Source organism: Ammospiza nelsoni, chromosome 7, assembly GCF_027579445.1.
Source record: "Ammospiza nelsoni isolate bAmmNel1 chromosome 7, bAmmNel1.pri, whole genome shotgun sequence".
NCBI classification, from domain to species: domain Eukaryota; kingdom Metazoa; phylum Chordata; class Aves; order Passeriformes; family Passerellidae; genus Ammospiza; species Ammospiza nelsoni.
This window is the reverse complement of record NC_080639.1, coordinates 2,192,485-2,335,531: the sequence shown is the minus strand read 5'-3', so window position 1 is coordinate 2,335,531 and position 143,047 is coordinate 2,192,485. Positions and strand designations below refer to the sequence as shown.

The 143,047-nt window shown below is 47.4% G+C and overlaps 1 protein-coding gene across 7 annotated transcripts; it reads right to left on the bottom strand.

The window, feature by feature from the left end:
• Window positions 1–23,401: 23,401 nt before the first annotated feature.
• Window positions 23,402–141,381, bottom strand: SPP2 (secreted phosphoprotein 2). Of its 7 annotated transcripts, none has more exons than XR_009418786.1 (9): window positions 141,210–141,381; window positions 140,991–141,115; window positions 139,590–139,712; window positions 138,408–138,518; window positions 136,278–136,332; window positions 134,956–135,066; window positions 132,280–132,315; window positions 131,444–131,542; window positions 128,751–129,022 (listed from the first exon to the last, which is right to left on the bottom strand). XR_009418786.1 is itself a non-coding variant. In XM_059476147.1 (7 exons), the coding sequence occupies exons 1-6, from the start codon at window positions 141,316–141,318 to the stop codon at window positions 134,966–134,968; spliced, it is 624 nt and encodes a 207-aa protein (XP_059332130.1). In that variant the 5' UTR covers window positions 141,319–141,381; the 3' UTR covers window positions 23,402–23,422; window positions 134,956–134,965. The 7 variants fall into 7 exon arrangements, 4 of the variants coding, with proteins under 4 accessions (XP_059332130.1, XP_059332129.1, XP_059332126.1 ...); XR_009418788.1 differs by lacking the exon at window positions 132,280–132,315 and adding an exon at window positions 132,204–132,236; XR_009418787.1 differs by lacking the exon at window positions 132,280–132,315.
• Window positions 141,382–143,047: the final 1,666 nt, after the last annotated feature.

Genomic DNA, 143,047 nt, shown 5'->3' with positions numbered 1-143,047 from the left:
ATAAAATAAAATAAAATAAAATAAAATAAAATAAAATAGTTATGAGGCACAGGGTGCCCAGAGCAGCTGTGGCTGCCCCTGGATCCCTGGCAGTGCCCAAGGTCAGGCTGGACAGGGCTTGGAGCACCCTGGGATAGTGGAAGGTGTCCCTGCCATGGCAGGGGTGGAACGGGATGAACTTTAAGGTCTTTTCCACCTCAAACCATTCTGGGATTTTATTTTTATTGCCCATCCCAATTTTTGCTGCTGGGGTGAGCTGCTCTGGTTCTCATGATCCCGTGGTGCTGGAGCATTCCCAAATGACGGGGACTGGGGAAACAGGCACTCCCAAAGCTCCTGATCCCACCTGGCATTGCTTTCAAGTATTTTGCTGCCAGGAAGGGAGCAGAATGCAAAGCTGGGCCTAAATGCAGGATTTTTACACTCCTGCCTAACCTTGGTCACATTACTTGCCCTCAAACTTCTTTTCCACAGGAATAAAAGGAAAATTCCAGCAATTTCCCTCCTCCATGGGCTTTCAGAAAGAAACTGAGGCTGTTGTGATTCTCAGATCCCCTTGGTAAAGATGCCCAACCTGCAGGATTGTCCCTTCCCTGGTGGAGAAAGGGGCTGAGGGATGAGGGTAGGGGTAGATTCCTGCAGATCCAGGGGCTCCTGCCCTGCCATGGCCACATTACTGGGTCCCAAATGATTATTGGGTCCCAAATGATTATTGGATCCCAAATTATTATTGGGTCCTAAATGATTATTAGATCCCAATTTATTATTTTGTCCCAAATTACTATTGGATCCCAAATGATTATTGGATTCCCAAATGATTGTTGGGTCCCAAATTATTATTGGGTCCCAAATTATTATTGGATCCCAAATGATTCTTTGGTGCCAAATTATTATTGGTTCCCAAATTATTATTAGGCCCCAAATGATTATTGGGTCCCAAATGATTATTGGATCCCAAATGATTATTGGATCCCAAACTATTATTTGGTCCCAAATGATTATTGGGCCCCAAATTATTATTGGGTTCCAAATTATTATTGGGTCCCAAACTACTACTGGATCCCAAATTATTATTGGATCCCAAATGATTATTGGATCCCAAATTACTATTGAGAAATGATTTCTGCTCTGGGATAAGAAGCTCAGGGTATCCCCCAGACTCTCAGCTGGAGGTGGCAGGGGCGTTTTTTGGGGCTAGAATGAGAGGTTTTGGGGGGTCTGCAGGGCTGGGAGCAGCTCAGGACCCTGCAATGCACCCAGCAGAGGTGAAGGCGCTGCTGTGGCAGTGGGAGCTGGGAACACAGGGTCATTGTTGTGGTGCTGGTTAATGTTTAAACAGCCCTGGGAAGCCCCTCCTGCCCTCCCTTCCAGCTCTTTGGCAGCTTCCCCACCCTTCTGCTGCCTGGTGGTGTCGCAGACATCTTTTATGGAAAATCCTTTCCTTAGGATTTTTCCTCTTGAGAAGCTGAGAGGCCTCAAGAACAGAATGTAATCATTGATTATCTGCTGCTGTGGAATACAACAGGTGCATCTGTGATTGGTCTCATGTGGTTGTTTCTGATTAATGGCCAATCACAGCTGGCTCAGACTCTGTCTGAGCCACAAACCTTTGCTATCATTCCTTCCTATTCTATTCTTAGCTAGCCTTCTGATGAAATCCTTTCTTCTATTCTTTTAGCATAGTTTTAATGTAATATATATCATAAAATAATAAATGAAGCCTCCTGAAACATGGAGTGAAATCCTTGTCTCTTCCCCAGTCCAAGAATTCCTGTGAACACCGTCACATGGTGGGAATGTGCAGAGGGAACAGCGGTGCTGCATGTGTCCATCCTGCCAGGATGGGCTGTGCTCTTCCCAAGCATCCTTGGAAAATACCTTGGTGCTTGGAGGGAGCTGCTGGAGAGGAGAGTGGGGTCTGGGGAGAAATAAACACCAGAATTAACTAGTCATGACCCACACAGAATCACAGAATTCTGGAATGGTTTGGGTTGGAAAGGCCTTGAAGCTCATCCAGTGCCATGGGCAGGGATACTTTCCACTAGACCAGGTTCCTCCAGCCTGGCCTTGGGCACTGCCAGGGATCCAGGGGCAGCCACAGCTGCTCTGGGCACCCTGTGCCAGGGCCTCATTGCCCTCCCAGCCAGGAATTTATTCCTCAGTTTCTCCTTGGAGCCTGTGCTGGGTTGTTCCCCATCCACATCTCCAGAACAAGTGGCCTTCAGCCTTCCCCGCGGTCCTGGACATGCCTTCTCTCCCAAGAATGGCCCAGGAGCAGCCCCTGATTGTCCCAGAGGGCTGGGGACACTTCAGCCCAGCCCTGGGGCCTGCTGTGCTCCTTCTGGGACTGCCAGCAGCTCCAGGGGAGCTCAGACTGGGAATGGGGTGCCAAGGATGGGATAAAATCATCCTCTGCGGGTTTTCCCTGCAGACTCTGGCACCAAACATCTTCCCAACAAACATCATCTTCCCATCCAAACATCTTCCCACCAAACAAACATCATCTTCCCAACAAACACCTTCTCACCACACACCTTCCCACCAAACATCTTCTCAGCCAAACATCTTCTCACACAAACATCTTCTCGCCCAAAATCTTCCCACCAAATTTTCCCACCCAACATCTCCCCACCAAACATTTTCTCACCAAACAAACATCTTCCTACCAAACACCTTCCCACCCATCTTCCCACCCAATATCTTCCCAAAAGCCATCATCTTCCCACCAAACACCTTCCCACCAAACCTCTTCCCAACCAAACACCTTCCCACCAAACAAACATCTTCCCACCCAAATATCTTCTCACCAAATATCTTCCAAACACCTTCCCACCAAACACCTTCCCACCCAAACATTTCACACCAAACATCTTCCTAAAAAATATAATCTTTCCACCAAACATCTTCCCATCAAACATCATCTTCCCACCAAACACTTTCCCACCATGCATCTTCCCACCCAAACACCTTCCCACCAAACATCTTCCCACCCAATATCTTCCCAAAAAACATCATCTTCCTACCAAACATCATCTTCCCAAACATCATCTTCCCACTCAAACATCTTCCCATCAATTTCCCACCAAAGATCTTCCCACCAAACAAACACCTTGCCACCAAACATCTTCCCGCCCAATATCTTCCCACCAAAAATCTTCCCACCAAGCATCTTCTCACCAAATGTCTTCCAAACAAACATCTTCCCACCAAACACCTTCCCACCAAACACCTTCTCACCCGACATCTTCCCAACCAAGCACATTCCCACTAAACAAACATCTTCCCACCAAACACCTTCCCACCAAACATGTTCTCACCAAACATCTTCCAAACCCCTTCCCACCAAACACCTTATCACCAAACCCCTTCCCACCAAACACCTTATCACCAAACACTTTCCCACCAAACATCTCACCAAACATCTTCCCAAAAAACATCTTCCCACCAAACATCTTCCCACCCAAACATCTTCTCACCCAACATCTTCCCACCAAACATTTCCCACCAAACAAACACCTTCCCACCCAAACACCTTCCCACCAAACATCTTGCCACCCAATAGCTTCCCACTCAAACACCTTCCCACCAAACATCTTCCCACCAAACAAACATCTCAAACACTTTCTCACCAAACATTTCCCACCAAACACCTTCCCACCAAACATCTTCCCACCAAACATGCATCTTCCCACCAAACATACATCTTCCCACCAAACAAACACCTTTCCACCCAACACCTTCCCACCATCATCTGCAGAACCTCCTGCAGGGCAAACCACCCCCCTGGGGCCCTGCCCTTCTTCCCCTGTGAGGACTAGGCAAGGGAGGAGGGCTAAAACTGTTTATTGCACCTGAGCATCAGCATTTTCACCATTTTCAGAATTTTCTGTGTCCCAGGGGGTTGCTGGGGTGCAGTGGAGGAAATCCAAGCATTATTGCTAGTGAGGAGGTCCTGGTTTGACAACGTGGAGCATGAGGGGGCCTTAAACCCATCAGGAGGATTGGGTGGCAAAAAAGAAAAGTCCTGACACCAAGTCTTGATGTTTGTCATCCATGGGAGACTTGGGTGCTGGAGGCTCCTTTATTTGTAGCTGGATAATGGAGACAGTGATGTGGGAGAAGGCAGGGCTGTGTCTGCTGAGATATTCAAGCTCCTTATTTGTAATTCCTGGTAAAGAAGTTCTGGATATGTGGGGGGGTTTAACATATATTTATGTGTATTTACATATGTGTGCTTATTTCTCATCCATATTCTGTTTTTGATATTAAATTATATTATATTATATTATATTATATATATACAAAATATATATTATATGAATATAGAAATATATGCATTATATATATATATATATATATATATATATATATATATATATATATATATATATATAAAAAATTGCACACAGGGAAGGAAATATTGCAAATATTTCCTCAGCTCCTTCTACCCCTCTTGCAGAGGAGCTTTAAGGCATGGATGTGACACTTGGGGACACGGTTTAGTGATGACCTTGGCAGTTTTGGGTAGGGTATTTGGACCCCATGATCTTCAAGAGCTTCTCCACTTCCACAGTTCTGTGTTTCTCCTGGTGTTTGGCACCTCCAGCCCACAGCTTTTCCCATCCTATGCTGGGTCATGCCTTTCCCCACACCATGGATGTGTTTGTGGAGGTCTCTGTGACCTGTCCATGTCCCCAGTTAATTACTGGGTCCCAAATTATTATTGGCTCCCAAATTCTTACTAGGACCCAAATTATTTCTGCTCTGGGACAAGAAACTCAGGGTATCCCCCAGACTCTCAGCTCAAGGTGGCAGGTATGGTTTTTTGGGGCTAGAATGAGGTGTTTTGCGTGGGTCTCTTTGCCTGGGCACCCCAAATTTCCAGCAAGCCCTGAAGTGGGAATGTTGCCTATGGGGTGGGAATGTTGGGTGTTTATCCAGCCCCTGTTCCCAGCAGCTTCAGCCAGGTCATGTCCTGGTGATCCATTAACCAGGGAGGGGAGAGTAGCCCCTGTGCAAACCTTGGCATCTGCAGTGGAGCTGCTTGGAAAGCAGCCAGTGCTGCTCTTCCCTGGCCATCCACAAAAAAGAGAAACCAAAAAAAAAAAAAATCAACCCACAAAACTCCAAGGATTCATCAAAAAAGGAGCCATTTCATGGAAATGCTGGTGGCAAAGTGCCACGGTGAGAGGGGACAAGAAGGGAGCTGCAGTGACCTTGAAACAACACTGCTGGGATGGATCGTGCTTGCTCTGAGATGGCTCTCCCCTGGGAATTCTGGAAGGAATTTTGCATTGTTGGAGGTGTATCATGAAATTTGGGCAAGCCACAAAACGGGATTCTCCATGCTGGGACTGTTTTCTCATGGAGTATCCACAAATTTCCAGCATTGGCAGCCCAGGAATCCCAGGAAACTCTCAGAAATGGCAGCAGGAGAAACCTCATCCCATTTCCCCCCTGCTCCCAAGCTGCTGCCCCCTTGGAAATGTGCAGGAAAACTGGAGCATTTCAGAGGATCTGAGCTGCCTCAGTCAAGACCTGGCTTGCAAAGAATGTGGGTAATTTATGTGCGGATAATCAGGAGAGGGAGAGCAGCAGGCAAAAGGAGTTTGGTCTCTCATTCCCCTCAGCCCTGCTCCTGAGGCTTTGCCCTACCCAGAAAAACTATTCCTGATTATCCCAGGGGGATTAATTCATGTGGGGATCCTCCTGAGTCCTCCCTTTTGCTTTAACCAACCCACCGTGGATCCAATTGCTAAATCAGGGGGAAAAAACCAAACAAAAATTACTTTTCTCCCCAAATTCCCCCATAACCTGCATTCTTTTGCATCCTTGCAGATCCTAGACTGGCTTTTCCCTACAGACTGGTCCTTGGGAACACAGCAGAGATAAATTCAGCTTACAGGTCCAGTGTAATAACTCACTCTCCAAACTCCTCTTGGTGCTGGCAGAAACCAGGAGCCCTGACACATTTATTTGGTTTTTTTCCATAGAAAAGCCGTAGCAAGGGCAAATACAGAACTTGTGAAAGAAGAGCTTCAATAAACAGATTTATTGCCTGGAACAGCAGGAGGAGGCCCGGGAGCTTTGCACTGTGTGGCACAGCTCTGAGGAGGAAAATCCTTTTAAAATTTTCCATTTTGGGTGAGAGGAGCCTTGGCAGCTTCAGGTCTGGTTGGGAAAACAATGCAGGGAACCCTGCAAGGCTCAGATATTTTGGTTTTTCCCCCTCTCTCTCCATCTCAAAAGGGGATGATCTGGGCTTTTTCAGAACAGGGAGGGGTTAAGCCTGACCCTGAATTCCTCACTCCACACATCCATGGATAAAGTGCCTTTAATTACTGTTAATTACTTAATCGTGCTCTCTAGCTCTGCTTAAGACTCTGCCTTAATTGCTCCCAAACAAGCTCTGGACATGCACGGGGTGCAATGCAGACAGCAAGTCCCTAAATCCCATTCCCTGCAGGTTTGTGCAGTGTGAAAAATTCAGTTTTAAGCCCAGGTTCAATTCAGTTTTAAGCCCAGCCTGCTCAGGCCAAAGCCCAGTGTCTGAGAAGAGGGAAAGCAGCAAGTCCTTGCTGTGGAAGAATTGCGATGAAATCGACTCCTGGGACAAAACAGTGGCAGAATCTCCAATCAACAGCAACAAAATCAATCCCAGTCACGTTTTCCCAGCCAGGCTGCTCATCAGACACGATCTTAGTGGGAGGAGGAGGAAGAAATACAAGCTGGAATTCCTATGGGCAGAGCTGAGCAAATCCATGGATACGTCAAGCACCACATCAGCCAAAACACAGGGAAGACCCATGGCAACCATTCCCAGGGTGAGACAGGAGGAGAATATCAGAATCACCAAATCCCAGGATAATTTGGATTGCAAGGACCTTAAATCTCATCCCATTCCACTTCTTCCAGGTCTTGGAGCACCCTGGGACAGTGGAAGGTGTCCCTGCCCTGGAAGAAGTGGAATGGGATGAGATTTAAGGTTTGCAACCCAAATTATTCTGGGATTTGGCGATTCTGATAGTCTCCGTCAGCACAAACCACTCACACAGCCTCTCCAAACCTCCCACCTTTGCTTTGAATATCAAGGATAACCCTAAACTTACTCCAACTAATATTATTAAAACTACAACGGGATGATAATACAATTTATCAAAGATCCCATTTGCAGTTGGCGGCCTCCAGCTGGGGCAGCTCCCAGTGATTCCAAATGCTCCTGTTCCAGGTGAAATCCAGACCTTCCCTGTTCAGCTCCAGCATCCCAAGTGTTCCATGCCACATTCCTGTCCCAAACACCTCCAGAAAAATCCCTGCCTGCCCAGGGGATGGATGCAGGGACAACCACGAGGGCTGCGCCTCTTGCCTTCCCTGAAACTCCAGCTCCTGGGAGTTTCACCCCAGGCTTTGTGGCTTAGCACAAGTTCCACATCCTGGGGGGAGCTTTTCATGCTGAGGAGCACCAAAAGTTCCCTCTCAGCTGTCAGAAGGGGAACTTGCAGCCTCCCGGGCGATGCAGCAGATTGGAAAGAAGCCGGTGCTTAGCACCAAAAATAAACAAAACCGAAGCAACAAACGCAAACTAAAAAATGAATTCCTGAGTTTTACTCCCGTTTCAGGATTTTGCAACAGCTTGCTGGAAGTGGTTTTTGTCCCTTCAAACAGCAGAAGTTGCACCAGAAGTTGAGCTCAAAAGTGAAGCGGGGCAGTGATAGGAAGCAGAGGGTGACTGCAGGCACCGAGCCACAGGAGGATGAGGTTTTCCACCCACGAGGCCCCGTAAACAGATAAAACCCTGTTCTGCCAGAGCTTTGAGCTTGTCCCTGCCCCACTTTGAGAGCTGCACCCCACCACTGTGTGTGTAATAATTAACTAATCACTGTTCTGGATGTGAGGTTCTGAGCTGTGAAATTCCCCAAGTGCAGAGTGAGAAATCAGGAGTTCTGCTCCTTCTCCAAGGAAAAAAGGAGACCTGGAACACCAGCAAGAGTGGGAAACCCCTGTGGGAGCCATCCCAGCTGACCCAGATGCTGCCTGCTCCTATTCTTGGCATCAGAGATGTCCCCAAAAGGGGATCCCTGGCCCTAAAGCTGCGTCTGGGGTGAAAGGCTGGCAGATCCAGGGTGCATTTCCCAGATGGAAAATCCTCAGGTCCCTGTGCCCTCATTTTATGTCCCTGGTTGCTGTGGGGGTGCTGGGGAGTGGTGGCTGCTCTACCCTGCCTGCAGATTGGATAAATTAAATTCCAGTGAGTATTTCACTCTGATCTGGGGACTTTAACTCCCATGGAAGAGCAATTCCCACAGAGCACAGAGGGATGAGTGCCTTTACTCTTACTCAGCTGTTGGAGAGGAGGGGAATCGGGGATGGAGGGTGCTGATAGATGAATCTGTGTCCCATTCTGTGTCCCAACCCCAGCCTGGTCCCTGCTGATCCATCCCCAGGCTCAGAGCCAGGCCGGGAGACACCTGGGAGGGACAAGGGATGCAGGAATCCCCAGGGAATAGAAGCATCCCTCAAGGATGGACCTGCCCCACCTCCAAAATGTCCTTTTTGTGCCCTGGGGGGTGAGCTGTGGCTGTGGGGAACGTGGCAGGGCAGGGCTCCTTCATCCCGACCCCTTGGATACAGAGGGAGAGGGAAAAGCTGCCAGCACAGACAAGCAGGAGCAGCCTCAGGAATGTGGGATATTCTCCAGCCCCCCTCATTGTCCAGGTGTAATCCTGAGAGATCCTGTGCAGGAGCAGCCTCAGGAATTTGGGATATTCTCCAACCCTCATTGTCTGATAGCCCTGGCTCTACCAGGTGTAAACCTTAGAGATCCTGTGCAGGAGCAGCCTTCTTCCCCAGCCCCCTGGGCAGAGGATGGACGTGCTGAGGGACCCCTTGGTGGCATCTGGAGTGGCCCAGGGAAGCAGGAAGCCCCTCCCGGTGGCCCACAGCCCCTCTTTCCCTGAGGAATTCCAGCTATGCAGGGAGCAGAGGTGTGAAAAGGAAAGATAAACCCCATAAATCAGGCTGTGGGAGGAGGAGGAAGGCACAGAGCTGCAGGAGGACGGCACAGGGAAAACCCCCGGGCAGAGGGAAGGGGAGGGGAGGGATAACCTGGAGCAGCCTGGAGAGGGGGAATGGCCAGGGAAAGGCTGTCTCAGTGTAAAAAAAACCCAACAAAACAACAACAACAAAAAAAGAGCAAAATGTGGGGGAAAAACCAGAAGCATAGAAATAAAAACCCCTCAAAATACCATTTTACTTCAATTTCAGTCTGGTTTTTTATATTACTCCCATAATGGAAGATGGAAGGAGACACATAACTCTCCTTGAAGAATGTTACAAATTAAGTATTTAAAACACGTAATTGTTTTTTCTGCACAGACAGGAGAACCCCCTAAGGCTGGAAGCTCCGTTGTGCAAGTGTCCATCCCTGTGGCTCCAGCTTTCCATATGGGATGGATGGATGGATGGATGGATGGATGGATGGATGGATGGATGGATGCATGGATGGATGGATAGATGGATGCATGGATGGATGGATGAAAGGATGGATGATGGATGGATGGATGGATGGATGGATGGATGGATGGATGGATGGACGGATGGACATCTTGGCAACTTAGCTGGTGACCTGCCCCCCTTTCCTGAGCCCTCCAGGAGAAAATGTCTCCAGGCACATTTTTGGGACACAGGAATACTAATTAGCTCCTGGTGAAAATCTGTGCTGGTCCACATTATGTGTGAAAAACCCAAAGAGGTGCTCTGGATCTCATCCTACCTGCTCTGGTGCACCTGGTAGGGTATGATCCCAGCAGAATCCCAGCTTCCAGAGCAGGATCCTGAGAGCCAGCTCCCATGCAGAGCGAGAAGGGAAGCGTGAGCCTGTGGAGGAGCAGAGGGCAAATGTGACCCCGGGGGCCACCAAAAACGAAGAGGGAACTGCGTGGTCTTGTGGCTTTCAGCTTGATTCCACACACAAGGGGATCTTAAAGTGCACCATCCTCATTGCTGAGGAGCTCTGGGGCCTCTGGGCAGTGTCCCCAGCCCTGGCAGAGGAGCTGGATCCTCGCTGGCACGGAGCGCCCACAAGCCGTGTGAAAATAGGTGGCTCGCTGGAGGAGAAAGAGAAAAAGCTAAAAATATCCTGACTGAGGGAAGAATTCATCACTCACTCACTCACTCACTCACTCACTCACTCACTCACTCACTCGATCTCTCAGCTCTTATTATGCATCACAGAGAGCTGCTGCACAAAGAGAGGCCCAGGCATGAATCACTCCCCGTGAGATATCCAAGAACCCAGCCAGAGGCGGAACCCAAATGAACCCAGAATGCCCAGACAGGAACCCAAATGGACCCAGACCCCAAATGTTCCGACCACCAGCTCCCGTCCATGCTCCTGTGATCATCCAGGAGATACCTTGGCCTTTTGGGAAAGATATCCAGGGCAGAGAGGAGAGATCATCCCCCTCTGAAGGACTTGTAATTCAAAAAGGCTGAAGGGGAGCAGTGACCAAAGCCCAGGCACCACCCTCAGCCTAAAAGTTCAGGCAAAAGGGGTTTTTGGGATCCATAAAATAGAAGAGAGAGGGGTCAGCATCACAAGCCCATCTCCCTTCCTCCATGGGCTCCCACTGTGCCTCATGTGGCTTTTCCAGCCTGCATGGGTAACTGCACCTCCCTGTTCAAAGCCAGCCCATGGATTCATGGAATCCCAGGATGTTTTGGGTTGGAAAGGACCTTAGAGAACACCTCATTCCAAGCCCCCTGCCGTGGATAGGGACATCTGACTTGTCCCCTTAGCTCCCTGATGGAGAGGTGTCAGGATCTTTAGCTTGTCAGAGCGACTTTGAGTAAAGTTGGAAAGTCTCTTTTCCCAGCTCAGCCCTTGAAGAAGGAGTCAGAGCTCTTAATTTCTCGGTCTCAAGGTTGTTTATTGCATCTTATCTATAAAATTCTTTCTCCTGTCCTGCTGAGGTCAGCTCAGCGAGACAGTCTAAGGCACTCTGCCTGCCCCAGGGCAGTGTTATCTTTTTATACTAAAAACAACTACATGTACAATATTTACAATTACTTTCCAATGCCTATGACCTATGTTAGATAGTGAGCTTCTATTCTAAACCAATCTGTAAGCGCCACCATCACAGCAGAAGATGGAGGCCAAGAAGGAGAAAGGCTGGACACACCCAGTTCCCTCCATCTTGCCTCCTGAACCCCCATACCAAAACCCCAAAATCTACTTTTCCACCCCATGATAACTTCACTAATATTCTACCTAAACTGTCATAGCTTGCTGGTCTTCATATAAGGTTGGTAATTTGCTCCATGGGTCATAATCAAAACCACAGGGGCATTTTGGGCTCTGTGCCAGGGTCTCTGAGCCCCATGGCAGGGGTCTTGGCTGCTCAGGACAGCCAGAGGCATGTCCTGGCTCCTGACAGAGAAGAGGAAAGGATCAGCTGAAAGTTAAAGTCTGAGGGCCGTGGGGATGAAACCTGTTCTCCACAATCCAGGATCACACAGGGGGCTGGACACTGAGATAAGGCAGATGCCTGGAATAACCCAAATAGCTGAGATAAGCCCTGTCTGAGCCTGGCACATCCATTCATCACTGACCTGGGGCCAGGAGCCTGCTCTGGCCTGACCCAAGGCCCAAACATTGCAGTCACTCCTCCGTCCAGACCCCACCGCTGCTCCAGGCAGGGTCAAGGTCTTGGAATCCTGAATCCACGTACAGAAGGGTGACAGGGGCTGAGCCTGGCGACTCTGAGCTCTGCTGGAGCAGCCAATTCCCCCCTGAAGGCAGCAGGGTGGGGTTCAGGGGGTTCTGCCCAGCCTGGCACACAGGGAAGGGCTGGCGGTGACCAAGGTGGGACACCGGCTGTGCAGGGGAGATGCTCCAATGTCTTTGCTCATGTGGCACTCCCAAGCCAGTGGGATGCTGCTCTCCTAAAGGTCAGGAATAGGCTGTGCAGGGGGCTCTGCAGGAATTTATTCCCCCTGATGAGGTCATGTGTTGGCAAGGAGAAAGCTGCAGATGAAGCTGAGTGGTTTCTCATCAGTCTCATCTGTGCCTCAGTGCTGCCCAGTCCTTTGCTCCAGGTGGAAGGGATAGTGAGGGCCTGTTATCCAGCTTCTCCTCATTTTCTTATCTCCTCTCCCACTTCCTCAGAGCCTACCAAGTCACCTCTGAAGTATGAGCCCCTGTTTATCACCATGCCAAACCATTCCCCTGAATAAGCGTGGTTAAACCCAAATCTGGAGCCCCACAGCTTCCCTCCCCCTGGAATTCTGAGGGTGGAGAGCCCTGGGAAGGGAGGGCAGCTCTGCTGGCACCACAGAGGGGATGGATGGGATGGGAGAAATGGATCAGAGGTGTCTCTGCTTGTTGTGGGCACTCTGGTGCCTCCTGCAAGTAGAGGCTCAGAGCACAGGGCAGGCGCCCACAGGAGGCTGCAGGAGCCAGCAAGCTCTGCTCCTGTCATCATTCCTGCCTGAAAAACAGCTCCCAGCACTGGCAACCTTAATTGGGCTTCCCTCATAAATCACCTTGATGTCACCCAGCTGCAAGCACTTCCCAGGCTGGCATGTAAAGGCAAATCTCTGTTTTCATCCCACTCCCTTCTTCCCCTGACCCCTCAGAGCCTCTGTGCCCCAGCCCCCTGGACATCCCAGGAGCCCTGTTCCTACATGAATGTCAGCTATTCCAGGTTGTTTTGCCCTGCTGGACAGGCACATTGATGCTTTGGGAGACACTTGCCGTGCTAGCAGCCAGCCACTGCACCTAGCTTCCTCTCCTAGATTAGTCATTCTTCCCAAATTTCCTTCTTTTGTGTAGGGATTCCCTCTGTTTCCTGCTACAGGCTTCATTTTCCCTGTTCTGTGAGCACTTGGAAGTATTTGTACTGCCAGGGAGGCTAGTTCATCTGTTCAGCTATTTTTATTCCTCCTGCCATAGCATCTGAAGAATTGTTTTTCCAGAATAATCCCTGCAGGTCAGGAAGGGAAAAAGAAATCATCTTGGACACGGCTGAATGGGTTGAAAGCAGTTTCCTACACACCAGGACCCCATCATCCAGCTGAAATATTTAATATTGATATTCCATGACTTGCTGATCCTTGTGGGTCCCTTCCAAATTCAAGATGTTCCACAATTTAAGTGGCAGAAATTCAAAACAGAACCACGTTCCTTGAGACATCAGGTGTCAATGCTGGAATTGTGGGAGATCCACTGCACCTTTGAGGACTAAAGCGTTTTGATTTCTTTCCAGAACTATTAAACCTCAGCCCCAGCATCCCACAAAATTGCTCTTGCTCTCAGCATGCCCAGGCCTGGCACCAGGAAATGAGGGAAGCTGGAATGAGGTGATCTCTGAAATCCCTCCCAGCCCAAACCATCCTGCTGTTCCCTGATCAAGCCTCTGCAAATACAAATTCCTTTGGAATCTGTAAATATTTCTGGGGTCAGCTCATTCTCCGCGGCTGGATCGGCATTTGGGGATTGAGGCTCCCTCCTGCTGCTCCTTGGAGGCAGCAAACCCGGCCCTGCCCACCCGTGTGAGATGTGGGGAGCATCCTCAGTGCTCTGCCTGCAGGGACACGCCTGGAATTCCTGCTCCAAGCTCTGCTCCTGGCAGGGCTGTGCCCAGGAGATGGAGCTTTGCCAGCTCCTTTTCCTTGGCTCCTTCGTCTGGGCTGGGTCTGCTCCCAGCAAGACCGGACACCTCCCCTGGGCCATCCCTGCTGCAGGAGGGATCTGTTGAGGATTGCAATGCAAGATGTTTTCAATTCCCATTTCACCTTTCCCATTTCACCTTTCCCTTTCAATTTCCCAGATTACCTTTGTCAGGTGGGCAGTTTGCTTTATCTCTCTCTTTGAGTGACCACATTCACACCTCCCTGGGAGGGGACATTGCTGATAACAGACTATTGAATGTCACTGCATGGCTGATAAGAACTAGAACATCCCATTGGGAGATGTGAGCCCAGAGGGAGGAGCCAAGCATTGCTACCCAGATATAATCCAGAGGTGTTTGGGACACCAGCACACCTTTCTCCACGGGATTCCCCAGAGGAACAGCAGCTGTCTCTCCTTCCACTGGATCTCCAGAGGAAGAATACATCCTTCTCTACAGATCCCCCTGCTCCAACAGAACCACCCCTGACACTGCAGGAGGGCTGCAGCCACATTTCCAATGGGACTGCCACCAACACCCTGACCCACAGGGTGTCAGGCTGGGTTCTGACTCTGTCAGTGTTGTTCTAGTGTACTGCATTGTTTATTTTATCCTTTTTTTTTTCCTTTCCCTATTAAAGAACTGTAATTTCCTGCTCCCATATTTTTGCCTGAGAGGACCTTAATTTAAAATGTATAGCAATTGGGAGGGGTGGGGAGGGTTTACATTCTCCATTTCAGGGGAGGCTCCTGTCTTCCTTAGCAGACTCCTATCTTTCCAAACTGAGACAGATCCCAGCCCCATGGGGAGGGATCAGCCTCACCTCAGGGGTGATTGCACAGGGGACAAGCCCAAACTGGAGCAGCCTCCTCAATTTCCTCTGTGGGTGCTTGTAAGTGCTGAGCCTGAGTGCCAAAACGCATTCTCCTCGTTGCATTCAGCCAAAACATCCACAAAATATCCCTGTTCCTGAGGGAGAACATTCCCTTTAGGCTTGCACTGCACTACTGGGCCAGGAGGAGAAACAGCAAGTGTGGAGTTTTCCTGGAGCACAGGAGCCTTTTCTGGGTATTGTTGATGCTGCCTCTCATTTGTGGGACACGTCTGAAGGTCTGCCTTGAACACCCCAAGCTTCAAAACACTGTATTTTTCCTCATAGTAACTTCCAAAACATGGTATTTTTTCCTCATAGTAGCTTCCAAAACAAGGTATTTTTCCTCATAGTAGCTTTCAAAACATGGTATTTTCCCTCATAGTTGGTGTTTGGAAGATGGTGCATCCCAAAGCTTCTTGAAACATGGTTTTTTTTTTTTTTTTTTTTTTTTTTAAAGCCATAGAAATAAAAAGGCCTCAAAATACCATTTCACTTCAATTTTAGTCTATTTTTTCTAATATTACTGTCATAATGGAAGATGGAAGGAGACACAAAAAAGGTTTAAGAAAAAAAAAAGGTGTTTGGTGTGTTTGGAAGATGGCACATCCCAAAACTGCTTTCAACAGTGGTGAGATTCAAAACTGAGATTTCTGTCAAGAGTGTGAGGCTGCTGGTTCAGAGGAGCCCTTCCAGCAGCTCAGTGACCCTTGGTGGGAATTGCAAAGATAGAAACTTCCACAGACACTGAAGGGTTTGATCTGCAGCCTTGGAAGAAACCTGGATTGATGTAAAAATAAAATACATAGACATTAAGCAGAAAAACCATAAACTTACATTTCTGTAGTTGTAAGCAAGAATATGCCTTAAGTAAGTGAGAAACTGCATTGATAAGATGGTGAAGGGTTTATAGTGTAGGAAACTGTACTGATAAGATGGTGAAGGGTTTATAATGTAGGAAACTGTACTGATAAGCTGGGGAAGGGTTTATAATGTAAGGGTGTCATTGTGTAGAGTAAACTGAGAGTTTAGAGGTTATAACAAAAGCACTTGGGTGTACATGTGACAAAATCCCATTGGATAAAAGTACCCACAGTGCAGTAGAAGTAAAGGTGATAGGTTAGAAAAGCAAAATAAACCTTGTGGCCACTGTCTATTGGGTTAGAAAGTCCTGTATTGCCAAAGAACTTGTGACTACTTTGAGCTATGGCTGACTGCTTGTGCCTCTAAAATCTCACAGCCTCTGAGACTGATGTTTATCTGAGCAACAAATCCTTCTGAGCCTGAAAATAGTGGCATCCCTTCATTACCAGCAGTGACAACAATGACCCTTGGTGGCCTGAGCCCCTCGGTTTGGCAGAGCTGGTGAGGGGCTGTGTTCCAGCTGCAGCTCCTCCTTGGATCCCATCCGCACTTCCAGCTCCTCCCTGGCCAAGCTGAGGGCAGCTCTGCCTCCCCCTCCTCATTCACACAGCACATCAGGGTCAGACCCAGCCTTGGACCAGCCCCAGTTTTGTCCCTTCCCCCCTGTTGTCACCATGAAGGGTCTCCAGTGAATATCTCATCCTATTCCCACCAGGATTCATCCCAAACCTTCTGGGCCCAGCCCAGCTCTGGGCCTTGGGGTGTGTGGCCAAACCAAAGGAGCTGTCTGGGCTCTCTCTTAATCCTCCTCTGGCCTCTTCCCTGTCCAGGGCATCACCTAAACCCTGACCCAGCCCTGGTTGCTCCCCCAGCCTTTGATCCTTCATTCCCAGCCTGGCAGATTCTCCCCGTTAGGAATTCCAGGCCTGTAATTGCATCGAGAGCCAGGCCTGCACCTTCCCCTGCAATTTAGCTCTAATTAATGCCCATTCATTATTAACTGTTCTCAGCTGGGCTCAGGCTTAATATCAGCTGGTTATTATGTAGAGGCCAGCAGGGATTGTTTTCATCTCTTTTGTTACCCATTCCAGCCATTTCCTCCCCTCTCCTGCTGACAGATGCCCACAGAATGTGCAGGATCAGCATAAAGGATCCCTGTGAGGGAACAACGGGGCTTTCAAAGCGACCAAACACTCAGGGAAAGCCTTCCCACCTCCCCAGGTCAGTGCCCAAGGCATGTGGACAAAGGAAAATCCCGCCCTAGTTCCACAGGAGAAATACAGTTTGTGTTTTTTTACTGGTGCACAAAAAAATCTGTGATTGAGGGTGGAAATTACCCAGGAGCTATTTTGAAAGAATTGGGGCATTTTCATGCTCTTTTCCTATTTTCCATTAGCTCATTTCTGGCTTTAAGAAAAAAAAATTAAAAAAAAAAAAAAAAGAAGAACAGAAAGAGAAACCTTTCCTTCTACTTCCTTTTATCACATTTCACTCCCCACCCCCCATCCAAAAAAAAAAAAAATTAGAAATTGGAGCAGTGAAAGCACAACCACAAATCGAAGATAACAGCAATATTTAGGAGAGGCCTTCAGAGACTGAGTAAAAACCAGGGAGCTGAAGAAGGAAGAGGAAAGGTTGAAAAAAATCAATTCCAACCATGAACCTTTTCTCTGCCTGCTCCACCAAAACCATGTCCCCAAGTGCCACATCCACACACTGAGCCCTTCCAGCACACCACCACTGCCCTGGCCAGGCTTTCCATGGGGAAATATCTTCTGATATCCAATCCAAACTGTCTCTCCTCCAAGGTGGCCAAGGGCATTGAGGGTGAAACTCCTCAGAGCTCCAGGTGGGCTCTGGAGCCAGTACCAGAACAAGCAAAGCCTGCACTGCAAAGGGTGACAGTGACAATTTGAGAGGGAAAGCAGCGCTGGCAGGGGGGAGAAGGAGAACTGAGGTGTGGCAAAGCCCCTTGCTCCCCTGCTGAAGGTGGAGGAACATTTTGAGAAAGATCGTGAAGTGTCAGAGGAGCAGAGATGTTTCCAAGGAGGGATGCAATGTGTGAATGCAGGTTAAAAAAACCAAACAAAAAACCCCAAACAAAACAAAAAACAGTTCCAACTGCTCAGGCTTGACATTTCCCCCACCCTTAGGGGATATTTCAGTTCAAGGGGATATTTCAGTTCACTGCTTCTTGACAATTGTTGTGAAACTGGCAGCTCTTGCCACATTTGGTGCTTTCTGCTCCTTGCTTTGTGCTAAGGTTGCAAAATCAGCCTCTGGTTTTTGGTGGGGAAAGGAATCAGCACTCCAGAGTTTCCAGGACTCCAAAGTCCACCTTGCTCCTTTTGCACCAGGGGTGTGGGGGACACTAAATCTCCTTAAAACCTTGAGTGACTCAGGCAGAGGTCCCTTAAAGCAGGTTGGGATGATGGGGACATCCCAGGCACTGTGGCCTCATGGAAATGGGAAATAATATGGGAAGGAGGGAGAAGTCTGTGCAGTGTTAAACTGTGAAAAACGCCAATCACTTGGTTTTAAAATTTTAAAAGTTTAATAGTAATAAAATGGTTATCAAAATAGTAATACAATTAAAGTAATAATAATTTGGACATTTGGATTAGGACAATACGAGACAATAAGAACAAAGAGTTAAGGATGTTCTGGGTACCTTTTCTGGGCAAAATAAGCCTGAAAAAGGACCCACATTAACAGAGGATTAACCCTTAAAAGCAACAGCCTGTTGCACATTCATATACCTCATACATGGTGCATAAATTCCATTCAAACACAGGATTCTGTCTGGGCAGTGTCAGCTTCTTCCTCTGAATCCTGACAGCATCTTCAGGGCTGAGTGAGGTGGGAAGAAGTTCCTTTCTTCTGATAATGGGGCAATAAATTCATTTTCTCTGAAAGATTCAGGTGTCCTGTGGCTTCTATCTGGTGTGAGTACCTCATTCCTTTCTTTAAAAAAATATCCCACATACATAGCTTCTATTTTAACACCCTATTAAATGTACAGAAGTTACATTTTAACTAGAAAACTACATTTACCACACTATTAAAATGTTAATACAGCACTACTAATCAAGACAACATAACACATATAGTAAATATCTGCACAGAGCCATATTATACGCACTTTTCACATAAACCACCTTAAAGCATCCCATCCCCAGCACAGCCTGAGAGCTGCCCCAGGACAATTACCTGGAGCTCTTCCCTGCAAAGGCCTGGTTTGCTTTAATTACTTTCATTTGGAAGTCAATTCAGAGCAGCTTTCCTGGAGATGCCTGCCTGGGGCAGCCCTGGAGGAGATGAAAAACAACAGAAACTGTTTTCAGTTGCATATCAGCCCCTCAGGCTTGAGAAAAATAGCGGAAATGCATCAACAAAACACTTTAAAGATGCTTCCTAAAGATGTTTTCCCCAACTTGCTCTTACTCAGGCTTTCAGCACAGGCAACTTCCCAGCCCTCAAGGCAGAAAAAAAATCAGATACCCATCATCATCATCATCATCAGAGGATTTGGGTTGGGAGGGACACCTTCCACTATCCCAGGCTGCTCCAAGCCCCATCCATGCTCCCTTTGGACACTTCCAGGGATCCAGGGGCAGCCACAGCTGCTCTGGGCACCCTGTGCCAAGCCTGCCCATCCTCACAGGGAACAATTCCCAATTCCCAATATCCCATCCATCCCTGCCCTCTGGCAGTGGGAGCCATTCCCTGTGTCCTGTCACGGAGACCATCAATATGGGATGCTTCCAGTCCCAAGGGTTTTTTGGTAGCCAGGAGCAGCCTGACTGATGCTCCAGCATGTTTTCATCCACAGCAGCTTGGGCTACCAAAGCAAAGGCTGCCTGTGGCCACAGCAGTTTATTTTGGGAGGTCTGGAAGGCACAAGGTTCAGAGAAGAGCAGCAAACTGGCAAAGTTTCTGAAATATTTTCTACCACTTGCTATTAAAAAGAAAAAGTTGATGCGTGGCATTTTCTGTGGTGCCCCGTGGCAGGAAGGAATGAACCTGACTCCATGTTCTCAGAAGGCTAATTTATTATTTTATTATCCATATTATATTAAGGAATGCTATACTAAACTATACTAAAGAATACAGAAAGGATACAGACAGAAGGCTAAAAGATACTAATGAAAAACTTGTGACTCCTCAGAGTCTGACACAGCTGGCTGTGATTGGTCATTAAGTTAAAACAATTCACATTAAACCAATGGAACAATAACAACTTGGTAAACAATGTCCAAACCACATTCCAAAGCAGCAAAACACAGGAGAAGCAAATCAGATAATTGTTGTTTTCATTTTTCTCTGAGGCTTCTCAGCTTCCCAGGAGAAGAAATCCTGGCAAGGGATTTTTCAGAAAATATGACGGTGGCACTGATGTTTCAGCAAAATGTCACTACACCAGGAAAGAAAAATCAAGAGCAAGGCAGAGCTGTCCCCATCTCTGCTGCCCCCCTCCTCCCCTCTGAATTCCCTGAGAGCTGAAGCAGTGACTGCCACGCTCTCTGGCTCTCCTGGCTATAAATCCATCAGGTTTCAGCCTCTCCCCAGCCAGACTCTGAAAATAAGCTCTGCCTGGCCTTGCAGGTGACCCAGAACAAGCAGCAGAGCAGGGTTCGGATCACAGCTTTTAAATCCTGGCCCTGCTCCTGCCAGCAGCCCTTGTCACCAGCTGATAACCAGAAGCCAAGGGCTGGATGTGGCAGCGGTGCCCAGGAATGCCAGCCTATCCTGCAGGGAGCAAATGGCAGCCTGGATCTGGGCACCACCTCGGCTTGCTCAAGGCACTCCGTGTCCAAGCCCTCTCCTGGCATGCATGGACACATTTCCCACCCAGCATGAGCTCTGCAGCAGCTTTGCACTGTCCCTTTTCCCCATTTAGGTAAAATCCAGGAGCGGTGGAGCTGCGGTTCTGCTTCCTGACGCACATGTGTGTGAGGGACAACTGCTCACTCTGAAAATTCAAAAAGGTTTATTAAACCCTGGCAAAAATACAAAAAAGGACTACGTAAGTGTGAAAAACGCCAATCACTTGTTTTTTGAATTTTTAAAAGTTTGATAGTAATAAAATGGTTATAAAAATAGCAATATAACTAGAGTAATAAAAATTTGGACAATTTGGATTAGGACAATACGAGACAATAAGAACAAAGAGTTATGGACAGTCCAGGTACCTTTTCTGGGCAAAATAAGCCCGAAAAAGGACCCACATTAACAGAGGATTAACCCTTAAAAGCAACAGCCTGTTGCATATTCATACACCTCATACATGATGCATAGATTCCATTCAAACACAGGATTCTGTCTGGTCAGTGTCAGCTTCTTCCTCTGAATCCTGACAGCATCTTCAGGGCTGAGCAAGGTGGGAAGAAGTTCATTTCTTCTGATAAGAGGGCAATAAATTCTGTTTCTTTGAAAGACTTAAGTGTCCTGTGGCTGCTGTCTGGTGTCACTCTTTTAAAAAAGGTATCTTACATAGCATAGTTTATATTTTAACATCATGTTATAACCTAAAATTATATTTAACACACTACTTAAGAAAATTAATACAGTATAACTTTCTAACATAACACATATAATATTCATTTTAATATTTGTGAAAAACCAATCATAAAATTGACATTTTTTACATAAGGGAAAGCTCCCAGCAGTGGCAATTGCCTTCATGGATACCTCGTGGCTGGTTCATCTTCAAGATGGATGCTGAATCTTTTATACCCCTGGGGGTTGTATCAGCCAGCCCTGGCCCTCCCAAAGTCTGTCAGTCAGCTCTTCTTTGCCATTTATCAGTGCAGACTGCTTTATAACTGGAATGGGGGTCAGGTGTTGCCATGCTGCACCCCCTAAGCACCAAGCTTTTCCATTCCCAGCTGCCCCATGCAAGGGACACAATGTGCAGCCTTCTTTGTACCTGTCCCAGACAGCCCAGGCTGTCTGATGGCAACAATACAGGGGGGAAAGGGAACTGTGGGGAGAACAGAGGGCATCTAAACCACAATAACATAATTACACATCACTACAGCCTTTCTGAATATTCACACAATAGTTTTCTTCTAATTGCGAGAGCCAATCATCTCATGATCCATCTATAACACGTGCAGCAGGGATGGAGCCTGGGGATCCCCAGGCAGCAGTGATGGATCCTGGGGATCAGCATGGCTGGGAAGTGGATTTTGGAGCGCTGGAATCATGCCTAGGGGCACAGCCTTGCTGTCTGAAATCCTTCTCCCACCTCTTCCTCAGGCAAACAGCCTGCCCCAGGTGGATTTCTCACCTTGCCAGCCCAGCACAGACTGCAGGCAAAGCTGGAGATGCCTGGAAAATTTGGCATGCTGGCACCTCACAAGGTTGCAGGGGCTGCAGGGTGGCCCAGGCTCCTGATAAAGCCAGTGCCAGTCCTCCAGAAGAAGGGAAGTGCTGGGAGCATCCTCCTGTGGGGCTGTAATCCCTGCTGGCCCTCTGTCCCTGCTTGATGTAAAATAGCAGAAATGCATCAACAAAATACTTTAAAGATGCTTCCTAAGGACGTTTTCCCCAACTTGCTCTTACCCTCATCTTCCAGCAGGAAGATTCTGAAGCCTTGGCATGGGGCTGGGAGTGGGCACAGGCAGCTTGGAGCCCACCCTCACTCTGCAAACAGAGGTGTGTCCCTTTCTCAGAGCTCCCAGCCCTTTCTCAGAGGAATTTCCAGGGTCACAGTGGCTGGGTTTGGGATATGGGGACAGCACACTGTCCCTGCACCACAGACAGGGCAGAACAGGCAAGAAAAGCAGCAAATGAAAAGGATGCTGAGGCCCTGGCACAGGGTGCCCAGAGCAGCTGTGGCTGCCCCTGGATCCCTGGAAGTGTCCAAGGCCAGGCTGGATGGGGCTTGGAGCAACCTGGGACAGTGGAAGGTGTCCCTGGAATGGCAGGGGGTGGAATGGGATGGTTCTGAAGGTCCATTCCAGCCCAAACCATTCTGGGATTCCATGGCCAACAAAGCCTGGCTGTTCTGCCTCAGAGGGGAGCAGGCATGTGAATGTGCCCTCCAACCCTTTGGATCCCTTCCCTTCTCCAAGGCAGGTGCAGTTTTGTGTTCTGATCCCTCCAGCTCCCCTCTGCTGCCCTAGCACAGGGAGAGCTTCTGAAATAGCTGCTCCCGAGCCTTTTATTTGGGATGCAAATCACTGCTACTCTGCAAAAAGAGCTCTCTCTTGGAGAGCCATCCTGCCAGACCTGTTCCAGCTGATTTCCTCACAGAGCTTGAAGCCCTGCTCATAAAAACCTCCGGTTACAAACCAGGCTTCACCCCTTTCCTTTCTTTATCATTCCAGACCCGTCCCCCTCCTCATTTGTCTCCTTTTATTTCCCTTCCCGCCCATCTGCATTGCTGCACAGTTAATAAGATTTATGGCTGAGCATTCTCTGGCATCCAGGTGATTCCACAGGCACTTGCTGGTCCGGTTTGGAAAGCAAACAGCTCCAGACAGCTCCCCCGACCATTCCCCCCTGGCTCTGCTACCTGAATTCCCTCAGGCAAACCCTGGGGAAGGTAAATATTTGGTCCTGGCTCCAAAGATTTAAAGCTCCCCCTTCCCTGGGGGGGTCTGGGCAGGGTTAGGGATGGGTTTGCTAAAAACCAGCAGAGCTGGGGAGGAGGGGAAAGGGGAACTGTGAAAAATGCCTACTTTATGATTGGCTTTTGGCAAATATTCAAATGAATATTATATGTGTTGTGTTAGAAAGCAATGCTGTATTAATTTTCTTAAGTAGTGTGTTAAATATAGTTTTAGGTTATAACAAAATGTTAAAATAGAAACTATGTATGTGGGATATTTTTTTAAAGAAGGGAATGAGGTACTCACAGCCAGACAGCAGCTACAGGACACCTGAATCTTTCAGAGAAAGAGAATTTATTGCTTCATTATCAGAAGAAATGAACTTCTTCCCACCTCGCTCAGCCCTGAAGATGCTGTCAGGATTCAGAGGAAGAAGCTGACACTGCCCAGACAGAATCCTGTGTTTGAATGGAATTTATGCACCATGTATGAGGTGTATGAATATGCAACAGGCTGTTGCTTTTAAGGGTTAATCCTCTGTTAATGTGGGTCCTTTTTCAGGCTTATTTTGCCCAGAAAAGGTGCTGGACTGTCCTTAACTCTTTGTTCTTATTGTCTCATATTGTCCTAATCACAATTGTCCAAATTATTATTACCCTAATTATATTGCTATTTTTATAACTATTTTATTATTGTTAGACTTGGCGTTTTTCACAAGAACTCTGCAGGACACTGGGATCATCAAACCAGAGCAATTCCATGGGAAAAGATCCCTGGAGGCCACTGCTCCAAACCCTTGTTTGGGGTTTAAGCACCTCCAGGGATAAACTGGAATTGTAGGAAGAGATGCTCCTTCTCAAGGAGGATTTTCTCAGGTTTTCTTCAGCTCTGCACAAGCAGGAGGCACTGAGAGCTTGTCCAGGAGTAAATTAAAACTGAGACATTCTATGCCTCCAGCCAGGGAGGCAGAAAATGGGGAAAAACAGCTTCTCCAAGAGTAATTATGCAGCAGAGTGACTGAGTGGGGCAGACAGCAGAGTTAAATCCATGCCATGGATCCTGTGGCTGCAGCAGCAGCAGGAAAAGCTTTGTGGGCTTTCACACTGGAGAGCAAGCAAGGGAAATTGAGTGTCATCTGCTCCAGTGACCGGGAATGGGGATTTGCAGATAACAGAGCAGGAAGGCTGTAAAGAGCTGTGTCCATGGGATCACAGAATGGTTTGGGGTGGGAGGGACCTTCAGGACCATCCCATCCCACCCCCTGCCATGGGCAGGGACACCTTCCACTGTCCCAGATGGCTCCAAGCCCCATCCAACCTGGTTTTGGACACTTCCAGGGATCCAGGAGCAGCCTCAGTTTCTCTGTGCCAGGGCCTGCCTTCCCTCCCAGGGAACAATTCCTAATTCCCAATATCCCATCCATCCCTGCCCTCTGGCACTGGGAGCCATTCCCTGTGCCCTGTCCCTCCAGGCCTTGTCCCCAGTCCCTCTCCAGCTCATTTTTCCTCTCATGGGCCACAGCAAAGGGGCCTTTTTTTCAATAAACCAGGTTACTCAGCTCCCTAAAGCATGGTGATAACCAACAGGATCGTGGTGGCAGGACAGAAACCTTTCTCCGTAGCTCCAGATCTCCCTGGAAACTTCTCTGTGGAGCAATAGAAGGAAAACCAGTGCCAAAATGTGAAACCTCCCAAATCTCTCTCTAATCCGTGGGCCCAGCCCAGGTATACCATGGGATGGGAAATTTTTGTCATCTGCCAACAAAAAATGAAGGGAACTCCATTTTGCACTGTGCAGTTTCTTCTGCTTATGGCTGTTGGGATATATTTTTATTTTAAAAATAAAAATATATATTTCATGTAAAAAAAAAAGAAAATATATATTTATATATAATATATTTTAATATAAAGAATCTATTTTATACATAAATATATAAAATAAAAATATTTTTATTTAAAAAATGAAGATATATTTTATGTAATAATATATTTTATATAAAAATATATATTTATTTATATAATATATTTTTATATAAAAATCTATAAAAATAAAGATATAATTTTATTTTTAATATAAAAATATATTTTATATAACATATTTTTAGATAAAAAGATATATTTATATATATAATATATTTTAATATAATATTTATTTTTATAAAGAATCTATTAAAATAAAAATATTTTTATTTTAAAAATACAAATATATTTTTATGCAGAAATATATTTTATATAAAATATATATTTATATATTATATATTTTAATATAATATTTATTTTATGTATAAATATATAAAATAAAAATATATTTTTATTTTTAAAATGTAAATATATTTTACGTAAAAATCAGTTTTTATACAAAAATATAAAAAAATAAAAATATATTTTTATGTAAGAATATATTTATATATAAAATATATATTTATACATATGATATGCTTTTATATAAAAATTTATATAAAAATACATAAAAATAAAATATTTTTTTATTTTAAAAATAAAATTATCGGTTGTGCTTGTTTGGTTGTCCTTCCTAGAGGGCAAAGCCTTGTTCCCTGCCCTTTCTGCTCCCTTTCTGTGGCTTGTGATATTTACAGGGCACTTTGGGGACACGATTTTGTGGCTGCACTTGAGCTGAGAGGGCTTTTCCAAGCTCAGGGACGCCTCTGTGATCTTGCTCCTCTCAGAAAATCCTGTCAGTTTTGCTCTCTGTGCCAATTGCCCCTTTGAAGGGATTATCCATGCTGGAATCTCCCTGCAGCCTGGATCAGGGGGATGGATGGATGGATGGCAGCCCCAGCCAGCCCATCTGCAGGGCAGTGCCATCAGGGCACTGATCCCAGGGGCAGCTTTCCCTTTCATGGAGGGCACTCCCTTGGAAGGAGCGCTTGGCAGCAGATGAGTGAGCACTGAGATGGCTCCAATCCCATAATTTAATTAGAGCTCTGTGGAAGTGCCTAAGGAAAAGCCCATTTCCTGAGCAGGCTGCAGTGCCTGGGACTCTCCCAAGCTCCCCCCAGCTGTCCAACCCCAAATTGGGGAGGTCTGGAGGGGAGGGGAAGGGCAGGAGTGCTGGTTTCACCCCACAGAGGCAGGAGGTAGCAGTGGAAATCTCAGCTCCAGGTCTCCTTCTGTGTGGGAGAAGTTCCAGCCTCCTATTTTGCAATCAGGAAAATTCGTCCACAAACACCAGAGGTTTGTGTCCAAAAAGGAGACAGAGGAGTCCTTTGGCTTCATTCCAATAAAGGGAGAGGCCATGGGGCATTCTCCTGGGGTCTCTCCAATTTTTGGAGGAGGCAGCCCCCGTGTTTATCCCAATTTCCCAGCCGCATTTCCCTTCTCTCTTTCCCCATTTCTGAGGTACTTGAGAGGTTCAGACTTCCCAAAACATCTGATACCAAAGACTTTCCTCCAATGTATAACTTTTAATTTCGAATTCTTTTACTTTCTAATTAAATTAATTTCCCTTTTAATTTCTAATTCTTATGGAATTTAGGGGTTTTTCTTCCCCATTGTTTCTCTCATCTTTCAATGTCTGATTTCATTTATCAGCAAACCTAAAGTTTATCTGTAAAAGCAAATATCCTTTTCCATTTATCAATCAGTGAAATCCTTCCCATTGTTTCTTTTATCTCCCAGTGCTGGTTTCATCTACCAGCAGACCCACAGCTGATTTGGAAAGACAAATCCACCATTCCTCTCACGAGCAAAAGATGTTGGCCAGGGTCTGCTGCAGAAGGACGATCAGTTCTGCAGGAGGTTTCGCCTGGATTCTGACAGGATCAGGATCAGGATCAGGATCAGGATCAGGATCAGGATCAGGATCAGGGATCAGGGATCAGGATCAGTTCAGCAGGAGGTTTTGCCTGGATTCTGGAGGGATCAGGATGAGGATGAGGATCAGTTCTGCAGGAGGTTTTGCTTGGATTCTGGAGGGATCAGGATGAGGATGAGGATCAGTTCTGCAGGAGGTTTTGCCTGGATTCTATCAGGATCAGGATCAGGATCAGGATCAGGATCAGGATCAGGATCGGTTTTGCCTGGAATCTGGGGGGATCAGGATCATGGATCAGGATCAGTTCAGCAGGAGGTTTTGCCTGGATTCTGGCTCATTCCTGCCCCACACATTCCTGGTACCACGGCTCCCAGCAGGCTCCCAGGGGGCTCAGCCAGACACAAAGCCCCCCTGGTGCAAACAAATTCCTGCACAGCAGCAAAATGCCTGATGAACAAATTAACAATCCCTGGCTGCTGGCCACCCGTGCAGCAGGCCCCAGCTTACAGCAGGAATTGCTGCCCCATTTTGAGCTCCGGATGCTCCAAGGTGAAAGGGAGCTTTGTCCCAGAGCCAGGGATGCCTCAGGCTGGCCAGCAGCTCCTCCTGCTCAAAGTTCTGGTGCCAGGACAAAGGCAGGGCTGGACATCCCACTCTGGGCTCCTCAAAGCCTTGGCTAGGTCCCAGCTCCAAGGGGAAGGGGGGAATTCTGGTGTCTCGCTGCAAGTCCTGACCAGGGACACCCTCTGGAAATGCATCCAGAGACCATTATCCCCTTTTATTGCTGTTTTTAGGGATTATTCTCCTTGTTCACAATTGTCCCATACTGAACTGTGTTCCTATCAGCAAACTTATTGGGGCAATAAACTCTAGAATTGCCAAACCTCTTTGTAACCTGCTGAAATCCTAATTGTAGGTCCAATATTTGCGAAGGAAGGAAGGAAGGAAGGAAGGAAGGAAGGAAGGAAGGAAGGAAGGAAGGAAGGAAGGAAGGAAGGAAGGAAGGAAGGAAGGAAGGAAGGAAGGAAGGAAGGAAGGAAGGAAGGAAGGAAGGAAGGAAGGAAGGAAGGAAGGAAGGAAGGAAGGAAGGAAGGAAGGAAGGAAGGAAGGAAGGAAGGAAGGAAGGAAGGAAGGAAGGAAGGAAGGAAGGAAGGAAGGAAGGAAGGAAGGAAGGAAGGAAGGAAGGAAGGAAGGAAGGAAGGAAGGAAGGAAGGAAGGAAGGAAGGAAGGAAGGAAGGAAGGAAGGAAGGAAGGAAGGAAGGAAGGAAGGAAGGAAGGAAGGAAGGAAGGAAGGAAGGAAGGAAGGAAGGAAGGAAGGAAGGAAGGAAGGAAGGAAGGAAGGAAGGAAGGAAGGAAGGAAGGAAGGAAGGAAGGAAGGAAGGAAGGAAGGAAGGAAGGAAGGAAGGAAGGAAGGAAGGAAGGAAGGAAGGAAGGAAGGAAGGAAGGAAGGAAGGAAGGAAGGAAGGAAGGAAGGAAGGAAGGAAGGAAGGAAGGAAGGAAGGAAGGAAGGAAGGAAGGAAGGAAGGAAGGAAGGAAGGAAGGAAGGAAGGAAGGAAGGAAGGAAGGAAGGAAGGAAGGAAGGAAGGAAGGAAGGAAGGAAGGAAGGAAGGAAGGAAGGAAGGAAGGAAGGAAGGAAGGAAGGAAGGAAGGAAGGAAGGAAGGAAGGAAGGAAGGAAGGAAGGAAGGAAGGAAGGAAGGAAGGAAGGAAGGAAGGAAGGAAGGAAGGAAGGAAGGAAGGAAGGAAGGAAGGAAGGAAGGAAGGAAGGAAGGAAGGAAGGAAGGAAGGAAGGAAGGAAGGAAGGAAGGAAGGAAGGAAGGAAGGAAGGAAGGAAGGAAGGAAGGAAGGAAGGAAGGAAGGAAGGAAGGAAATTTTGGGCAATTTTCCCCCAATTTTTTCCAATTTTTTCCCAAATTTTCCCAATTTTTTCTGATTTTTCCCCCAAAATTTCCCCCACTATTTCCCATTCCTTTCCCCTGGATGTCCCCAGTGTTTTCCCTGGCTGGACAGCAGGGATGGTGTTGCACAGCTCTGGGGGCCAGGCCAGCAGGTGCCCAAGCTGGTTGTCACCCCAGCTCCAACAGAAGCCAAAGGAAATCTCTAGCTCTGGGAATTCCCCACCTATTCTAATAAGCTGAAGGCTGCTGGTTTTTCAAGACTGAGAATCAGCACCAGGCACAGCCTGATCCCAGGGCAAAGCCTGGAATGGAGCTGCTCTCCTGCTATCTCCCTGAATTTCTGGGTGCCCCTGAAGGACCATTATCACTTACAGCACATTTCCCCCAAAGGATTGCCCTTCTGCTTCTCACTTCCTTCCTTTTCACACAATTTAAGCTTGAAGGGTAAATCATAGTTTGCCAACCCAGGCAGGAGGAAATTGCTCTTATTTTGCCAAGGCTCTGCTCCTTGGTGAGTTCAGTGGTCTTGGAGCAAAGCTGTAGGAAACCACCTCAGTATGTGTTGATCCCACTGCTGGTTCCCAGGGGACTCCTGGGTGAGGGGAGACTCTAGGGGACAATTTCCCTGTCCCAAAATCCCCCCAATTCACCCTGCAGGCGAAAGTTTTGATCCCATAGAACCACAGAATGGTGTGGGTTGGAAAGAACCTCAAAGCCCATCCAGTGCCACCCCTGCCATGGCACGGACACCTTCCACTGTCCCAGGTGGCTCCAACAGCCTGGCCTTGGGCACTGCCAGGGATCCAGGGGCAGCCACAGCTGCTCTGGGCAGTGCCAGGGCCTGCCCACCCTCACAGGGAACAATTCCCAATTCCCAATATCCCATCCATCCCTGCCCTCTGGCACTGGGAGCCATTCCCTGTGTCCTGTCCCTCCATCCCTTGTCCCCAGTCCCTCCCCAGCTCTCCTGGAGCCCCTTTAGGAACTCTTAGCTCTCCCTGGAGCCTTCTCCAGGTGAACATTCCCAGCTCTCCCAGCCTGGTTCCAGCCCTTGGAGCTGTAGGGTAGCTCCACATCCTCCTGCTTTGACCCCATGGCTGGACACAGCTCTGCAGGTGGGGTCTCACCTGAGCGGGGCACAGGGAGAGAATTCCCCCCGTTCCTGCTGCCCAGGCTGTGGGATCAGCCCAGGGCATGGGGATTTTCTGGGCTGCAAAGGCTGGGTCCTGCTGAGCTTCTTAGCCAGTCCTTCTCCTCAGGGCTGCTCTCCATCCATTCCCCAACCAGCCTCTATTCCTGTATTCCTGTATATTTGTATTTCTGTATTATTCCTGTATTTCTGTGTTATTTCTGTGTTATTTCTGTATTTCTGTGTTACTTCTGTATTCCTGTATTTCTGCATTATTCCTATATTTCTGTATTCCTGTGTTTCTGAATTATTTCTGTATCATTCACGTATTTCTGTACTTCTGTATTTCTGTATTCCTGTATTTCTGTATTACTGCATTTCTATGTTATATCTGTATTTCTGTAATATTTTTGTATTATTTCTGTATTATCTCTGTATTTCTGCATTTCTATATTGCTGTATTCCTGTATTATTCCTGTATTCCTTCATTCCTGCATTCCTGTATTCCTGTATTTCTGTATTCCTGTATTTCTGTATTCCTGTATTACTGTATTTCTATGTTATATCTGTATTTCTGTGTTATATCTGTATTTCTGTAATATTTCTGTATTATTTCTGTATTATTTCTATATTATTTCTGTATTTCTGCATTTCTATATTCCTGTGTTCCTGTATTATTCCTGTATTCCTGTATTTCTGTTTTTCTGTATTCCTCTATTCCTGTATTTCTGTATTCCCGCATTCCTGTATTCCTGTATTCCTGTATTTCTGTATTTCTGTATTTCTGTATTCCTGTATTCATGTGTTTCTGTATTTCTGCTTCTCATTGATCCATGCAGCACTGGATTCCTTCTTCCCGCCACAAAATAAGCAGCAGCAATGAGGGATGCAGTATTCCCAGCCTTTTCCCCTGCATTCTGTCCTTCTTTCCCCACCTGGAGTGCCAGCCAGGTGCAGCAGAGCTGGGCTCAGCCTGGTGGTGCTGGGATGTGCCTTTCTGGAGACCCCTCAGTGTGGAGCATCCCTCCACGTGCATTCCTTCCTCTCTCCAGGGCATGCAGGGTGAGGAGGGAGCTCAGGAGAGGTCACAGCACCAGGTAGGGACAGAGAAAATGAGATTTATGGTCCTGCTGTGCTTCAGGCTTTGGGCGAATCACAAGTGACCCAGGGCAGCTGAACAGCTGAGGTGACTTTGGCACTTTGTGGCCCTCACTGTTCTCTTCTGAGTGTTGTCCCCTTATGGTAAGAGGGGTGGGAATTTGGGAAGAAACCCCTCCAGGAACCTGCAGCAGCCATGAGATGGACTTGAGCTCAGTGGTCATTCCAGAATCCACTCCTGGGAAAGGCAATCCTGGAAGCAGGCAGAGCCTCTGGAGCCTGCAGCACCTAATGATAAGGGAAGCAGAGGAGAAAGAGGGGAAAAACAAAACTCACCAGGAAAAAAAGAACATTTCTGAGCAATATTTCCTTTACCACAACTGCATTGCCATCCAGCCTCCAAAAATCCTGGAACAATCCCACTCCTGTGTCACCTTGTGTGGTTTCTGTAGCAAAACAGCTGCTTCTGGGAGGGATACTGCCTTGTCCTGCTCCATCAGGAAACCAAAGCAGTGCATTTATCCTGTCCTTTCCTGCAGTGGTTTCTGGCAGCAGTGAGGAGGTGTTTACACACATCTGCAAAGCCCTTCCAGGCCCAGGGAGCAGCCAAACCCACACGGAGAGCTGCCAGGTGTGAGGGTGTTCACAGGGGTTCTTGGATGAGGGAAGACTCCATGTTTCAGAAGGCTTGATTTATTATTTTATTATAATATTACATTGAAACTACACTAAAATAATAGAAGAAAGGATTTCATCAGAAGGCCAGCTAAGAATAGAATAGCAAAGAATGATAACAAAGGTTTGTGGCTCGGCTCTCTGTCCAAGCCAGCTGACTGTGATTGGCCATTAATTAGAAACAACCAACATCGGCCAATCACAGATCCACCTGTTCCATTCCACAGCAGCAGATAACCATTGTTTACATTTTGTTCCTGAGGCCTCGCAGCTTCTCAAGAAGAAAAATCTTGAGGAAAAGATTTTTCATAAATGATGACGGCAACAGCCAGGAAAGGAGCTCAATCCTCTGGGATGCAGCAGGGTATGAAAAGGTAAAATGGGAGATCCAAGCAGGGGGATATGCAGCTATGGATGGACTAGAAAATCATGGAGAAGGAGGAGGAAGAGGGAGGTAGGGAAGGGAGCATGTCAGCACCAAGTAGATGAGGCAGATGTGGGAAAGACAGATGGAAACTCTCTTTCCCAATGGAAAGGTGTTTCCATCGGGAGGATTTCCTTCTGGCATCAATCAGGGACAGCACAAGGCATCCATCCAGGCCCAGAGCTCCCAGCTGGAGCTCCCAGAACAAGATGGGCCACTGGGGAGGCTGCTTGGGCAGCTGAGCTCCATCTCTGTGCCCTGGCAGAGCTTTCCTGCGGGAAGCTCTGTATCCCTGAGGGAGGGGACAGGGGCAGGAGCCAGCCCAGCTCGGGACAAACAGCAATCCTGTCTGGACAAGAAAGAGCCCAGGGCCCCCAGGCTTGCCTGCAGGATCTGGGAGGGTGTGAAGGGATGTTATCACATTCCAGGCTGCAAAGCTGATATCCATCTTCCCCCTTCACCGGGCCTGACCTCAGCAGAGGCAGGGGCTGTGCCTGCTCACTCAGGATGACTAAAGCAAGGTCTGATCCAGCTCCTGCCAGCCCAGGATTGTACACACACCACGCTCCTGCTCCAAGGAAAGGGTTGGGGGGTGGATTTTGGCAGCTCCTCTTTCCCCAGATCAAGGGCAGAGACACTCATGTGAGAAATGACTTTGTTTTGTTTCATAGCTGTGCAGAGAGGTTGATGTTTTCATTCAGTGTGGCCATCCCATGCCAGGAAGTTTCACCACGGGGCTTCAAAAAGAGACTGGGAAGATGAAATTGCACCAACTTTTAATGGTGTAGAGATGCACAGGGATAGCCCTAAATTGGGTGCAAAGAAATAGACCCCTTGATTTTCAATGTTCCTCTCATGCTAAAATTCCCTCCTTTAGCAGCTGAAAATTTTTATGTTTTTATCTCTCATGCTAAAATTCCCTCCTTTAGCAGCTGAAAATTTTTATGTTTTTATGGGACAACACCAGAAAGTGGCTTCCTGTATCTCCAGGATGCTCAGAGGGTGGAAAAGGTTTTTGAGCACTGGGTTTTCACAGCTCCCACCTTCACAAGTCCCATCTGAAACACAAACCAGCCAAGGCTGGGGAGTGCTGGGCTGTTGGGTGACCCCCAGTACCACTGGGCTGGACTGGTCCCTGTGGGAAATGCACTAAGGGACAAAAAGAGTCTAGTCTGGGCAGCGTGCAGGCCAGGGCCAGCCTGGTAATGAGGCAGCAAATTCCCACTCCAGAGCCTGTCTGGGAAAAGGAACTCAGGAGGAGCCTCACATCAGGCTGGGCCAGAAGTGTCTCCATGGCTGGAGGAAGAGCTCCTGATTTGTGTCAGGAGGCCAAGTGACTCAGTTGTGGTGGGTGGGGGCAATGGGAGAAGGGGATGTGGTCAGGGAGCAGGGCATGAGTCACCAAGGAAGGGCATCTGCTGATAACAGCTGGATAAACTCACAGCAGAGACTGTCAGGTCTGCTGGGGAGAACATCCCAGCTGGAAACCAAAGGCTGGAGACAGCAATCCCAACAGGCAGAGCAAGGGAGAGCTGTGAGAGCTGGCATGGGATTTTCCTGCTTGGCAGCTGCCTTGGTTTGAAAAGCCAGGTGTCTGCTAAGGAAGGCAGGAGCCTCCCCTGAAATGGAAAATGTGAACCCCCTAATTCCGAATTGTTGTAATTTTGAAATTAAGGGGCTCTCAGGCAAAGATATGGGAGCAGGAATAACAGTTCTTTATTAGGGAAGGAAAAAAAACCAAACCAAAGCAGTAATACAAAACAACCGTGACAGAGTGAGAATATGGCCCGACTCCCTGTGTGTCAGGGTGCTGGTAGCAGTCCCATTAAAGGGTGGCTGCAGCCCTCCTGCAGAGACAGGTGTGGTTCTGCTGAAGCAGTGATCCTGTAGAAGGGTGGAATTTTCCTCTCAAGATCCAGTGGTGGTGTAGATTGGTCTGGTCTTCCTCTGGGAATCCAGTGGGAAAGGTGCTGTGGTGTTCCAACTGTCAGATTATATCCAGGAAGGAATGCTTGGCTCCTCCCCGTGGGCACAGCTTCTCCCAGTGGGAGGATGTAATTCTATCAGTCATGCAGTGACACTCAATGGCCCACGAACACAAGATATTTCCCCGAGGGAGGACTGGTTTGTGGGAGAGATAAAGAAAACTGCCCAATGAAGAGAAGAGAAGAGAAGAAAAGAGAAGAGAAGAGAAGAGAAGAGAAGAGAAGAGAAGAGAAGAGAAGAGAAGAGAAGAGAAGAGAAGAGAAGAGAAGAGAAGAGAGCCCCACCTCTAACAGATGGTAATAGAACACACACTCCCAGCCACATCTTCCAGCCTAAGACAGCAGCTCAGCTGCTGGGGTTCACGATGAACATTTTCCATGGCCTCGTGTCTTGCACTCTGTGATTTCACCGTTCATCTGGGCTTGGAGGCAGCCTTGTTCCCTTCTCTATTCCCTGTTATATTCGTTCCCTATACAGGGTCAGACAATTCCCTCCCATCCCACAAGGCACCAGTCCTGCAAACTCCTCTGTGGAGCAGTTCCCTACAGGAATGCTCTTGGGTAAGAGACGTGGGACAGCACAAATCAGTTTGCACCCTGCTGCTGCCTCCTCTCCTCCACCACCCTCAAAACCTCAGCTCTGAGCAGTCACTGAAGAAAATGAGGGAAAAGGAAAGGCACAAAGGAACCACCTTCACCTGGTGGGAATGACACAGGGGGTGTGACGTACAACTCTCAGAAATGCCCCTGGCAGCAGGGTGAGGAACCTCAGGAAGGGATATGGGACAACGTGTCCGGCGAGGAGACCAAGGATGAGAATTCACTGCCAAGTCCCTGAAGACCAAGGGTGAGAATTCACTGCCAAGTCCCTGGGACACTGTGGTGCTTTGTGGTGGTGCCCACCAGCCTGGGAGGCTGTGGAAACGCACACACTGGGGCCAGGATTCCTGCTGGATCCTTTACCACACATTAGTCAGCACTGTGGAGAATAAGTGCAGCCAGAGTGGGATCACATCTCCATGACCTAATCCCCGCTCTCCACCAGTGTCCAGCTCCCATGGAGCTGAAATCCTCCTGCGAACCTCTCCTGCCCTCCCTGGGAGCTGACTAACGGGATGTGTCATGGTCACAAGGCTGCTCCTCTGCATGCAGCACTGCTGTGGCACTTCCCCTTCAGCTGGGAAATTGGAGAAGCAGTGTCCACGTGGCACAGGAGCAGTGTGGGAAGAGGTGCTTGGCTGCCAACAGCAGCTCTGTCACTCTGTGTCCTTGGGAACTCATCCAGATCATCCTGGTGCTGTCCCACATGCTGGACCCGTTGCTGAGAGAGCACCAGATTATCCAAGGGATGTGCTCTCTGTTGCTCACAGTGCCAGGGAGAGGGATAAGATGAATATGAGGCCATGGAGACCATCTTTGGCACAGGAACTGGACTGAGACCAAAATTCCTGAGCATGGGGAAGCCACAAACCACCCAGCTCAGTCAGCAACACATGGGGACATCAGTCAGCTTCCCTGCAGGGAAATGTTATCTCCCCACGATCCCGTGGCAAGGAGGAAGGGATGCATTGTCAGGAGATGGGCTTAAGAGCAAGCATAGACTAGAGAGAGCTCAGGAAATGCAGCTTTCCCCTCATCCCTGTGCCTTGGCATGCAGGCTGACCACATCTGTGCAGCTGTGTCATCCCAAGCACAGAACCCAGACACTGTCATTGCCAGCAGGTTTCCTTCTGCTCTCCTGGGTTAGGACCTGAAGGGATAAACATGAGGCCTCCTAAAACTCATGACCTGATGACTGTACAGGCACTTTATCCATCCAGGGCAGATTGCAATTATTGGGGTTTTTTCCCCCATGCCCTGCCTTGAACAGAGGAATAATCTGTGATTTGGAGCAGTGCATCCTTTAGCTATGCATCCTGGAGCAATCCCCCATTTGCTTCCAGAAGCTGCTAGTGAATGTTTTCCTAAGAAAAAAGGCTCCTGCTGCTTCTGCCTCTCCCAGTGCCTGAAGTTCTCTGTCTGGATGTGTCCATGGCCACACAGACCCAGCTACATCCTGATCCTCCCATCTCAGACTGGATCATGGAATCACAGCACGGTCTGGGTTGGAAGGAACCTTAAAAATCACCCCACTATCACAGGTTTCACTATCCCAACTTGCTCCAAGCCCTGTCCAGCCTTGCCTTGGGCACTTCCAGGGATCCAGGGACAGCCACAACAATGTGGACAAAGGAGGCTCACTTACTCTGAAGAATAATCCCATTAAACACTACACACCAGGAGTGAATAGCTTTATGTCAAGCCTGAATTTGCCAACGTGTGCTGTAAATGAATATTTGATTAAGGTAATAACCCCGGTGCAAAAGAAGAGATTTACATTACCACCTTTGAGCTGAACACAATATCTGGTGCCTGCATGTTGCAAAAATTAGACCCTCCCTCCAAGCACTCAGAAGCAACAGGAATCGCAATTGTGGGAATCACAATTGTGGGAATCACAATTTCCCACTTTGTGGGAAAGCCCACGGGGCAGAGGGAATTGCCAAGCACTGCTGAGAGTGCACTTCTCACCCCAGAGGCAAAGGGTGAGCAGTCCTGAACCTCCTGCAGAGAACAATCCCACCAGTGCAGGGATGCTCCAGCATTACTCCTGGCACTGGGAGCACTGAGTTACACGAATTAATTACTCCAGCATTACCCCAATGCCACAAAAACCGGCAGGATAATCCCCTTGCCCAGGCAGCCTTAATGATGCTCCTGTGTGGCAAGCTGGGAAGGGAGGGAGCAGGGAGATTCCAGGTTTGGAGAGAGGCTGGAGCCAGCGGAGATGGTTGGAGGAGATGTCGGTGCGGGCAGACAGGTGTGGGCACGGATGTCAGCCAGGCTGGCAGAGGAAAACCAGCAAAATGCAATCAGCTCCTCCCTGCCAGCCTGCAGCCTGCCCCAGGGTGCCCTCACACCAGGGCACTGCTCCCATGGCATCACTGATGGGTTCTTAGACTGTACCCACAATCAGCTTTCCAATTCCAGCATCCCCCTGTGCTCCTCCACACCTCTTCCAGCTGTTCTCCACAAGGTGTTTGCTGGACAAGTTGTAGCCAAAGTCTCAAAGGGAGGCTTTAGCAGAACCTCCCTGTCTGCTAAATCCATCTCCCACCACTGCACTAGCAACATCCTCCTGTGCCTGCAGCCATCCTGCAATCAGCTTCTTCCCTACTTCCTCTTCCTGTGGCCATTCACACGGACCAGAGTGCAGCAAATGGGCCAAGTTTTATTAATAGGGATTAAAGAGATGTTGTTGGCAGATAAAATATGCAGGCACACTACCCTGCATGACATCACCTCGCTCTGCTTCTCCTGACAGGCCCCAAGGTTGCTCCATCCTCCCTGTGGGACATCCAGGTCCTCTCCCTCCTGTGCTCTCCACAGCCTCAGCTGCAGAAGTGATCCATGTGCTCCTCCATGTGAGCCCAGCTGATTAGGAAAGATATTAATGAAGTCAGCTCCATTAATGAAGTCAGTTCCAAACTGAGTCCCTGAGCGCTTCTGTTCACCTTTGAACACATCCTGTTGTTCACCCTGCTTCCAGCCCACCTGAAATTTCTACAGCAATGCTCAGGTTGGCTCCCTTCTTCATTGGAAAGGAAAATAAGAAAATCCCTTATCAATAAAATGCGTTTTCGCTCCACCTACCCAAGTTTGTGATATCAGTGAGATGTTTATTGAGCTCTTCACTTGTTCAAAATAGTGTCACAACTCACCTTGACTAAAATCAGTCCTTCTGTCTGAGGAGGAGGCCAGAGGAGCCAAAGCCAGGGGTAGAGGCTCAAACTGGACACCAGTCCATGGCTTTGGATGTGAGTGGCAGCACCTCTGAGTAGGACTCAGCGATGATTTGGGAAAAAAAATGCCTCAATAATCAGCTTTTTGCTTTTTAAAAATGAGCCTGAAGCTGGGTCTATAAACAGAGAATTAATTAATGGGCCCCATTCAGACTCAAGCGCCCAAAGGTGAGTTTTTGTGTGAAGATCATCTCTGGCAGAGCCAAGGTCACCCCATCCCAATCAGAACAGGTCCCAAACTGTGCTAAAAGTCAAACCAAATCTCCCCCATGCTGGCAGTGACAAGCAATAACACAGATTGCTGCTGCCAAGAGAAAACCAGCCCTGTCCTGCAAGGAAAGGAGAATCATGTGTTTCAAGGAGAAAAAACTGGGATTGTGACTGTTTGGAAGTCAGCAGCACTGCTGATTGGTGTCCAAGAATGTGTGGATGTGACACCTGGGGACGTGGTTTGGTGGTGGATTTGGCAGTGCTGGGCTGGACTTCATGGACTTGGAGGGCTTTTCCAGCTTCAATGATTGTGCGATTCCCACAGAACAAGAATTCCTCACCCCAAACCCTCCCAGACTGAATGGTGACATTGAATAAGGGTGTATTTAACCACAGAGACATTGGTTAAAGCCCACAGGATAATGCTGTTGAGTCGCTGCTTCTTTTAAGGATAAACTGTCCAATTTAGAAATGACACCTAAATTTTTTTTACTTTTAACCAATAACCAACCACCCATGCCCCACAATGGGGACTTTTTACCCAATTACCAAAACCACCCAAACCCATGGAGAAGAAGGTGAAGAAGAAGATGAAGAAGAAAGAGAAGAAGAAGAAGAAGAAGAAGAAGAAGAAGAAGAAGAAGAAGAAGAAGAAGGCGAAGAAGAAGGAGAAGGAGGTGAAGAAGATGAAGGAGATGAAGAAGATGAAGAAGAAGGAAAAGAAGGACTAACCTCTGCCCTTAAACCTCCATCTTGCTTTATACATATATTACTAATTCTAAACCCTTAAACTCTAGGTTTTCCACCTTGTGATATTACACACTTCTATTCAAACTCCACACTCACAATCCCAGTGCTATCATTCAATTTTAACCCAATAACCAACCACCCATGCCCCACAATGGGGACTTTTTAAATCCAATTACATAAAACCACCCAAACCCATGGAGAAGAAGGTGAAGAAGAAGGCAAAAAATGTAAAGAAGAAGGAGAAGAAGGTGAAGAAGGACTAACCTCTGCCCTAAAACCTCCCTCTTGCTTTATCTATATTACCATATTCTAAACCCTTAAACTCTAGGTTTTCCACCTTGTGATATCACACTTCTATTCAAACTCCACACCCACAATTTTAGTTCTATCATTCAATTTTGGAAGCCTTCTCCACGGCCTCAGGTCAAATGCAGTGTTCTCTTGGGGGTCAGTGCCTGTCAGCACAGAAAGTCTGAAACTCTCAGCAGCCAGGGTTCCAACACAAAAAAGCTGGCAAGGACAGATCCATGTGAGCCCTCAGGGCCTCTGCAGCCATCCCTTGGAAAAGGGCAGGGATAAGGGCGTGGCTGGACAGTGCAGGACAGGAGGTTTCACTCAAGAGCAACCAGATTCAAAAGTTCTGAGAGAGAATTTCCCAGGAATTCATCGTGGGACATGGATGCTGCCACCCTAGCAGCATTTCAGAGGCAGCTCCTTCCTCGGGCACTCACAGCTCCCAGCAGGAATTCCCACTGGACACAGAGAGAACAACTCAGCACCCTGGAGGCCAAAGGGAGCTGCTGCCCCTTTGGAGATGCCCACAATGTCTGCAGGAGCTCCCTGGGTGTTGCAGAGGAAGGAGGAGGAGGGTTTTGTGCCTCACCTCCCACGGCCAGGCCCAGCGCCGTGATTCACCCACGCTCCCCAACCTGCCAAGGTGTGAGTGCTTGGGCGCCTTCCAGGCTCTGCCTGCCTCTGCCTCGGCATCACAGCAGGCTGGAAGTGATTCCTGGAGACGGGGAAGGAGCTGCCCCAGGCAAAATTTTGGTGCATTAAATGTCTGGTGAAGCCCTGTGAGAGATGGAAGCCAAATCAATTATGAGTCGAGGCCTGATGCCCGTCTCCAGCTTTATGGGAATTTCCACCAACCTGAACTAGGAAAACTGTCTTCTTAGGAGGTGATACAGGAGTCAGCATGGAGGAGAGAAGCCCCAAATGTCTGAGGTGCCTCAGAGAAGAAAGCAGGTTTTCCTGCTTTGTTTGATGGTTTTAAAGATGAACAGAGATCACCCCAGCCTAAAGCAATGCCCAGATGAGGAGACACCATTGTTGGGAAGGATGAAAATTTGACAAGGAAGTCTCACAGATATGTGTGCTTAGTAGAAAGATTTTTGAATGTAGAATCCGAAGAAGAAATAGATATGAAAGCAAGTTTTGATATAGAAGAAAAGAATTGCTGAGCCAGTCTCACTGGATAACCAAGGAGCCAAAGGGTGTGTTAGTTAGAAGGGGTTTTTATGACTTAGAGCAAAGGATAAACCCACCCCAAACAAGATGTTTTTACCAAGCAGAAAGGTAGCAAATGCTGCAAGTAGGAAAAAAGTCTCAGAATTTTCCACTGCAAGAAAACTGAAAAACAACTTCTAGCTTAAACGTTAATGCACTGACTTTTAGTGGCTGGAGAACAGTAACATGAATATGGTAATTACAGTAGTTATGATAGGCTATAAGTAAAAGTTAAGGTATAGATTGGTTCTACTGTGTTAAGATGCTCAGCAAAGGAAAGTATATAATGCATTGTAACCAAAAGAAAAGTATATATTATATTTGTAACCTAAACTAAGGGTCTCCAGGCCTGCCTGCAGCAGGAGCTGACGGCTGTAGCCACAGCTCTGTCACCCACAACCCTGGATTGCTGTAACATCTTGGATACAATAAACTGCATTTTGGAGAGGCCCTGGAGTCCCACATCCCTCATTTCAGCTCTCACACACCATCCCATAAAGGTGAGACCCAGGAGGGCAATTCCAGCAGGACAATGCCAACCTTGGCAGCCTTTCCCTGGGGTTTGATCCAGAGGCCATTTGAGTTCAGGACACAGAGACTGCAGGGGTGATGTATTTATTACAAAGCACCAATCTCGTTTGGCATGGCCTTCTGGAGGTGTTGAAACACTCAGTTCCTCCCTGACCCCTTCTAGCACACAGTTCCAGAATCCATTTTTGACTGCCAAAAGCCAGCATCCAAAGAGGACAACCCAACTTTCCCTGTGTATCTCCATGAAAACAGACCCCACAAACTGGGATTAATCCAGTGATCTCAACCAGCTGCAGCTCTGGGGGCCTGGGAGAGGTGGCTGTGCTGCTGCCACCAGCACCCAGCACCTCTCAGGAGGCAGATCTGACCTCTGGGAGCATTATCCCCATTTCCAGAAGAGGGGTTGCCACGGCAACAAAGATGGTTTCCATTTTTAAATGCTTCCTCAAGGACATCCATGAAGGAGACTGATGATCAGGAGAGCACAGGGATGGCCCCAGCCATGGATGAGCAGGTCTGGAGCAAGCCCAGGTGTCCATCCATGGATATTCTGGAGTGCAAGGGCATCCTCTTCATCCTCCCCCTGCAGAGAAAGCTGCCTGCATGTGCATCATGGAAGAGAAGATCCAGCCAGGAAAACGGTTACTGGCAGCTTGGCACAAACAGGGAAAAACAATCATAGCCTCACAAAAAAACCCCAAAAAACAAACAAAAAAACCCCAAAAACCAACCAAACAAAAAAACCCCCAAAAACCAAACCAAAACAACAACAACAACAAAAAAAGAACAAAATAAAAAGAAAAAAAAACCCAAAAACCCCCCAAAAACAAAACCAAAACAAAACAAAAACCAAAAAAAAAAAAAAACAAAAAAAAAGGGAAAAAACCCAGAAAAAGTCTTTTTCTCCAGAAGGTACTAAAATTGACTCCACTGTTCTCATTTAAATGGACAAGGATGTTCAGGCAGCACTTGCCAAGTTTCCCTCCCGAAAATGACTGGCAGAGAAAGTCCTCTGAGGGATAATTAACTGGCTGGCAGGCAGGAAACAGAGGATAAAAATAAGTGGAATGTTTCCGATGTGGAAGGAGATAATCTGTGGGATCTCTTCCCATGAGTGCTCAGCAACTCACGGATCACAGAGTCACTCCCAGCCAACCACTGGAGCACGGCTTTGGGTGCCACCAGGGCAGAGGGGAGAGCTCCCAGGTCAGAGGATCATGTCTTTATTTGGAAAGATAGGAGTCTGCTAAGGAAGGCAGGAGCCTCCCCTGAAATGCAGAATGTAAACCCTCCCCACCCCTCCCAATTGCTATACATTTTAAATTAAGGTGCTCTCAGGCAAAAATATGGGAGCAGGAATAACAGTTCTTTAATAGGGAAAGGAAAAAACATTAAAGGATAAAACAAACAATGCAGTACACTAGAACGACACTGACAGAGTCAGAACCCAGCCTGACACCCTGTGGGTCAGGGTGTTGGTGGCAGTCCCATTGGAAATGTGGCTGCAGCCCTCCTGCAGTGTCAGGGGTGGTTCTGTTGGAGCAGGGGGATCTGTAGAGAAGGATCTATTCTTCCTCTGGAGATCCAGTGGAAGGAGAGGCAGCTGCTGTTCCTCTGGGGAATCCCGTGGAGAAAGCCGTGCTGGTGTCTCACAAACCTCTGGATTATATCTGGGTAGCAATGCTTGGCTCCTCCCTCTGGGCTCACGTCTCCCAATGGGATGTTCTAGTTCTTATCAGCCATGCAGTGACATTCAATAGTCTGTTATCAGCAATGTCCCCTCCCCAGGGAGGTGTGAATGTGGTCACTCAGAGAGAGAGATAAAGCAAACTGCCCACTTGACAAAGGTAATCTGCTGTACAGATGGGAATGGAAAACAACTTGCATTGCAGTCTTCAACAGAGAGCCACGGAAAGTTGGGGTTGGAAGGGACCTTAAAGCCCATCCCATCCCACCCCCTTGCCAGGGTACCTGTTGCTGATTCCCTGACTTCTGAGACTCAGGCTGGGCCCTCCCAGGGGGCTCCCCTGTCTGTGGAGAGCCTCCTGGAGTGGTCTTGTGTCAGGAAAGAGAGACCCACTGAATTTTTTCAGTCTTCAGGTTCTTGTTTATTTTTATCTTATCTGAATTTTTGCACCCTGTCCACACCAGGCTCAACACAGCGCAAAAATGGCCAGCAATCTCTTGTTACAAGGTCTTTTAAAGCTAAACTATTCAATTAAGAACTGACACCTGGATTGTTTTCTTTTTTAACCCAATAACTGATCCCTAAAAGCCTGCAATGTGGATTTTTCCACCCAATTACAAAATGCCACCCAAACCCATGAAGAAGAAGAAAGAAGAAGCATGAAGACGAAACCCAGGATGACACCCTGTGCCCTCCACCTTGCTTCCATCCACTACACACTAAAAATCCCAAAACCTCAATTTCTCACCAGGTCACACACCTACACGGCTCTCTATAATCTATTTCACACTTTTGTGGATTCCAGTCTATCTTGAACTGTAGGAAACTTTCTCCATGAATGAGGGTCAAAGTCAGTGCTCTCCTGGGGGTCAGGGCACCCCAGAGCAGACAGAGAAATATTCCCACTGCTCTGGGTTTCCACACCCCCTGACATCTTCCATTAGGCCAGGTTGCTCCAAGCCCCATCCAACCTCCAAGGTGGAGCATCCCCACTTTTTAAAAAAAAAATTACATATGGGGACACTAAGATGGATGGGGACAGAGAAAAAAGCAGTAACTAGCAGGTTTAAACCCAACATTTGTGCTGCTAATTGTTTTTAAATCCCCACAGTGTCCTGAAGGTGTTTTGCTCAGGTGAGAATCATTTCACCATGCCTGGGATGGATGCAAACAGTGCAGATTGTCCGTGTGCCCATCCAGGCAAACTCCAGCTGGGATGCACAGCCTGCATCCCACCTGCTTGCCTCCTTCCCACATCTGTGGATGCCTCCCACCCTGCCAGCCTTGGAATTTTCTCCTGGCTCTCAAACCAAGCTGAGCTGCTGCAGAGAGCCTCTGTGTGACGGTGTTCACAGGGGTCTCAGGATGAGGGAAGAGATGAGGATCTGACTCCATGTTTCAGAAGGCTTGATTTATTATTTTATGATAGATATTACATTAGAATTATACTAAAAAATAGAAGAAAGGATTTAATCAGAAGGCTAGCTAAGAATAGAAAGGAAAGAATGATAACAAAGGTTTGTGTCTTGGCTCTCTATCCAAGCCAGCTGGGCTGTGATTGGCCATTAATTAGAAACAACCACATGAGACCAATCACAGATGCACCTGTTGTATTCCACAGCAGCAGATAACCATTGTTTACATTTTGTTCCTGAGGCACCTCAGCTTCTCAGGAGGAAAAAGTCCTAAGGAAAGGATTTTCCATAAAAGATGTCTACGACACGTCTGTGAAACCACACCCTGCCTACGTGGACTGCCCGGTCCTGCCAAGGGCTTGGTGCCTTTCTGTGCCTCTGGCTGGGCCAGTGGTGGCTGCAATAATTACAGGGGAGCCTGTGGGCCTCGGGAGAGGCACAGGGAAAAGACAGACTCTGTGGAAGAGGAGCTGCATGCTGTGGGATTTAATAAGGCAAAATCAAGGGAGAGCTGGGTGTGGAGAGGGTGAAACCTGCTGGAGAGTCAGAGCTGGGCAAAGGCACCTGGCAGGGGACACTGGTGGCAGTGAAGCCATGGCCAGGCCAGGAGAGGCGTGTGGGACAGCTGGACATGCAGCAGGAAAGGCACTGCTCAGGCAGCAGCATTGGCTTGAAGGGAGAACAAGAGCAACACAGGAAGGAGATGGAGAGAGCCCAGAGGAGGCCATGGGAATGCTCAAGGGTTGGAGCCAGGCTGGGAGAACTGGGGGTGCTCACCTGGAGAGGAGAAGGGTCCAAGGAAGATCTCAGAGCTCCTTGCAGGGCCCAAAGGGGCTCCAGAAGAGCTGGAGAGGGACTGGGGAGAAGGCACGGAGGGACAGGACACAGGGAATGGCTCCCAGTGCCAGAGGGCAGGGATGGGTGGGATATTGGGAATTAGGAATTGTTCCCTGGGAGGGTGGACAGGCCCTGGCACAGCTTGCCCAGAGCATCCCTGGCAGAGCCCAAGGCCAGGTTGGATGGGGCTTGGAGCCACCTGGGACAGTGGAAGGTGTCCCTGCCCATGGCAGAGGTGGAATGCGAGGAGCTTTAAGTCTCTTCCACCCCAAACCATTCTGAGATTCTGTGATCCCCAAGGCGGACTGTGGCAGAGGCCATGATGGGAGCTGTGGTTTGGAGTTTTGATCCTGCCAGCCACGTGCACTGCAGCATTGGGAATGTCCCCAAACCCTGGTGGCTTGCTGGAGATGTTTTAATTGGTCCCAGGTGTTTGCTTCCTTCTGTTTTATAGGCTTCCATGGTTTGAAAGCTTCCTTCTTCACCAGCAGCCCTGGTTGCAAACCTTTTGGAAAAAAAAATGCCCTTTTGCAAGGGCTAAGAGCAGATATTCTGTGCACTGCTGTGATTTCAGAGCCGAGATTTAAAACCCAAGCAAACAGACAAAATGCTGCAGACTGGGAGCTCTGGGGTTTGTCTGGAACAGGCCTGGCATGTGGGAGAAGAAATCTTCCTCTACCAGTGCAATCTACAAGTAAGCAAACCCCCAGAGATCCCCAGCCCCCCAGCACACGTGTTTCTGTCTGTCCTGCTGCAGAGCTCCACATCTTCCCTCCTCCCACCCACCGTCTGTCCCTGCTGCAGCTCCCAGCCTTTCCCCAGGGCCTGCTCACCAAAGGATGCTCCTCCCCAGCAGAAACACTCTCCTCTCTGCTCAGGAACGCTCTGACACCAGAGTTGCTGTCTTGGCATCACTGAAGTTGGAAAAGCCCTCTGAGATCACTGAGTCCGGCCTTGCGCTGACAAAATTAATGACTAAACTGTGCTGCCCAGGCTCTGATTTTTGCCTCTCCATCTGCAAAGAGATAAGCACTGAAGCAAAAGTTTTGCCATCAGGTCACTTTTCTGCCTGTGTTGGTAACCCCACACCAGAGGTGTTGGTGGAGGTGGAAGGGTTAAGGCAGCCTGGGGACAAAAGCAATGGATTTACTAAATGAAGCAGAAAATCCCACTGTTTTCTTTCCTGCCCTGGCTGGAAAACATTTGCCTACTCTCCTCCCGACTTCCATCAAAAGCCCTGCAGGAAATCAAACTGTTGGAATCTGCTTTTCTGGCTGCAGTGGTTTCTGACAGGTCAAAGCACTTTTTAGCCAGCAGCAACCTCCTCTTCCTCCTCCCTCCTCACCTGGCATGGCAGGGGTTTAACACCCATCACTGATCAACACTTTTCCTCCCCCTGCCTGATCCACATCAGGTTTTCCACCCTTAGGAATGCCCTCAAGGTGCCCTCAAGAGAATGTTCATGAGGAATTCCTGCATCCCCTGTGGGCTCTGAAATTGCCAAATCCTGCCGGCCACCAAGTTTTTTCCAGCGCTTGCAGGAGAAATGGAAAGTTCATTTCCAAGGAAAAGCAGTGGGATTCCTCACTCCCTGTGCGCTTCTTCCTCTGCTAAAGGAGCCATATGGCAGCACTTAGCTGCACTCACTGTGCTGGAATGGCTTGGCCTTCTGGCTCTCTTCTCCAAGGCTGCCCAACTGTGCAATTGCCACCAAGCTGCCACCTGCCTGCCTGGCACTCACTGTTCCCCTCCCCAGGCTCCAAACTTCTGCAGGCAGCTCTGGAGGGCTGCTCTTCATTCCCAGTCTTGGATTTGGAGTCGTCTAGCTCAGTGTGACCACCCACAGCACCATGGTGTAGGCAGGTGTGTTCCCTCCAGGTCACAGCCTCCCCATGCTCTGTGAACCAACATTCAAAGCCAGCTCCTCCTCCTTTTCAGACCCCATCATGTGAGTTCTTGTTGTCTCCTTTGGGTCAGGAGGCTTGAGGATGATTTTTCCCCTGTGTGGCTTCTACCCTCTCCAAAATGAGTGAAATCCCAGGCAGAAAAAGCCAAAAGGAAAACCCAATAAACCTGAGTTTAGGGGAGTTTGGGGGAACACCAACATCTGGCAGTTCTGTCTCACGTCTGAGCCCATGTTCCAGCTCAAACCATGGCATGGGCATTGTGCTCTCCTCTGCCCCAGGAGCACAACAAAGTGTCCACAGGGCTCCTGGGGAGGAGCTGAAGGAGCAGAAACTGCTCCTCTCCTCTGGGTCACCTCCTGCAGCCAGCTCTGCACCTGTGAGGAGCACCCTTGACACCTCTCACCATGGGATTCTCCTCGGGGTGTCCTGTGCAGGACCAGGAATTGGAGCTGATGATGATCCCTGTGGGTCCCTTCCAGCTCTGGACATTCTGTGATTCTGTTCCTGTGTGTGGGGCAGACAGATCCAACAGGAATGGTCACAGACCTCAGCAGCTGGAAACAGCGGGAAAGGGGAGCCTGAAGGGCTCTGAACATAAATTCAACCTCAGGAAATGTTTTAAGAGAAGCCAGGCAGGTGTTAAATAACAACAGCAGGTATCTGCTTTAAGATCTTTTACACCACAGTGACAACGATAAAATCCAGGTTTCTGCTTCCCTGTTGGAGACAACAAATATTGTAGCCGCTCACCGTTACAGGGAGCAAGATCTAGGTGGGCTGGAAGGAGAAAACCAAGATTTTACATGGAGCAATAAGATTTCATATTAAAGAAAAAATCACATTTGATGTTAAACTTGGTATAGTCAGGTGAGGCTCGCTTCACTCCCAGGAGGGAAGATCCATGGTGGGTTTATCTTCAGCTTAAACAAGCAGATCACTTCACAGATTAAGCCATCTCCATGTCCTGGGGTACCTGGGGTGACTGCAGTGGCTGTGCCAGGCTGGGGCTGTCTGTGCTGCTGTGTCAGCCTCGGTGTGTGACACATCCTCCTGCTCTGGAGAGAAGGATGCAACTTGGGGGGTGTCGCAGACATCTTTTATGAAAAGTCCTTTCCTTAGGATTTTTCCTCCTGAGAAGCTGAGAAGCCTCAGGAACAAAATGTAAACAATGGTTATCTGCTGCTGTGGAATGCAACAGGTGCATCTGTGACTGGCCCATCTTGGATGTTTCTAATTAATGGCCAATCACAGTCAGCTGGCTCAGACTCTGTCTGAGCCACAAGCCTTTGTTATCATTCCTTCTTATTCTATTCTTAGCTAGCCTTCTGATGCAATCCTTTCTTCCAGTCTTTTAGTATAGTTTTAATGTAATATATATCATAAAATAATAAATCAATCCTTTTGAAACATGGAGTCAGATCCTCGTCTCTTCTCTCATCCAAGAACCTCTGTGAACACCGTCACAGGGGGGAACAGAAACGTGCACCAGGCAGCTCCAGCTCAACTAATCCCCTTCTCCCTGGGCTCTGCTCATGCAGCTGCATTACCAGAGCTCATCATTCATGCCCCAAGCTCTCAGAGTTTGTGGGGACACAGTCAGAGCACCCAAAGGGGAAGGAGGAACCTCTCCCATGCAGGTGAGAGCCAGGCTCAGCCCCACGGAGAGGTGGTGGCTCAGCAGAGCTCTGCAGGATCCCTGCCAAGCACTGAGTGTGCCATAGGATCAGGGGCTGCTTCCCAGACAATGCCAGGAGAGTGCCCATCAATCCAGCTCACTTTGCACAAAGTCTTTATTTTTAGTGCTCAGAGCGAGCGGTGCCAGATTGGCAGCTTTATAAATAGAAGACTTCTATTTATCCTGCAGTCTGGGGAGCGCCGTGCAAAGTCACTCTTACGACCTCAATAAATCCAGATGAGGTTCTCTCGAGGCTGTGTCACCACAGAAATGACATCTCCTCTGTGTTCAGCACAGCTGGGGGGGCTGCTGCCCCTGTACTCCTGCACAGTGCCCTCTGATGTGTCATGGTGTGACACAAGTGTCATTCAAACAGGACAGGGCATCCCACCCTCAGAGCCCTCAGCCCCGTCTGAAAGGTGATTATGAGCCTTACATTTTGGGGATTTGAGGGGATTTGAGGACAGGGAGCATCACACTCTACACCCTGTCCCTGAGTGATGGCCAGAGGCTGTTCATTGCAAGGTTCAGGAAATCGTGGTGCCCTTGACCCCATGGCAAAACACCAGGGCTGGGAGGGAGAACAGGGGAAAAAAAGGGTACAGCAGGAAAAAACAGTGTGGTTTGAATCGATAACTTATGTGCAATAGTGAGATGTTGCTTTCCTAAGAAGCTGACTGTCACTAACAATTAAAACACCAAATCAGAATCACAGAATGGTTGGGGTTGGGAGGGACCTTAAAATCATATCATTCCATGGGCAGGGACACCTTCCACTATCCCAGGTTGCTCCAAGCCTTGTCAAGCCTGGTCTTGGGGACTTCCAGGGATCCAGGGGCAGCCACAGCTGCTCTGGGCAATGCCAGGGCCTGCCCACCCTCACAGGAACAATCCCTAATTCCCAATATCCCATCCATCCCTGACCTCTGGCAGTGGGAAGTCATTCCCCTTTGTACTAAGTCTCTCTCCAGCTCTCTCAGAATCTCTTTAAGCTCTGGGAGTCTACAACTTCCCTGGACTCCTAATAATTCTTTCCCTCTTTAAAAAAAGAACAAAACACCATCCTCTCCAATTCCCTTCCACTTGTTTTTTTTCCTTCCAGTGAGGGGTTGCTTCATTTAATCTGTGGCATTATGACAATTCCCAGCACGACAAGCATTTCCTAGTGGTCACACAGCTGCCTTTGAACTGGTTGCGCTGGTCCCAGGGACAGCGAGTACTCCTCCTGCTCCTCCTTTCAGGATGCCTGCTCCCAAAAACGCCACTTAATTCCTCATGCATCCACCTGAGCCCATGCACTCCTCCAAAGCCCAGGCCTGCTGCGTGCCTGGACACTGACTGGTCTTCCTCTACGCTCTCAGCCAGGGAAGGGCAAGGGGAAAAGGTCTGGAAGGCTCCAGTGACCCTGGAATTGCCTCTGTGGGAACCAGCCTGTCCGGCTGCCGGGAGCGAGGGCGCTGGGAAGTGGAGCAGATCAAAGAGCAGAGGAATTCCAGCAGCTGGAGGTTCCTGATCCTTTCATCTCAGGGAGATTTTCTGCAGTTTCCAAAGCTGGCAGGCTGCAGCAGTACAAGCTGCTTGGCTCAGGCACAGCTCTTTGTCTGGGCAGCTGCTGGGCAGCAGGAGGAAGGCGCTGGATTGGGATGAGCCTGCCCGGGCTGCCCACGAGAGCTCCATCCTCCTCCTCACCTGACCTAGAACCTAGAGCGGGGTCTGCAATGAGTGCAGAACCCCCAAAAAGTGTGAAAAGATGATTGTGGAAAGGAGCAATCTTATTAATGTCATAATATCATCAAATGGGTTGGGCTAGAAGGGACTTAAAACCCATCCCATTCCACTCCCTGCCATGGCAGGGACACCTCCCACTGTCCCAGGGTGCTCCAAGCTCCATCCAGCCTGGCCTTGGGCACTTCCAGGGATCCAGGGACAGCCACAGCTTCTCTGAGCACCCTGTGTCAGGGCCTGCCCACCCTCACAGGGAACAATTTCCTCCTAATATCCCATCTAACTCTAACCCTGCCCTCTGTCAATGGGAAACCGTTCCCCCTTCAAAGCTTGGATCTGGAATGGCTGCTGGAGAGCCTGGAGGTTTGGGTTTTGTGGGCAGGGGAATGGAATTAAAATGCAAAGTGAGGCAGGTTGTAAAGAAGGAGGAATAAAAAAAAAATTAAAAGGTAATATATAATTAAAATTTTAAAATAAATAAATAAAAGATTAAAAATTAGTTAAATGAGTTAAATAAACCAGGCCTTGTGAGTTATTTGCCATGCATTGATGTCCAGGTTTAGAGTGACAAATCTGAGCACTAAAACCACCACAGAGCCATCAGAGAGCTGCCTGTGCTGCTAAACAGGGATTTCAGCCAAATTCCCAGGGCTCAGGAGAGGCTGCAACACTCACAGGCCAGGATGGGATCAGGAGCTGGGATGAGAATGAGAATCTGGGATGGGAATGAGAAACTGGGATGAGAATGAGAATCTGGGATGAGGAGTGCTGGAAGGCACACTGTGAGAAATGGATTTGTAGAAAATCCTCAAAACCTGTCAGAAGGCTCACATACTATACATCTGTTTGCAAACCTTTATATTAAAAAATAACTCAAAAATTACTTTTAAATACCATAGAATTAGACAAACATTGTTGAGAGAGAAAGTGAACTAAAAACAAGATTCAAAGGATGGCCTTGCAAATAAGACTTTAAAGAAATAGAACTATGAAAGTTGCATTGTAGTAGGGCCCATGAAGAGTAATTTTAGATGATTGGCTTTAAGGAATTTACAACAAAGCTGATGGGCCAAGAAACACCTGTTTTGTAATTAGGAAATTGTTGAATTCTAACAGTAATGCTGTGAATTGTAACATCTGTATTGCCTCACCCTTCACATGAGACCAAAAAGGGAATAAAATTTTTAAAACACCTTTCAGTTACCTCATCTCTGGGTCAAAGACCTTAATCCAAGAGCACGTGGGTGCTGCAGGAGATGATCCCATTTCACACAGCAGCTCCAGAGGTTTCAGAATGAGTTAGTTCCCTTTGCCTGAAATGACAGCAGCAGCTTTCAGCTTTCAGCAGCTTTAAAAAAAAAAACAAAAAAAAAAAAAAAACAAACAAAAAAAACCTGTTGAAATGTCTATTTTGGGATTAAACCCTTCAGTCTTTCCAGGACAGAGGGGATATTGTGCTACATAAGGCAGTGTTTGGGAGGGTGAGGTTCCCATCGAAGCCACCCCAGCTCTCATCCATCCCCCTTCCCAGAGGCATGGAAGCAGTTTGGTACCCCAGCAGGTGAGAAGACCCCAAGCTCAGCAGGAGCCAGAGGGACAGCACAGGCCCAGCCTTGGAAAAGGATGTGGAATAAAGAGCTGGAGGCACCTGAATAAAGCGGTGAATGGTTTGGCAGGAGGGTGGGGTGTCCTGTGGCCTGTTAGCACCCCCAGCTGGTCTGCCATGGCTGGTCCCCTTCCAGCACAGCCCCAGCTCCCAGGGACGCGCTGCTCCTGCCAGGACAGAGCCACAGAATCACAGCATCAGAGAATCACAGCATCACAGAATCTCAGAATAATGACGTTGGAAGAGACCTCCAAGATCATCGAGTCCAACCTGTGCCCTCACACCTCACCTAGACTATAGCACGTGTCCAGTCTTTTTTTAAACACATCCAGAGATGGTGATTCCACCACCTCCCTTGGAAGGGCATTCCCGTACTTTATTATTCTTTCTGTGAAAATTTTTTCTCTAATATCCAACCCATCCCTTCCCTGATGTAGCTGGAGACTGTGTCCTCTAACAACACTTTGTGCCTTGCACGTCCCTGTGATGGTGTTCACAGGAGTTCTTGGGTGAGGGAAGAGATGAGGATCTGACTTCATGTTTCAGAAGGCTGATTTATTATTTTATGATAATATTATATTAAAACTATACTAAGAGCTTAGAAGAAAGGATTTCATCAGAAGACTAGCTAAGAATAGAATAAGAAGGAATGATAACAAAGGTTTGTGGCTCGGGCTCTCTGTCCGAGCCAGCTGGGCTGTGATTGGCCATTAATTACAAACATCCAACATGGGCCAATCACAGATGCACCTGTTGCATTCCACAGCAGCAGATAATCAATGTTTACGTTTTGTTCCTGAGGCTTCTCAGCTTCTCAGGAGGAAAAATCCTAAGGAAATGATTATTCATGAAAAGATGTCTGCGACACCTCCCAGCCCTGGCATCCTCTGCCTGTTTGTTCCTGATATGAGGAACCTCTCACCAGAGGATCCAGAGCTCATTTCCCACGAATTCTGCCTAAGTGGGAGTGACCTGAGCCTGGAGAAATCTCCTGGGCAGCAGGAAGCCCCAGCTGCTGATGGCAGAGCACACTCTGAGGGGGTCTGGGCCATGCTGTGCCCATCCAAGGATGAGCAGGGCACTCAGCAGTGCCTGTCCCTCTGCTCCCAGACACATTCCAGGCTGCTCCAGAGGAGGGGCAAACAGGCTGGAAAGCTGACAGCTAGGTTGGCTTCCCTTGGATCTGTGCCTGAGCTGCCAGCTCAGCCAGACAGAAGGCTGCTTCCTTATTTATTTAATAATTAAAGTGAAAGGCATCTTCTGGGAAGCCCATTTTCCTCAATACTCACAACAGCCAGTGGTTTGCCCAAGGATTTATGCCTTCAGGATCCCTGGGATACTTGTGAGAGAGCTGGAGTTCCCTGTTCCACCAATCCTTCATCACTGAGGCTGATGGCAATCCCAAGGGATGAAGCACACAATCCCTGGAATCAGCTGGAAAATACCATTTTTCTCTGATGGAACTCATTTCAAGCCTAGCTATGACAGTGGTCACAGGGGTCTCAGGATGAGGGAAGAGACGAGGATCTGACTCCATGTTTCAGGAGGCTTGATTTATTATTTTATGATATATATTACATTAAAACTATACTAAAAGAATAGAAGAAAGGATTTCATCAGAAGGCTGGCTAAGAATAGAATAGGAAAGAATGATAATAAAGGTTTGTGGCTCGGCTCTCTGTCCAAGCCAGCTGACTGTGATTGGCCATTAATTACAAACAACCAACATGGGCCAATCAAAGATGCACCTGTTGCATTCCACAGCGGCAGATAATCAAAGTTTACATTTTGTTCCTGAGGCCTCGCAGCTTCTCAGGAGGAAAAATCCTAAGGAAAGGATTTTCATGAAAAGATGTCTGCGACACCTAGCTGTCCCCACTGCAGCGACCACAAACTGGCTCTGAGTTGTCACACTCAAAATAATAAAATTCGTGCCTCAGTTTCCTGCCACAGTTATGGGAAGGAATTGTTCCCTGGGAGGGGCTGGGATGGAATGCCCAGAGCAGCTGTGGCTGCCCCTGGATCCCTGGAAGTGTCCAAGGCCAGGCTGGACATTGGGGCCTGGACCAACCTGGGCTGGGGGGGTGGAACTGGATGATCTTTAAGGTCTCTTCCAACCCAAACCATGCCAGGATTCCACACTGCCTGTGCCCAGAGGGGATGGAGCTATCAGGATGTGCCAGTTTTGGCCCCATCCTCGTGCCCACCAGGAGCAGCAGTTTGGTGTCAGTAAATGGAGAAGCAGCCCCTGAGTGTGCAGTTTATTTATTTCCAGATCATTAAGCCTTCTCCTAGCGACAGTGTTTAAAAGCCACGATGACGTTTCGTTCCTCCCCCCCCCCCATTCTGCTGTTTGGCTCTTGAAAATTAAAAGATAAGCTTTGTAAATCTCACTGAGAAGAGGGAACTGTCACTTCAGCTTTAGAAGAAAAGCCAGCAAAGAAACAAAAAGGAGGAAAAAAAAAATCCATTATTAAAGGCTTAGAGACAAAGGCTCTCGACACAATTAAAGGCAAACCTAAGCCTTTGAAAGCAGAGGGCATGACACTGGAATACACACAAGAGGTGGAGATGAAAGCCTCCATTGTGGGGCTGCTGAAAAAGTTAAGGGGGGAAAGAAAAAAAGAGAGGAGAGTTTCAATGGATGCATTTGCCTCAACCAAACTGGATGAGAAGCTTCCTAGAGAAGGGCTGGAGTCTTCCCATGTGTTTACACAATGCCAATAGCCGCTGGGCTCAGCCTTAATTAGGATCCTGGGGCATTACTGGAATAACTTGGGGAGCGAGGGTCACAATGTTCATTAAGCAGAAAGAAAACAGGGCTCTGATATTTTCCCTGGGAAACTTTCCACCTGGGCAGCCTAATCTTCCTCTCCAGCCTGCTCAGATGAGGGAGATGATGTTTGGTTTGGTGTTGTCAAGGCCGGAGAGGTGGCTGGGGACACGGTGCTGCTCCCCAGGCACATGGGTAACAGCAGAAGTGGGAAGATGTGGCCTGCTCTGGAAAACACTGAACCTTCTTGGCTCCAAATTAAGAGCACCAGATCCAAGGATAACCAACATCCAGGAGGGCAGAAACGTAGTTGAAGTGCTTTGCTCCAAAACCTGCCCCTTGCTCTCAACCCCTCCATGTCCAACCAGCAGCACCGCGAGCCAAACCCTCACCCTGAGATGCTCTCAACCACCATGGAAATCTCCAAAACCCTTCATTGCCACTTGGCAAACCCTGTGCTGGAAAGACACCACCAGCACCACTCCATAAAACCATGGATTTGCCATGCACCCCCTCCTGCAACTGCCCACAGCCAGGGTGGCCTGATCCTAGGTGGCTGCACCTTGCTGGGGAGATGATGTTCCTGCTGTCCTAAACTCTGACGCCTCCCTGAGAGCCTCAGAGGGCTTCAAAGGAGAGCAGCTCTCTCTTTGCTGTGGATCACATGGGCTGTTTTTCCCCACCTGGTGTGTTAACACAGGTAGTTTAATTTTTATTAATGCTGGGTTTAGTCCAGGGCTCGGCAGGGAAGGCAGGAATTACTTATACCCAAACTCAGCACTGTTTTTCGGAGGTCGGAGGGGGAGACTGTGTGGTAAGAACAGTGCACAGGGTGCCAGGAAGGGCTATCATTACCGGCACATGACTTTTTAACCCTAATTCTCCTTTCCTGGGATAGCTGAGCCTGGTTTGGGATCACTCAGGTGGAGGCCAGAGCCACGCCAGGCACATTTACACCCTGCTCATAGCCACAGGCCAGCCTAATTCACTGTCCCCCACTCTGAAAATAAAAGCAAAGTCCAAGGATGGGTTTAGAGTCCTTTCTGTGTGTGTGTGTGTTTTCCATTGGTTGGTTCCATCACCAAGGAGACGGAATTCCTACACTCGCTGTTTCAGACATAAATCCCGGCTCCTGTGCCAATGGCCATCTCAGCACAATTACATAAGGAACGTGTGGTGTGCTGAGCCGGGGCTTTGCTCCCCGTACCTGTGATCTGCCGGGGTTTTGTGGCCATCCAAAGGGGAGCACAACATCCTCCAGGTCTGCCCCAAGCCCAAATCCCTCCTGGCACTGTGGCCCAGAGTCGCCTGGAATCACTCGCCTCGTATCCCATGTAAGAAAATCCTGCATAAAACATAAAACACAGCAGGGCATCAGGGAAAGGACAAGAATTCCTGGGCTGCTCCTGCAACAGCAGCTGAGGCAGGAATTCAGAAAACACCTCTGCTGCCAGGTCATTTCCTGTCCCCATGGAGCAGCAATGCCCCTCTCTGTGCCCTAATCCTGGTTTTTGTCCCTCCCCCCGTCTCAACCCCACTCCTAAGTGTGAGATCAATTTTCAAAGCACTACACATGATGGTGTTAATGGGAATTCTGTGCCCGGGATGCCTTTCAGAGTGCCAAGTTTATCCCCCGGGACACAGACTGTCTCATGTTGTTTGCCTGACGCCTGTCACACTGGCCTCCATCTCCATGGCAATCCCGAAAATCCAGCACCTGATGGAAAACAAGAGGCAGAGCTGCTGCAAGGAGGGCAGGGCAGGATGCTGGGCCAGGGGATAAACCATGAGATGTTTGCCACGCGTCAGAGGTGCCTGGGGGCTCTCAGAGCTGTGGAACCTCACCACAAAGCCCCTTACATAAATGGTTACCTGAGGATGTGTCTTCCCAGATCTGCATCACTGGGAGCTGATCCGCAGGAGGGAGGCTCCAGTGACACACCAAGGAAGATGTGTTGGGAGGAATTCCTGATCCTGACTGCTGGAGGTTGTGGAGGTGGAATTGTTGCCTCTCTGAGCCCCCCAAAGCAGCCCAAAAGAGAAAGCAGGAGAGATGATGTGCTTTGCAACAGAGATCCCCCCATGCACTGCTCAGCATCTCTGCATTTCCCCTCCTAACCTCCCAAAATGCAGCCCAAACACATCTGGTCTTCAGGACTGGCTTTTTCCATCAGCCCCTGTCCTGTCCTCTTCTAGAATCAGCAGCAAAACCCTTTCTTTGAAGCAACAGCTGGTTTCCATGATCTTATTTTCAAGCCAACTCCTTAACAGATACTCCCTTCCCCTCCTCCCCCCTGCCCAGTTTTAGCTGTGTTACTGCTCCATCTGGTCCCTCCGTGCTTGGAGGAATGCCAGTACCTCCTAGGAAAGGGAAAAAAAAAAAACTTCTCTTCAGTTTGGGATTGCTGGGAAAACATGAGCAGGCAGTGGCAGTGTCCGTGTCCATTTTCAATTCCGACTCTGGAGCATCCCAGGAGGCTTCCAGCAGCTCTGAGCCTGTGTCTGCTGCCAAGTGAAGGTGGTGTCCAGCCCCCTTGGGCATCTCTGTGCACCCCTTGGGCCAGCCTGAGTTGCAGAGAGAGGAGATGAGTGGGTGACACTGCATGGAAAAACATTCCTCTGGGGTTTTAACCTGTCTGCAGACCTCAGGCACTCCTTTCCTCCTCCTCCTCTCCCCCCAAAAAAATGAAACACAGGTGCTGGTGAGGGCAGAGGGAAGCCCCAAAGGATTTCTCCAAAATCCAGGAGACTGTGGCATGATTTGTCACCTGTTGAGGAGAAACCTGCTGCACCAGCTCTGCTTTCCTGCTCCTGAAGAGGAGCAGCACATTTTAGGATTGGTGATAGGGAATATGTAGTTTACCATTTCTGCCCACACCAGACCAGACAAGCATCCTGGAAAACATCAGGAAGCCCAGTCCAGGATGAAGTAAAGGCTCTGGGGCACTTCCTATTGTTGCTGGTGCATGTGAGGAAAAGTTCCTTTGTTTTTAGGACAATAGCTTCCTTGCCTCCAGGGATCCTGGTTCCTACTCCTTTCTTGCCTGTGTTATGGCTCAGGAATGAAAAACAAAGAAGGGATTGAGGAAAGCAAGCCCAAGCAGCCCCAGGAAAGGGTGGGTTTGTGCTCCCCTGAGCACGAGCTTTGTTAGGGCAGCCAGGGAGGTGTGAGATTATGACAGAGGGGATTTTCCCTGCTGCCAGCAGCCCGTGCCCATGGCTGGGTTTGTCACAGGCCCTAGGCTAGGAGACCCATAAAGGACAGGGATATAAAATCTCCAGGGCTCAGGGCCATGCTGGGAGGCTGCAGCCCCAAAAGCAGGGAGATCCAGCTCAGTCTGCCTCTCTGCCAGCAGGGTGCCTGCATCCAGCTCCTGTCCTCGATGCCTAATCCAAGGAGACAGCAAAGACACTCACACTGCCAGGCATCCTCCTGGGAGCGGGGCTGTGCCTGCCAGGGAAGTGTCTCCACAGTGGCTCAGCATTCCAAGCTCTGGGAAGGGGCTGGTGCCCAGGCAGGGGAGCAGGCAGCTGGCTCATGCCACACCGACTTGCCGGGAGAGGCAGCTCCCTGTTTAAATCAGCACAGTTCAGAGAGGTCTCAGGTGCAGGAGGGAGCCCAGGCACCTCCAGAGTTGTCCTGTGCTTAGGAACACATTGTGACAAAAGTTCTGCTTTTCTCAAACCAGTAAAGAATTATGGAACAGTTAAGTGTGGAAAAGACCTCCAAGATCATCAAGTCCAACTGTTCCCCAAGCAGTGCCAAGGCCACCACAAAACCACATCCCCATGGCAACATCCAAGTGCCTCTTGAGCACCTCCAGAGTTGGGGACTCCACTACCCTAGGCAGTGCATTCAAATGCCTGAGCACCCTTTCCATGGGGAAATCCTTCCTGCTGCCCAACCTGAGACTGCCCTGGCCCAGCCTGAGGACGTTCCCTCTTCTCCTGTCCCTGTTCCCTGGGAACAGAGCCCAACCACCTCCCTCCTGTCAGGAGGTTTGCAGACCCACAAGGTCCCACCTGAGCCTCCTTTTCTCCAGGCTGAGCCCCTTCCCAGCTCCCTCAGCTGCTCCAAAACCTCCCAACCCTGGCCCATGATGCACACAGCACATTTTTAGAAGCAGTTTAAAGGGATTCTGGATCAATCTTTGCTGTCTCCCCACCCTGGCAGAGAGGAGGTTCCCAGAGCTCCAGGCCTGGCTTTGCTCTCTCAGCCTCTGGATGTAAGGCCAGGTTTTAGAAGGTGCTTCAAAGCCTTTCTCCTATTAGGAAAGATTAATAGCCAAAAAAAAAGCTCTTTTGGGGTGATATCCATCCTAGTTTTGTAAAGTGAGGGGGACAAAGCCTCAGAGTCAACAGTGAGGGTGCCATGGCTTGGGAAGGTCCTGCTGAAGGCAGCAGAAAGGTTCCTACTCCTTTCCACAAACTTTGGAGCATGGAATGACTTACACAGCCCTCTGCACCACTGATAATTATTTGTGAGCAATCAGTGAAAACTAATTAGATGTTAGGAAGCTTAATTAGGCTGCTTTCCTTGAAAGGAGAGGGAAATTAGGGATTCTCACATCCTTCAGTGCCACCAGCCCAGTTTAGCTGAGCTCAAGGCCCAAGTTACACTAGGCCAACCTCAGCAATCCTTCCTGGGAAGGACCAACAAGGATGGAGCCCACCCCTATTACCGCGCCTGAGTGGACGCGGCTGGTGAGAGAGAGACGGTGAATCTTGTATCTTGATCAGAAGGCACATTTATTAAGATATTATATATAATACATTATGACTATACTAATAGAATATAGAGAGAGGTTTTGCAGAGCTGCTAGCTAAGCTAAGAAAATAGATAGAAAAAAATCTACAACAAAGTTGTATCCAGGGACTCAGTCCCCCAGCTTGCACCGATGATTGGCCCTTAATTATAAACATAGAAAATGAGCCAATCAAGGTGAATCCTATTGCATTCCACAGCAGCTGATAACAATTGTTTACCTTCCCTTCTGAGGCCTCTGCCTTCCAGAAGACACAGAAATCTGAAAGAAAGGATTTCTGTGGAGAAATGTCTGCGACACACCCCAACAATCCCATCTCTGACACGTAGCCCTAAAGCTCCCTGAGTCTTGCAGCCTTGGGAGTGTGACCATTCCCTGGGGAGCCTGTTCTAGGTGCAGGAAAGCAGCCCCAAATTGTGCTTCCAAGACTTCCAAACACCAACCTTGGCCAGGGGAGCCCTGGCTGTGTGAGGCAGAGTGTCCTTTCCTTCTGATCCAGCCCTGAGCATCCCTTCTGCTCCTCAAAACACACTGATGGCTGGGCCTGGAGGTGGCACAGAGCAAGGCAAGAGGCAGGAGCAGGGAAGGAATCCTTTCCTCCCCACAGGACCTGCACTTGGATTCCATTGAACTCATGGCAGGCCCTTCCCAGAAAAGCTGAAACTTCAAGCAAGCTGATAAACAATTAACAGTACAGGTCTTGTTTATGTGGAGGGATTGGTGGGGCTCAGCAAGCCCTGCTCAGCCAAGTCATGGTTAAATGAGATAACAGCCTAGAAAATACCTAGGGGGCTAAAAAACTGCTAAAAAGTCCCTCCCCTCACTGTGGGGAGGATCTGGAAGTGTGGAGATAAGGAAATGGAGTGGCCTGGGCTTGCCCAAGACTGAGGATGCTGCAGCAGCACTGTTGAAGGTTGCAATGCAAGAGGTTTTCCATTCCCATCTGTATGGCAGATTACTTTTGTCAAGAGAGCAGTTTGCTTTATCTCTCTCTCTCTGAGTGACCACATTCACACCTCCCTGGGGAGGGGACATTGCTGATAACAGACTATTGAATGTCACTGCATGGCTGATAAGAACTAGAACATCCCATTGGGAGATGTGAGCCCAGAGGGAGGAGCCAAGCATTGCTACCCAGATATAATCCAGAGGTTTTTGGGACACCAGCACGCCTTTCTCCACAGGATTCCCCAGAGGAACAGCAGCTGCCTCTCCTTCCACTGGATCTTCAGAGGAAGAATACATCCTTCTCTACAGATCCCCCTGCTCCAACAGAACCACCCCTGACACTGCAGGAGGGCTGCAGCCACATTTCCAATGGGACTGCCACCAACAGCCTGACCCACAGGGTGTCAGGCTGGGTTCTGACTCTGTCACTGTTGTTCTAGTGTACTGCATTGTTTATTTTATCCTTTTATTTCTTTTTCTTCCCTATTAAAGAACTGTTATTCCTGCTCCCATATTTTTGCCTGAGAGCCCCTTAATTTAAAATTTATAGCAATTTGAGGGGTGGGGAGGGTTTACATTCTCCATTTCAGGGGAGGCTCCTGCCTTCCTTAGCAGACTCCCGTCTTTCCAAACCAAGACAAGCATCCACGGGGCAGAGAGGGACAAAGCAGCCCCATGGTGAAGGGAAGGACCCACTCTGTGATCCTAGAGGGGCTGCATGAACCTCTCAGGAAGGCTTGGAAAGGCTGCCTTTCCCAGAGAAACGGGGCTTTCACCCAGCTGAGGGTCACACCACAGGCCTGGGGCTCTCCTGGCCTCTCTCCCAGCGTGGTGTCCCCAGAAGAGCTGGCTAGCAGCAGATGGGCACTGCCTGCTCCAGCATGGAGAGATCCCAACACTTCACGGGGCTCCCTCTCCCCAGCAGGGATCCAAATTGGAGAGTGATTCAGCAGGGTATTGATTGAACTCTCTGCAGACAAATGACCTCTCCCTCTCTCTGGGCCATGCTTTTTAGTGCAGGGCTTCAGCCTCCTGCATGAATATTTGAATAGATTTACAGTGGAGTGGCTTCACCTCTGCAGGGAGAGGGAGAAGCAGGAAGGGAAGAACAGGTTGGAGGTTTGGATTTTCTGCTGGCAGGCTATGATATTGAGTTTTTTCCATATAAAGAGGTTCTCAGTGCTCTTAATTCCCATTAGCACTGCACCAAAAGCACACACTTGGCTGCAGTTCTCCAGTCTGCAGCTCAGAGGAGGGTGAGGGATCAATCTCGGCATCATTTGGGGTGGAAAAGCCCCCAAGGTCATCCAGTCCAGCACTGCCAAGCCCACCACTAACCCACATCCCCAAGTGCCACAACTACATGGCTTAAATCCCTTCAGTGACGGGGACTCCACCATTGCTCTGAACAGCTTCTTTCCATGAAGGAATTTTTCCTAAAATCCAAACCAAATCCTAAACCTAAACCAAGATGAGCTACACTGTAAGGGGAGGGTGGGTGGGCACAGCCTATGGCTTGGGTGAGGCACACACCTCACCCAAAACTCCTCAGCTCTCATTCAGCAGCACAAGAACTCCTGGCAGAGGGGCTCCTCCATGGTTGCAGAGAACATTTTCCCTCCAAAATATGTATTTTTCCATTATTCCCTGTGCAAAGGAAGTGTTGGAACCGTGGTTACTGAGAATTTTAGACTTTCTGTGCTGATATGTACTGACCCCCAAGAGAACACTGCATTTGACCTGAGCATGGAGAAAGCTTCCAAAATTGAATATTAGGACTAAAATTATGGGTGTGGAGTTTGAATAGAAGTGTGTAATATCACATAGTAGAAAACTTAGAGTTTAAGGTTTTAGAATATAGTAATATATAAAACAAGATAGAGGTTTTAGGGTAGCAACTAGTCCTTCTTCACTTTCTTCTTCATAAGCTTGAGTAGTATTGTGTAATGAAATTAAAAGTCGACATTGCAGAACACAAGTAGTTGGTCATTAAGTTAAAAGTAAAACTAATTTAAGTGTCATTTCTAAATTAGACCGTTTATCCTTAAAAAAAACTTACAAAGAAAAAGACACAACTCCATTTTTAACTTATCAAAGTACTGTAAAACAGTTTGTAAAACTATAATATAAATAAAAACTAATAAACATCTAAATGTAAATAAAAAAATACCATCTCACAGATTTAATCCCAACCTGAACAAAAAAAAAAAAAAAATTAAAAAAGAAAAAAAAATTCCACAAGGAAGCAGCGCACAAACCATCACAGCCTTGGAGGAATCCAGGCTGCTTTACTCCAACTGGGAGGAGGCATCTCCAAACTGGAGATATTTCATCCCCACGTGGCTGCTGTGACAGCTTGAAATGGAATCCTGCAGCATCCGGGATCATCTGCATCCCAAATCCAAACATCTGTGTCATCCCCTGCAGCAGAAACCAGCTGCTCTTTGGCTGTGAGCTTGGAGAGGGGGAATGCCTGCTTTCTGCAAGGAACCCTGCCACAGAATTCTGCATTCTGTTACCAATAGGACAGCACGTGGAAATGGTGCCAGCCCAGCTCCCAGTTCTGCCTCTCTTTACCTCCAGAATCCCACTCTCACACAGAATTACTCCTCCCACGAGTCCATTCCTAACACAAAAAGTTGTGGTTTTCCAGACTGTTCATCTCCTCTGCACGGTTGAGGAAAATCCAAGCTGGTCTTTTCTCCCACAAAATGGGAATCTGCCACCAAATCCAGATGCAACTGAGACCTTACTGTATAATAAACTTAATTTTTCAACACAGCCACTGCTGCACCCCCTGCAGACCTGGCTTTGGTGGAAAAATGAGGCAGGAATTCCATGGCTGCAGATGTTCCAGTCATCTTTAAAGGATGAGCTCATCTCAACCCTTTTCTTACATTGAACTAAAAGTGGGGTTTTTTGCATCCAGGACAAAACTACAGCACCCCACCTCTATCCCACTCTGATAAACAAACTTCGAAGTTCAATAAAGAGCTTTGATAACAAATGAAAGACCAAACCCACCCCAGAACCCCAAAGGGAGAGTTACAAGCAGCACCTATTGCTCCCTGGAGTTCCCAGACACGTTGGGGCACAGGATTTTTACCCCTTTTCCAAGGCTGGTGGTGAAGAACCCCTCCAGGTAAAACACACTTCCACCACACAACAGTCCTGAATCCGCAGCGCCAGGAAGGCTCCATTTGCTCAGAGATTTCCAGGAAATGAGTCAATCAGCAGAGGAGAAACACTGCATTGAGAAAGGGAATGGGAATTTAAAGAGATTCTTTTCAAGTTAACCAACAGAGCAAGCTGAGATGCAGAAGCCACTGAATTTGACCTCAGGCTGTGGGGAATGAGTCATTTTCTTTTCTCTCTCGTATAAATGCCAATCCTTAGTGACTTCACCTTTTTCTCTGCATTGCTGGGAGACTGTGTCGGGCAGTGCTTAAAGGTTTTTAGCACAGGGAGAGGGTTGTTGGCTGCCCAGCCGGGTGTTTATTATGGGATTGTGTCACCATGATATTTTCTGAAAAATCCTCTTTGCCCAGCATTTTCTCCTGGGAAGCTGAGAAACCTCAGAGAGAAATGAAAACAATAATCATCTGAATTGCTGCTCCTATGTTTGCTGCTTGGGAATGTGGCTTAGACATTGTTTACCAACAGGTGAAAGTTTGATTGGTTCCATGTGAATTGTTTTAACTTAAAGGTCAATCATGGTCAGCTGTGTCAGACTCTCTGAGTCAGTCCCGAGTTTTTATTATTTCATTCTTGTTACACCTTCTGATGTATCCTTTCTCTTTCTTTAGTATAGTTTTAGTATAGCATAATTTAAATATAATATAATATAATATAATATAATATAATATAATATAATATAATATAATATAATATAATATAATATTAACATAATATTAACATAACATAACATTAACTTAACATAATTCAGCCCTCTGAGAACATGGAGTCAGATTCTCATCTCTCACCTCGTCCTGGTGCCAGAGAAGCCTCAGATTCCTCACCCCTGAAAGTGCCCAAGGCCAGGTTGGACAGGGCTTGGAGCAGCCTGGGATAGTGGAAAGTGTCCCTGCCCATGGTAGGGGGTGGAATGAGATGGAATTTTGGGTTCCTTCCACCCCACATCCCTCACCTGTGGAAGGAAAGCACAGCACAAAGCCATGACAGGACGGCAGCTCTGCTCTCAGCTCTGCTGCTGGAGCTGGGACACAGCTGTGGGGACTGGGATCAAACGTGGGCTTCTGCAATTTAACAGGAACCTAGAAAGGCAGGGAAAATTGGTCCATGAGATTTCCTGCCAGCCCGTGCCACTAGACTCCTGCTGCTGAATGCGTCCATCCCAGCAGGGAAGTGGAAGAGAAGGGTTTGGAGCAGTGAATGAAATAAAATTTCCCCTCTTTATTTGAAGCCTGCACTGATGGCAGCACTGTCATTCAAGCTGCCACCTGAAGCTTTGTCCTGCTGTTCCCCCACTATGGCACTACAGGAGCAGGACACAGTGACACAGAGATGTTCTCTCCTGCCTCCCTCGTGCCCACACCTCAGCCCTGCCCTGGAAACCTTTTTTTGGGAAGCTGTTAAATCAGGCTTCATGCTGGCTCCTGCCCTTCCACCATCCTGAATAATTTCTAGTGAGGGTCAAGTACCAGGAGCAACCTCCAAGAAGCTCTGAGGTGTTCACAGAGGTGCAGAACCCAGCTCTGGGTAATTCACAGGATCCTCTGTGGCTGAGGGAAATCTTTGCCTGTGCTTTGGCTTCTACCAGGCTGAGCAACACAAGGAAATACTCTGCAAAATTGTATGTGTAATCCTGGAGAGTTTTTTTCCAGCTGACTTTTAATGAGATGTGGTCTCCCTCCCCACCAAGCTCCCCTTCAGATTTACTTTGCTCCCTGCCTGGTGGGTCGAATCCCCCCTAAAAACACATCTCAGAAGCTGCAGAGGAAAAGGGAAAAACACAGCAGAGAGGCAGCTGCACCCTGCACTGCAGGGATGTGCTGGGCACCTCATTGCACACACACATTCCCACTAATCCATCCCCTAATTCATCCCACGTGTGTCTGAGCCCGGAGCTGGCCCAGCCCAGGCTTTGAAGCAGAGCAGATGTGGAGTTATCTGCTCCACCAGGGCTCCAGGCAGCCAGGGGGGACAGTTGCCTTTGGCTGAGGATGAAGGCACCTTTCTGCTGGGGACAAGGACAGCTGGACTCAGCTCGTGCTCCCTCAAAACCCCCTGGGCCAGCACTCAGCAGGGTCTGACCTGGGTTCCAGCCACAGGACCTCAGGTTGCCTCCTCACTGGTGCCAGAGCTCACCAATGTGGGATGTAAGAGTGCAGCAGCACTTTACAGCTCAATATTTGGTGCAAAAGTTTAAATGAGCTGCTGTAACAACAGCTCACCTGCATTTCATCTTCCTGGAGCACTCCCAGCTTTCCACCTGTGTCCCTTCCGTTATACATACATATTATACTATTGGCTTTCTGCAAATATTAAAATAGATTCTATATAGCTTTGCTATAAAGATCTTGTGATCTGATAGAAGTATGCTTGTGTTGAAATGCCTGCTTGGATGGGATAACATCCAGTGAACATGTGATGAGGACACCTGCTACAGATGTGCCACCTATCAGCACTCACGGTCAGAAGGACACAGGGACCAAAGCCCAAACTGGAGGTGATGATAAGAATGGACTAAAACCACAACTCTAAAAAGGCAGACCCGAGGAGGAGCCATGCTAAACAGCTCTTGGAACGTGTAAAGTGGTTTGGGAAATGTAAGAGCTGAAATGAGAGATGTGGGACTCCAGGCAGTTCTCCAAAATGCAGTTTATTCCATCCAAGACATCACAGCAGCCCAGGGTTGTGGGTGACAGAGCTGTGCCCACAGCTGTCCACTCCAACTGCAGGCAGGCCTGGAGACCCTTTGGTTTTGGTTCCAACGCATTATATACTTTTCTTTTGGTTACAATGCACTATATACTTTGCTGAGCATCTTCATATAGTAGAACCAATCCATACCTTAAGTTTTATCTATAGTCTATCATAACTACTGTAATTACCATATTCATGTTACTGTTCTCCAATCACTAAAAGTCAGCACATTAGAGTTTAAGCTAGAAGTTGTTTTTCAGTTTTCTTGCAATGAAAAATTCTGAGACCTTTTTTCTACTTGCAGCATTTGCTGAGTTGTTTGCCTGTGCTACCTTTCTGCTTGGTAAAAACATCTTCTTGTTTGGGGTGGGTTTATTCTTTGCTCTAAGTCATAAAAACTCCTTCTAACTAACACACCCTTTGGCTCCTTGGTTAGCCAGTAAGACTGGCTCAGCAATTCTTTTCTTCTATATCAAAACTTGCTTTCATTTCTATTCCTTCTTCAGATTCTACATTCAAAAATCCTTCTGCCAAGCACACATATCTGCCAAGCACACTTCCTTGTCAAACTTTCATCTTTCCCAACAGGGGAAAAGTTTAATATGCATAATTGTTTCTGAATATGTAACAGGCAGATGCAATAGAAATGGCATATAAAGGGTGCTTCCAAAATAGCTGTGATGGTCTTGGCTGAATGCCAAGAGGCACCCGGCCATAAATCTTTACATTATTGTCTTTGTCTCACATTGTACTTTATAGGACTTTTTATATTTTTACAGGACAGTGAACCTTGTTTTTCAGAAGGCCTTTCAAGGTGTTCCCAAGCCCACAGCCTGCTCCAGGCTCTGTGTGTGCAGTGCTTCACAGATAGCAGAACACAGTGGGACATCCTTTGGACATTTCTAGGGATGCTGACTCCACCACTCCCTGGGCAGCCTGTTCCAAGGCCTCTTCACCTTTTTCCTACTATCCCATCTAAACCTGCCCTGGATGAGATGAGAGGAACTTTCCCTGCCTGGCTCTGAGCTACCAAACTCTGCTCCTCCCATCAGGGAGGGCTCTTCCATGATGTGCAGATGGTGGGATGCTCGCAAATCTGGCACAAATGGTAAATACAGGACTGACACACTCAGGTGAGGCACAAATCACATCTGCAATGGTCCAGAAATGGTTTTGGCATAGGAATCAATGAATCCCAGAATGGTTTGGGTGGGGAAGGATCACAAAGTTCATCTCATTCCCACCCCTGCCATGGGCAGGGACACCTTCCACTAGCCCAGATTGCTCCAAGCCATTCCAACCCAGCCTGGGACACTTCCAGGGGTAGGGCAAACATGCAATATTCTCACTATACACCATCCCAAAACAATACCATGAACCAATACAAATAATATAATACATTCATATATATATATGAAATATATATATGAATATATAATATATATAGTATATATTATATACTTTCATGTATATATATACAAATAATATAGTATACTTTCATATATATATGAAAGTATACAATATTATTTGTATATAATATACTATATACTATATACTAGTATATATAATATACTATATACTATATTTGTATATAATATAATATACTATAACATACTATAACAAACCTAAACATGCAATAAAGAACTGTCCAGTACCTGTTAAAACAATCCATCGTTATCCCAAATGTAAAACAAATAAAAAACCCCACTATACCAGTCAATACTATTCCAGATAGAACATAAATAAAAATAAACTTCCAAAAACCAGATTTACCAACACAAAACACCACATGACAAAACAAGTAGTAACCACTACCCAAAAATCATTTAGGAACCAAGACCACATACAATCAACAAAATTATTAAACACCTATCCCATGGGAATACTCTGGGAATAAAGGGCTGGGAGGAAGGCAAAAAAGAGATACAAAAAAGCCATAAAGACATGGCTTGACTGCAGCCTGGCTCTCTTGGAGGCAGCTGTCCTGCACACATAAACACCTCCAAAAATATTTCTTTCTGGCCTGTCTTTTGCAAGAGAAGCTTTAGTAACAGCAGAAACTTCACAGGAGGTTTCAGAGGGGAGGAGAAAGTGCCCTGGTAACATCCAGGGTAATTACAGTGCTCAGTTTACCCTGGAGCTCCTGAAGGCCAAGGAAATTGCTACGAGCAGTAAATAGAAAAGGGTGGTCTGGGAGCCTGCTCTCCAGCACAAAGTCCATAATTTCAGACTGCAAAGGAGATGTTAATCTTCTTTTTTTCCCCCAGCACCATTTGAAGTGGTTTTACTTAAAAAACCCATGTCAAACCTAGCCCACTCTTTACTCCAGTACAAGATTTTTTGGCTTGATGTGCCCCTGAGCTGCTCTTCCAGCCTAGGAGGATGGTGGCTCACTGGATGCATCAAGTTCACAAAAAGAAATGTCTAAGTCTGAGCTCTCCTTGGACCACCTAAAATTCTCACTACCAAAACGATTTAATTAAATTCATATCACCACAATAATACCATAAAATTCCCACTAACCATACACATCCAGGAGCACCTATGGACAGGACATGGGCACAGGACAGGAAACCTCACAGCCTCAGAGCTCAGTTACCTGTAGGCTCCCAGATGCTGCTGGACATGGAGCACCACACCTTAATGCAGAGCTGGATCCCAGTGCATCCCAATTTCACAAAGGATGGGAGGAACCAAAGGGAATTTCTCAAGCTTTGTCCCACTCCTCCAGCTTCCAGCAGCAAACCTATCCATGACATGAGGCTGCCTCCTCCAGAAGAAATTGGAAGCAGAGATTTTCCTAGCCACAAATTGCTCTTACTGTGTCCTCGTGCTCCCAAGCAGGAAGGCGTGGAAGCTGAGGAGCCAACATTTGCTTTTTCCCTGAACAAGCCCAGATTTCAGCCTGTTTCCCTAAGATACACAAACCTGCAGCAGGTCAGAGCCCAGGCAGCCCTTCCAGCCACTGCCTTCAGGACGAAAATGCCTTTTCTGCTCTCCTCAAGCAGGAGCCATGTGTCTTCTCTCCACTCGTGGCAGTGGGAAAGGCCTGGGACAAGGTGCTTGGAGTTGGGAAGGATTGTCCATTCCATCTGAGGGAAGCTGAGCAGCTCCACAATTACTGAGCAGGCTGCATTGTGTGGCACAGGAGAAATAAAAGGGATTGATTAATAAAATTAATTGATAAAATTTGTGCACTAGCAGCAGAAAGAAAGCACTGACTGTTGGCAAGCCAAAACACAGGATCACAGGGATTTAACTTTCCCTCTGAAGAACCCCTCACCTTTGAGCAGGGTGCTTTGCCACCTTTTAATTCTCCTGCTTGAGAATTTGGTGGCCACTCTGGCTGGTCATGCCTCCAGCCACAAAGTGTTTCAGCTGCTGAACTTTCTCCAACTTGCCCAGCCCTGATCCCTCTGAACTCCTCAGGCATTTTCCTCTTTGTTACAGCAAGCTGACAGCACTCCTTGCTTTACTCTGAGTGCACTTTTCCCCTTCTATTGATCCAGTTCCAGCATCCCTCACTGGGGCCAGAGCTCACCAATGAGGGATGTAACAGTGCAGCAGCACTTTGCAGCTCAATATTTGGTGTAAAAGTTTAAATGAGCTCCTGTAACAACAGCTCACCTGCGTTTCATCTTCCTTGAGAAGTTCACCCCAGTAAACACCTGGGAGTAAACTGCCTAATGCTTCTGAAACACAGACAGGAGGTCAAAACCCATCAGAAAAAGCCTGAAATAATCCTCTGGTCCAGGACATTTCCAGGTGTTTTGAGAGCAGGATTTGAAAATCCTGGTGGATGGTTTAATGCTGGGGTTTAACCCATGGTTTAACGCTGGGCTTGGTAGTGCTGGGTCAGAGGCTGGATTCTGTGATCCTGGAGGGCTTTTCCAGCCTTGAGGGTTCTGGGATTTTTCCTTCAAGCCTCCTCAAAGGCACTCTGGTGACTCTGCCAGGCTTTAAAAACCAGCTCAGCCCAATTGATTTTAAGCCAGGCAAAAAGCCCCACAAAAGTAAACGTGAGCTTTAGTGAAAAACATGAGCCTGTTCCTCACCATCTGAGGATCTTGCTGCCTCAGAGCCCCTCAGAAGTCACAGAGCTTCCAAACCCATTCAGATTTTGCTCCAATTTCCTACAAATTCTTGCTGATGCTGGGGGAGTTGGCTCACCAGTATCATTCTTAATAGGAACAGGCTTGATTAGACCATGCACCACCCCAGTGAGGACAAACAGCCCTTATCATTAACCTCAAACAGCATCACAGAGAAAAAACTGTGTCAAGAAAAGCACCATTAGCAAGAGCCACATTTAAGCCCAGCAGTGGCACTGCTGTGAGCATTTTATTTATTTTTATTTATTTTTATTTTCTTGCTTATTTATTGCACTTAAATGTGGTGTAGGAGGAACATTTAAGACCCCTCTGCTCTTACTGTGCTCACTCTTCCCTCATCCCCTGACTGCAGCATGGGCAGAACAAACTTGTTAAATTTTTTGTTTAAATTTTTGTTAAAATTTTTCTTGAAACTAAAACACGAGATTTGCTACTCAAACAGAAGTACTAAGTGATAAACTTACAAAAACATTCAATACTCTTACTATAAACTGTCCCTATACTATACTATACTATACTATACTATACTATACTATACTATACTATGATATGTATATTATGTTATTTTTATTATACCAATAAAATAACTTAATATACCTAATGTTATAAATAATATACTTTATATTACAATAATTATAATATAATAGTTATGATATTATAATCTATGATATAATTAAAATATTATAATAATTTATAATAGAATCATTATAATATACTTTATATTATAAATAATATAATAAATACTTAAACCTAAAGATGCAATAAAGAACTGTCCAGTACCTGTTAAAGCAATCAATCATTATTCCAAATGTAAAAAAACCCTCACTATCCCAGTCAATACCATTCCAGATAGAACATAAATAAAAATAAACTTCCAAAAAAAAGATTTACTGACACAAAACACCACCACATGACAAAACAAGTAGTAACAACTACCCAAAAATAGTTTAGGAACCAAAACCACACACAAGCAACAAAATTATTAAACACCTCCCCAGTAACCTCAACCTCTTACCCCCAAGTCATTCTACACCTTGACAACTTCCAAATTAATATATTTTATACATAACTTTCATTTTACAATACCTACAAACATTACTAAAACAACCAAAAAAGACAAAATTTTATAATTATATTAAAAATATAAACCTTATAATTTACCCAACAATTATTTCAACAAATTACCATTAAAAAACCTCAATTTTAACCCAAACATCACAAGCAATTCCTACAAAAACACAATTAACCACAGCCATTACAATACCTACCACAACTACACACAAAACAGTAAATACCAGTGTCACATCTTGCACGAGACACAGACACAGAGGGTTTTTTTGTTTGAAGCTGCTGGAGCAGAAAGGCTGGGCAGGAACAGCAGGGCAAGTGGGAGGAAAAGGGAAGGAAAAAGGGATTCCTGCTTGGCAAGGGACACCGAGCCTGGTTTGGTCCCACAGGGAAGCAGCCAGCAGTGAGGGAGAGGAGGAGAAGCTGTGGAGGAATCCCAGGGAGCTCCCAGGGCAGCAGGATGCCCTCAAGTTGGGTCCAGCTGCCCAGGGTTGGGACAGGAGTCTTATAAGAACTTCTTTGAGCCAGGTCTAATGAGGCCTTGGAGGCCTATAACACACCCAAGATAGCTCAGCTACCCTTGGAGGCATAAAAATCAGCAGGATGGCTCCAGTTGCAGTGTCGGGAACAAAAAGGTTTAATAAAAGGCAAAACAACCAACAGAAAAACCCAGCCAGGTGCCAGACGTTCTTGCTCCTGGTAAAACACTTTACAAAAGCCATTAGTTTCTTTGTTCATGTCCTTTTCTAGTAAATTGCCCAGGTGGGACTTTTTGGCTTCTGTCCAATCAGCCATCCTTAAGTTTGAGGTGAAGTTCCTTAAGACTATGAAGTGTCTTTTTTTTTCACCTAATCGAAAAGAAAAACTGTTCTAAGCTTCTTTCCTTTTTAAAGAGACAAAAAATATTGTTGTCCCTCCATCAACAAAAGACACACTCCTATACAGGAGCAATCTGTGCTGGGCTCAGAGCTGGCTGGATGGGCAGCCCAGGGAGTGGTGGTGAGCAGAGCTCCATCCTGGGGCCAGGCACCAGGGGTGTCCCTCAGGGATCTGTGCTGGGATCAGCTCTGTTCAATGTTTGCATTGACCACATGGATGAGGGGATTGTGACTTCCATTGGTAAATTTGCAGATGACACTGAGCTAGGAGCGTGTGTCCATCTGTTGGAAGGTAGGAGGGCTCTGCAGGGAGGTCTGGAATGGTTGGATGGATGAGCAGAGCCCAGTAAGATTAAGTTTAATATATCCAAGTGCCCAGTGCTGCATTTTGGCCACAATAACCCCCTGCAATGCTCTGGGCTGGGGACAGAGTGGCTGGACAGTGCTCAGGCACAAAGAGACCTGAGGGTACTGACTGACCATGAGCCAGCAGTGTGCCCTGGTGACAAGAAGGATAATGGCTCCTGGCCTGGAACAGGAATAGCGTGGCCAGCAGGAGCAGGGAGGTCATTCTGCCCCTGTACTCATCACTGGTGAGGGCACACCTCAAGTGCTGTGTCCAGCTCTGGCCCCTCAGTTTGGGAAGGATGTTGAGCCACTGGAGCACATCCAGAGACTGGAGAGGGGCTGGGAACACAAACCCTGAGAGGAACCCCTGAGGGAGCTGGAGGTGCTCAGCCTGGAGCAAAGGAGACTCGGGGCTGCCCCCATCACTCTGCACAGCTCCTGAAAGGTGCCTGTGCTCAGCTGGGGCTGGGCTCTTTCTCCAGGAACTGACAGAACCAGAGGACACAGCCTCAAGCTGCCCCAAGGGAAATATAGGTTGGATATCAGGAAAAAGCTTTTCACTCAAAGAGTGATAAAGTTCTAGAATGATCTGCCGGGAGAGGTGTTGGAGTCACCATCCCTGGGTGTGTTTAAAACGAGACTGGATGTGGCACTCCATGCCAGGGTTTAGTTGAGGGGTTGGGGCTGGGTTGGACTCAATGATCTTGAAGGTCTCTTCCAACTCAGTAATTCTGTGATTCTGTGTGAATTCTGTACAGGGCGATAAGGGGTAGATATTGAGGACATGCACAGGGAGCCCTCACACCACCCGTGTGAAGAGCACCCAAGCCCAGCCCTCTGCCAGCAGACAGCAATTAAACAGATGTCAAATTAAGATGTGCACCTCTTCCTCTGCTCCAAGAATGGATTTTCCAGAGTGCTGCAGCCTGCAGCGACTCCCGATAAAACCCACAGAAAAACCCAAGCAAGAAAGTGCAACACTCACAAGAACTGTACCCAAAAGAACTCATGGAAGCTGAACTCAGGCACAGAAAATAAATCAGGGTTGAGGTTGGCCAGAGCAGCCCAAAATTCTGGCAGGAGCTGCAGAAGGAGGTGGCAGAGAGGGATGCTGGTATCACCGTCAGCAGACACCATGGCCAGCTCTCCCCTCCACCAGCAGGGTCAGGAATTGCACACCCAGATGTTCCCTTCTTCCTCTCAGTGCTCTGTTTCAGCTCCACCACCTACATCCACCACCTTTCTCCCCAAGAGCCACACCTGCTGCTGCAGCAGGCAGTCTGAGAACCCACTCACCTCCAGATTCCTCTCTATTTGAAACCCAGAAATAAAACTTCTGGTGCCTTCAGGCTGCCCTGCCCGTGGTCAGAGTTCACATTTGCTATATCTGGCTATAAAAATGACCCTTTCATTCCACTGGAAAAACAGTTCAGCTGTCGGATATGATGACCAAAGACAAGCACTGGTTTTTGTAAACACAAAAGCTTTTAAAACCTGGCCCCTGGTTTCGGTTCCTGAGTCAGCGTGAACTCCAGGGACGACGGGGGAATTACAAATATTTTATGAACTCTGGTGAACTCACACTGTGCACATTCCTTATTCATTCCTCTTGACAGAGTACTGCTCAAAACTTTTGAAAAGGTACATTTAACTTACCTGAAACTCCAAGCTCTTACAAAGAAACAAGAACGGGGCAGATTTCAAGGGCTCAGTCTGGGGGTTTTTGACTCTAATGAACAGCCAGAAGGTCTGCTGGCCAACCTGGGCCTTGGGCAAGGAGAGAGGCAGTGCCAGAGGGCAGGGATGGATGGGATATTGGGACTTAGGAATTGTTCCTTGGGAGGGTGGGGAGGGCCTGGCACAGGGTGGCCAGGGCAGCTGTGGCTGCTCTGGATCCCTGGAATTGACAAGGCCAGGCTGGATGGGGCTGGGACAGTGGAAGGTGTCCCTGTCCGTGGCAGGGAGTTGGAAAGAGATGAGTTTTAATGTTCCTTCCAATCCAAAATATTCTGATTCAATGCACTGAGACCCACAGACAGGCAGAAATTCAATTCAGCTAATGGTGCTCCTTCTGCCTGATGCCTTGTGAAGGCTGAGCTAGAACAGAGGCTGGACAGAGTTAAAGAATAAAGTAGGGATTTATTAAAAGGGTCTCCTCAACTGATCCACCTTGGGCAGCACAAGAGCCCAGACAGGGCCACACCCAATATGAACCAAAATGGTCACGGGGTCTGTCACTTTTGTAAGTTCTGCTCCATTTGCATATTGGAGTTAATTGTCCAATTACAGCTTTAGGTTATCAAATCTCATCCTTCTTGTTTTTCTCTCTTCAGCCCGCGGTGTTTGTGCTCTTGGGCCTGAGATTTGGATCATTTGTCCTTGATCCCCAGCTGGAGAAGGAATTGTTTTGTCTCCCTGCTCTGTGCACAGAGCTCACCAACCCATAATGTGAAGCTCAGAAGTGCACTCTAAAGCAGCATAGAATCTGAAAATACAAAAGCTCAAACCTGAGGCATCATGCTGGCAAGGCCACATCAGTTTACAGGCAAATTCTCATCCATGGACTTTGAGAGCCTCGGTGCTGAAATGTGATCCAATCCCTGAGGAAAACACTGATCTGCAGGATGAGAGGGAAGTGACACTGGCCCATGGCAACGGGAACACAGAGCCAGTGTCACTCAGTCCTGCCACAGTCACAGCACAGCCACCACGCTGGCGCAGAATCCTCACACACAAATGGCAACTCCTTCATGCCAATTAAATTTGGGATTAGATTTCCCCCACCCCTCCTCTCTATTTTGCCTTTCTCCAGGGTCTCTTGAGGCTTCAAAGGCACCTTGCGCATCACACCAGGATGTTTTCTCATTACAGGGAGCAAGCTTATCAAACAAGTGCTGCTTAATTCCACCCTTCAGCCCATAAGCAGTGACCCAGATTCCTGATCTCCATTAGGAGAAGTTGGCCCCTGAGAGTTTCAGGCTGGATAACCAGACAAGGGAGGCTGCCAAAACAAGGACGTGACGCAGGGAGAGGCAGAATGAGCCAAAGCAGGGCTGGAGTTTGGCCTTCCCAGTGGTCACAGCCAGGTCAGGTGCACAGAGATGGGCTCATTCCCTGAACTCCAAGCCCAGGGAAGGGATATCCCACCCTCACAGGCTGGAGAGCTGTAGTAAGAGTGTACTGATCAGCAGAATACTCAGAACGACCCAGGAATGGCACCAGTTTACTCTGGTTGGCCAAGCCCTCTCAGAGCCTTGTTTCCAGACTCCCAGGCTCAACAGGGGGAGGTGGGATGTGAAATAAAACATGGAGAATTTACAAAGAAACCCAGGAGATGAGCACACAGAGAGGCAGCCAAGTGCTGCAGTCATACTGGGCTCTGAGGTTTCATCATAAATCACAAATCCTCCCCTAAATATGTTTTACACACTCTAGTCAGACCCTGAACTGTTCCTCTCTGCTGTGTCACACCAACTGAGCCAGGCCACTGCTGTCAGGCTGTGCCCCACACCTGTCCCCAGAGGGGATTTGGGGTTAAATTCCAAATGGGATGCTCCTTTTTTGGGATTAAATCCCCACATAATGGATGCTCCTGTCAGGAGGGTTTGCAAGCTGCACCTCCTGAGCCAGGTGAGAGAAGCACAGCTGGGTGTCCCAGTGGAGACACCTTCATCCCTGCTGTGGGAATGCCTGAAACAAATTTTTTAGGAGGATCTCTTGCCGTGGGACAAGGGCTAAGAGACAAATCTGTCCAACAGCGCCTTCAGGAGAGTGGAATCACAGAATAGTTCCTGCTGGAAGTGACCTAAAAGTTCATCCCATTCCATCCCCTGCCATTCCAGGGACACCTTCCACTATCCCAGGGTGCTCCTAAACCCCATCCAGCCTGGTCTTGGACACTTCCAGCTGTGTTTCCTCTCCCAGTACCAGGCATAGCTGATTTTGCAGCCAGCTGCAAAGTGCATCTCACACAGAATTAAAAGCAAACCCCTTTTGCCCAGACAGGATGGTGTCCACAGGGAATAACTCACACTAAAAACAGAGTGTGATGCTCCTGGCTGACTCTGCATTCTGAGAGCTCTGTCTGAGCTACCAGAGCAGCCAACAGCATCCAGGCTGGTGGTCCTCCCAACTCTAATAGATCATGGCAGCGCAGAGGGGCCAAATTCAGTTGGATTTGGCAGCACAGGATGCAAAGAAACCCAGTCCTGAGTGTCCATGGAGGATCAGAGCTCAGCCCTGCAGCGAAACAGATGTGCAAAGCTCGGTGCAAGGACAGGCAAGGCACAACAAAGCTTTCAACAGATTTTTTGATATTGTTCTTGGGCTTTTTTCTAAACCCAGTCAGCTGTTTAATGCCTCAGTGTCCCTCCCGAGGGATAGGCAGGGAAATTCCTCTCTCCAGAGCCAGCAGGTTCAATCCTCTCCATCCCACAGCCCTGTCACTGTTCACACTCATAGGCACAATCAGGGGGAAAAAGCATGCTCCTTTTCAAGGTCAGGCCAGAATTTGGGGTGGAAAGTTGAAATATCATGGCAAACAGAGAGGCAGGTCTCCAGCTGGCCTCAGCAGCTCCAATTGGATGCACCCAGGTGCATTTCTAACCAACAAACCTTGGAGCCCTGCTTCAAGGAGAGCTTCCAATGTACCCCAGCCACTCCAGAAAGACACAAATGCCAGTTTCTGACACCTGATGGGCAATTTTATAGGAAAACTTGATTTCCCTGTGGAAGAGGAATTGCAGGATTGGTCCCTTCCCAGCTATCTGAGCCCCAGAGTATTTCATCTGCTTCCCTAATGGCTTGTCTGCAGCAACATTTTCTTTGAAGGCTGCTCACTGAAAGAAGCTAATTGCTCTAGAGCAGCCAGAATTATTCATCTTGAATCCTCCAGTGCATAAACACCCTTTAAAATTCAGAAAATAAACCACCACCCTGCTCGTGACGGGCTCACAGAGTGCATACGGCAGCGAGCAATCATCTCAAGCGCTGCAATCCCTGGGGATGTGAAACTGGGATGTGTGGAAATCTGTTATCCTGAGGGAACACAGAGCTGCTTCTGGGAGAGGAACAGCCTGGCTCTGGAGGATCTGGCTGTGGATCCATGCCTTGGCTGATGCCAGTCCCCCTGCCCTTCTCTAGGCTGCAGGGACACCCTGCCAATAATCCTATTCCCTGTACCACCATGCATTCCCAAAAAGTCAAAATTCCCTCTGGGGGGAAGCCTCAGTCTGCCTCCCTTCCCTCCCCAGGAAGAGATGTCACTCTCCAGGCAAAGGCCAACCCCCAGTTTCCTTCCAGAGGCCACCCACACCCTTCTCAACAAGGCACTTGAGAAGCAGCAAGTTGCACAGAACTCACAGCAACAATAAATTTGGGCAATTCCCACAATTCCCAGGGGTGTACACAAGTTTACAGAGGAATCCATAGAAATTCCAACATGACTTGGATTGGAGGGGATGTGAAAATCACCTAGTTCCAGCTCCCTGCCATGGGCAGGGACACCTTCCACTATCCCAGGTTGCTCCACACCCTGTCCAATTCAGCCTTGGATAATTCCAGGGATGGGGCAGCCACAGCTCCTCAGGAAACCTGTGCCAGGGCCTCACCATGCCTGCCAGAAACAAAAACAGACAAGTCAGATCCATGCCAGGATTTGTCCTTCCAGATGAGTGTCCCAGAGAGCAGGAAAGGGCTGGAGCAAGGAAGATGCATCCTTGATGGGAGGGGATCAGATCAAGGAATGTTTAAGCCAACCACGTGCACATTTGTCCATTGCCACAAATAAAGAGACAAAATATTCAAAACAGAGGTGACACTTCATGCCTGCAGACTGGAGTCAGCCAGGACATCAGAATTCCACTGACCAGCTGATTTCTCACGTTTTCAATGGCTGTGCTAAATCATTAATAGAGGTTAGTGCTGAACTCACCCCAGAAAGCTGAGCTGAGTCACTGCTGCTCTCCCACTCCAGTTTATCCTTGCAAATCAGCTCGAGATGAATGGCTCCCTTATTCTGCACCCAAAAATAGAGCACATGCCAAGGCTCACTGCCGAGCAGGTGCTGATTTGTGGCATCAAGCACGTTCAAACTGATCCGATGCATTCAGCCCTGCACAGGCAAAACACGCGACAAGAACCAAGGCTTCCCAAGCCACTGGGGAGGCTTCTCATTGGGAATCAACTCCAGCCTCTGGAATTCACTGAATGAGCCATGCAGCTACCTCCCATCTGTCTTAGGTTGGAAGATGTGGTTGGGGGTGTGTGTTCTATTTGCCATCAGTTAGAGGTGGGGCAGTTCTCTTCTCTTCATTGGGCAGTTTTCTTTATCTCTCCCACAAACTAGTCCTCCCTCGGGGAAATATCTTGTGTTCGTGGGCCATTGAGTGTCACTGCATGACTGATAGAATTACATCATCCCACTGGGAGAAGCTGTGCCCACGGGGAGGAGCCAAGCATTCCTTCCTGGATATAATCTGACAGTTGGAACACCACAGCACCTTTCCCACTGGATTCCCAGAGGAAGACCAGACCAATCTACACCACCACTGGATCTTGAGAGGAAAACTCCACCCTTCTACAGGATCACTGCTTCAGCAGAACCACACCTGTCTCTGCAGGAGGGCTGCAGTCACCCTTTAATGGGACTGCTACCAGCACCCTGACACACAGGGAGTCGGGCCATATTCTCACTCTGTCACGGTTGTTTTGTATTACTGCTTTGGTTTGAGGTTTTTTTTTTTCCTTCCCTAATAAAGAACTGTTATTCCTGCTCCCATATCTTTTCCTGAGAGCCCCTTAATTTCAAACCTATAACAGTTCGGAGGCAGGGGGTTCACATTTTCCATTTCAGGAGAGGCTCCTGCCTTCCTTAGCAGACACCTGGCTTTCCAAACCAAGACACCATCCCACTGGTGTCCAGGAAAGAATGATTCCCTCTTCAAGGGGCTTTCCAAAGGGTTTGGCATCACCCATCCACACTTCATGGGTGATGAAGAAGACCTTTTCTATAGCAAATCCACTCCAGAGGGTGAAAAACCAGGATGTGTCCCATCAGCCATTATTTGTGGTCAAGTTAACCATGTGTTTGGGGACAGGAAAGCTGACCTGGAGAAATCAGCCTTAGACAGGAAAGGAAATACAAGCTGAAGCCTTACAAAGCCAAAAATTGCTGATGCACAGGCTCTGCCCTCCATTTACACCTCTGTCCCTGCCCCAAAGTGACAACGCAACACTGCAAAAGAAAAAAATGACAGTAAGGATTTTATAGTCCCTCCAAGGGCTGTGGATTGCTTTGGAAACAAAAGCAACTTCTCGATTCTGCAGCTGGAAAAGTTGTCCCACCATACCCTGAAGATTAGGAAGAAATTCTTCCCTCTGAGGATGGGCAGGCCCTGGCACAGGGTGCCCAGAGCAGCTGTGGCTGCCCCTGGATCCCTGGAAATGTCCAAGGCCAGGCTGGATGGGGCTTGAAGCAGCCTGGGATAGTGGAAGGTGTCCCTGCCCATGGCAGGGGGTGGGAATGAGATGTTTTTTTCAGGTCCCTTTCAACCCAAGCCATTCTTTGATTCCATTATTTGTCCCAGAAATAAATGTGGTTGCATGGATCACATTACAACAGCATCACTTTCACAGAGCCTTTGGGCAAAAAAAAAAAAAAAAAAAGAAAAAGAAAAAAGTCTTAATAGTCCCCAGAAAAATATCTGCTGTGAAATCATTCCCTCTGAGGATGATATTATGGAATAAGTGATCATCAGCCAAAATTACTGTGTGGAAGTCATCGATTACAGAAACACCCTGACATTCTCCAGCAGTGGCTGTGCAGATGTTGCACCAGAGCTGCTCCACAGGCTCCTCTCTGAGGAAAAGCTCTGCTGTTGTCATGGTTGCTTCATTATCTCAAGTCTTGGGTGACTATCAGAGCAAAAGTCACAGGATCTGACTCCTAAACACTTGTAAGAACAGCAAAAAGCCCAGCACTGGGGCAGATTCGGGTTGCTGATAAGCAAACAATCCTGCAAATTGCTTGCACTGCCAGTCTGACTCATGCTTCTGTAAGCACAGCTCATTTTTCACTCCTCTAAATAAAAAAAATGAATACCCAAACCAAACAAAACACAAAACCCCCCCCAAACAAACAAACAAACAAACAAACCAGCCCCCAAAAAAGCCCCCAAATGAAACCAACCCCCCCCAAAAAAACCTCCCCAACCCCTCCTCCCAAAACTACCCAAAATCAAAAGAAAAATAAAACGGAACAAAAAAAAAAAAAAAGCAACTCAAAAAAACCCCCTAAACCCCACAAAACCCCCCAAGAGGCCCCCCAAAAACCAAGCAAAAAATCCCACACACACTCAAAAACCACACCAAAAAAACCCCAAAAACAAAACAAAAACCCCAAACTAAAAAACAAACAAAAAACCCCAACAAAAAAAACCCTTAAAAATAAAATTTTAAAAATCCTGAACAAGCAAGCTCCCAGTGATTTTTCCATAAGGAAAAGGTGTTGGGACACCTAAGGAATTGCCAAGATGGAGCTGGTGGCTCTGTGAGAGATTCCTGCACCTGGAAGTACAAGGACCTGCAGAGGACCATCCCCCAAGAGATGGAGCTCAGCCCCATCCCCATCCCTGCACTCCAGGCAAATGGGCACAGCTGGAGGCACAGGACAAAGGCTTTTCGTGCCTCTCCACATCCTGGTTCCTGCATGTCCAGCACCATCTGCTGGCATTCTCTCCAGGAGTCAGCTCCTCACAGGCTGGGCAGCTGCCACCCAGGGTCAGGGAGTCAGGCACATCCTGAGACACAGCCCTGGTGCAGCACAGCTCCAGGATTTCCCAGGAAAAGCCCATTCCAAAGCAGCTTTCCAGCAGCTGAGGCTCACCTGCTGTGGTGTCTTGGTTTGGACAGACAGGAGTCTGCTAAGGAAGGCAGGAGCCTCCCCTGAAATGGAGAATGTAAACCCTCCCCACCCCTCCCAAGTGCTATAAATTTTAAATTAAGGGGCTCTCAGGTAAAAGTATGGGAGCAGGAATAACAGTTCTTTAATAGGGAAAGGAAAAAACATTAAAGGATAAAACAAACAATGCAGTACACTAGAACAACAGTGACAGAGTCAGAACCCAGCCTGACACCCTGTGGGTCAGGCTGTTGGTGGCAGTCCCATTGGAAATGTGGCTGCAGCCCTCCTGCAGTGTCAGGGGTGGTTCTGTTGGAGCAGGGGGATCTGTAGAGAAGGATCTATTCTTCCTCTGAAGATCCAGTGGAAGGAGAGGCAGCTGCTGTTCCTCTGGGGAATCCCGTGGAGAAAGCCGTGCTGGTGTCTCACAAACCTCTGGATTATATCTGGGTAGCAATGCTTGGCTCCTCCCTCTGGGCTCACATCTCCCAATGGGATGTTCTAGTTCTTATCAGCCATGCAGTGACATTCAATAGTCTGTTATCAGCAATGTCCCCTCCCAGGGAGGTGTGAATGTGGTCACTCAAAGAAAGAGATAAAACAAAACTGCCCACTTGACAAAGGTAATCTGCCATACAGATGTGAATGGAAAACAACTTGCACTGCAATCTTCAACGTGTGGGTCCATATCAACCACAGCCTTGTGGTGCAGAGCACCCAACAACAGATGGGAACACGGCCACAGGGGAGTCCCAGCAGATTAAAGAAATCCCACACAGGAATCCCAAATCCAAGTGATTTTGACTCAACTTTTTCACCAGGCTTTTTGAGACACTGATTCGATTCTTTTGAAAATCAGCCCATCATTAATTGGAAGGAGGAAGAGCAGCAGGACCTAATTCCTGCTTTGGAAGGCACGAGTCTGATCTCTCCAGAGAATCCCAGAAGAGTTTGGATGGGAAGAGACCTTAAATCCCATCCCATTCCACTCCTGCCATTGGCAGGGACACCTTCCACTAGCCCAGATTGCTCCAAGCCCAGCTTGGCCTTGAACACTTTTAGGAATGGGACATCACCACCTCTCTGCTGGATGATTGCAGGTGCAAAAGATGAAAAAAACCAAACCCTGTGCCCAGCCAGAAACAGGCTGAGGGTGGGGTGGAATCATCACTGAGCTGCTGTTCTGCACAGAGGGGGAGTTAAACCACGACCTGGCACTTCCCTGCCCCAGCCAAAGCTGCTTTCCACACCAATAACTGCATTTATTTGTATTTTCTTTGAGAGTGACACTCAGAATTAAGTGCACAGTGCAGAGGAAGAACATTCTGCACCATTACACACGGGGGTCTGAACCAGTCAGGAATCCTGGGATATTCAACCTCTGCAATTAACCAAAACAGCCTGGGAGAACACCAAAACACACAAATATTCCCTTTGGGAACAGGTGTTTCAGGAACAAAACACCTTTGAAATGTCACACTGAAAGGAAGAGGAGGAAAAAGGGCAGGCATGCTGCCTTTCCTGGTTATCCTGAATATTTTAACTGTCATCCCACTGAGACAATTCAGAACTACACATTAGGATATTCCAGGACTGCAACTTGCACTGGGCTAGGGTTTTCAGGGACTTTTTGGTTCCCCACATCCAACCTCTTCCTTTTATACACCCACCCAAGGTTTTTGTTGGAAGAGGAGAAAAGAAACTCAACAGGACTCCCTCCATGGGGGTTATTTTGGAAAAAGCCAAGCATCACTTGCTGTCTACTGATGAGCTTTTAGGTCTCTCCTAAACCAAAATATTCTGAATGTTGAAAAGACAGACAAATGTGCTGTCATGAGGAAGAACCACAACAATCCCAGATCCTGTATTTTTTTCCCCCTACTATTACTCTAATTCTCCAGGCATTTACTATGCTATCCATGGCCAACACAGTTTTACATTCCAGTTCTTGTCAGCTCTTGGTGTTGACTCAAGGCAAACCCACGTGCGAATGGATGTATACTGAAATTCCCTGCTCTCCCTGGCAATGATTTCCACGAGATATCTCTGAACTCCCATAAAAATGATAAATGAGTTTAAAACTGCAGCCATTCAAATGGAAAATCCTGCTGCAGGCCTGGTAGAACAGAAATAAAGACAGCAGAATTACGGCTGCAGAGCAGAAAACCCTGCAAAAGAGAGCTCTGGAAGCATTAAAGCAACTCTAGAAACAAAAATAAAATAAACATTGCCATGCAAATTCTTGCACAAGTCAAACCTGAGCCACATTTCCTGGGTGCTTGTCCTTCTGTCGAGCCAAAGGCAAGAGGGAAAACCATATCCAGAGCTGTCAGGGTGTGACAAAGCTGGGAAAGGACCCTGGGAAGAGCTCCCTGATTAAACAGCAGCCCTGAGCAAACAGCCCCAGCCTTGCCTGCTCCGTGATACATCTTCTTCTCCAAATGGGAAGAGGACAGGAGAGAAAACATCACTTCCAGCTCGTTATTTCCAGGCTGTTTCAGCTGTCAAAACACAGCACTGGATCCCTGTCACCTGGGAAAAAAAGCTGGAGGGCTCAGCTCCAAGGGCCAGGTGTGGTAATCATGCAGAGCTGGAGCCCAGGATGTTGGGATATCCCATCTCCTGTGCCTCCATAGTGAACAGGGATGGACATTCCTGCATCCACTGAAGCTCTGGGAATGCTTCTTCAGCAGGATGCTTGATTTCCTGCCCCTGAGGTCACTGCTCCAACATCTCTTGAGGTCTCAGCAGAAAGAATGCTCAACAAGAGAATAAAACCCAAAAAACAAAACAAAACAAGAAATAAACAACAGAAAAAAAACCGCAAAAACCAACAACAACAAAAAAAACCCCAACAACTCCCCCCCCAAAAAACCCAGAAAAACCCCAAAACTCCCCCCCAAATAAACCAACTCCCCAGAAAAACAACAAAAAACACACCCCAAAAATTAAAAAAAGCCAAAACAAATACCCAAAACAACCCACCAAAAAATCAAAATAAAAAGCCCAAAAAAAACCCCAACCCCCTCCCAAAAAACCCAAACAAAACCCCCCCAAAAACAACAAAATACTCCCCAAAAAGCAAAAACAACCCCTTAAAATTTAGAAAAAAAACAAACAAAAACTTTTAAAAACCCAAAAAACCAAAAAAATGAGCCACAAAAAAAAAAAAAAACCCACCAAAAAAACCAAACCACCCTAACCTGAGAAAAAGAGACATCAAAAGATGCAACAGAGGATTTTCCACAACTCCTCCAAGCTATTTTTAGTCTCTCTTTCATGGTGAGAACACAACATCCAGTTTCACTGCCCTGTGTCCTCCACCTCCTCTGGGAGCAAACCTGCAACAGGGCAAGGTGAGGGCATGTAAAAGTTCTGTGAGCTGAGAGCTAAAGATACAATTTGGGCTCTGATAGATGGATTTTCCTAGCTGATTACAGCTCCACGGGGATGGGGTGCTCCTGACCCTTTATCTGCATGGACTTGTTGGAAGAGTGGAGGCAGAAGGAAGTCAGGGAAGGATTTAGTCAAGCATGGCTAAGACAAGCAGCACGTTTGTAGTGAGCTGGTTTATTCCAACTCTTTCAGCTGTGAAATGCTCTGGACTGGTGTTCAGGACTCAGGATGAAGCCCACAGCCGTCCCAGGCTTGCAGGCACGCTGAGAATTCTTGGGGTGTAGCAGTCACATTCTATGAAAAAATTCCTTTGCCCAGGATTTTTCTCCTGGGAAGCTGAGGAGCCTCAGGGAAAAGGAAAACAATTCTTCTCTCATTTGCTTCTCCTGTGCTGTGCTCATGTGCAATGTGTTTGGAGATTGTTCACCCACAGGTGATTGTTCCATTGGGCTCTGCTGTGAGTTGTTTTGGTTCTTTGGCCAGTCAGGGCCAAGCTGTGTCAGACTCTGGAGAGAGTCAGGAGTTTTCATTATTATCTTTTTAGCATTCTGTAAGTGTCCTTTCTGTATTCTTTAGTATAGTATAGCATTCTTTAATATAATATAGTACGATAAAGTAATAAATTAGCATTCTGAGAACATGGAGTCAGATTCATCATCCCTGCCTTTGTTGGGGCCCCTTGTTTGCAATATTGGGGGTGTCCTGTGCAGGGCCAGAAGGTGGGCTTCAATCCTTCTAACTCAGGATATTCCACATTATGTTGCTCCTGGAGCTTCTCCATCCTCCCCTGGAGCTGGACACCAAGGTGGGCATGAACAAGGTGATATTCAAGAGGTACCTGGCTCAAAGACAGATGCTCTTCCCAGCTCCCAGAACTCCTGGAACACACCTGGGGCTCCACATGGATCTGCTCTGCTTCTCCTGCTTCCCGGTGAAAGGCACATCCCCTGGGATCAGTGCTGAGCACATCTCTTCCCAGAGCTGTAGGTGTCAAATCATCCCTGCATTATCATGGTCTGAGGGAATCAAAGGTGCTCATCTGGAATTTATGTCCCCAGATTCCTGTGCCAGGAAGGCTCTGACTGCCAGCTGGGAAAAAAAAACAGACTTAAAATATGTAGAAGGGATTGTGTGGGACCAGTTTGGTCTTCTCTAGTGGCAGCACGGCTGGAAAAGGATCGGGGATATCTGCAAGGAATCTGCAATGCAGCAGGATGCTGATCCAGACTTCTGATGGACACAAGGCCATAAAAGCAGAAATTGCAGACACTGACTTTTTCCCACTGGTGAGAAGGGCAATCCAAGGTGGAATATCTGAAGAGGGATTTTTGAAATTCATGATTTTAGCTCAGAAGAAACCAGTTCAGGGGCTGTCTAGATTTAGTGGATGTGCCTGACATTCACACCCAGATCCTGAGATCCCAGGGCAGCTGACAAGCCTTGTATTAACTCCAGACTAATCTGTACCATCTGTCAAAGTCTGAGGGGAAAAGAGCAACTTTTCCACTCTGGGGTTGGATTCTCTTACTGCTGCTCTGGCTGGAGTCATTTGCAGAAGAGAAACTCTTGATTTTTATGAAGTCTTCCATGAAAATGTCTCCCTGGCACCTCCACTGAAGGAGCCATTCTGTGGAGCAGCTTTCCAGGGCTCCATCCCCTGCACGTGGCTACTTTAGAAGGCAGGAACAGAGCAGAGATCCCCTGGGCACAGCAGCATTTGCAGATTCCCAATCCCAAGTTTTTGGGAGGGACAGGACCGGCTGTGCCAGGCTTTCCTAGGGTGCAGAAGAACCACTGTGCCCACTGAGGTGTGGGACCAGAATTCCAGACTCAAAATTGCAAGCTCTTCACCTGCATCTTCAGGAGGCCTAGAAAGATTTGTTTTAGTGCTGCCTGGAAGTTTTTCTGCCCACAGAGCCTACACAACCATCCCAGGCCCACCTCATTTGGTTTTCTGCCAAAGACACTGAACTCTAGAAAATTCCAGCTCCAGGTGATGCAGGTCCAGAGAGAAGAACAAGCACAAGAAAAGGTCAGGCATCAGCAAAAAATGGTCTTTCTCTTCTGACAAACATGGAAAAACAGCAAAACTGATTCATCCCCTATGGAGCCTGAGATTTTCTCCCCTTCCTGAGGACTCTGGACCTGGGATCTCCTTATCCTTGTCAGAGTTTTTAATCTCCTCCAAACAAATCTCAAGAAAATTTTCATCTACCCAAACAAATCCATGCATTAACAGGAGCTATGTTAGGCTCCTTCACCTTGGACTGGAGCTTTTAAAAGCAGCAGTTCACCTGGGTCAGGAGCCAGCTCAGGTATTAAAGCATTTTTAAAAATTAAATCTCCACCACTAAGTTACAAAGAGAAAAAAAAGTTATTAAAAATCTGAGTGGTAAACAGCAACAAGCAACAGAAAGAAGTCTGATATTGGTCAAGATGGCCCTGGATCTAGAGGAAGGTGTCCCTGCTCATGGATGGGGTTGGATTTATGAACCTGAAATGTCCCTTGCATTCCAAACCATTCCATGGCTCTATGATAATCACCACAGGGTACCACATCCGACATGGAGCATTCCTGGAAAGTGATCTGGGCAAGGATAAAGAAAAAAGGAAAAAAAGGAGGAAGTTTCAGGCAACCTGCTGCTGCAGAAAGGGGTAATGGGGAACAGGCTGGGTTAGTGGCTCCTCTGGGAGCCTATGGGAGGGAAAAGGGAAGATTTCAAACAGGAGAAGCAAAAATGAAAGGAGAAAGAGGGGAGGGGAAGGAGGAGGAAGGGAAGAGACAACAAATGATTCTTCATTTAGCACAAAGAAACCAAGATGTCAAGAACAACATTAATCAAGTCACCGAGGGATGAGACAAAATTCTGTAATTGCCTCTACCCTGATGCGAGAAACCTGGGTAATAAACAAGAGAAATGGGAATTGCTCATTTACAGAGCATAAATTTGACCTAGTTGGTATCACTGAAACCTTCTGGGAGGCATTTGCATGATTGGAATGTGTAAGGAAGAGTCAGTGCTCATAACCTGTGTGGGAAAGGGGGGGAAGCCCTGGCATGGCCTGCAAGGGGAATATCTCCAGTGGGTCCTCCTGCTCCTGAGCTTTGGGATTGTCACTAAGCTCCTTCCGCACTAAACCCTCACCAGGGGAGCAGTGCCAGACATCCACCCTGACATTTCCAAAGCTTCCCCAGCAAAGTCTTATCTGAATTTATTTTTTTTTTTGGGTCAGAATTTACCAAAAATGGCTCTAAAGCTGCTTCCCCCTCCCCGTCGCATGGACTTTTGTCTGGGCAGGGAAATCAGGAGCGACAGCTGAACTGGAAGGCAGCCCCTGCTTCAGAGCAAGCAATCCCACTAATCTTTTAATGCACAGACAAAGCAAATGCCAAACTAATGAAATACCGGCTTATGCCTTCAAAGGGGAACATTTCAGACCCAGCAGAGCCAAGGGAACAAAGTTACCAGAAGTTAACAAAAGTCAGAGCAAGAATATTTTCCCTCAAAAAAAAAAAAAAAAAGAAAAAAGAAAAAAAAGAAAGCAAGTGCCAGACAACCACAAATACCATGATTCAAGGAAGGCTCTTTTGAAGGGCCTGGGGATGAAAGGCCAGAGTGAGTGATGTGAGCTGTGTAATCTTCACCAAGGGGAGAAGGAAAAGTAAGGAGGGATTTGATGCAAATCAGCTCTATCATTCCTAGTTTGTATTCATTGGGAAGGGAGGAGCGGGGGGGACTCCAATAATTCAACATCCAGACAACTTCACAAGAGCTTAAGGAATCTTTGCAAGAGCGATGCTATTTCTGGTATGCAGGAATAATCCAGAGATTAATTATTTCTCCTGGGTTTAGGCAGGCACAGGCACTGCCTTCCACCTTACCTCCTCGGGGCTGACATCCCTGGGAATATCCTCTGTGCTCCCTCGCACCTACAAAGAAAGAGCCATGGATTTTCCACTTATTTTGGGGGCCATTCATTTCAAATAACATGCAGGATCTTCCTGGGAGTCAAACTGCTCCAGCAGCAGGCACATCACATAAACCCTCCCAGATCTTGCACCCCCAGCAGCCATTTCAATGAATTCCACTGGGAAACACCCCCGTATGGACAGGGCTGTGTCTCAAGCCCTCCATCAAAGTCCTAATTCCCAACATTTCACTGCTGTGTCCATCAGAAGCTCCCAAAGGTCTCCAGTACAAAGGCGACTTTTCTGGCTACAGCAGCTCCAATTTATTTGAATTTATTTCCCCCCACTCCATTTTATACAGAAAAAAAATTAGCTGGAAATGTGTCCCAACAATATCTTATCTCAGTCTTTGCTGTGGCTTAAAAGTCAGAAAATTACCTCCTCTTGGAATTATTTAGGCAGGAAAAGGCCCCTAAAATCAGAGTCCAATCATTGCCCCAGCACTTCCAACGCCATCACTAAATTGTGTCCCCACCTGCCACATCAGCTTTTAAACACATGCATGCCCTCTGCTGCCTCACAAAGGTTCACCAGGCAAGTCTGCTCCTGCTCCACATCCCCCTAAAAGCCCTGCAGCCCTCCAGTGATCTCTTATCTCCCCACAAAATCTCCCATTGCTTCCTCCCTTCTCATCCAGCCTCCAGCTCAATATTTTACAGACCATCTGAATCAATCCTAGATGCACTGCAGACGTCAGGGGGAAACCAAATTAAGAAATATTTAAAGGATGGCAGTACTGATATTAATTATGTGGGGTTTCATTGAGGTAACATGGGTTTTATTTGTAAGTTGGATGGAGAGATCCCAGTTGTTCTGAGCACCAGAGGTCTGGGAAGCAACAGAGTCAGTCAGGTGCCACCATTTCAGGTGATTTGTTATAATAACATTAACATAAGCTATAAAACAAGCTTAAATTGGTTTATTAATAGCTCTCAAAGTTTCATTATCAATAGGGAATGAGCATTTCAAGGGGAAATGTCCAGGGAATCACAGAATCATGGAGTGGTTTGGGTTGGAAGGGACCTTAAAGCTCACCTGATTCCATTATCCCAGGTTGCTCCACGCCCTGTCCAGCGTGGCCTTGGACACTTCCAGGGACAGGGAAAACTGAGGGTTACTTATCCCAATCTTATACCCCAATATCTTGGGATTAATCTGTTTTATGATAACAGAAACTAAGCTATGATTAAATTTGCAGCTAGTGGAAACTGTTGGAGAAGGCTAAATAGAGAAAAATCTCAAGGAGATCAGGCTGCTAGACAGAGACATATCCAAATAGAGCCAAATAAAGTCACATCCAGGAACCAGGAAAGCAGGTCAGACCCACAAAATGAGACTGTCCCAGCCATTCTAACAGAGGAATGAGCAAGATACAAATTGTCAGCTAAAAGCACTTTCTAGCTAAGAAAATTTTCAGTCATTTCATGCATAACCTCGGGACAATGAGGGGACAGTCCTCTTTCTTTTGAGCACAGCTCATAACTGTCCCAAAAGTGGGGCAAAATCCACCAAAAAACAAATTCACTGCAGGAAAGACTTGTGCATTCACCACACGAATGTGAAGCTTCCCAGATTTTCACTAAATCCAGGGCAGCAGATCAGGGAAACCCATCAAGGCCACAGGGGGTTCAGCCTTGGAGCTTGCCACGTGCAGCATCAACTTTTTAACTACAAACACCCCTGTGAAGCTGCCTCTGAAGTTTAAGAGAAATCCCAGCAAGATAACACTGTGCCATGCTTAAATAAACCCAGTGATCAGAAATCCTTTGATGCTTAATGCTCAAGTTGGAATATTTTTAGAGAAGTGCTGGCTTTAGCTAAAAAAAGAGCCCACTCCACACACTATCAGTCAACTGATCAGCAGATAGTATCTAATCTATAAATAATGCTGATCTGGAGAGAGGCTCTAGCTTTATGAAAAGACACTTGCCAGCTGATTTAAAGGTGCAGAAGTGAACACAAGGAGCAGCAGCTTAAGGGAAGATGACTACAGAAGCTCAAAGAATCAACATCTTGAAAAGAAAGCTGAAGTCCTGGATGTCCTGGAGAATAAAAAAATTAAGAAGGGATATTAAGGCTAATAAAGGCACCAAGCTTGTACAGTGAAGTGGAGAAGGTTATCATGTCTCACAGCCAAGCACTTCCATGTTATCCATGTCATCCTGGAACAGGATTTACCACAAGCAGAGGAAAACACATTTGCCCTCCAATATTGGTTTCTCTGGGTCTAGATTGAAGGCACTTGAGACAGTAGCTCATGTTCAGACTCAAGTGTTTATTATTTTTAATCAGTAAAACATTCTCACAACCATGAGTTCAGCAGCTTTTCATCAACAAGGCACAAAATGGCCAACAATCTCTTGTTACAAGGTCTTTTAAGACTAAACTATCTAATTGAGAAAGGACACCTAGATTATTTTCCCTTTTAACCCAATAACTGCAATCCCAAAGAGCTGCAATGGGGATTTTTCTGCCCAATTACAGAATGTCACCCAAACCCATGAAGAAGAAGGAAGAAGAAGGAAGAAAAAGGAAGAAGGTAAAGAAGAACAACCAGCCTCCATCCTAAAACCTCCATCTTGCTTCATATTTATTACTATATTCTAAAACCCCAAACTGTAAGTTTTCCACCCTGTGATATTACACACTTCTAACTAACTACACACCCACAATCCCAGTACTATCAATCAATTTTGGAAGCCTTCTCCACAGTCTCAGGGCAAATGCAGTATTCTCTTGTGGGTCTGTGCCTTCAAGCACAGAAAGTTTAAAATTCTCAGCATCCAGGATTCCACCACTCCAAATCCAGCAGATTTTGGAGCCTGTCTAAAGTCTCTCTCAGCCCCAACACCCCTGGGGATCCCTCACTGCAGGCTTTGCTTGGTGACAGCAGCTCTGCACCTCCTGTGGTCCAGGGGATCACACCAGGTAACGTTCAGAGATGCAACCTAAACACCCTCCTGGCCTGGAAATAACTTTGATTTTAAAGAAGAGACTTTTCTGTCTTCTTTTTTCTTTATTCTTCCCTCATGATCCCGTTGATGCAGCTTCAGGGCTCAGTGCTGCATTGTTCACCTCCAGAAGCACTACCTGCTGTCTCTTCACATAAAGAGCTGATGACAGGAGGAGGTTTATTACTCTAATCACTTGCAAGAAAAAAAAAGTTACTGCACATGCACTTGACTACTCAATTTGCTTTATGCAAGTTGTCCATGAACGTGATCATTTCTTTCAGCTATAAGATTGTTTAAGGTGCTCTTATCTCTTCCTCTATTTTTTTTTTTTTTTAATTCTATTTCAGTAGCATTGAGAAAGAGCCCAGATGAGCTGTAGCTGCCCCTGGATCCCTGGAAGTGTCCAAGGCCAGGCTGGAAAGGCTTGGAGCCACCTGGGATAGTGGGAATTGGACGAGTTTAAGGTCCCTTCCCACCCAGAACATACTGAGATCCTGTGACCAGCCCTGGGCAGGAGGCTGCAGGGCAGCCAGAGGATGAAACAGGATTTCAAGTGGAAACACAGAGTCACTGGGAACTGACTTGTGGCACAGAAACCCCAAAGCTTGAGGCAACTGATTCAGTGCACTGAGCTTGTCAAGGCTGTAATAGCTCTAATTAGAGGTGTCAGCAATGCCACATCAAGTGCCTCATGAGCTGCAGCACCAGAGCAGCCAGGAGACAGCAAGAAATCCATGCTGCTCATGAGCTGCAATTAAGGCTACCACTGACTAACAAAATGGGCAAAAAAAACCCCAAAACTAAAAGTAAACCACAGCAGGGAGGTGTGGCATTCACATTCTCTGATAAAATCCTTTCACCCAGGACTCTTTTCCTGGGAAGCTGAGGAGCCTCAGAGAAAAGGAAAACAATTCTTATCTCATCTGCTTCTCCTGTGCTGTGCTCATGTGGAATGTGTTTGGAGATTTTTCACCCACAGGTGATTGCTCCATTGGGTTCTGCTGTGAGTTGTTTTCACTCTTTGGCCAATCAGGGCCAAGCTGTGTGGGGACTTTGGAAAGAGTCACAAGCTTTCATTATTATCTTTTTAGCATTCAATAACTATGCTCTCTGTATTCTTTAGTATAGTATAGTATTCTTTAATATAATATACTATTATAAAGTAATAAATTAGCCTTCTGAGAACATGGAGTCAGATTCATCATTCCTTCCAACGTCTGGGGGCAATCCAAATAAAATAGGGAGGTGATGAGAGGGAACAGAAAACCAAAACCACTCAGGATACAGAGTGGCTTTAGGTAGAAGGCCCAGAGAGCCATACAATGATCCCCATGGATCTGTACCTACAGCAAACTTCCCAGGAGCAGCCTGCTGCTTCCCAATGGCTTTAAGATGATGGAGAGTAGATTTAGATTGGATATTAGGAAGAAATTTTTTCCTGTGAGGATGATGAGGGCCTGGCACAGGGTGCCCAGAGCAGCTGTGGCTGCCCTTGGATCCCTGGAAGGGTCCAAGGCCAGGTTGGACAAGGCTTGGAGCAGCTGGGACAGTGGAAGGTGTCCCTGCCATGACAGGGGTGGCATGAAATGAGGTGAAACTTTTTTAAGTTTTCCTTCCAACCCAGAATATTTTAGAATTCTATGATTCCCTAAAGAGTTGTTTTCAAGAGTGCTTTGCAAAGAGAAAGATCCAGCAACTCCAGGAGGAGGAATATAACCCTCCTCATCCAAGCTCTAAATTCTTATTTAGACCAAAGTCCAGCTGAGCAGGGTATCCTTTGCCCACTGCCCAGAGCCAGCAGCTGATCTCCTCTCTGGAGGCAGGTTCCAGCTGTCCTGGAGCCTGCAGCACATCCAGCACGCCTCGGACCGGGCACCTGTCAGGAAGGATCCAGCTGATGGGTTTGAGGGCCCTGCTGTAATTATCTCATCACAGTGACACACACCCTGAGATGCAATCAGCTGCCAGCTAATTGCACAGCATCCCCAGTGCACTCAGAAACAGCACAGGAGCCACATCAGCTGGAGAAATCCCATTAAAGCCTCGGGAAGCAGAAGCCCACCCACATTTGAGCAGGTCCTTGGTTGGAAAGGTCCCAATGGGAAGGGCAGAGCCTTGGGAAAGCCCAACAGGTGTTTCAGGAGGGAGGTTTTGAGGCAAACACACTTCCTTGGTGGTTTTTTGGAGGGGAACACTGGCTCTTCCCATCCCTGCTCCCAGTCAACTCCATTCTTTGTTGTGGCAGCTCCCCTCAAGGCAACAAAGAGCAGCAATTCCAAGAGAGCAGCAGCTTTTTGTGGAGATTGGACCAGAAAGACAGCAAAGAGGATGGAACCTGAACGACTGTCCCTGCTGCCCTGCTTGTCCTGGGAGTACTTTACAATCCCTGCAGACAGATCCCTCAGCCTGGCAGTTCATCAGGGCCTGACAGGTAAATAAACACACAGCTACCCTGATGCCTTCTGCCAGCAACTCAGAACAGCCACAGGGACAAGGCAAGTCTTTATTACAGCCTCTAGGCAGCAAGTCAAACTCATTCCCTGAGAATCCTGCACAAAAAGATGTGCAGATAACAGATTCCCATCTCCATAAACATCACTATTCCACACTGCATTTAAGGCATGTTAAAAGCTCTTCCTTGAAATTCACAGCTCCCCATCCCCGGCACTGTGGGGTTTTTTGGGGGCACTTGTTTAGAGACACAGCAGCATAGAACCCCCAGAAGTTCAGCAAGCACAGCAAGACAGCAAGGCTTAGAAAGAATTAAAAAATAAAGTCTGAACAAGAAAGCTCCTTAGAGAAATGCAATTGATTTTCCAAGTCTTTCAGACTACGTATTTTAATTAATATTTATCCTACCTATTTAAATGCCATAATCGGTGCTGTGTTAGAACTGCAGCATTCAACAATTGATGCTATTAATTCTGCCCACCACGGCATCTCCCCCTTCCAGATGCAAGGGGAAGCACTCAGCAGAGAACAGAGGGATTCTTGCAGCCTTCCACGTGTGCTGGGAAAGCAGCAGCAGCTGCAATAATGTGCTCAAGCAGATAAACATTCCAACAACGCTTCTTAAAGCATCAATTTTGTCTTTCCCCTCGTTTGCAAGAAGCTCCTGTTGTCAGCTTAACTCGACAACTATTTCCACACAGCAAACAGCTAAAGGGCCACTGAGAAAAGCTCCTGAAAATTCAGCCTGTGCTGCTCCAGAGCTGAGCTGAAGCTGTGTAACTCATGGAAATAAGGGGCTGGAATGATGGACCATAGCAAGTGTCAGAGCACTGGCATAGGGAAAAAATTAAATATAGAAAACAGACATTCTGCTGCCACAGGAGAAGCCTCAGTGGAGAACCAGCTCATCTGGGAGCTGTTAAGGACCAAGAACACTGACTCTGCTTTTGGGGAAGGAGGCAGCTTTCCACACAGCCAGAGCAGATGTGGGAGGCAGGAGGGCATCACCACGCTTAGTGCATCCAGAGAGACCCATGAGAACTGACAGAAGGCACCAAAACCACCATTTCTGGCAGAAATCCTCCTCCCCAAGCTCAGAGCAGAGCCCTTAAATTTGCTGTGAAATGCAAACCAGCCATAATTCCTTGGGGAAGGAGGAGAGAAGTTACAAATGGCAGAGCCTTTTGGGGCAGACTCCCAGCTGCATCCCATGGGGAGGAATTTTGCTCCTCCGTAACATTTTACAGAACTTTCCATCTCAGCCAGGTCACCAAACTAAGCAGTGCTTTGACCTGTGGCATCTCCACCACTGGCTCCCCTCTGGTACAGATTTAGGGAGAGTGAAGGGTTCAACTCCCCCAGCACTGCACCACGATTTTTACAGCAAACCCACCCTAAAGAAGACACAGTTTGTCTCAAATTCCATTACACTGCACCAAAAGGTGGTCACAGCACTTGGGGGAAAAATTAAAACAATCTCCAAAACCCAAACACCCTCAAGTTTCAAACTCCAGAGCATCAGAAGAAGAAGACTCCTGATCTGTATCAGGGGGCCCTATTAAGATCATTATTTGCTGTCAGAGTCTTAAAGCAGCCTGCTCTAAATATAGACCCATTTAAAGCTTTTCTAGGGGAAAAAAAATAATTTAGAAAAAAAATCTAAGTGACTTAGAATCAAGAGTGACACCAAGACAGAGCCGCAGCAGTGCAGACAGACTGCAGCAAGGTGATCTTTAAAGGCAAACCTGTGCACCTGCACTCCCTGGGGAGATTTTCAGTGCAGAGCTGCATCCTCAGTGCTCTGCTGCATTTGGTGCTGCAGCACCATCAGCGATTCCTCCTCCCTGTTCTGGGAGCTGCCTGACAAAAACCCATTCCCAGGAGGGAACCTGCCTTTGTTAGGGGCTTTACAGGTGATGTACACCTCGGCCAAAAGCAGCTTTCCCTGCCAGGATCTCTGCACTGCAGTCCCCAGGCATGGGTCTGGCAAAGCACGAGCAGTTAAAGCTGGCAGAGCCCCAGACAAGAAGGTTTATATCCTTTTCAAAACTCCACTTCAACTTTATGTACTCCAGGGAATTTCGTCGTCTGTGCACATAATCCCCTTGGGAATCCTGAAGTCTTGGTGATAAATCCCTGGAGCTGGTTATAAAACACAGAAGTGCTTTTGATCACGGGGCAAATGCCAGTGTGAAGTGGTGTTTGTTCCCTCTTTGTTCTCCTGGCAGAAGGGAGTGCAAACACGGGGCTGTCTTCCCCCTTCTCCCTGCTGGTGTTGGAGCCTTCTCCCTCACAGTTCTCTCCATTTCCACGGAATAATAGTGCCAACAGAACTGCCCCATTCCCAGGCAAACCCAAATGCAGAGGGGAGGGTTTGCTGGGAGCACTCGCTTTCCCAGACAGCGTGGGCACCAACACCCCTCAGAGAGCAGCCCCTCTGTCAACCAATTAAACCAAACCCAACACAAAGCTCCTCTGCTTCCAAAAGGACTGATTGTCATTGTCTTTATTCTCTTAAATTAATCCAGATTAATTTCTACTGCACACATAAAATACAGTATTCCCACGTCAGTGTACTGCCCCAGCTGAAGATCTTTATTTCTGTAGCATTTTTTCCCTGCAGCCACATCACATTTAAGCCTTCCTGCCTGTAAGGTGACTCCAACCTCTTCCCTACCACACATCCAACCAATTTCCCAGCAGACCAAGCCACCTGGCAGCAGGAGAGAGAGAGACTTGCAGCAGGATTAGGATGCTCTGTAGGGATGCAGGAAAACAGCTCCCGTTTCTCCTGAGAGAAACAAATTATTCTAATTTGGAAGCTGCTTTTTAATGCAGTTGGTGGGTTTGGTTTGGTTTGTTGTTTTTTTGTTTTTTTTTCTCCTCCTCCTGCTTTTTAGAAAGCTGTTTTGAGCATAGATTGGGAGGTTTGAAGCAGCACTGAATTTTAATGGGCCTCTCACGTGCACAGGCAGCTGCTCCCTGCCAGACTGGAGCTGCTCAGAAACACGAACAGAAACATGTACAGACTCTTCCCCACAAAAGAAAGTGGAAGCAGCCTTAGATGCTTCTCTTTTTCTGTTGTGTTTGAAACAACTGACTCCACCAGCCAAAGAACATCCCCTCCATTGCAACCCACCTCCCCAAAGGGAATAAAACCACTGGATGGAAAGGAAAGGCTCTGAACCCCTGGCAGAGGAAACACCCGGTGCCTTTGTGGCAGAGACAAAAGCAGCGACACAAAAGCTCAGCCCCGCTCCCTCCCTCCAGGAGGGTCACAACCAAGGGGATCCCTTTCCCAGGGAGAAGTTAACGCTGTGTCCTGCACCCAGGGACAGGGAACAACCTCTCCCAGGTGGGGTCACTGGGAAGGGAGGAGCACACAGGCAGTGCAGCCCCTGGTTTGGATCTGCAGCAGCAGCAGCAGAGAGAGATGGAGCAAAGCTCCCAGGACAGCAATCAGAGCTGCCAAGCAAATCATGGAAGCATTTCCTCTGCACACCTCTCCCTGTGCTGGCTGCACTGCCTAAAACACCAGTGCCATGGGGAACCCAGGTCAGGCATGGCCAGGGAGCTTGGCTGGGTCACCACCCCTGCAGAGCTCACCTTGTCTCCATCCATCCTGTGTGAGCTCAGCCTTCAGCCACCTGCATTCCCAATCCTGGAATGCTTCGGGTTAGAAGGGACCTTAAAGCCCAGCCCATGCCACCCCTGCCATGGGCAGGGACATCTTCCACTATCCCAGGCTGCTCCAAGACAGGCCTTGAGCACTTCCAGGGATCCAGGGCCTGCCCACCCTCCCAGGGAACAATTCCCAATTTCCAATATCCCATCTATCCCTGCCCTCTGGCAGTGGGAGCCATTCTCTGTGTCCTGTCCCTCCATGCCTTCTCCCAGGTCCCTCTCCAGCTCTCCTGGAGCCCCTTCAGGCCCTGTCAGGGGCTCTGAGGTGTCCCTGGAGCCTTCTCCTCTCCAGGCTGAATCAACATGTTAAAAGTTAATATACCAATGACTTCCACTCACCTTTTGGGACACTCAGTGACAGTAAGAGACCCTCCCCGTCCTCTCTAGACCTCCTTTCCTCCCTAGACCTCCTTTCCTCCAAATAACCCCCGGAAGTCAAATGTGACACCATGAAGGATTTGCCCTCCTTTGGGACCAATATCCTGAATTTTGTGCTGACAGTTCACAAGAGGGAAATCTGCTGACACAGAGGCTGTGATGCTGCACGTGCACTTTTGCACAGCAGCTGTTTAAGGGCAGTGTTTGGAATTCAGGGATCACCCAGAGGGTGAAAACACTGAGGGAGAGACCTTGAGCAGCCTGAACAAATAGGAAAAAATATCAGCAGAAAGGCTGTTGGGACACTTGATGCTACTCTACTAAGCCAGTCAGAGATCTTTGGCTTCTTCTGCTTTACAAAAGAAATAGAAACTTCAGTCTGAGGCAGAGCTATTTGATTACAGAGCAGATCTGGGTTAGCAGATAACAGCTGGAGTGGAGGAAGAGAGCCAAGCCAGGGCCCTGAGCCCAAACAGCCCAGCTACAACAAACTGCAAAGGGGAGAGGAACTGCTCTGACACACAACCCAGGACACAGGATTGCTCCTCACAGCTGTGAGAAACCCCAGCCTGCAGCCTGTCACTGCTTTTCACTTCCCATTTGCTAAGCACATCCCACCCTCCACCCGGGCAGAGCATTTCCAGGAACACTCGGGAGAGTCAGCATTCCTGGGAGCTCAGCATCCCTCAGGGCAGGGAGCACAGGGGTGGAACAGGCAGGACACAGCAGCTGCAGCACTGCCCAGAGGGACGGAAAATGAGGATCTGCCCTCTTTGCACCTCAGCCAAGCCTAGAATGGCAGGTTTGAACCAAAGAAATAAGTCTATTTGTATTTTTGGCTTGTGACATCAAGGTCTGGGAGGGGCCACATGATGCTGCCCAACCCCACAGCAGGGCATTTTAGGGCGGTGTTTTAATGGGATCAGAGCCCCTCTGCCCTGGAGCCAAGCCAGGAGAGCTGGGGGTTTTGTTCCACTCATCAAGGACCAGGCCTCATGGCGGGGCCCAGCAGCTGCAGCACAACAGTGCAGGGATCGAGGTGAGCACAAATCGGGATGGATTTCTATCCTGAGTCAAATTGCATTCTCTAAAAGAACAAAGAGAGTTTAGGGCAGTGTTTTAACATGATCATAGGCCCTGTGCTCTGGAGCCACGCTGGGAGAGCTGGGGGTGCTCACCTGGAGAGGAGAAGGCTCCAGGGAGAGCTCAGAGCCCCTTGCAGGGCCCAAAGGGGCTCCAGGAGAGCTGGCGAGGGACTGAGGACAAGGCATGGAGGGACAGGACACAGGGAATGGCTCCCAGTGCCAGAGGGCAGGGATGGATGGGATATTGGGAATTAGGAATTGTTCCCTGGGAGGGTGGGCAGGCCCTGGCACAGGGTGCCCAAAGCAGCTGTGGCTGGTCCCCTGGAAGTGTCCAAGGGGAGGTTGGACAGGGCTTGGAGCACCCTGGGATGGTGGAAGGTGTCCCTGCTCATGGAATGAAATGATCTTTAAGGACCCTTCCAACCCAAGCCATTCAGGGATTCTGTCTCAGGGCCATCACACAGGTACAGGGGACATTCATGGCTCAGCCCCTTGTCGCTGGTACAGCCTGAACTGAACAAGTTCACAGGCACAAAAAGCAGTTTGAGGCACATCTTGGTTTCAAGCAAAACACTCCCTCCAGCAGAGAGGCAGAGGTGAGAGATGTGGTGGTCCAAGAAACCATTAAGGAAACTCTTCATGCTGAACACGAATGTCAAGGTTTTGAGGAGCTCAAGGGCTCAAAGGCCCCTGCAAGTCATTTGTGACTCAACCATGTGTAAACCATGCTAAGCCAAATCCCAGAGCTGGCTCTGATGACATCCAATCCACCCAGAGATCAAGAGTCTAATGCCACATTTCAAACCCCCCAGAACATGAGAGGAGCTGAGTATTTTCTTATACTTGTACACAATAGAATTTATGAAACAGATAGCAAAAGCCATCCATCTTCATTTATAAGTCATGGCTTTTGCCTTTGTTAAATTTAATTGCTTCCCCTGTGGCTTCAAATCAAGGGCAGATTCTATTAAAAGTAATTACTTTGCTGTGCAGCTGGCATAGCAAAGTTGCTTGATAAAGGTTAATCTACTAAGTGATGGCAGCTTCCAAATGAGGGTGATGATTTTCATTAATAACTTCATGGGGAAGATGATGCTGGAACTTACACGTGCGCTGACATGATAGCCACAGCTCCAGAGGGTTCTGTGTCCCCCATCCATGGCCCAGGACAAGCATGACACTGGGGCCATGGGGTCCTGCTGCAGGTGCCAGGCACTGCTCCCTGTGTCACCCACAGGGCTTCCACTCACACCCATCCTCACGGGTGTGCAGGCTGTGGTCTGCTCCATCCCTGGAAGTGCCCAAGGCCAGGCTGGAGCAGCCTGGGATAGCGGAAGGTGTCCCTGCCCACTGCTGAGGGTTGGATGTGATGGGCTTTGAAGTCGCTTTCAAACCAAACCCTTTTGGGCCAGTGTAGAATCAGCACCCTCCCTGTGATGAGCTCACTCCAGGCCATTTGCTCTTCAGGATTCTTTTTGTTTTCCAAAGCTTGAGCAGAAGGGAAAGCAGGGGCAGGCACCCCCTAATAATCATCAGACAAAGTGGGACCAACCTCAGGAGCAATGCTTCAAAACAAACCCCTCATTTTTCTTTCTTTTCTCCCGGCAGAGCAGCAGCCCAGAAATGCAGCCCATCCACATGGGCTGCAGCATTCTGTGCAAAAGGCCACTTGTGCCACACAAATAATTGGAGAAAGGCTAGGAGATATAAAAATACACTTTTTTAACCCCACTAATGGCATCTTTTAGCTGCACTGGAGGATTTTAGTCCTCCCACTCATGACCAGAATGTTCAGTTATGCACCAACAGCACTGCTGCTCTCTCCAGACTAACTAAAGCTGGTCTAATTATCCTTTGTGGATCTCTTCCAACTCAAGATATTCTATGAATCCTGTGGGTTTAGGCACCAGGACATGGCAATCCACTGCCTACTGTGGCAGATTTACAAAAAAGACCCCAAGCACTTTCATGTTTTTAACCATCAGAACCCAGTTTTATAAGCAAGCTGCAGATATTTCATGGAAAATTAGACCAGCTCTCAACCACAGGAAAGTTTTACACCATAAATCACAAATGCCTCTGAAATCAGGAGCTTGAGAAAAAAAAAAAAAAAAAAAAAGGTTAAGAATTAGAAGCTTAGCACCAGCTATTTTTAACATAATACTGAGAGTAACACCCTGCAACCAACACACACACATGCTCTATGAATAAAATAAAAATTCAGCCTTCTGCACACGCCTGCCCCTCTGTGAAGGGAGCTGCCATCTGCATGTTGAAAGGATTATTTTCCATGTGGGAGGCCAGAGAAAGGGGGGGAAGAAATCCCAGAAAGCTGCTAGGAAATGCAGTCAAGAGGGCAAGTTGTCTCCTGTTTCAGCAAGCAGAGGTGGTCCACATGCAATGGGTCTGGCAGAGGGGAGTGAGCCTTGCACCATTAATTGCCCTTCAGGGAGTTAATTAGGGAATTAGGTAACTTCAGGGAGAGGGTTGAGGCTAAAATTCTGAAAGGGGTGACCTGCTGGATATTAACCTTGGAAGCATCTTCCTGTAAGTTGGAAACACCTCTTGGCACCTCTCTTCCAACCCAGCTGCACAGTTTTCACCCCATTAACCACAGTCATGTAAAGTTTCAGATGCCAGGGCTCAGCCCCTGGCTCAGGCCAGTCCCAGATGGGACACTCCAGCTCCAGTTTTTCCTCTGACTAATGAAAAGCCACGATGAGCACCTCCTTTCCTGCTCCTCCAGCATTGCAAAGCCCTTTCAGAGCAGCAGGTTGCTGCTCCTTCCTTGCCGGCTGCACTTCATGAAGACACTTGTGGCCATTCCCATCTCCCCAGTCCTTGGTTTCCCAGTGGTTTCCCCTTGGTTTCCCAAGCTCTGCCTTCCCTTGTGTCTGTGACAAGGATTTGTACTCTGGTGGTTTCAATTTCCCCTCAGTAGTTATCACTCCAGAGCAATAAAATTCTCCTCAGGTCAGATGCAAACAACACGTGGCTCCAACTCCTCCTAAATCAAATTTTACTGGAAAGTCACGGGAAGCTCAAACATTCCCAAGACTAGAAAGAGAAAGGAGCTATTTATTCTTGCAGTTACACCAAGCGAGAGCTGAAAAGGTGTTACATTGCTACCAGCTTAGCTACACATTCAAAAATAAATGTGTTTTCTTGGTGATGGTGAGAGTGCAAATCTCCAGGGAAAGCAAAATCAGAATGGAAAGGCAGCAAAGCAAAGTTATTTATTCAGACTACGGCTGTCAGAAGGGTCTGTTCTGATCCAAGGCTGTTCTGCTGCCCAGGGGGAAAGGTGAGCAGCCCTACCTGCAACTGGCAGGTGAGAAAAGCAATGAATTCCTTGCTGGGAGCAGGTGAAGCAGCCCAGCAGGGACATGGGGGATACCCAAGGGATGAGCATCCAGCGCCACTTGTGTGACCCAGCAGGGCAAGGCTGTGCCAGGCTCTCCTCGGGCAGCTTTCCCTTGTAATTATGTGGGGGAAGAAGCAGCTATTTCAGCAGAGTCCTCTCGAGTTTGATCGAGCCTTCAGCGGACAAATGGAGCGATCAGAACCATCCTGCCATGGTGTCACTGCTCCAGAGAGAGGAGGGATCCCTCGGGGACATGGGCCACCCCTCGGGGACATGGGCAGACTTTCAGGGACACAGGCTACTCCTCGGGGACACGAGCAGTCCCTCAGGGACATGGACCACCACCTTAGGGACACAGGCCAGCCCTCGGGAACACGAGCCACCCCTCGGGGACATGAGCACTCCCTCAGGGATATAAGCACTACCTCAGGGTCATGAGCCATCCCTCAGAGACATGAGCAGTCCCTTGGGGACATGAGCCACCCCTCAGGGACAAGGGCCACCCCTCGGGGACATGAGCTACCCCTCGGGGATATGAGCACTCCCTCAGAGACATGGGCCACCCCTGGAAGACATGAGCAGTCCTCAGGGACACGGGCCATCCCTCGGGGACATGGGCCACCCCTCAGGAACACAGGCCATTCCTCAGAGACAAAAGCAGTCCCTCAGGGACACAGGCGAGCCCCTGGGGACACGGGAACCCCTCAGGGACATGAGCAGTCCCTCAGGTACATGAGCCACCCCTCAGGGACACAGGCCATCCCTCAGGGACACGAGCCATCCCTGGGGTACATGAGCACTCCCTCAGAGACATGATCCACCCCTTGGGGACACGGGCCACCCCTCAGGAACATAAGCACTCCCTCAGAGACACGGGCCACCCTTGAAGGACATGAGCAGTCCCTCAGAGACGTGAGCCACCCCTCGAGGACATGGGCCACCCCTCGGGAACACGAGCCACCCCTCGGGGACAGGACAGGACAGTGCTTACCGGGGGGAAAGGACCAGGCCTCATGGCAGGGCCCAGCAACTGCAGCACAACAGTGCAGGGATCGAGGTGAACACAAATCGGGATGGATTTCTATCCTGAGTCAAATTGCATTCTCTAAAAGAACAAAGAGAGTTTAGGGCAGTGTTTTAACATGATCATAGGCCCTGTGCTCTGGAGCCACGCTGGGAGAGCTGGGGGTGCTCACCTGGAGAGGAGAAGGCTCCAGGGAGAGCTCAGAGCCCCTTGCAGGTCCCAAAGGGGCTCCAGGAGAGCTGGAGAGGGACTGGGGACAGGGGATGGAGGGACAGGACACAGGGAATGGTTCCCAGTGCCAGAGGGCAGGGATGGATGGGATATTGGGAATTAGGAATTGTTTCCTGGGAGGGTGGGCAGGCCCTGGTATTGCCCAGAGCAGCTGTGGCTGGTCCCCTGGATCCCTGGAAGTGCCCAAGGCCAGGTTGGATGGGGCTTGGAGCAACCTGGGATAGTGGAAGATGTCCTTTCCCTTGGGAAGAAATGGGCTTTAAGGTCACAGAATCACAGAATAATGAGGTTGGGAGAGACCTCCAAGATCATCGAGTCCAACCTATGCCCTAACACCTCACCTAGACTATAGCACCAAGTGCCGTGTCCAACCTTTTTTTAAACACATCCAGAGATGATGATTCCACCACCTCCCTGGGAAGAGCATTCCAGTACTTTATTATTCTTTTGGTGAAAAATTTTTTCCTAATATCCAACCTGTACCTTCCCTGATGTAGCTTGAGGCTGTGTCCTCTGGTTCTGTCAGTGCTGCCCTGTGGGAGAGACCAAACCCACCTGTCTGCAACCTCCCTTCAGGAAGGTGTAGAGAGCAATGAGTCACCTCTGAGCCTCCTCTTCCCCAGGCTAAACAGCCCCAGCTCCTTCAAACATTCCTCAGGGTTTGTGTTCCCAGCCCCTCACCAGCCTCGTTGCCCTGCTCTGGATGTGCTCAAGCATCTCAACATCCTTCCCAAACTGAGGGGCCAGAACTGGACACAGCACTGTCCTCCCAAGCCATCCAGTGGAATAATTTGGAGATAGGATCCATGCTCCCAAACAATGCCAGCTCAGCCCTAGAGCTCTGAGTACTTTGGATTGGCAGAAATGGGAGATGCAGCTCTAGGATTTGTGTAAACATCAGTAAAACCCAGCCGTGAGCACGCCCAGGAGCATGTGACCCTCCCTGGGTATTTTTGGTAATTTTTGGGTAACAATGTGTACATTACACTGCAAATCACACCACACATGGTTGATTGCTGCCAAATCCAAGGCAGGAGCTATTCCTGGTGCCTCCAGCCTGAGGAGATGTTACATTTCCAGAGCAATTTGATATTAATATAAAAGGAGAAAAGAGGAGCTAAAAGTGAGTTATTTGTTTCTTATTTTTATGACCACTTTGATTCTTTAGCACAAAAGAGGGAAAAAAACCCCACACCAAAACTCTAAAAAAAAAACAACTACCCTTCAGATTTTTAGCTAAAAACAGGTTATTGGATGCCCCAGAGCTCCTTCTTCATCATTCTCTGTATAAATCAGACTGAAAAAGAGCACAGCCAACCCTCACAGTCACCTGCAGAGTGGGATGCTCATGCACACAAAGCCAAGATTTAGAGCTAACCCAAAGGCAGAGCCTCTAATTCATCACAGTTTTAATTGGTTTCAGTCCCCAAAGAAATACTTCAGTAGACATGAACTGAACCTGGCAGCCACGCAGGGATGGGAGAGAGGCACACACTGATTCTAGGGAGAGATCTTTAAACCACAAGACCAAGCCTTGGACAGTCAAATTGGTTTCTGTGGAAAAGCTGTAATGAAATTTTATGGCTCCTTCAGAGGCACAATAGAACTGGTTGAATTTGAGCAACCTTCAGTGAAAAACATACATAAAACAAACCTTTTCTTCCCTCCTTTTTTAAAAAGAAAAGCCTTGCTGCTTAAAAAAAATGAAGCAGGAAGGAGAAGCTAAAGAGAAACTGGATAAAAAATGCCCCCCTTTTTCCCCCCCTCTTTAAAATCAAAGGTATTTTAACTCTCCTAAGGCACCAGAATGTAATCATGAAAAAGCTGAATGAAGCAAAAGTTTTGTGGAGGTTCACGTGTGGATTTGACCTAGATACAGTGAACATTCTTGTGATTAATACAGAGGTTATAATTTTATACCAGAGCACTCCAACTCCAGCTCTAAAACAAATTGGACAGAGTGTCTTATTACTCCCTCATTCCCCTTGATAGATCACTAAATAGCTGTGTGCTTTAATTATTTGAAACAGACCACAATTCGTTATTTCCCCTTTGAATTCTGCTGCAGAGTTGGATTTTCTTTCATGCCCTGCAAACTGCTATAAAGGGACTGGGATACTAAAGGAATATTAAACCCTTTGCCCACATGCCAAAATCTGTAGGAGGTACCAAATGCTCATAACACTGCCCACACTGCACACTCCACTCCACCTGAGAGATTGTTTAAAGCTCATAAAGATTAAAAATATAAAAAGAAAAGCAGGTGAAAAGGAAAATTTGAAAGGCAAAATTAAAGCAGGTTTCCTGGGTCTCAGAGTAATTGGGTTTGTTTGACATCCCAAAGCAGGATGTTCTGGAATGGTTTGGGTTGCAAGGGACCTTAAAGATAATCTAGTTCCAAGACCCAGAAGTTTAAAAAGTCTTTAAAAACTCCAAATCAGCATTACTTTTCCACTTTTGCTGCCATCCAAAGCAGTGTTTCTGACTTTCAACAGGGTTTGTAGCCTATCACCCCTTCACTGATCCACATGTGATGCCTCCAGGGCCTCCTGGCCTGACCCCACCGGGGCTCAGGTACAGCAATTAAGTGACCATGGATGTCTCCACAGCATCAGCTGGCACTTGCACGCACCCACCCACCCACCCTGAATTTAGTGGCAACCACTCAAAACTCACAGCCAGCTTCTCTTAACAAACCAACAGCAGGGCAAATGTTTGCAGTAGACACAATAGGGAAAAAAAATTGAGAAAAAAATTTTCTAATTTATTAGAAAAATTAAACCTCCTTAGACATATATTAAATTTCCTATGAGACACAGTGTCCAAGATCTGGAAGGAGGGAAAACACTGTGGCCTCCCTGACAGGACACATCCCTGGGGGATACTTTCTCACCACATCTCATGCAATTAGAAGAAAAATTATAAACTACAGCATAATTATAAACTAGAGCTAATCTAAGGCTGGTTTGATGACTACAACCCCTGCTCTGGCTTGTCAGGTGTGAGCATCTAATCACACCTCCATTCTTAGCCTACTTCAGCAGGCTGCTGAGCTTTCCTTCATTTCTCACCAATTAAGCTTCCCCAGACCACCTTTCCTCAGCTTTAATTCTCCTGCTTACCTGAGTAGCCAGGGCTGATTTATGATGTTCTGCAGGTAATTAATCCACTGATGCCAGCCTGAACAATCACAGAACAATTTGGGCTGGAAGGGACCTTGAACTCCATGTCATTACAGCTCCCTCTTTCCCAGCCTAGTTTTCTCCATTTGTGGGGACAAAAAAAATGTTGTTGAGGGGAGAAGGAGGCAGCACAGGTACATCAATAGCTAAACAAATATCTGTAATATCTGCCAGGAACTTTGCAGTGCAACCACCACCAGTAACTCCTTCCTCATCCTCCAAACTCATCACTTGCACTGCTGTCTGGCTAAGAGATGTCCCCAGGCCAGCTAAAGAAAAAGTCCTTTGGATGTTCCCTCCAATGAGAGGGAAACAGGGAAAGCAAAGAATACAGCCAGCTCACTCAGGCATCTCCATCCATTTCATGCTTTCAGCACTCATCCCATAAAAATTCATCTTGCCCTACAGACAGCATTTTAGAGAGAATAGAGGAGAAAGTTTCTCTTCTTCCTACTTTGTGCCCAGAAGGCCAAAATCAACACATCCCTGCAAACAGACTGGGACAGGTACTAAACAGCTGAAGAACGCACTTTGTCCCCAGGCTACATATGTCTAAGTGACATTTGATTCCACTGAAAGGCAGATTCGTTTGTATCTGGGAAAAAGGCAAGCATGGAATGTGAGCTTATTTTGAACAGAATCAGCATTGTGGTAGCCAAAGCTCATTAATTATGAATTTTATCAACTGTTCACTGAAATTTATTCTGCTAGCACAGTGTAAGTGCCTGCAAAAGCAGTGCTTTCAAAGGAGAAACAGCCAAGCTATGAAATAACCCACATCCTTCCTTTTCCAGGAGCTATCCCTTACTTGTTCCAGAACAATTACAACGCTGGGAGAATCCTTGAGGTTCTCCAAGCATCTCAGCAGGGCATCCATTGCCAGGAAAAAGTGCTGAAGGGCATAATGGGGTGAAACATGAATGTGGAGCACAGGAAGGAGCTCTCCTGCTTGCACTGCTGGGGTCCTGGCAGGGTGCTTAAGAAATTTGTCACTGAACATTCCCGTGCTTGAAGGATATTTTCTGCTCTTCATCTGGGCTGTGAAACGAGGAGTAAAAGCAACAACCACCCCACAGCCCCAGGCCTCAGCGAGTGAGTCAGCCCCACTCAAACACTCACTCCCAAGGATCCCATTAAGTGCTGAACCAAGAGAAAACATCACAGGGCAGCTCTGCAGGGCACAGGCAGCACTTAACATTGCAATTATTTAGAGACACTGATTTTAATCAGCAAGCAGAGCCTCTCCACTTAATTTCATTTTACATGCACACACACAGGCCTATCTTGGCAAAGGCAGAGCAGTGGTTTGGGGGTGAGGAAGAGCAGCACAAAACAGCACCTTTGTGAATGTGCAAAAACAGCACTCCCAAACACACCTGCTCCTGGTTTGAACTGAGCCTTCCAGCCCAACAAACTGCACTCTTTCACTAACAGCAGCTCTCCCCCTACTACTCCCTGCAGTCTTGGCCATTCCTTAAACACCATTTTTGCAGAGCTGCCCCACCTGTGATTGATGGGCCCAGCTGTGCCTCCTGGAGAGTCCATTGGGAACAGCTGGGACCTTCCTTGGGACCTCCAGGAGAGTCCCTGCATGGACACACTGCCCCCAGTTTCCATCACTCAGCACACAGGGATCAGCAACTGATTTGCCTGTGTTTGTTGGAGCTAGGTGCTCTTCAAAAAGCCCCTCCTAAACCAAACCAGCCTGGGATTCTACATTTCTGCGTGTTCAAAGAGCAGCTGTTGGGCTAAAACACACAATTATTTCCCTTCCATCAGGGAAATAATGAAGGACATGGGATGTTCTCCCAATAAAACACACTGCTTCCATCAGGGAAGTAATGAAGGACATGAGATGTTCCCCCAGCAATGAAAATAAACCTGGGGAACAAAGATGTGGGAGTTGTGCAGGGACTGAGATCTTCACAGTCCGCTTTGGGTCTTGGCTGCAGGGAAGCTCGAAGTGCCCAGCTGAGGTGAGAGCCACATCCCCAAAACTGCGGGGTGACCTTCAGGGCTCCATTTCTGTTACCAGAGCCACTGGAAATGAGGTCTGACTTGTCCCCTTTGTCACCCTGGTGAAACCATTAATTCAGCTGGTAATTAGAGAGGCCTCAGCCAGGTATGTTAATGACTACGCGAAGAGTTTCTGTTAATCAGCTGTCGGTGAACAATGGTATTTCTCAGATCGTTTCCAGATGCAAAGCTGTTAGAGGGTATTTTCATCAATGATCTGCATTACATTTCCTCCTAATCAAGTTCCCAGTGATCTTTTGATTGGGATGAAAGGAGATACAGAAACACTACTCAATTCTAGAGTAATCTATTTCTCCCATTAACCCCTTCAGGTTAAAGGCATTTAAACAGCAGGAGATGCTGGCCGCTGGTTTTACCAAATTTTTGGTAACACCGAGAAACAAATGCTGCCCCAACGTGGCAGGACCCCAGTCTGAGCAGCCAGCTTGGTGTCACTGCAGAGGAAAACTCCAGCAGCCCCTGCCTGGTGAGAGCACAAGCCATAAAATGTGCTAAAACGAGATGGATTCACAAAATACCAGCGAGCTACAAGGACTTGGAGGGAGGCAGTGCAGCCATCTGTGCCTGGCTCCCAGAGCAAGCCTGGCAGAGACTGTGATTAGCACTGTCCAGACAGATCTTCTCCTGTCTGCTGTCAGCAGCCCTGTCTGCTCCAGAGCCTGCCCGTGGCACTAACAGATGTCCCAGGCAGCTCCAGCCCTTGCACAGAGCTCTGGGATTGCATTTCAATTCCCCCCAGTGTGAGCTCTGGTGCTGGAAGACACGGAAAAGGTGCAAATTAAAATACAAAATTTTTAAAAATCCTCTTCCTAGGGGTTCAATGAAGAAGCTAAAAATGCCCACTTGGCATCTTCTGGCCTTTGGAGGGAACCTCAGCAGAGGTACCAGCAGGTGGGAGGCAGCACAGACAGGGCCAGAGCTGAGCTGCCAACCCTCAGCAACACTCCCAGCCGCTGCTTAGGTAAGATAACAAAGGTTTTACCTCTTATTTTCAACCTAGGACGCCTTGCAGTTATTCCTACAAGGTGCATGGCTGTTAAAACATCCTGGAAAATGTCCCAGGATACATTTTTCTAAGTACAGAGGTCTCAATTAGTGCTTTTCAATCTGTTGACACAGCCTCAAGCCCAGCCAGGTTAGAAAATCCGAGCCCATGTATCAAGCCAGAATTGAAATTCAGCTCTGCTCTCCACTTGCACTTCCCAATGAAAATTTATCTCCAAATAAAATAAAAACCCTCCAAACAAATTTTAAAAAGAGAGAGAGAAAACAAAGAAAAACAAAATCCATCACAAACCAGACAGTTGAGTAGGAAATAAATAGCCCAGAAATACAGCAATAGCTTATGCATATTTGAAATACCCCACAGCTACAGGGTGTAAGCTGCGTGAAGAGGTCTGAGCGAAGCCTTTGGGGAGCAGTTTGAGTTGTGATCGCTCAGAAAAGCAATCACTGGAGCAGTGTGACAACAACCCTGCCTAGGAAAAGCCTCTCCAAAGACACTGAGAGCTGTCAGCTTTGAAAGGAAGCAGCAGGAAAGCCAGGGGCAAGCTGGAGCTGCTGGAAAAGCAGAGCCTTCCTGGCAAGTGTTTTGTCATTAGGCAAAATAATTATCTTACAAGGCAATGGTTATTGTTGCTAATTAATAAGTGGTGTGCTTAATATAAAGCTCTAATTCAAGTGGCGAGGCAGGGCATTAAAGAGGGATTTGGCAAGTGGAAAAGCACCTCCAGCTCCCTGGTTTGTGGGGGATCACTCTCCAGGTGCACACAGGAGGTGGCCACATTAGTCTCATCCCAAGTCATGGAATCCAGAATCCCAGAATGGATTGGGTTGAAAAGGAGCTCAAAAATCCTCTTGTTCCACCCTTGCCATGGTCAGGACACCTTCAACTAGACCAGGTTGCTCCAAGATCCATCCAACCTGGCCTTGGGGTGCCCATGAAACAATATGATTTTGGTGGTAAATAATTTAAAGGGACACCCAGAGTGCCAGGGATGCTGAGTTTTGCTCCTTCCTTCACGGTGTCTCTCAGAAACCTGTTGCAAACCATACCAAAGGTGATTTCAAGACTCATTTCAGGCTGCTCAGCATCTGCAGAATCCAAGTTCCCACAACTACTGCTGCAAAGAGAGCTTTCAAAACCCTCCTCCAAAGGCATTTTTATCACCTTGGCTGAGCAGTGACAGGCAGCAAAGCTGGTCCTGGATTTGGAACTCCAGGTCAAGTTTAATGTGTAAAACTTCAGGGAAGTTTAACGTGTGAAACTTAGGGAAGTTTTTTTCCATTTTTTTTTCTTTTTTTTTTTTTTTTTTTTTTTGCAAGTTACTGGAAAACCAGCAGGAGTCACGTAACCCAAAATAGAGAGTTTACATGTGACACAGAGCTGTTTGCTTTCCAAAAGCTGAAGTGGGATGGGAACTGTAGGTGTGACAGGACATTTGACAGTCACTCCTCAGTGGCACGAGTAATGACAGGTCCTGGAGCTTGGCCTGACTCATTCCTCACAGACAGGAACCAGGAATGCCTGCAGGGGATGGTGTGGGGTCTGCCCATGGGATTTAACTTCAAACATTCCCTACCCATGGCAGGGGGCCGGAACCAGGGGATCTTTAATGTTCCTTCCAACCCAAACAGGTCTGGGACTTGATCTCTACCACCACCACAGCATCACTGATTTACATTTAAAAGTCGTAGTACTTCTTGCATGGTACCAAGGTTGGACTTGATAGTCTTGGAGGTCTTCTCCAACCTAAATTATCCTGTGATTCTGTGCCATACAGGGAACCAAGTCTGGGGTTTGCAGAGGTCAGTTTTAACTGGCACATGACTGGGTGGCAGAAATACTTCTGGGAACCAAGCTCATTAAAGGGTGAAACAGGAATTGCCAGAAGCTTATGTATGCATAGTCACGTTCTAAATTATCTCAATGCTTCACAGAAATGCTCCTGCCAGGAAGGCAGGAAGCCCTGGGTAGGGGCAGTGTGCCCTTCTTCCCAGCTGGAGTGCATAGAGGGACTGGTAGATCCAAGTGACATTTTGCCCCAAACTTGTATTGACCTCACCAGGATTTGCCTGAAGGCAAAGAGCAATGAGTCAGATTTTGTGGTTTGCCTGCTTTTTTAAGGACACAGCTGATTCATACTACAAGATAAAAATTAATCTTGGGGCCAAAAAATAATCCTGAAGGTTGCTGAAGGCAGACAACTTGACTCCTTGATAACTCCAGTGGAATTCTGGCATCCAGCCCTGCTCTGTCCCAGCTCTTTGCTGAAGTCACACCATTTGTGGTTGGACTCCAAAGGTCTTCTCCAAGCTGAATGATTCCGTGATCTCCAGCAGCACCACCATCCACCCCCAAAAATCTGAGACAGAAAACACCCTTTAAACAGACTGTGAACGCTGCGAAGGATCAGCTACTGCAGGAATCTTCTTGGGGGTGCATTAGGTCAGCCCCAAGCTCACCCATCGCTGCCCACATTTGCTGTGAGAGGGCCAGGAATAGGAAAAGCTGTCACTGTGAGGCTGGAGAGCAGCACCTGACGCTCTGTGCCATCTGCCACCCTCGCCAGGTGGCACTTTTCCAGAGCCACATCCCACCCCCTCGTGTGCCACCAAGTTCAGCCGCTGCTGCTGAAGGGTGGAGACCCCCTCCCTGAGCAGGGCCCAGCTCCTGCTGCCAGCACAGCAAAGCCTTTCTCCTCTCACATGTCACACAAGAGCTAAATGCTGGAAAATGTGGCTCCCCAGCAGCCCTGGTGGAAGATGCCAATACTCACATGGTGACACTTGCAGTCTGTCATCGACAGCTACAGAAGGATGAGGGGGAGAGAGGTTCTTCTTCTCCACTCCTGACTCTGGCAATCAACAAATTTCCCACTTCCAAGCAGAGAACGTTCAGCTTTTCACCCTGACAAGCACAGGGCAGGTTAAAATACACACCTTTAAGTTCATTCACTTCTCAACTTTCTGAGCCATGGGGTGAATTTTAGTGTCTGCTGAAGTCATTCTCAGGGTAAGGAAAGGGGAGGCCTTTCTGGAAGTGCAGGAGTGCCAGCACTGCAGCAGGGCTGTTCCAAATGGGAAAAGGCTGGGCCAAGGATGTGGACACCCTTGGACTTCCACTTTTCCACCCCATCTTTGTATCAAGGTTAGGAACAAAGCTAATTTAAGGAGCCCCCACAGCTCCAGCAGCCTCTTCCACGCACAGATCTCGCTCTCTAACAGGTTTCTTGTTCAACAAGCTGCCATCCTGTTCTGCCTGAATAATTTATAATCAGGGAACACAAGCAGCAGCAAACAGGCACAGGCAGGGTAGGATACACACCCCAAGGCCCTCAAATGCAGCAGTGGCTTTGTGACCACGCTCTAAAGCTTGGGGAGGAGGAGCTCCTGAAATCCCAGGAGCTCACTTCAATTCCCAGCCCTGCCCTGTGAACTGCCCAGGATCCACCGTGGCATTCCTGCACACCCCATTAACTCCAGCATCTCATCAGCTCCCTCCTTTCTGCTTTTTATCTGGATGCCAGTGATATGGAGTGCTCACATTTACACTTGGCACCACTACAGGCTGTGACTGAAGGGTATTCTGAGCTTGCTCTCATTCTCCACAGCTGCTGGATTCACCTTCCCTTGCCTCGCTCTGCCCTCACTCTCTGAACTCCAGGAGCCTCCAGGGGCACTGCCAGCTCACAACAGCTGTTCCCATCCTCCTCAGGCATTATCAGGGAGCATTTTCCTACAGAAATCCTAAGAAATCTTCCTCGCAGCTCCTGCCAAGTGGAAGTGTCAATTTCCCATGTGACAAAAAGCAAATCCTCCACCTGAAATTTGTGGAGTATTGGATCTGGTATTGGCTCAATGGTCAGATATTCTGAGGTCCAATATTCAAGCAGAGGGTCTCCAGAAATAAAGCAGCAGTTTTAAAAGAGCTCTCAGAAAGGTTTTACAAAGGTGGGGGAATTATCACAGAGACTGCAAATGAGCTCTATCAATGAATTGGCCACTTCCTAGAAATAAGCCAGGAACTGGAAGAGTTGAAGGTATCTCCCTTATAGAAGAATAATGCCTATATATTAACACTGATAGACCAAATAAAAATGTTTAATGAGGATTTTAGAACAATCCAGATGAGGCCTGATACATCACTAGCAGTAATGGAAGGAAGAGATTACAGGGAACAAGGGGAAACAGAGCATTATTTACAATTGCAAAGATCATGGCCAGTTACTCAGGGGCTTGGGGAAGAAGTTCTCCTCTAAGATTCAGACGCTGGATTACAGAGCCCATTTCAGGGCAGTTACAGGTGACAAAATCTATATAACCAGGAGCTCAACACCCATTTATTTCATCATCTTTCAGCAGGTAGAAGCATCTGGAGCCCTGTGAGCTGCTCCTGCCTCATCATTTGGAGTTCAACTTCTTCTGGAGCCCAGCTACACAGCCCTGGTTACCCTGCTTATTTACAAATCTCTTGGAAAAGGAACCCCAGCCACTTCTGACTGGTGTAGCCACAAAAAAATCTCCTTCTAAACAAAAAGCTGCGTCCACATCCAGGAGAAGAAATCCTCGTGAAGGGATTTTTCACATCCAACGCATCGCAGGCTGGGCACTCAAAACACTTTTTCCTGAGAGAAAAGTGATGGCTCACAGGGGAAAACCAAACCAGGAGAAGGGTAGAAAGGTTCTTTCCTCCAGATATCCAGCTGAAGTCCTGGCAGCTTCCCGGGATCTGGGGGTTTTGCTCAATGAGGCATCCAGCTCAGCTCACCATGACGTGACGTGGGGGCATTTAACAGAGATGATGAGTTGGGCCCAGGCTTCTCTGCTCTGGAGGAAGAGCTCAGCTGCCTGGGCTGAGGAAGCAGCTGCTGCTGCTGGAGTGGCTGCCAGAGAAAAAGAGAAGTGGGAGGACCACAGACTTCAGATGCTCTAGGCTGGCTCAACTGGAAGCTGCCTATTTTTGCCAGAACATTCATGCCCACCCCTTCCCCCCAGAGGAAAGCCAACCCTTGTGATCTTCCCCCAGCCCTGCTTCCTCTTGCTGGGAGAGCCAAGGAGCTCAAATGTCTGTAGTGGCTTGGAGTGAAGTGTCACTGTCTTATTTTCTGAAAAATTCCTTCACCAGGATTTCTTCTCCTGGGAAGCTGAGAAGCCTCGGAGAGAAATGAAAACAAGAATTATCTGATTCCTTCTCCTGTGTTTGCTGCTTTGGAATGTGGCTTGGACATTGTTTACCAACAGGTGAATGTTTGATTGGTTTCATGTGACTTAATCAGGGTCCAGCTGTGTCAGGACTCTGGAAGCAGCCACGAGTTTTCATTATCATTCTTTGTAACCTTCTGTCTGTATCCTTTCTCTATTCTTTAGTATAGTTTTAGTATAGCATTCTTTAATATAATATTAGTGCATAAAATAATAAATTAGCCTTCTAAGAACATGGAGTCAGATTCTCAATATCTCCTTCATCCCAGGGATCCAGCAAATACCACAGTGAAGTGCCAAAATCATGAATGCACTTATGCAAATGCTGAAATAACACAAACCTGAAGTGACAAGCTATTATGCAGCCTTTAATGCTCAGCATTGTAAAGGATTTATTAAACACTGCACTTGCAAGGCCAGGACAAACAGGGAAATGGGAATTTGAAATAACTTGGCAATCTCATTACACCCTCAAGTAGCCCAGGCCCCAACTGAACCCCAAATATTTCACAAGACAAGGTCAGTGCTATTTCCTGCCCTGGACTTAGAAGGAAAGCCCCAAGGATAAATCCATTTGTGTCCACAGCCCAGATTTTGGATGTCTTGCCCATGTCTTCCACTCCTGTAGCTGCCCTGTTGCCTCTGCCCAGTACTTCCTGAGGAAAAGTGGGAAGAGGCAGGAATGGCACAGGAGAGATGTTATGGGCTGACTGCAACCATCCCCAATCCCTCAGGGGACAGGGACAGAAAAGTTGGGAATGAAGGAGCAAAGCCCAGCTTGGGCAAAGAGGGTTGGAGAGAAAGTGTTGGTTTAATTTTTGTCTTTGTTTTTCACCATTCAAATCTATTTTAATCATGGAATCATGTGGGTTGGAAGGGACCCACAGGGATCATGGAGCCCAAGCCCTGGCCCTGCACAGACAGCCCAACAATCCTACCCTGAAAGCATTGTTCAGATGTTCCTTGGGCTCTGGCAGCCTGGGGGCTGTGCCCATCCCCTGGGGAGCCTGGGCAGTGCCAGCACCCTCTGGGGAAAGAACCTTTTCCTGATCTCCCACCTGACCCTGCCCTGACACAGCTCCAGCCATTCCCCCAGGTGCTGTCCCTGTCACAGAGAGCAGGGATTGGAGCTGTCCCTAGGGAGGAAGCTGAATTCTGCTCTCAGGCCTCCCTCCAGCCTCCTCCTCTCCGGGCTGCACAAATTTTAGCAATAAATTAAATTAATTTCTCCCCAGGCAAGTCTGTTTTGCTCATGACAGTAACTGATGGATGATATCCCTGCCTTTGTCTTGATCCAGGAGATTTTCCACTTCATTTTCTCCCTCTGTCCTGCCAAGGAGGAGCAGGGAGAGAGCATCCAGGAGGGCATCTGGCAGCTGCCCAAGGCCAGCCCACCCCATGTGGAGAGAGAGAGAGACCTCTGGAACAGAAAACTGCTTTCAGAGGCAGACCTAATTTGGCTTGGAGTTCAGTTTTTGGCTGTCCTATCCTCTCCCCACCCCTTGGATCTCATTTCACATTAAGGTGAAAGAAATGAAAGCTGATTTTTCAAGTCTGGAGACACTCCTCTGACATTTGCACAATGCCTTTACCTGGGAATGTGCCTGCAGCAAACTGGCTGCCACTTGCAGAGGAGCATCAAGCACTGCCTTCCACTCACACCAAGAGCAGAAAAAGTACAGCATGAAGATACTTAGAAAAGTGGAGATTTTTGTGGGATTTTTGTGGTTGGTTTGGCTTTTTGTTTGGGTTTTTTTGTTTGTTTTGATTTGGGTTTTTTTGGGGGGGGGGGTTGGGTTTGTTTTTTGTTGTTGTTGTTTGCTTGTGTTTTCATCTTTGGTTTTTTGGGGTTTTATTTGATAAAAAAGTATATGGTTACTGTGAGAGCAAGCAGCTGATGAAACCACCCTGTCAATCTCTTTCAGCCTTCCATCTTGTTCTGCATATTTTTCTTCTTTTGGCCCATCCTTTTTTTTTTTTTTAATGATTTGTTTCTTCTCCTCCACTTTGCTCAAAGGAACCTCAAATCATCACAAGTACAGTCTGGCTTCTGAAACAGACTTCAGCAACTGTCAGGGTTCCCAACACCCTGAGAATTGTGTGTTGTCACATCCAGCAGAAGGGAAGGAGGACAGGTGGGAAAAGAGCATGGCAAGAGCTGAGAGCTACCCTCTGTATTCCCAGCATTCTACGCTTACACAAAGAAGGTTTAGATTTGATATTGGGAAGGAGTTTCTCCCTGTGAGGGTGTGCAGGCCCTGGCACAGGGTGCCCAGAGAATCTGTGGCTGCCCCTGGATCTCTGGCAGTGTCCCAGGCCAGGTTGGATGGGGCTTGCAGCAGCCTGGGACAGTGGAAGCATCCCTGAACTGGATGCTCTTCAAGGTCCTTTTCAACACAAGCCATTTTATGTTTCTATGAAAACAAGAAAAATTAACTCCTTGCAGCACAAAATCTCAACCAGTCCCATCCCAGAAGAAACCAGAGCACCTGGCTCTTGTCCAGCTCTTTTTTCTCCATCTCATTAGGATGACACATCTTAGAGATCTTTATTCTCAAAGGCTTCCCATCCAGCTCAGCAGCAATCCCATGTTAGGGGCTGCATTTGCCAGCATGACCCTTGGTGGTGTTCCATGCCCTGGAGGCTTCAGCTGGAGACAAAACCTTTGTTTATTTCAGCAGGAGCCACCTTTGCAGCCAAGGAAAGTCTGCAAGGCCTGGTTTTTCTGGGCTCACACAACTCCACTGCTTCAAGGAGAGCCCACAGCGGTCACACAGAGATCCCATTTATGCTTTCTTGTTTTAATCCCTTAATTTAAAAAAGATTTAGATGGCACAGAAAGGAAGGAAAAAAACCACCCCAAAAACCTGACATTTGGATGCCTGCCTCTTGATGTTCAGCCAAAAAGAGGCACAGCTGCTGTGCCACGCTGGCATTCAACCATCACAGAGCCCAAGCATGTGGCAAAGCCAAATTGTGATTGGTGATGGTTCCCAGGAGGAGCCACCCAACAGCCTTGCTGTCAGCAGGAGTGAGGCAAAGGATGGCCCCTGTGGTTTCCTGAGAGTTCCTCATCTCCTGAAGTCAAGGCCTTGCAGAAGGTCAGCCAAACCCCCTGGCTGATGACCTTGTGCTCATGGAGCTGCCAAGCACCTGAAAGCCACCTCAGCATTTACAGAGTGGTGGCACCCAGCCCAAGGGCTCCACCCGAGCCTTGAGGAGCACACACTCCTCAAAACACAGTTTTAATGTTGCTAAGAAGGAGCAAAGAATGACCAAAACATAGAAATACGTTGGATTTTTTTGCCCCTTAACCTTTCTCCAAGTCATTCCAGAGCTTGCGTCCAGCCTGGTGAGTAACCAACATAGTTACAGAACTGCTTAAAAATCCAGCTTTTTAGTCCTCTGACAATCAGTTTCATGGCATTTTATTGCCCTTGGGGAAATGAACGACCTTGACACAGAGCTGGTTTTCCCTGTGCAGCTCCCTGACTCTATTTAGCAGCAGGAAAAGCAGGAACAGAGCCCAGACTGGTGTTACTCAGAATATCAGCTCAGCTTCCAGGATTCTCGGAGCAGTCACTCAGGGAAAGGGAGAGGTGAAGAAATATGGCATTTTTGTGCTGTATATATTCCATACATCAATATCCTCCTAATCAACAACAGCTGAAGAACTGCAGAGTGCAGGGGGAGAAGAAAATCCTGTAGATATTGAAGAAACTTTTATATCTATAAATATATCTATAAATATAATGTGGATACGTGCACATCCAGACTTAGTCTCCAGCTAGCCCAGCCAGCTGGCATTGAATAACCAGGAGATGCTGTAAATTTTGGGACAAACAGCATCTCCTGGGTGCAGCTCTTGCTCTAATTGTGTTGGCATGATTATTTTTTCCTCACGAACAGGACGGGGCTGCTGGGGTATGTTCTTTGAGCTTTATTTGCAGCATCAGCCTCATCACATGGCTGAGACAGTGGGAAGATGGCAAAGCTCACGTACAGCCAGCAGCAGCCAAAGATTTCTTTGTTAAAAGTCACTTTTAAAACTTTCTAGCCAATTGCTAAATTTACAGACAATTGTTCTAGCTAATTACTAAAAGTATACATACACTTGCTTCACACAATGCTTGCTTGTCTTCTTGCTATTAACAATACACAATACTCCATTATTAAGCTTAAAATCTTCTACTATCTTGCTAAGTATATTTTCCTGCAGTTTTAAGGTCTGTCTTAGCTAAGCCTGAAACTCAAGCTATTGTTTAATGTCTTTGCTTGCTGTGCCATTGCAACTTTTTCTGCTTTCAGACTTTGCAGTTCTAAGTTTCTCTGCTCTTTCTATTTCTAAAGCCTGCTTTTCCAGCTTTCTGAAAATCTTCTTACCTTTACTATTTCCCACACTAATTTTGGTGTTTTATTTTGGAGGGCATAGCCACTTGTTAGGCCACACCAGCCATGGAAAGCCAACACCCGTGTCTGCATTCTGAAAGAAAAAGGTTCATCTGATGGGTCCAGGGAGGAAGGTTCTTCAAGCCACTTCCTAATGGACAGGTTTGTGGCTGTAAGTATTTGGGTATGAGCAACAGGGATCACACAGAGGAATCACACAATGATGCCTTTGTCTTCTGAGCTGGCAAAGAACCCCAATCCCTCCAGGGCATGGTTATGTCATTGCAAGGGCTGACTCTATTAATCTAACAGCAGATGCAACCAGTTCCCACAAGCACTCCCCTGGTTCCAAAATCTTCCAAGGAGTTGGTGGGGGGCAGGGGGGGAAACACACATCAGTCTCTTATTTAGACTGCACTGACACAGCTATCAGTGTGACAGATTAGCTGTTATTGGAACATCCTGCTTGCCTGAAAGAACTATCTGCCAGGAAAAAGCAGAATGGGGCCTGAACACACACCTCACACCCCAAAGTTACTACTATCCCCACATAAACAGCCCCTGGAAGCCCAGGAGACACAAAATCCCTGATACACAAAAAAAAAACCCCAGGTGTTCAGTGGATGGCAGGGAAGGTAAGAGAAAAACCAATGTGTAAAATGAGATTCAAATGAAATTCTTTCTATTTGAGCTGCCTGAACAGAGAGAGTGAGATCTGTGCAGATGGCAAATGCTGAACCAAATGATGAGTCAACCCTCCAGACAGGGGGGCATATTTTAGACCCCAGGGGGTGCAATGAAGCCAATGTGAGGCTGACTTGAGTGATCTCCTTGCCTTCTGGGAGATGCTGCCCTTGCACTTGTTCCTCTGCATCCCTCACACCCACCCAGCTCCTCTTGGCTCGTGTCTTTGGCTTGCTCCAAACAGAAACGCAGCCCCGCGCTGGGATAATCTCACTATTCCATTAATCATTTATCTCATCAATCATTTCCAGCCATTTCCCTTGGGCCACCCAGCCTTGCCTGCAGCTGCCAAATTTCAGGCTCGTTTCATCTCTAACCTAGTTTCAGAGCTGCCTTGTCTCCCTGCCTTTCATGTTCCCAGCTCGTGTTCCCCTCGCACACTCGAACTGGCTGTCCCTGATCAGGATGAGGGGGGAGAAAATGAGGGGAAGACAGACTTTTTGGGATTGTTGTGTGCTAAAATCAGTGCCTTGGAGCCAGATGGCGGCTGGCTTGTTTAATTCTCCTCGAAAAGTGGACTCAAAAGAAGAAATAACCTCAAAGTGGGCAGCAGTCCATGCTAGCAAGTGCCTACAGGTCTGTGATCAGGGCAGAAGGTTTGTGCTCTGTGCCCCCATGCAGCAGCATGTCCTGTGGTGACATTAATTGGGATTAGTGCAAGGGAGCCCAGGCTGGGCTCAGCCATTCAGAACATCATTTGCCAGCTCTGGAACAAAGCTGTTGCCACAAATTTTTAATGCTTTAGGGGCTGGGGAGGTGTGGGTTTGGCACGGCAGTCGCATCACTCTGCTCTTCCAGAGGGGAAGAGATCAGACATCCAAGGAAGGACAAGGCCAAGTGCTCACAAGACCTTCAGCTGAGCCTTTCCTGAGCTCTGCCATATGTCATGGGCTGCTAAGAAGTGAATTTCCCACTCCTGGCAAATCTCACATATGGGCAGAAATGCCTGCCCTTAGCTGAGAGGTGAAAAGCATCTCTTCCATGTAAAGATCTCTTCTGTTCTTCCTTCTCTCTAGGAGGGACAAGCAGGAGAAACTTTTGGCAAACTGGCCCTTGGCTCTGGGAGCTTCCAGGTGAAACCAGCCCAGCTCCTTCCACTCGGGCTGTGCCAAGGGTGGCAGGCCTGGGAATGCTTCTGGGGATGGAAGGAAAACCACCCACACCAGGTCCCACAGAATGAACAGTAAAGAAAAAGAGAGAGTTTTAAGCCCCAGACTTCAGCCTTGCAGTTTCTCTGGTTGCTCAGAGGGGCGGATTCCAAAGATCCCACCCAGCTCCTACAAACCGGGTTCCCGGGTTCTGGAATCCCCTGCCAGGCTGAGAGCCCTGCAGAATCAGAGCGTGGCTGTGAATGCAAAACAGGGGCAGCCTCCTGCACCAGCAGCATTCACATTCAAACCCTGGCAGGCTCCAGCCTCCCAGCACATCCCTGTGGAATTCCAGCCCTCTGCTCCCAGCTGAGCTGCTCTTCTCCAGCAGAGCTGTGACTGTGTTCACAGGGGTTTTCAAATGAGGGAAGAGACGAGAATGTTGACTCCATATTTCAGAATGTTTGATTTATTATTTTATGATATATATTACATTAAAACTATACTAAAAGAATAGAAGAAAAAGTTTCTCAGAAGGCCAGCTAAGCTAAGAATAGGAAGGAATAAATGAATAACAAAGGTTTGTGTCTGGGACAGAGAGTCTGAGCCAGCTGACTGTGACTGGCCATTAATTCCAAACATCCACATGAGACCAATCACAGATGCACCTGTTGCATTCCACAGCAGCAGATAACGATTGTTTACATTTTGTTCCTGAGGCCTCTCAGCTTCTCAGGAGGAAAAAATCCTAAGGAAAGGATTTTCATGAAAAGATGCCTGCGACACAGAGCCAACGCTGCAAATGTCAGTGGACACGAGCACCACACTGAGAATCTCTGCTCCTGCTCACCGTGGCACCAGGCAATGCTTCCAATAAACAGCAAAATCTCTTCAAAAATAGGAGTTTTTAGGGGAACTGGATTGCTGGCAGCTTTATGCAGAGTTGTTTTAGCCAGAGAGAAATGCAGAAGTGTCGGGACATGGCCTGTTGCCCAACAGCAGAGAGGAACTACAGAGTCATTTTGTGATGAAACAGCCACAATCAACAGTCATTTTAAAGAGAGATACAGTCATGCAATCATGGCAGAATACCAGGGCCTGTTATTTTGGCTCCAGGCTTTGGTTCCATCTTCTCTCAGTGAACTGAAATCTCTGACTCTCTCCTAAGAGCACCCAACCCCTCCCTCCTGGTCTTTCCTCAGACACCTCCCCTTCAGAGGGTGTATTTTCAAACTTTGGCATGTAAGCTTTCAGGACAAAAAGCTGTGTTTTGGTTCACTGAACACAGATCCGCTGCTCCAACCCTTTAAAAGGGGGTATGTGTCTTTCTTGTTGCATAAACCTCATGTATTTGAGTCCCTTTCCCTCTGCTGGGAAAGGTGATGTGGGGCCTGTTCCAGAAAATTCACCAGCAGGACCTGTGAATGCTTTAAAAGAGCTCAAGAAACTGGAAAAATTGCATGGACAAGTGTTTTTTTTTTTTTTTTTTTCTGTTCTCTCCAAGAGGATAAAAAGCTGGCAATTAATAAAACACCAGCTTAGAAAACCAAACAACTCAAAGGCTTTTGCAATCAGTTCTAGCGTTACCTGTAGTCAGAGCTTCCTCCCTTCAAAATACCCTGGAAGACCATTCCACTAAGCAGGAAAGGTATAAAAACATTCCTTAGCAGCCCCTGCATCAGAGACCACCCCAGGGTTTTCTCTTGTGTCTTTTTTATCCAATCTATCTGCTCCCAAAGCCCCTGGCAAGCCTAGCTAATGGGGATTTCTCACCCTTGAACAAGAGTGCCTGCAGTATTCAAACACAAAAGGAAATTAAAGACCTCTGAAACACACACAGAAAAAGTTGTTGGGGTTTTGCTGCCCCATCTTTAGGTTGACAGTTGGACTCGATGATTTTAAAGGTCTTTTCCAACCTAAAAATTTCAACAAGTCTATCCCAGTAACCCACATGTGGCATGTAGCCCTAGGCTGAAACGTTTCTGGCCCCCATTCTTCTGCACAGGACCTCTTCTTGATGTGATTATGGGGTTTCCTTCACTCTTTCAGTCCACAGCCTCCCATTTGGGATGCTGGGGTCTTTTTCCTCTCCATTATTCATTCCAGATCAGGAGGCTCAGCCAGCAGCATCACCTTCCCTCTGCTCAGAAAAAAATATTCCTTCTCCACAAGCACATAAGATTCTTTTTAAACTGTCATTAATCAAGGCCTGTAATCCCTGGGATCCTGCCAGGCTTTGTGGTTTTCCTGGTGGTCTCCTCCTTCAAGTCTCACAGATAAATAATTCCCTGAACCAGTTTGGTCTCTGGAGGCCAACACAAAATCCCAATTTCCTTCTTGGGCTGCGTTTCTCCCAGCTTAATCTCCCCCTTATTTAATCTCCAACGAATATCTAGATAACTTCCAGGAGCTTTACTTCCTTGGGAAAGCTAAGACCCATGTTTTAAGCTCCCCTTTTCAGGTCTAACGCTGGTTTTCCAGCCTAGACTCCTTGTTTGTCACAGGGGACAAGCAGTCATCACCACCCTCTCAGAAGCCTCCACCAAGTGCAGGCACTCCATTTCCTTCAGAGAATTCCCACTGTGCCATGAGACGCAGGCAACAATTTGTCCTGGGAGAAAAATAAAAAAAAAAAAACCAAACAGGGAGGGGGCAAAAATCAGGATTTTTAAGGCAGCAGGAGGTTTGAAAGGAGCAAACACCGTGGCAGCTGTGAATGTCAGACAGCAGCAGATTTCTTCCTGGTTGTGGAAGCACTAATTAGCACACCTAATCTTGAAGAGGCATTAGGATGCTCTTGCCAAAGTTAAGCAGCTGCAGTGAATGAGCTGAGCTCCTGACTAAGGGCTGAGATGGGAGCTGGGAACAGGTAGAAGGCTTCAGCTCTGAAATCAAACCCTCTCTGAGACAAGCAGCATTTATTTCTCTAGATTTCCTCTTACCAAAGGCACTGCACACCCAAGGCTGGGAAATCTGATTTAATGCCGTTTTATCAAAAAGGATAAGTCTGTCATGCAGGAGAAAGAAAATTCCACTGTCCATGGAGTAAAAAGCAAAACCATCTTCGTGCCTGGAGCAGAATTTAAGCTCTGGGCTGCCACAGGCAAAACAAGCACTCCAACCTGGCCAGGATTTTTTGTCTCAGTCATTTCTCCTCTGCATCCCCTGCTCTCTTTACCACTTAAACACACCGACCCTCTTTGCACAAAGGTCATTTTATCACACCGCTGGCCAGAAATCAGAAGAAGGGGGGGGAAGGGGAATAATTTGAGAAGGGAGCTGCTGCCTACCCTTGTATTTGTTCAATCCTGACATCTAGTGGGCATCAGCACCAGCGGGAAGCCAGGAGCAGGAGTGGCCAGACAGGCTCACCGGCAGCCCTGGGATGTGCCACGGGTTCTTTGTGCCCCAGAGGATGTTCCCCATCCTCAGCACAGCTCTGGCTCCTCGTGATCCTCCCAAGTGTCCGCGCTGGACTCGCACTTGCAGACCTGCTCCATCCTCACGCTCCTGGTGTGAAAGCACTCAGGTCCTGCTCCCAACAGCTCCCCACTCAGAATCAGGACATGCATCTGGCAATTGATGCCTCTTCTTCCTTTCAGAGAGATCATCCAGGGGTCAGGCTGGACGAGCAGCCTGAGCTGAGGCTGCTGACAGCCGAGCGTACGCCCGGAAATCTCCACATTCCTCCAGGATGAGCAGCAGCCTTCTCCCTGATATGGGCTGGGCTCCATCCAGCTGATCAGCTCTGCTCTTTGGGAGCTTTTTTTGGCTAGTTCCATGTAGCACTGAGCCCCTCTTTATTGCTGGTAGCTCCACCCATTCCCAGTTAGCCATGTAAGCAGAATTTGATGTACGGCTGCCAACACACTGGTGCCAGTGGTGGCACAAACCACACCAGTGCCTGGCAGTGACCACAGAGTCACAGACTGGCCTGGAAGGGACCTTAAAGACCATCTCAGGGCACATTCCACTAGACCAGGTTACTCCAAGCACTGTTCAACCTGGCCTTGAACACTTCCAGGGGTGGGGTGTCCATCACGGAGCATCTGTGCCATGATGCCAAACAGAGGATCTGGCAAATGAGATGCTGTGGCACCCTGGAGCCCAAATTCCACAAGTGCTGACTGAAGGGAGAGAAGGGAACTGAGCCCAGTTTTTTCTGCAGTATCACTGCCTGGTGTTGCCCTTCATCCATCCCATACCACAGGAATTCCTGCCCAGACACTGTCAGCATAAAAAGTGTCACGGTGAACAAAAAACCAAGCAGAGAAAATGAATGTGAAAGGAGTGATTCTGCCGTGGATGCAGGTTTTAGAAGTCAGCACTTTCCACCCTTCCCTGGGGACAGACTGCAGTGCTGGAGGTCTGGGCAGGGTGTCCTGTCCCATGTGGGGACAGCGGCTGCCGTTGCTCCCGTTCATTCCCCAAATCACTACACAGATCCAAACTCTCACTTCTTTCCTCACCCTACAACTGCTTTGCATCGGAAGGGTGACAACATTTCACCTTCTGGTAGGGCAACAAAGCTCAAGCAAAGTCCCTGTATGCACCAATGACGAGACCTCAGCCTCACCCCCTGTGGCTTTGCTGTCTCCCTTCCATTTTTTGCTGTCCCAGAGTTTCTGAACAGCCTCAAAGTCTGCAAGAGGAGAGAATTTCTACTCTGCACATTCCTTCCAGGGCAAGTAGTGCCTCTAAGGGTGAGGGGAAAGCTCCCTCCCTGTCCCTGCTGCTGCATAAATCTCCACTCCCCAAGCAAAATCCAACAACAAAACTCAAGGTCTGCTTACACAGCCCAAACTCTCAGCCAGGGGAGCTGGAAAGGAGCATCCCTAGCAAGGGTCATTGGTGTGTTGGAGCACCGAGTGCTTGAGTCAGCAATTTGGGACCAGGAAAGGCTCAGGAAAGTGATGTGGACAAAGGAAATATTGCTCCCTGCTGCCAGATAAACATCTGCACAGCAGATGCCACATCAGCTCCTCCTAGGTGTGAAGGCATTTGCATGTGTGCAGCCAGGAGCTTAAAGTACACTGCAATCATTTTGGCTAGGGGGGAAGAAAAATGAAAAAAACAAAAAAACAGAAAAACCAATCATTTTGGCTAGGGGGAAGAAAAATGAAAAAAAAAAAACCAAAAAAACCAAAAAAGGTGGGTTTTTTCCCTCTTTTTTTTTTTTTTTTTCTTTTGGTGTGTGTGAGTGTGTAGAGAAGTGCACATTTAATTATCACATATTAGCAAAATACAGAGTCATAAAATATCCTGAGTCAGAGGGGCCCACAAGGATTGTTGAATCTAGCTCCTGGCCCTAAGAACTGCCTGTTGGGGAACTGGGAGAAGCAAAGCAAGACTGAAACAGGGAAGAGTGCAAGCCCAGCTGAAGCTGTTTTCTCTATCAGTCCACCTCATCCCTTCCAGGAAACAAGGCCAGGTCTTGGAGAAACAGGTCAGGAAGATCTTCTGCTCACCTGGGCCAGAAAGACATGTAATAAAAAGACCTGAGCCACAATCTCTTGAGCTCAGGAGTTTCAGAAAGCACCTAGGCTGTTCCTGTCCAATGAAGAGTCATGGTTCTACCTAAAATCAGCACAAATAGCTGAAATCAGCCCTATTGGAAAAGAAGATGCTCAGCAAAAATTCGGAAGAGAGATCATGGACGACTCTGGCACTGGGTGTTCAGAGCAAAGGAATCATGGAATACCAGGCTGGTTTGGGCTGGAAGGGACCTTAAAGCTCATCTCATCCCACCCCCCTGCCACGGGCAGGGACACCTTCCACCATCCCAGGCTGCTCCAAGCCCCATCCAGCCTGGCCTTGAAGGTTCCCAGTCCAAGCAAGGTCATGGATGAAGGTCATCCAAGCAAAGCAAATCAACCATGGAAGAGGAAAACATCACTGTCTCTGTTAGACCTTTGTCAGCACCCTCTGCTCCCTGCTACCATGGTGGTCATCGAGGGCTCTGACTGCATCTTCTCAAGATTTTGAGGTGGAAATTCCTACAAATCAGGTTACCTCGCTGCAGTCGGGAGGGGAAAATAGGTGAGAGTCAAACTGGGTGGGACAATGGCTTTAGAGAGAAAAATTAGTTGATTTTGACTAATAAAGCCTTAAAAAAACCCAATAAGAATCCCCCAAGCTGCATAACAACCTTCCATTTCCCAAAGAGCTGCAGGGTGGGCTCTGTGCAGGAGGTGGAGAGAAGGGGATCAGGATCGAGATCAGGTTTAGGACCAGGATCGAGATCGGGATCAGGATTGGGATTGGGATCAGGGTCGGGATTGGGATCAGGATTGGGATGAGGGTCAGGATCAGGATCGGGATTGGGATCAGGATCAGGGTCGGGATCAGGGTCGGGATCAGGATCAGGATCGGGATTGGGATCAGGATCAGGGTCGGGATCAGGGTCGGGATCAGGATCAGGATCGGGATCAGGGTCGGGATCAGGATGAGGATCGGGATCAGGATTGGGATGAGGGTCAGGATCGGGATCGGGATCAGGGTCGGGATCAGGATGAGGATCGGGATCAGGATTGGGATGAGGGTCAGGATCGGGATCGGGATCGGGATCAGGGTCGGGATCAGGATCAGGATTGGGATCGGGATCAGGATCAGGATTGGGATCAGGATCAGGGTCAGGATTGGGATCAGGATCAGGATTGGGATTTGGATCAGGACTAGGATCAGGATCGGGGTCAGGGTCAGGATCAGGATTTGGTTCAGGACTAGGATCAGGATTGGGATCAGGGTCAGGATCAGGATCAGGGTCGGGATTGGGATCCGGATCAGGATCAGGATCGGGATCAGGATTGGGATGAGGGTCAAGATCAGGGTCAGGATTGGGATCAGGATCAGGATTGGGATTTGGATCAGGACTAGGATCAGAATTGGGATCAGGATTGGGATCAGGGTCAGGATCGGGATCGGGATCAGGACTGCTGAGACCTTTCCCAGGTGAGGAATACATCAGAGGTGTGCTCTAACCTGTCTTTCTTCCAAAAGCCATTAGTACCTGACAATCACCGTCATTAGCAGCCCCCAGCTCTCCACATTAGCGACCAAGAACTCATTAAAGCCAAATTCCTGGCGGGCTTCAACTCCATCCTCTGGATTTGGAGAAAGGCTTCTCTGTCCGCAGCTGCTGCAGCCGGGAGAGACAGGAATTGAGTGTGGGTGTATTCGTTTGAATAATCAATAACTAGCCGGGAACTTCACAGAAAATTATAAGCAAAGCAGAAAGAAACACCGAACAAACAAATGGAATAATGAGGTTTTAATAGCATCATTATGGGACGGTGGAAACATCCTGGACACAGCTGAATTGGAGTTCTCCCAGGGATACCTAACACATCAGAAGGGCTGTTGATGCATGAGGGTGTATTTAGCATCTCATGAGCAGAAAGGGAGTTTGGGGAAAGACTCTCACTCCACGGAAAAAAAATTTTTTTCACCAAAAAAGGAAAGGCCAAGGCATCAGGTTCTTTCTCCCCATGCTGGATCTTTGAATCTTGATTCTTCTCATTCTCCAATCTGCTTTAAAAACAGAGAGGAAGGAGAAATGTCTGAGAAATTGTCTCAGAGCCATCCTTGGGAAAAGTGTATTCAGCTTCAACAAGTTGCTTAATGATTTGCTTCCCACCCCGTGGAATCTGCAAAAAGAAACCTGCACATGCAAAACATTTCATATGTGCACAAATGTCGTGGCAGGGGCTAATTATGGTAAAAAAAAAAAAGGAATAAAAAGAAGCAGACTGTTAGAAAAATTAACAACAGTGAAAAAAGGGACACAAATCTACACATATTGTCAAGTCTCAAAAGCAGAGATGGTCGAGGCTAGAAGCTGATGTATGGTCTGCCCTGAAATGGATCTGAATGGAGAGTACAGCATTCAGAAGAAATGGGAGATGTGCTTTTCCAAGGGAACATGTGACAGCTTCCCCAGCACCCCAGAGCCCACACTGTGTCTTCAGCAAGTTGGTCACCATGGCAACTTGAGAAATTTTTCTGTGAGACAATTTTGTTAGTAAAATTTTAGAGATTATAGATTCGGGCAAGAAAGGAGAGTCCCCACGTGTGGAAGGGATTAAATATAGCGACTCTCTAAGAACAGCTTGTGCAGGAGCCGCTGAATCCTGCCTGGAACCAGGCCCAGGCCCAGGCCTGCAGCCCTGGGGATAGGGGATGCCAGCACCAGCCACTGCAATCATTGCTGGGGACCAAGCAGGAGACAACAGGAGCAACAGGAACCAGAGGGATCACGGGAAATTCCAGCTCAGTTTAAAGAGAAAGTCTTCCCCCAAGAGGGCTCCTGTGTGTGTGTGTAGCCCACAGAGGATGAGGGATCTCTATGCCATGGTATTCCAAGCTCAGCTACACAGCCCTGCTTTGAGAGGGCCCTCCTGACTGTGTCATCCTTTGATGAGCTCATTTCTAAAACCCAGCACTGAGCAATAGGTTGAGAGCCCTTTCTGTCCCTCCAGGGAAGGAAGTCCTGTTGGTTTTCTCCTGGAATTAGACAGAGGGGCCTGTGAAGTGTAAGGGATCATCCAAGCTCCAGGCCCTCCCTAAGCAGGAACAATTTCCTCCATGTGGCTGTGGGCCTAATCCTTCAAAACACATCAAGAAGAGGGGGAGGACAAAGGGCAAGACCAAAATTGCTGCTGCTCACAGCATGGGGAGGCTGTCACAGCAATTCCCTCTCTGCTCCAACACCTCTGCCACGCTCTGACCCCTGCAGCAGGACAGGTCCTGCCTGGCTCTGTTTGCCTCTGAACAGATGACAGCACGCTGTCCCCTGCCACAGCACATCACAGCTGCCAGGTGGCACCGAGGACTCGGCCAGCACGGCCAGGTTCTGTGATAAAACAAGCATCCTGACATTTCCCCAAGCACCAAACTGCTCCCAAAGCCCATCCAACACGGAGCTCACACACCCTGCCACAGATCCCACCCTGCAGGGATTCTCCTTCCCTCTGCTGCTTCACTTTTCTTTTTTTTTATTTTTTTTTTTTTTCTCCCACAGAAAGCAATAAGCAGCTTTATGAGGACCGTAGAAAGTGGGTGGGTGAGCGGGAGAGGCAAAAACAAAGACATGAGTGTCGCAGACATCTTTTCATGTAAAATCCTTCCCTTAAGATTTTTTCTTCCTGAGAAGCTGAGAGGCCTCAAAGACAAAATGTAAACAATGATTGTCTGCTGCTGTGAAATGCATCAGGTAAATTTTTGATTAGCCCATCTTGGATGTTTATAATTAATGGCCAATCAAGGCCCAGCTGTCTCGGACAAAGACAGCTGCCTTTTGTTATCATTCTTTCTTTCCTTTCTATTCATAGCCTAGCCTTCTGATGAGAAATTTTTCTTGTATTCTTTTAGTATAGTTTTAATGTAATATATATATATCATAAAATAATAAATCAAACCTTCTGAAATATGAAGTCAACACCCTCGTCTCTTCCCTCATCTAAAAACCCCTGTGAACACCATCACACATGAGGATATAAAACCACAACTAAAATCAAGCAGCTCCTTAATGAGGGCACTGGCAATTAAAGCTCAGTTTTCCACACCCTAGGAGAGCTGAGAACCCTGCTCTGCTATTGTATTTACAGGAGACAGATAAACAAGCACCCATTTCAGTCTGAAGGTCAGATCCTGGATTTCTTAGGTGTAAGAAGAGGCCCAATGCTGCCTGATACTCTTCCATTAAAAAAAACAGCTCTGATATTTAAGGATGCCACTTCTGCACGTGCAGTGCTGCTAATCAGCTCCTCAGGACTGCCAGCATCGAGCTGTGCCAGGTGACAGAGTCCTCACTCAGGGAGCAATTGTACGGAAAATACAGAAAACTCGAGGAGGAAATCACAGCCCCTTGGCTCAGCACTGAAGGAAGCTGATTTCCTGTTAAATCACTTTTCTGGTGTGATTAACGAGCAAGACACAATCAGCATTCACCATCTACTTGTATTTTGCAAAGGCAGGAACTTGCTTCTTGATTTTCCCATTCAAGGACATGAAGTATTGCTGGGGAGACTCCAGATGTAATTCACGGGCCTGCAGAAGAAAAAGCTGCCTTAGGCAGGTGATTTTGGGACAGCAAAGCATCAGGGCCCTTTTGCTCCCTGGGGATTAAGGTGGTGGCAAGTTTGAGGCATTTTTTAGGCTCCTCTTTGCAATTCAGAGCCGCATCAAGCAGATTCCAGCTCAGGTTGTTAACAGGTGATCAGCTCTTGTACAGCAGCTTTTTCCCCCCTCCCATCACTCCCTGTGTGCCTGAACTATTTATGTGAAAGGCTGGCCCCAGAGCATGCCACGGGAATTTCACAATCTCCCCAGTTTGGAGATGGACGGGGAAATAAATCCAGAAAATCTGATTAGGACTTGTCACTGAAGTAAGCTCATTAATCATTGATGGGGTTTTTCATATTCAATTTCTAATTCCTGCAGGCACCAGCAGACTGGTGGATCTGAAGACTGCAGACTTGAAAATGTTCTTTATGTAACAATGGCACTGATTTTATTTTTTCCCCCTCCTGAATATTTAGCACATTCTAATAAATAAAAAGAGCTACAAAGCACCAGTGAGTTCATTTAGACCGGCTTCTTGCACAAAGTCAGGCACGGAATTTTCCTGAAATAATTCCTGAAGCCAAAAAGATAAGAAGGCCTAGCTCAGAAATGTAAAATCCAGCATGAAAAGCTGTCAGCCACTTGCCTGAGCAATTTTTGCAGCAGTCAGTTACCCGTTCTGGAGTGTAAAAGAAAAAAAAAAATCACATTTCATTCCTTACCTGGACTTGTCTAGCTTCGCCTGTCAGCACCAGGTTCTTTCAGAAAGAGATGAAAGTCTCCTATTATTGAATTGCTATTTCCCCAGCCTCCCCCAAAATGGTCTCAGTTAAGCCAAGCCAGTAGAGCCTACTGCCATTTCAAAACTCAGCACTCATTTCCCATGCCCCCACCAAGCCCTGCATGGCTCGTAATAATGCCAGCCAGGATCACACATATGCCAAAACCCAGGAGAAACAGCAGGGAACAACTTTTCCTGGCCTCAGACACATGAAATCTGTTTAATTTTTGGCTTCAAATGAAATCCTCTAATTCTGGATACCAGCAAAATGAGGAAGATTCCTTTCCAGGCCTTGCAACTAATAAGTCAAATTGATAAAAGTAAGAGGAACAAGGGGCTTTGGGGGCAGAGTTGATATTCTCTTTAAATCTCCTGATGTATCTGCCTCTGACAAGTCCAAAACCCAGAAAACTCCTTGGAAAAAACAGCTCCATAGCCGACACATGCATGAAATACAGCTCCATAAATGACACTTGCAACCAATTTCTAAAAGCAAGCAGAAAGTATTAAATTTCAAACTGCTCTGGGTTTCAAGAACCATAAATTTCTCCCTGCTTGCTTCATGCTCTGTTCTCAGGAAGGTTTTACATCTTGCTTTTGGGTTGGAGATTTGTTAGAAGTTAGGCACAAGAACACAAAGCATTTCTGAGTGCTGCTGAAAGGGGATAGCTCTCCTCCAGAGCCAGAGAATTGAAGATACCTAGCACTGCCCAAAAGGCAAAGAAAAGTCAGAGATTCCTGTAAGAAGACAGGCAGTGATTAAAAAGGGCCTATTGGCTTTAGTGGCTCGGGGATAAACCAAAATAGCATATGGATTTAATGAAATGATTCTTACAAACACAGCAGAGAGCCTGGGTTTTCCTTTGATATCTCGTTTCCAGGAGAGCAGGAGCCCTGTCTCCTCCAGCACATCGAGGTTTACCACGGATATGCTTATGAGTAACATGTGTTAGCTTTTGGTGAGTCACCGGTGCTAAATTCCATCAAAAACTGTCTCAGTTTCCAGCGCAGCAGGCTGGAGCTGAGCTCCACACGCAGGGAGCACTCAGTTCTGGCAATGCACAGGCACACAGACCTGCTAATGATATGTACCCGAAGAAGCCTTTTTAATCACAAAGACAGAGCACTAAGTAATTTCCTCTCCCCAACCACTTCAAACCTGCTTAGCACGCCAAAGAATGAGCTCATTCCGTGCTGCTAAAACTCTTTCAAACCACTTCCCTTTAGATTAAGGCACTGAGAGGGCAGGTAAAGCATCAGCAGCAATTAGAGCTGCTCCCACACAGAGCCGCAGAGGCAGGTCAGCAAAGGTGATTTCTGTAGGATAGGCTCTGCCAGCTCCAATAAATCACGGCTGCCTTTCATTAGCATTCCCGTTAATTGGCTTCCAAACATCTCCTTCACGGATTTTCCAAGTGCTTCTCCCCACCGTGGTTCTCCCAGATGCCTTCAGTTTTTGTTTGAGGAGCTGTGTGGCCCTGGGGCACTTGACTTGGCACAAAGACAGGACCATTCCTCCACATCCCCTCTCTGGATATGCTCCAGCCCCTCACTGTCCTTGTGTGAAAAATGGGCATTTTATGATTGGCTTTTTGCAAATAATAAAATGAATATTATATGTGTTATGTTAGAAAGTGATGCTGTATTCATTTTCTTAATTAGTGTGTTAAATATAGTTTTAGGTTATAACAAAATGTTAAAATAGAAACTATGCTATGTAAGATACTTTTTTTAAGAGAGGAGCAAGGTGCTCACACCAGATAGCAGCCACAGGACACCCAAATCTTTCAGAGAAAGAGAATTTATTGCTCCATTATCAGAAGAAATGAACTTCTTCCCGCCTCGCTCAGCCCTGAAGATGCTGTCAGGATTCAGAGGAAGAAGCTGACACTGCCCAGACAGAATCCTGTGTTTGAATGGAATTTATGCATCATGTATGAGGTGTATGAATATGCAACAGGCTGTTGCTTTTAAGGGTTAATCCTCTGTTAACGTGTGTCCTTTTTCAGGCTTATTTTGCCCAGAAAAGGTACCCAGACTGTCCCTAACTCTTTGTTCTTATTGTCTTATATTGTCCTAAATCCTAATTGTCCAAATTTTTATTACTCTGATTATATTACTATTTTTATAGCCATTTTATTACTATTAAACTTCTTAAATTTAAAAAATAAGTGATTGGTGTTTTTCAAACTTGTCACAAGGAAAATGGGGGTGAAAAGGCCAGAAGCCTACACCAAACTCAGACTCTGAGTTTACAGAAGGATTTTCCTGCATGCTTTGCACACTGCCTGTACCCGCAGACACGGGTGTATATTGGAGGATACAGAATGGACAACTCAAAAGTGAGGCACAGCCACGAGCTCTGGAGGTGGGGTGTCTTCCAAGGAGATAAAAGTCCTTCATGCTGAGCAGTCACTTCCCATCCTGCCACAAAACCTGCAGACCCAGGCTATATAAAAGCTAAGCCTAACCTTAAGTCTACCCTGACCTGAGCCTCATCACCACGGGTGGTGCAGATCAGAAAGCTGTAGGAGCAGCAAAGTAGGGATGGCCTTTTGCAGCCCCAGTGTTCCTGGAGCTGTAGGCTCTGACTCTCCTAGCCCTAGGCCACACTCACCCAGGCCAGGTTATTCCATCCTGTCAGGGTTGGAGTAGCTGGGTTTGTTCCAGTCTCCACGGCGGCTGCCTCCTCCCCTTGAAGGGAAGGCTTCAGGAGCAAAGGCATCATCTAAAAAAAGAACATGGAGAAATCTGTAAGCATAAGATGCTTTCAGACTTGTGTGGATTGTTGCCCAGAGAAGCTGTGGCTGCCCCTGGATCCCTGCAAGAGTCCAGGGCCAGGTTGGATGGGGCTTGGAGCACCCTGGGATAGTGGAAGCTGTCCCTGCCCACATCAGGGGGTGGAACAGGATGATCTTTCAGATCCCTTCCAACCCATACCACTCTGTGATTCTAGAATAGACAATGTTCAGCACTGCATTCTGCACTCACGTAGTGGTTATGAGAGCACAAATCTGGCAATCCAAAAAATGGATAAACCTCAGCATGGCCTGGTTGGCAGGACAGTGGCCTCTGCAGTGCCCTGTACCCTAAACTAGACACTCCTCTGCAGGGGAAAAAACAGCTGCCCATGTGTTCAAAACTGCAATGCAAGATGTTTTCCATTCCCATCTGTATGGCAGATTACCTTTGTCAAGTGGGCAGTTTGCCATATCTCTCTCTTTGAGTGACCACATTCACACCTCCCTCAGGAGGGGACATTGCTGATAACAGTGACTATTGACTATTGAATGTCACTGCATGGCTGATAAGAACTAGAACATCCCATTGGGAGATGTGAGCCCAGAGGGAGGAGCCAAGCATTGCTACCCAGATATAATCCAGAGGTGTTTGAGACACCAGCACGGCTTTCTCCACGGGATTCCCCAGAGGAACAGCAGCTGCCTCTCCTTCCACTGGATCTTCAGAGGAAGAATACATCCTTCTCTACAGATCCCCCTGCTCCAACAGAAACACCACTGCAGGAGGGCTGCAGCCACATTTCCAATGGGACTGCCACCAACACCCTGACCCACAGGGTATCAGGCTGGGTTCTGACTCTGTCACTGTTGTTCTAGTGTACTGCATTGTTTATTTTATCCTTTTATTTCTTTTTCTTCCCTATTAAAGAACTGTCATTTCCTGCTCCCATATTTTTGCCTGAGAGCCCTTTAATTTAAAATTTATAGCAATTGGGAGGGGTGGGGAGGGTTTACATTCTCCATTTCAGGAGAAGCTCCTGCCTTCCTTAGCAGACTCCTGTCTTTCCAAACCAAGACACCATGAGCAGGAGCAAACAGCTGATCTTTCACATTGACCTCTCCCTCAGACAGATGACCTTGAGATGTTCCAAGAGGAGAGCACAGGTCAGGGCATTCCAGCATGGCAGAGCTGCCTTACCTTCCCTGGGAGAGCTGCCCCGCCTGTCAGGGGTCCTTATGGGCACGTGCATCATCTGGAAATTAAAGACATTTCTTTAAAAACCTCGCCTGGCAAGAAGTCCCACCTCTCCATCCCCTCAGGCACGAGGTGATCACTAAAGTAATTCCAAACCTCATTCTTAATTTTGCTGCTAACAAGATTACTGCTGGTGCTCCTGCAATCCAGGGCTTGCACTCCATGATCCCATCAAACTCAGGGTGTTTATTCTGTGATGCCAGCCTCAGTCAATCACTGTCTCAGACATCTTTTATGGAAAATCCTTTCCTTAGGATTTTTCCTCCTGAGAAGCTGTGTGGCCTCAGGAACAAAATGTAAACAATGGTTATCTGCTGCTGTGGAATGCAACAGGTGGATCTGTGATTGGTCTCATGTGGATGTTTGGAATTAATGGCCAGTCGCAGCCCAGCTGGCTTAGACTCTCTGTCTGACCCACAAACCTTTGTTATCATTCCTTTCTATTCTTAGTTTAGATAGCCTTCTGATGAAATACTTTCTTCTATTCTTTTAGTATAGTTTTTAATGTAATATATATCATAAAATAATAAATCAAGCCTTCTGAAACATGGAGTCAGACACTCGTCTCTTCCCTCATCCGAAAACTCCTGTGAACACCGTCACAAATCAGAATTCCTTCCCCCATCCAAACAGCACCACAGGTGCACCAACACCACCTGAGCCAAGCTGAGATCCCCTGAGCAGAGTCACAGCTCCACAGCAAGAGCTGCAGTGCACTTGCTGCAGCCCTCTGCAGAGGGAAACACTTTACTTTTCAAGTGCAGTAATTCCCTTTGGCATTTATTCCTTATTAACATTGCAGGAAATATATTCCCCAGCAGGAATATGGCAACAGCACTGAATTTTAAGTGACAATTTAAGGAAGACTTAAGGGGGAAGATGTCTGCTTGTAAAAGCAAGTGTTTGTGCTGAGTGCCCTGTTAAACAATGGTAATGTCACCCCACAGAGGACTGGCTGAACATCCCAGCCTGTGTTACACATTCCAGAGCTCCACATGCAGTCTTTCTGCTCTGCAGAGCCAGGCTTCCTGGGGTGAATGGAGATTTTGAGGAAAAAAAATAATAACTGAAGAGCTAATTTGGCAATTCAAGCCAAGGAAAAGTAACAAAGGATCCTATTTGCTTACAAAGTGGCTGGAGGGGAACTTTTCACAAGGGCTTGTAGTGACTGGACAAGGGAGACTGGCCTTAAACTGAAGGAGAGCAGGGTGAGATGGGATACTGGGGAGAAATCCATCCCTGGCAGGGTGAGCAGGCCCTGGCACAGGGTGCCCAGAGAAGCTGGGGCTGCCCCTGGATCCCTGGAAATGTTCCAGGGCAGGCTGAGCAGGGCTTGGAGCAGCCTGGGATAGTAGAAGGTGTCCCATGGTAGGGGGTGGAACTGGATGGACTTAAAAGTTCCTTCCAACCCAAACCATTCTGTGATTCTACAGTTCAACTTCTTCATTTAGCTCCCTGAAATTTCCAAAAATAAAAGCTCTCCGTATCCTTGCTTGCTAAATTGTGTACCCTCAAGCACAACACCCACTGTAGAGAGCTGTGCTCTAAGTGCAGACACACAAGTTCAAGAGTCAGTTCATGGACAAAGTGGACACCCTGGCACAGTTTGGAAACAGTCAGTAAGAATTCCCAGGTTAGGTCAGCATTGAATAACACCCTCAAAGCCAAAAAAGAGCTCAAAAAGGGAACAAAGATCTCAGCAGACCAAATGTCCTTGGGCTGTGCTGGGAGCTGGGTTTGGTAACAGAGCCAGAGCCACAGGGATTTGTGTGTGTGTCCAAGAAGTGCCAGTCACTGTTCTCCAGGCCCATACTCAAGGAAGGAAGTGCTGGAGGTGATAGATGTGCCAGACTGCCACAGTGTCACCCTCTCCCGGGCAAGGGCAGAGCCCTCAGCTGATGGAAAGGGAAGTGTCACAGCTGACAGCTGGATTTCAAACTACAGCCACTGTCCTGATCCAAACCTCCTCCTGCAACAGGAGCACACACAGACACCTGGACTTCTCTTTAAAAGCAGAATTAAGCAGAATTTTCACTCCTCCAGGCAGCAAAAATGGGTTTTCCCCTTCCTCACCTCCTCGCTGCTCATGGATTCAGAGCTGAACGTACTGCGATGGCACCGCACGGTGAGGTTGGCAATCAGCCCCCCAGAGACTTCCACAACACTCCTGCAGGAAGCAGTGGGCTGCAACAGAACAAAACAGAGCCAATCTCACAGAGCAAACATCCAATACCAACCCTCAGTGGTGGTGGGAACCTGCAGAAGGATTTCAGAAACAAATTCAAAGAGAAAGAAATCAGAGAACAATTTTACAACGTGTTATGGCCCCCCAGCTATGTGTTGTACAAACCTCTGAGCCTGCTTGGGGTAGGAGAAAACCTCCACATCCTTTTCACAGCTCAGCACAAAGAGAAGGGCAGTGCAGGGCTATGCCAACAGCAGCCCCAGCTCTGAAAGTTAAACTACCCTCAAAGATGTTGTCTCTGCAATTGGACAAAAAACTGCAGCTAAACCCGCACTCAAGTTTTGAAAACGTATCCTCACACTACCATATTGCCCTAAGAAGAAGAGGAGGATTGTGTCAGTTTAGAATACAGGGATGACACTGCAGCAGCCAACTTTTGAGTTCCTAAAGAAAAAAAGCAAAGCAATAACCGAGAACACTGTGTGGTGCCATCTACACACATATGAGCTGCTTAGCTCCAGAGCAGAGAGGAGATTAGGCCCAAGGAACTGTGCACAGAGAAGTCCCAAGTCTGTGCACAGACTCAAAGACAATGTATTTCCACCAAAGCTGGTGATTTAAGACTCAGAAGAGAGCAAGAGCTGTGTCAAGAGCCTTTTTATTTCAGGCTGAGAGTGAAAAATCCAAAAGAGATCAGCACTGTGAGCACACAGGGGGGATCTGCATGACATGTAAGGTAACCCTTCATGTGGTGCCCAGATAGGGGAAAGCAAGTGAAACATCAGCTCTTAACTTAGAGAATAAGCCATTCCTTCAAGGATTTTGCCCCAAAAGCACACATACCTTTACCACACGCTGCTCCCAAAAACAAATCCTCTTTTCAGCTCCCTGCCCTCCCCACTGAGCAGGCAGAAGAGCTTCCCACCACTGACCCTTCCCACCCAACGCCCACTCCATGCTGCAGGTTGTATAAAAAGCAGCCGGCCATTCCTCACCTATCAGCACCAGCAGCACTGCAGCCCTTCCCCTGCATGGAGGGGAGGGTTCCCAGTGCCAGCAGGAGCACCTACCACGAAAGGGCCACTTTTGAAGTCACAGGTGGAGGGGTCTCTCCCCGAAGCTTTGGTGCACACGGTCTCGCGGATGCTGAAGCGCAGATCTAACCCGTAAGTATCGCTGTCCCACGTGTCCACCTGGTGAGAGCAGGGTCAACACAACACAGAATTAGTCATTTTTTATTATTCCTTTATTTTTTCTCATAGTCCAATCAATGCTTCAGTGCCACCCTGATTTTTTAAGATTTTCTAAGCCTTCTGATGTTTACATTTTTGTAACGAACTTTCTCACGCACTTTCTGTAAATAACTTATTGTTTTGCATTCTTTTATGGTGGAGGAGAAATTTAATGGACAGTTGGTTTGTCCAGTGTCATTGGAGAGGTGGCACTGTCACCCTCCAATCCACTGTCACTTTTGGAAATCTATAAATGTTGGAGTCAGAAAATAAACTTCTCCTTTTTACTTTGAGAACAGCAGCGTGTCCACATCATGTTATTTTGTGTCTTACAGTGACACTTTAGCTCAAGATGGGAGACTTAAAAAGAAAATTTTAAAAAGCAATGCCCCAAAAAACTCCTCAACAAACAACAAATTTCCACTACTTTCAAATACTTGCGGGTTTTAATCCAAATTGTATAAACCCATATGTCATCTTGACATTCATTCTCGCAGAGACTTGATACAGGCCACCTATAGGAACAGAAAGGTTCTGAGGGTCTTCAGGAGCACGGACATCATAACTTTGAATTAATAAGTTTTAATAGAAAGGAAGGTTCTGAAGGTGTTCAGGAGCATGGACATTATAACTTTGAATTAATAAGTTTTAACAGAAAGGAAAGTTCAGGAGCATGGACATCATAACTTTGAATTAAGAAGTTTGCACTCCTTCACTTGGGGAGTATCCAGTACAATTCTGAGCACCACAAATTAAAACATATAGGGGTTTCTTGCTTGCACTTAGTCTCTAGCAGATTTAAACCAGAATTGGTGCATAGAGACAGACGACATAAATAAAGATCAGAGAAAGAATCCTGAATTGTGGGGGCATTTAACCAGCGAAGAGCTCCGGATGAGCCAGGGTGCTTGATGCCCAAAGCAAAGCAGTTCGCTGGAGGTATTTAAAAACATCACATTTCAACAAAATCCTACAAGACAACCCTGAAGGACTAGGCATGAAAAACCACTCTAGACATGAAAAATCTGAATTCCTTATTTATCTTAATTACAAACTTACATACGAAAGATATTTAGGTTCCTGAAGCTGTAAGTTCAAATAATGGCCCAAACTGCTGCTCTTTCAAGCAGCATCAGCCAACTCCAACTAAACCTGAGTTTCCAGGACTTATTGAAAAGGAGTTTTCCATCCCAGGAAAGCTCATTTCAGGTAAAGGATCTCTGTTGTCTGTGTACTTACACCCATGACTCGGCTCCTGACAACACCATACAGGTTTCTGCTCCATGACTGGGAATTGATCCGGGCAATGGAAGCATTGAGAGCCTCCTCTGTGACAGGGAGGTCGTAGTCATACACTGGGAACCCTGAGAGGGAGGCACAGTTCCATCAGAAGTCCATTGGAGGATTATACTTTTCCCCCCAAACCACCCTAAAAAGGAGGACAAGGCTCCAACTTACCTGAACATGAGAAAACGCTCAAAGTGAGGAGGAAAATTATGATCCTCATTGTGTGTCTTCCAAAAATCCTCCAGGCTTTTTCCTTTCCAAGCAAGGATTCCCTGTGCATATCCCTCTGTCTTTATATAAACGCAGCCTGACCTTCCCACAGAGTCCAAGCTGTGCTCCAAACATTGCCCTTTAAACAGAATTGATCCAAGAGTAAATATTTGTTGTCAGCTTTTCTCCATTTAGCAGTAATTCTCTGATAATCGATGGGCTGCGGTGCCTTTTTCCCACTACTAAATTCCCCTCTGGAAAGCACTGAATTCCTGATATGTTTGTAGCCAAAGGCTACTAGAATCCAGTTATTTTGTCCTCTTTTAGCCACCAGTTTTCCATGCAGTGAGCCAATTCTGTCCTTAGCACTGGACCCAGGACATTCATGTCTTGGCAGCACCTGGGAGCACTTCCAAGTTGGCATTCCCTGAGGATTCCCCAGCACCAGAGGGGAATTCAGCCACGAGGAACTGCCACCATCACCCTGCAGACCAAAGCACCCATGAGAATCTTTCTAGACACCAGGCACATGGCAGATCACTGGGACACGCAGTTTCTGCCCAAAAGTTAATGGGATTTTTGGAAAATGATATTGGAAACTGAAGCTTTCAAGCAAACTCACCTGTTGCTGCCTGTTCACAAGGCAGAGGTGGGCGTAACCATGTCCATTCTGAAGGGAAAATGAGTGAAAATATGTGAAAATAGTGAAAATATGAAATATTTAATTAAAAATATAAATATAAATATAAATATAAATATTTTTAAAATTTGAAATGTAAATTTTAAATTTTAAAATATAAATATATACATTTAAAAATATATTTATAAAATAATGTAAATAGCAAAAATATGAAAACGAAAAAATGTGGGAAAGTATGGGAAAATATGGGAAAATATGGGAAAATATGGGAAAATATGGGAAAATATAGGAAAATATGGGAAAATAGGGAAGATTTTAATTAAAATTGATAAAAATAAAAATATAAATTTAAATAAAATTTTAAATGTATATTTTAAATTTTAAAATATAAATATTTTTTAAAATATAGATAAATTTTAAAACATATTTATAAAATAGTGAAAATATGAAAATATTCTTCTGTATGAGCGAAATTCCTCCATTAACCATCAAATTACAGCTCTTGAATTCTGTGGCACGGGGCCATTTTAGGAACTCCCCAAACAGAAGAACTTGCAGGAGGCTCAAATTTGTTAAGAAAAAGCCTAAAGTTCCTCCTGCTTGTAAGCAAAAAGGAAAAGGGGTGGGCACTACTTGCCAGCCAGCTTGGATTTCAGCATTGGGAATGGGGTCAAATACGCCGATTGAAACTTTTCCCAGCCAAAAGCCAGAGCCTCTCTCTACATCCATTCTCCTTGTTCCCTGCAGCTGATGATGTGCTCTCCTAGCTCTTGGACTGTGGGAAATGGATTTGTAGAGAGTTCTCTACAGTGTGCATCCGTATGCAAACTTTGATTAAAATGCTGACTTAGAAATGCCATGGAATAGGACAGATATTGTTGAGAAAGAAATGGAGCTAGAAACAAGTTTCAAAGGATGCCTTTGCAAATAAGACTGGAGAAATAGAACTATGAAAAATGCAATGTAGTGGGACCCACAAGGGGTAATTTTTGATGACTGGTTTTAAGGCATTTACAGCATGGTGTATGCAAAAGCTGATAGGCCAAGAAATGCTTATAATGTATTGTAATTAGGAAATAATTGGCTTTTGATTGTGATGGCATGAATTATAACATCATTATAACTTTACAGAATCACAGAATAATGAGGTTGGAAGAGA

Coding starts and splice junctions, on each gene's coding strand:
- SPP2 (XM_059476147.1), bottom strand. CDS start 141,318: ATGCACAGGGAATCCTTGCTTGGAAAGGAAAAAGCCTGGAGGATTTTT. Junction 139,713..140,990: donor TCAGGAGCCGAGTCATGGGT/GTAAGTACACAG, acceptor TGCTCTCACCAG/GTGGACACGTGGGACAGCGA. Junction 135,067..136,277: donor GGGCAGCTCTCCCAGGGAAG/GTAAGGCAGCTC, acceptor TTCTTTTTTTAG/ATGATGCCTTTGCTCCTGAA.